General features: G+C 49.9%; 3 protein-coding genes and 3 long non-coding RNA genes across 18 annotated transcripts; 2 read left to right on the forward strand and 4 right to left on the reverse strand.

Annotated features, from left to right (window-relative positions):
• Nucleotides 1-5704: 5704 nt before the first annotated feature.
• On the reverse strand, nucleotides 5705-18795 carry OPRL1 (opioid related nociceptin receptor 1). Of its 2 annotated transcripts, XM_015881705.3 has the most exons (5): nucleotides 18224-18795; nucleotides 17383-17606; nucleotides 16685-16938; nucleotides 8849-9204; nucleotides 5705-8572 (listed from the first exon to the last, which is right to left on the reverse strand). In XM_015881705.3, exons 1-5 carry the CDS (start codon nucleotides 18504-18506, stop codon nucleotides 8049-8051), a joined length of 1641 nt encoding a protein of 546 aa, XP_015737191.2. In that variant the 5' UTR covers nucleotides 18507-18795; the 3' UTR covers nucleotides 5705-8048. The 2 variants fall into 2 exon arrangements, with proteins under 2 accessions (XP_015737191.2, XP_015737192.2); XM_015881706.3 differs by lacking the exons at nucleotides 16685-16938; nucleotides 17383-17606; nucleotides 18224-18795 and adding an exon at nucleotides 9554-9675.
• A 34591-nt stretch (nucleotides 18796-53386) lies between these two features.
• On the reverse strand, nucleotides 53387-55560 carry LOC146757851 (uncharacterized). The gene is made up of 3 exons (XR_014935792.1): nucleotides 55336-55560; nucleotides 53756-53869; nucleotides 53387-53581 (listed from the first exon to the last, which is right to left on the reverse strand). It is a non-coding gene; the product is annotated as an uncharacterized LOC146757851 (long non-coding RNA).
• Nucleotides 55561-56784: 1224 nt separating this feature from the next.
• LOC116654305 (uncharacterized) lies at nucleotides 56785-59812 on the reverse strand. The gene is made up of 3 exons (XR_004309448.2): nucleotides 59348-59812; nucleotides 57732-57820; nucleotides 56785-57173 (listed from the first exon to the last, which is right to left on the reverse strand). It is a non-coding gene; the product is annotated as an uncharacterized LOC116654305 (long non-coding RNA).
• Nucleotides 59813-74145: 14333 nt separating this feature from the next.
• On the forward strand, nucleotides 74146-76113 carry LOC116654304 (uncharacterized). Its single transcript, XR_004309447.2, has 2 exons — nucleotides 74146-74270; nucleotides 75052-76113. It is a non-coding gene; the product is annotated as an uncharacterized LOC116654304 (long non-coding RNA).
• Nucleotides 76114-84605: 8492 nt separating this feature from the next.
• On the forward strand, nucleotides 84606-95491 carry RGS19 (regulator of G protein signaling 19). 2 transcript variants are annotated; one of them, XM_015881716.3, is made up of 6 exons: nucleotides 84606-84772; nucleotides 91714-91847; nucleotides 92117-92253; nucleotides 93388-93462; nucleotides 94108-94342; nucleotides 94731-95491. In XM_015881716.3, exons 3-6 carry the CDS (start codon nucleotides 92153-92155, stop codon nucleotides 94917-94919), a joined length of 600 nt encoding a protein of 199 aa, XP_015737202.2. In that variant the 5' UTR covers nucleotides 84606-84772; nucleotides 91714-91847; nucleotides 92117-92152; the 3' UTR covers nucleotides 94920-95491. The 2 variants fall into 2 exon arrangements, with proteins under 2 accessions (XP_015737202.2, XP_085375853.1); XM_085519727.1 differs by lacking the exons at nucleotides 84606-84772; nucleotides 91714-91847 and having other exon boundaries at nucleotides 92115-92252.
• A 2964-nt stretch (nucleotides 95492-98455) lies between these two features.
• On the reverse strand, nucleotides 98456-111594 carry TCEA2 (transcription elongation factor A2). 11 transcript variants are annotated; one of them, XM_085519723.1, is made up of 12 exons: nucleotides 111427-111594; nucleotides 110139-110350; nucleotides 109819-110053; nucleotides 109122-109184; nucleotides 108388-108493; nucleotides 107288-107378; nucleotides 103794-103927; nucleotides 102316-102372; nucleotides 101679-101833; nucleotides 101200-101346; nucleotides 99360-99431; nucleotides 98456-98771 (listed from the first exon to the last, which is right to left on the reverse strand). In XM_085519723.1, exons 3-12 carry the CDS (start codon nucleotides 109822-109824, stop codon nucleotides 98763-98765), a joined length of 840 nt encoding a protein of 279 aa, XP_085375849.1. In that variant the 5' UTR covers nucleotides 109825-110053; nucleotides 110139-110350; nucleotides 111427-111594; the 3' UTR covers nucleotides 98456-98762. The 11 variants fall into 11 exon arrangements, 10 of the variants coding, with proteins under 10 accessions (XP_085375849.1, XP_085375852.1, XP_085375850.1 ...); XM_085519726.1 differs by lacking the exon at nucleotides 109819-110053 and adding an exon at nucleotides 103365-103461 and having other exon boundaries at nucleotides 110177-110350; nucleotides 111427-111470; XM_085519724.1 differs by lacking the exon at nucleotides 111427-111594 and adding an exon at nucleotides 110426-110584.
• Nucleotides 111595-120079: the final 8485 nt, after the last annotated feature.

The following is a 120079-nucleotide window of genomic DNA, read 5'->3' on the forward strand; positions in this document are numbered from 1 at the left end:
AAGCTCAAGCACCATCCAAGAGGCAATTGTAGAAGCAGAGCCTTCCTTCAGCAGTGTAATGGGCTCCTGGGGAGGCAGGTAGGAGCTCCAGCTGAGGCCACTTGAGGCAAATCAGGCCCATCTGTGCTCTTTTCTGCCTTAGGCCTGATGACTTATTGCCCGCAAAGTTCAGGAGCCAAGTTCCATGGCTCAAATCTATTTCTTGTTAGCTACACCTTGTGCCTATGCTTCCTCCTTTACCCCCAAAACACAAGGGTTTGTCCAGATGAGAAATGACAACGTGTGGTTGGTGTGGGGGGAGAAGGCAGGGGGAGAGGGGGCTGTTTGCTTAGCAGGAGGAGTCACAGTCCTCAGTCACAGGAGGAGGAAGTGCAAAGCAATCAGCTCTACCTGGAAGGTGCTGCTGGCTCCCAGGAGGCGATACAAGACTCGAGGAGGAGGAAGATATGGCAGATGGAGGCTGGGGCGTGAGACTATTGGCTGATTTGGGAAGGAAAGCTGGGAGCTGCGGTCCTGACTCACCTTCCCAGGGCATCAGGGGGGATGCAGAGCTATTGCAAGACCCCCGGAGCAGCCCAGGAAGAGCTGAGTACAGAGGATGGGCACAGCCACCCACTGCTTCAGCACGGCTGCCATCTGCTGGCCACGGATACCCGGGTGAAAACACATCACAAACCGACACATGCTGCACCACGGGCACGAATTGCCTCGCTAGGTAATAAATCCGACAGTTATTAACGTGATATCAGTGGGAAAGGCAACAAAACACCTGTGGAATCGCTTCAAGACAAAAGGAGGCTCAGCTCCTCTTCGCTGTGGTGACCATGCACTGGGTGGAGAAGGCAGCCCAACCCTGCAAGCAAAGCAGATGAACTTTCATCTGGAATGCCTTAATAAATGCAAAGATGCTGGGAAACCCCACAGCTCCCTGCCTACACAGAGCTGGGGGCTTTTGGCTTGCTCCTACCTGTCCCCTCTCTGGGAGCAACATCAGGACAGCGCCTTCCCTTATGGCACTGAGTGATGTGGTTTAGTGGGCATGGATGGTGATCTGCTGATGGTTGGACTTGATGATCTTAGCAGTCTTTTCCAACCTTAATGAGGCTGATTCCCCCAGTTGCTCCCTTCATCATCCTTGGGAGAGAGAGAAGAGGCCATTTCCCACCTCCAAAGCAAAAATTAGGGCTCATGCAGGGCTCGTGTTCCCACCACAGGCATTAAATGCAGGCAGCTGAGAGAAAGAGAAGGGATAAGAAATTGCTATTGCTTTTTAAGTCTTTGCACTGCAGCAAGAAATTGTCTTTGTTTCGGTCAATTGTCCTCGGTTGAGTTGTGCTGCAGTTTGTTCCCACACGGAGCTGTAATCCCCCGGTACTGGCACAGCCTCCTGCCGCTGGTCATGATTTTGAGTGAGAAATGACATAATGCTCCAGTGAGAAATGGAGGCTCTGCCAGGGTGATGCCTGCAGGGCTATGAGCACCTTGGAGCTCAGTGCTGGGGGAGAAGGGCACTGAGAGGGATGTGGTTAGTGGGCACAGGGTGGGGGAGCAAGCTAATGTTTGTGCTAAGTGGATCCTAGTGGTCTTCTTCAGCCTTAATGATCCAGGCTGGGCTGTTATACAGGGAGCCAGAAAGGAACATGTGAACCAGTTTGGGCTGTTGGGACCAGTGGCAACCTCTGGCCCCCCAAAACCCACAGGCTGCACTGCCCCATTTCCCCAGCTCCCTTGTGCTGGAAGGGAGTTGGTTTAAAGCAAATCATTGAGTAAAGTGACAGTAAATATTGCCATGTGTTTCTCACTGGCATTTGCTTTTCGTAAGCAGAGATGCAGAGAGAAAGATCAAAGCTGTCTGAATAGCTTTTAATTACGAGCCTCAATTGCTCTATTTTCTCTCAGAAAAGTATTACAATTATCTAACAAAGCTCATCAAGTGGAATTAGGCAGTAGCCTGAAGCTTCAAGCGCTGTTTAGTGGCTATTTTCCCTTTTAAAATAAAATAATATTTGATGTCTAGATGGAAAAACAGGCACTCCCGTAAGTGCCCAGGGCTCACTGCATAGAGGCAGGTTGGGAAGCTGTCCTCGACAAGAGCTGAGCTGCTCCCAGGGCTGAGCACAGCTCTGGGAATCCACCCCAGTGTCCCCTCAGCACCTTTGGGTGCTGCCATCACCTCCCACATGGGGGAAGGGACATCACAGGGAGGTCACAATGAGCTGCAATGCTGGAGCAAAACCAGACAGCTGTCCCCGTTGTCTGTTTTCTTAGAGGAGATTTATTTCTCCCTCTTTCCCCAGCACTTCAGGGCAATTCCACCACGTTACCTTGCCCTGCACAGCTCGTGGCTGCATTAGAGGAAAGCCCAGGAGTTCCTAGAGACCCCAACATCCACTGTACACAACTCAATAAGAGTGACGAACAAGGAACGCGGAGAAATAAGGATTCCATTTCATCAACTCAGCCCTCAAATGAGATCAGAGGCTGGTAATTAATAAAGTCAGCTTTCAATGCAATGAAGAACGTCCCATGAGACTCAGCCTGCTGCTGCTCCACATCGATGTGAAGGACGTGGTGTAATTACATTTCTCTGAGCTGTGTGCTGGAGAAACAGGGCTGTGCTGGGCACACTGCATCCTCCCATCCCAGGAGCTAATGGCCACATCCCACGGTGGAGGATGGTGTGGTTGGACAGCTCACATCCATCCCTAACACATAACCAGGAGACGACAGGCAGTTTTCCAGCCAAGCAATCTCAAGCCAAACCCCACGGCTGATGCCAAAGCAAACCATGGAGAGAGAACCCTGCTCAGATTTCCACCCCCTGCTCCACGCAGCCACAGGAATGCAGGCAGCAGGGGCAGAGCCAGGGCCAGAGGTTGGCTTCGTGTTCTGCTTTTTTGCTCTCTATCCCTGGAGGCAAGTGATTATCTCCAGGAATTTTCTCTGCAGTTAAGCAAAGCAAGAGCACGGGATGCCAAAATGAGGGGATGTCCAAACTATGTGAGCAAATGACCTGTGCACACACAGACAGGCTGCTATTAGTGCCTAAAATTGGATAAACATTCTATAGCCAAATCACAACGCTGGATTTGTTTCACACAGGGGGAAACGTAAGCTGAAAAGCCATTAATCTTGATTACCTATTGACTGCGTTGCTCGTGTGTTCATTCTTCATCACGGAGTGAATCGGTGCAGTGTGATATTTTCAGGGCACTCGCTGCACGTGGCAAACTAAAAACACACAAAAATCAATGTTTACAGAGCGCATAGGGCTGGTGCCAGCTTTGCCCGATCCCCTCCCTGTTGCCAGGGGAAAGGTGAATGGAGGCAACAAAAGAATGTTGCAGGAATGTGCTCGTTCTACCAATGGTTTCCTTGGGGAGAGGATTAAATACCCTGGAAGCTGAACAGATGTTCTCCAGGGGGGAAGGTGAACTAAGCCAGCCTGGGAGTATCTTTGTGTACTTCCTACTCCAGAGAGTATGTAGGGAGTTTCTGGGTTGCTGAAGCAGAAACCTTGCATGCATGGGAGAGGCAGCAACAGCTCACAGAGCAAAGTACGGGAAGAGGGTAATGGGGTGTCCCAGGGTGCAGAGCCACATTGCTCCTCTGCTGCAGACAGCTGGGATTGCACTGCATTAAGGGAGGGAGAGAGCAAAGGTAGTTTACATGGCTGATTAGCACTGTTGTTGCCAAGATACACCACCATGTTGCTCTATTTATTGATCAGTTCATTCTGTCATGCAGTTTATCCAGGCTTCAGGGGACAAAAGGGGGCAAAAAGGAGTTGTGAGGCTCTTTCATCTAAAGTGCCCTCACTCCTGTCCCTTTACACATCTCAGTGCTCAGAAAAACCCTGGAATTCCTGCTTTCAGAATGAGTTACAGCCTTAACATGTCTGTTATGATGTGTCTTGAGCAAGTCTATAGGGGTAGGATGGAGGGAGCAGGCAGCCACCCCAAATAGGTGTGCATCAGCTCAGCAGCAGCATCACCTCCCACCCCACCCCATCTTGGGGCGGTGGTTGGTGCTGAAGCCCCAGGTTCTCCCTTCCTTTTCTCTCCCTTATCCCAACCACAGGCGGTGGTACCTGGGGATGTGATTCACACAATGAGCACAACCAGCTCTGCAGTGCTGAGTGCCGGCATGCACCGCCAGTTCTGCAAAGTCACAGCAGCAAAGCTCTGCCCACGTATTCACATGGAAACACGGCGTGGCCAGGAATGCACAAGCAGGTCTACATACAGCTCCAGATCTGTCAAAAGGAGGTTCTCCTTTTGCTGAGGAAATTTGGTTCATACATCAGTACCCACCAAAATAGCTGAAAGGAAGCACAGGGAAATGAGTGGGAATGCAAAGTGGGGTTTTTCTGCTTTGCTGCCAGGCTGCTGCTTGTTCAGCAAGCAGTAAGGGCTGCTCCTGCAAATCCTTTTCGTTGGGGAGGATGTAACCATGTAGAGCACCCACCCTCTGCAAAGCAGCCCCATGCACAGCTGCTCCCCAGCAGTGATACCTGAGATATGCACAGAGGGAGCAGAGCGCAGCTGCAGCTCCTGAAGGAGTTAACAAATCTGCCTCTGGGAAAGGAAAAAAAACAAGAAGAAAGCAGACATATTTACAGTCTAGCTCCTCATAAAAAAACACATCTTGTAAAAATAGCCTTGGTGACTTGTCAGTGTTAGATAATGTCTTTATCAGGGCTGGAGTTGTGGATGGTGGAAGGTGCTGTGGTTCCAAAGGGGACTGGGCATCAGAAGGGTGATTTCAGCTGGAAACTCACCTGAACCAGAGGACCTTGAGCTGATCTGTGGCACAGGAGAAGATAACTCATCCCCTTTGTGGCATAAAACCTCACCAGAGAGGAAAGCTTTGGGCAGAACAGCCTGGGCAGGGGAAGGTGAAGGGGGCATGGCCCCACTGAGTGAAGCATCCCTACAGAATAGAGCATTCTTAAAGCCAGGAGCATGGCAGGGCACAGCTCAGCTCACCCCTCCTGGGTCCATCCAGCAGTCAGACCAGCCACCAGCAGCAGGGACAGCACTCAGGGCGTTAATGAATTCCACAGTACTGAATAAAGGAGCTTACTTTATAGCTTTGCCATAAGAACTCACCCCTGGGTACTTATAATTAACTGGACTAGAGGAGCAATAAAGATTTCTTGGTGTTGTTTCTTTTCCTCAGCAATTTTCTTTCTTTTTTTTTTTTATTTTCTGGAAAAAAAAATGAATAAAGTAAAATAAAATAAAATCACCACTGTTAATAAAGAAACCTCTGCTGATATTCCCCTGTCTAGGTAGGAATATCGATCTCCATGCAGAGAGAAGACGGTTTCTTTATTGCACACGTAGCACGGGATGATCAATCTTTTCTGGCTATGGAAGATTGCTTAGGCTTTGTTTTCAGAGCACTCCTGTAATTCACTGCTCTGCAGGACCATGCCCAGCCTCGCAGCCCTGTGGGATGGCAACCAGAGACTGCGGGAGCTCACACTCCTCTCCATCACCCATTTTCTCACATCTTCTTCATGCAGGCTGCCTCCAGACAAAGTCGGCACAACAGAAGTCCCATTGACCTCAGCTAAATGGGACTAGATGCACACAGCAAAGGTTTCAGATGGAAACACAAGCCCACTTGTGAGCATCCCATCCAACAGCTGCTGATCCATGCAGCTACGTCTTTCATATTCCACATCATTCCAAGCATAGGGGTTTTATTTTCCTTTATTGAAGCACACAAGTAGCCACCAAGGAAACTGTCACTTACACTGCAGTAATTGTAAAATCATATCAACACAACCATTTTAGAGGAGAATTAAAGAGCCTGCACTTCAGCTGGGCAGCTGAGAACAAGCCTTTAACTCCATAGGCACGGTACAATAAAGCTTTTGCTTCCAGGTTTTGTTGCTCTTCTTATAACTCCACCGAGCATTAACAGAATGCCTATACACATTCACTGCAAGGGCCACAGAATTACCCAAAAGCTCAGTAAACACACATTTATTGGTTACTCGATTATGTGAGATTGTTGCAGCATAGTCATTATAACAAAATCCTTATAAAAAGTGCCAAACACTTTCAAAGGACATAAATCTGTTTAAAAACACAACCAGGAGCTACAAAGGGAGTGTGGCTCTGCTGAGACAGCCTCCAAAGACCTCTCTGCTCTGCCTCATGGCACTGCAAGGACAGCCCAGCAGCCACATCCCCACTCATACCCAACACCCCACATCACCCCACATTGCATGGCTCAGAAGACCTCACACTGCCCATGACCAACACCATCATTGCAACCGTGAGTACAGCAGCCCATCAAGCTTGCTTTGTCACTGTCTCCAAGGCATGCCTGGGGCTGTATGAGATTTCCTGGTGAGTGCCTGGGGATAAACATCCATCACAAAGTGCTTACAGTGCCCAGACCTCCTCCTCTCCTGCAGCTACTCAGGGGAAGTGCTACTTGTAAAGTTCTCCCTTATATCCACCTCCAGACTCCCAGTATAAACTATGAGAATGGTCCCAGCTTGCAGAGTTTACAAGAGACCCGGGGCCTACAGATGGGACACTGGGACTGCATCTATATTTTAAGCCCAACCATAAGGGAAACACTCTACATAGAAATATAACATTGGATTCTTTTTTTCTTCTTCCTTTTTTTAAACAGCATATATAAAGAACATGACAGCATTAAAATAGTGATAAAGTGATACATTAAAAATACAGCATCTCATAGACCAGAGCACAAGGACTATATTCATGTGAAGTCTGTACAGTTCAGCTGCCATTGCAGCTGGCCATCTCCAAGCAAGGGCCACTACTTTCCTTCCCAAATTTCCCTGTGGCCACAGTGCTTCAGGAAGAACACAGGCCCGCTGTCCCCGCAGAGGGCACTCAGTGGTTGGACTCTCCACTCCATTACTAAATGGAGAAGAAAGAAGAAGGGGGGTAGGAGAAAAAGGAAAACGAATCAAGGTTGGTAGAAGTTGTGGCATCTCAGCAACATTTCCCAGAGCTCTCAGCATCGCTGATGTCGCTTCGACAAAATAAATAAACCATCTTTTGCACAGTCTGTACATGTGGAGCAGATAGGGAGGCTGTAGGCTGCCCTTCCTACCAGAAACATCCGTGTCTTCTGGGAGGAGCTGCTGGGCTGTCTCTAAAATGGCTTCCCCCTGTACATACGTACATGTGTTCATAGGCCACTCCATCCACTTCATTTCTTCCCTTCACTGAGGAAGATTACCAAGGCATGCTTGGCAAGGCAGACATCTTATACAATATAGCTGTATCATAGCAATATAGAGACGTGTATGTATATACAGACATTCTGTCCAATATTACAATGGGAAGATAATGCTAAAAACAAAAAACAATAGCAGCATGTAAACAAGGATCTGTGTTCATTTCATCCATCTTTTCCTCCTCCTCCTCTCCCCTCTCAGGTAGAGGATTTTCTGCAGAGCTCTCCAGCTCCCAGCAGCTTGAATTTCCCTTTCCGCCAGCTCTGCTCCCTCCCCGCATCCTTCCCCTCGTGATGACTCATCCTGGGGATGATCTTGGGTTTTGTCTGACGGCTGTTGCCCACTTCGGCTTCAGAAAAGTCTTATTTCAGAGCGGCGCCACAGGAATAAACCCATGTACACAGAGAGGTACAAGAGCAGAGGATCTGAAACGACTCAGGGAGGAAAAAGAAATGGAATAGTCTGCGTTTTGTCTGTCTCCCAGCAGCAGAAGCGTAAGATGCAGGAGCAATGCCTGTTTCAAACCCTTAATTCCCCAATTCTCTATAGCCTTGCAAGCTGCCAGGGTTTCCACAGGAATCAAAAGGCCGATTTCAAACGTGCCTCCACAGGGCAGGGCACGTCAGAACTAAAAATGCATTGAATCGGCTCTTTTGCATGCTCTTGCAGTGTCCGGTTTTCCCAACTCCCAAAATTGCTTCCTTGGTTTCTCAGTTTTGAGGTCCTGCTAAAGGGCCGTTATCTGAGTTAACTCTGATGTGGGAGTGGTCGGACTCTGCTGGGCGACAGCCACCATGGGGATTTCCATGCCTAGTCAGGCCGGATTGTTAGTCCCCTCCGAGTTCTTGCAGGCATAAGCCACATCCTTGGCGATGCTGCACATCCTGTTGGACATCTGGAGCTCCGTCCTGAAGGCGGTAGGGAAGCAGAACTTCTTGAAGCAAGCCTTGAAGTTCTCATCTAGGAAGGCATATAGCACAGGGTTCAGGCTGCTGTTGGCATACCCCAGGGCTGTGCAGAAGCAGGAGATAGCCAGCTCGAGCTCGCTTTCAGCCTTGGCACCCAAGCACTGGACCAGCACGAAGATCTGGATGGGAGTCCAGCAGATTATGAAGACAGCCACCACTACCAGCACCATGCGGGTGATGCGCCTCAGGTTCCGATCCTTCTCCTTGGAGCCCGAGAGGACACGGACATTCTTGAGGCGTCTGATCATAAGACTGTAGCAAATGGTGATGATCAGCACGGGGATCATAAAGGAGAAGAGAAAAACGCAGATGCCAAACACTGGATCCCAGTAATCCACAGGTGAAGGGAGCTTAATTAGACAATCAATTTCTGCAAGGAAAGAATAAAAAGGAGAGGAAGGTCAGAAAACTCATATCAGGAACAGAAGCATTTTCACATTCCACTTTGTTAAGGCATGTTTAATACTGAAAAACAATAGGAGTGATGCAAAGAAGCAATGACAAAGAGGAATGAGTTTAAATGGCTTTATAGCAGGGAAATTAGCCCATTGATGAAACCAGTTCCCCCTCTATGGCTCCCCAAGACCATAGAGCTCTCCTGGCCATTGGCATAAAAAACCCCAGCCCTCGGTGTGTTTTGACTGACCATTGTTCTCATTCTCTGCAGATCCCATCACCATCGCTGGGATGCCAAAGACAGAAGCGAGCGCCCAGATGCAGACGTTCACCACTTTGGCCTTGTGAGGAGTGCGGATGTCCAGAGCTTTGATAGGATGGCAGATAGCGATGTAACGGTCCACGCTCATCATCGTCAGGGTGAAGGTGCTTGTGAACATGTTGTAGTAGTCTATAGAGATAGCGATCTTGCAAAGGACATTGCCAAAAGGCCAGAAGCCAAGGAACGTGTCTGTACCCTGGAAGGGTAAGGTCATCAGACACAAGGTATCAGCCAGAGCAAGGTTAAAGATGTAAATGTTGGTTGCTGTCTTCATCTTGGTGAATCTGAAATGTGAAAATGAGCAATGGTTAGAGCTCCACCTGACCCAAATGGGTAAGGCATTGAAGTATGCCAAAGAGGGCATTCATGTTATGGAGATGCTTCTCCTTACCAAAGAGCTATGTTCAATACTGCCATTTTATTTTCTACCTGGCTTCTGCACTGATGGAAATGGTGCTTTCACAATCAGTCTCACAGGCAGAAAAAGCTTGTCCTCCTTGACCACAAGCAAGGACAACAAACACTTGAGGCTGTCAGGTCAGATTGTGCTTTATGAAAAATGACTTCAGTGAGGCTCATCTAGGATTTCATCACATATGCCTTCATTATTATAAATACTGGTGAGAGTTTTACCCAGTAAGCTGATTTGAAAGGCATCATATGGTCCAGGAGTAAGATGATTAGCCATTCTGCATGGGCTCATAGCCAAAGGCTACAGTTAATGTGAGCTGTCAAAGCAGAACGGGTGAGATTTGCAGAGCTGGTTAGCAGCAGACTACAAGATATCAAAAAACCTGAAAGGAAAAAAAAAAAGTGACACTTTGGGAATAAAGTCATGAGCCAACTCCAAATGATTTGTGTCACTCCTGTCACTTTTATCACAGGAACAGACTGCCCCGAGAGATTCACCTTGCTCCAGTGTTAGTCGTCTCCCCTTTGCGCATGGGAAGTGATGCGAGGAAAGATGTGATCACCTGCCCAAGGATACACAGAGTGTGCAGGAATGGAAGCTCAGCTGTGACTCCAAGGGCACCTGCCCTTTCAGCTCCAGGATGCTCCTCTCATGGACATTAGAGCTAACAAGCTGATATCATTTTAAACCTTCATTTCATCAATCTTTCAACATACTAATGGCCTTCAGAGAAGCGTTGCCAGAAATGGCAGACAACAATATGTATTAACAGAGGACAAGTTCATTTGGGGGCAACACCAAAACCCATAAACCACCAAACAACCTGCACTTCGATATACATTCTAGAATATTATGAGGTCCGATTTAACCTGACATGCTCTTTTTTTTTGGTCCAATTGAGTCAGAAGAGCAAACCCAGAGCTGTGCACCTCAATTGACACCATACTCCTCCTAGATAATGCGGGCTTTGACTCCTGGCAGGTGATTTGGGTGCTCGGAGGAACACTGTCACTGCTACACTCTGAACTCCACCTGGACACAGGGTGACTTAGTGAATTCGCACCCAGAGAACCCACAGATGGGAATCTGAAGTCCATTTTTATCCTGCCAGAGCTCGTGTTAGAAGCCAGGTGTTTGGAAATGCTTTCTGCCAGACTGTAGCTTCAGAAAGCAAGAACAAAGGAGCCTATGTTTGCCCTTGAAAGCCAAGGGGAGCTTTTGGAGCAGGTGAGTGTTGACGGAAGCATTTGATGTTCCCACGTAAACCTCAGTCAGGCGGCTCCTGGCCCAGAAAGCACAGCAGCAGAGCAAGGCAGCAGGTTCTTAGAAAGATCAGAACTTATACAACCAAAAGCAGTAAAGGAAAAATACCAGCATCCTTCCTATTATGAAGAGACAAGCAAGTAAGGCAGAATACAAATCCAGCACAACCTGGAAGCTGCCAGGCTTTAGTGCTTCAGGGTTTCCCTTGCAATTCTTCCTTAGGAAGAAAGAAGATTCTGTGCTGCATAGCGTCATTGTTCTGTACCAGCACACAACAACACATGCAGATAAGTATTGTCAGCTCATGCTTCAGGAAATTAAGTCACCTAAGACTGCCTTAGCAGATACCTCCTGGGAACATTACTGTCTCTGTGTCTCTCAGTCTAGGCCAAGCTCGTTCCCCCCACCCATGCAGGAGGATTGCACTCGGAGGCAATTCATCAGCACACCTCCATCTCACTCTTCCATCACTAACACTATGACTTGAGGGAATAACAGCTGCATTTTTGAACAAAGATGGCCCACTTAACCACTAGGTTAAAAAAATATATATGCACATATTTCTGAGCAACAGGAGAAACAAGCAGCCATCCACCAATCCACCCGCATCCTCCTGCCAACCTTCACGTGGATTCTGAGGCTGATTTTGTGCACTTCAAAAGGTGGGGAAATTAATTTGCACCTAATTAATTACTTCTAGCTCCACTTTCTCCACATGCTGAGAGCCAACAGCCATTATCCCAACAAACCCATGTACCCAAACATTTCCAGAATGTTCAGTACAAACAAAAATCAATTAATCACTTCTCCGCGGATTAACCTTTCTTTTCTTTTCCTCTGGGAACTGAGAATGTTCTCTTTCTTAATCTGAACAACAACAGCAAAAAGAAGACAAATTAAACTCTTAGGCTCAAGGATGCATAGAAGTTACGCCCCCCAGCCCCCCCGTGGCACAGCTCTGGCACTGACAAGGTCTGCACGCAGGACACAAGCTCCTGCTGAGCCACTTTCTTGCACTCGGTCACAGAGGTAATTTCCTAATGGAGCATCTCCCACAGGGTGCTCCAGCTGCTCTCAGCTCTCCATCCCACTCCACCTTTACCATCAATGTAATCCTGCTCTGTTCTTATGCTCCCCCAGCTCCTGAAGCCTAAGAAGAATAAAGACCCATAGAGCAGCTCAGCACTTGTTGTCCCCCTCCTTTCTGCTAAGTGGACCTCCAGCAGCGTTACATGGGGGAAATCCTTCAGGAAAGAGAACCTGCATTTTGGCGGAGGAGGGGAAGCAGGTAGATTTTCCACATGCTGGCTCTGAGGTGCTGTTTCTCAGAAGGATGGATTCTGCTTCTGGCTGAGCCTCAGGGCAAGCTGCAGTGCTATTGTTTCAGCACTGTTCGTCCTGTCCATCCAGCTGCTGTACAGCACGCAGACGCCCCAGGGGTAAGGAGTAGCAAAATCAGATCCTGGAACAGAGCTGCAGGTACCAGGGCAGAAGGAACAGAGCAAAGCCTTCACACCCCGGGGAGCTGTGAGCATCACCTCCAGAAGCCCTCTGCCTCTTTGAGTCTCTTGGCATCAGCAGCTCCAGCTCATTGGGATGCAGACAGTCCCTTCATCCCCTTCCCGGACATGCAGAGATCTGCAGAAGGGCAGGGAAGCAAAACAGAGCAGAAAAAGCTCTGGAGGGATTTTGCAGAGCTGCTCCAGCTCTGACAGCAGGAATCTGTGAAAATCAGTGACATCCCAGCTCCCAGTCTGCCTTTAGCCCACAAGTTGAACAAAGCTGATATTCCATCTGGCACAGACTGTCCTGCTTTGTGTCATCTCAGCCACATACTCTCACGGTGCTCTGCACATCTCTCCTGCTCTCATAACTCTCTTGCAGCCAGCTCATCTTGGAATTTCTCCCCCATTTAAGCCTGTTTGTTCCTAACGATTCAACATGCCACAAACAGCACATTTCAGAAATGAATTTCAGACTATGGAGCCAGACAGCAATGAAAAAAGCAGCCACCATCAGCAGTACATAAATCCTATTCATTACCTGGGCAGGATGGTGACCAATAAGCAGGGGTTAAGGAGGCTGCCACAGCACTGGTGCTTTGGGACAGGAACATTCTCTCACTGACAGGAGCTGTCAGTGGGAGATGGGCAGGAATACCCCATGCTATGGGCACAGCTTGCCCATGTCCACAGATGCAGATCTGACCCCCCCCCCTCCCACTCTGTACAGCACAGACCCCTCCACACGGGTTTTCCTACTCTACAATTTACAACAATTACCTTTTGTTTTGTTTTGTTGTTGTTTATACTCCAGGAAAAACCAGGAGAGACCAACGTGGAGAGAGCAGGGATCCCAGCTGACCTCGCTACATCCCCTGGGTCTGCATTGCATTAACCACTCACTCAATTTTAGCTCTGAGCCGCACAGCTGGTCAACACTCTTCCATTAAAAAGCTTTCTATTAAGAAATCAGCATCTCTGAGATGTCCTATTAACTTCATTTTCCCCGTCTCATCACAGCCAGCTGCCCTCAGCCTCCAAGCACAGGGATCGATGGAGGTTTCCAGCAGAAGGACAGACAGCACAGCCCTACAGGACAGAAGCAGCAAGGCAGAGCTAAGGCTGTGAATAAAGGCATAGGGGTCTGGTATCTACAACTCCTAAAGAGCTGCCTGAGCTGCTTTGTAACCATGGACATCAGCAGGGAGAGCTGAGCAGCCTCAGCGCTTTGCTGACTGTTCCAGGTTCCCAAGAAGGGAGAGCTGGCACAAAGGGAGGCATCTCCCCCATGAAGCCCCATTCCACAGAGCCCTAGAGATGAAGCTTCATTCCCAGGGAGGCTGATCCCAATGAGCACATTCAGCACCAAGGGAGAGTCCTCCAGACCATCACTGCCAAACATCACAGCAACACAACTCAAGGGAGAGGGCTCCCCAGGCCAGAAGCTTTGTGCTGCCCATCATCCCCCCCCTCCAGCATCACCGTGGCCATGAAGCTTCAGGGCTTGGTCTCTCACACACACCAATGCTTTGGTAGCTCTCATATATAGGGAAAGGCTGGGCAGCTGGGTCTGCACTACCTCAACCCATAGCTCACAGGTCAGCCATGTCCAGTACCACTGTGAAAGCAACATATCTCCCTTTGCCTACCCTTTAAAAAAATAAAGGTTTGGGGCACCCAGCATTGCAGAGATCAGTGATAAGAGAGAACCCAGCAGCCGCTCACCCCCACTCGCTCCTCAAACACTCTCTGCATCATGATGTTCAACTCCTTGTTCCACCCTCATTAAAAGCAGCACAGGAAATGTATGCAGAAGAGAGCAGACAAACAGCAGGAGGAGGGAGGGGAGGCATTATCTGGGCTGGCAAGGAACTCTGCAATGAGCAAGCAGAACAAAGCCCCAGACAAGGCAGATTTGCACAATAGGCCCTTTACTGTCCAGGAAATAGTGCTCCTGAGAAGAGCCCTTCTCAGTCTTATCCAATTAGTGCCTGGAGCACTGGAAGGGGAATGACAGTCACGTGGCGACTGGCGCTACAAATTAATAGCTCCAAACGTTAAATCACTCCAAATACAATAGAGAGGTAGGTTGGTTTTTACAACATGGGGGAAAACCCAGAGGAGGTTTGGAATATGGTGGTTTTTTTCTTTTTCTCTTCTGTCTGAAATACCAGGAGATCCCAAACTTTTCCCTCTGGGCTATGAACAAACTCATCCAAACAGAACAAATTGCCCTTCCTGAAGCCTCCCATTTCCTTCAGCACTGATTTTCGAGTCTTTGTGTTTCCCCATTCCCTGAAACAGAAAGCAATTATTGCCTGCATCACCAAACTGTTCATTTAGTGGAAGAAAATACACCCATTTCTTACAAGTAGTCCCGTTATCCCCGGTGAAACATAAGCATGGAAAGGTGAAAAGAGCTTCTGAAGGATGCAACACGGTAGATTCTTTCCCCATCTTTCCCCATCAATGGAAGCATTATTGCTGAGAATCCCCAAAATACATTGTTTTGCCAGCAACCAGTGCTCAACCCACTAGAAACGATGCATCTTAAGGCACAAAGCCCAGCAGCACTCACATTCAAGAAGTCAGCCAGGCCAACAGCAGCATCCTCACACCCTCATATTAACTTGGCAGCTCTGTGTCAATTTGTGTGCTTGGCCATGGTCAGGTTTGGGATACTGGGTTTGTTTCATCACTGTGTCTGCTCCAGTGAGCAAGGGCAAGGAAATAGAAGTTCTGGGCAGGGATACTCAAAAGTTGCTGCCTCTCTGTGATCTCAGAAGAGTCATTCCCTATTGCAGCTCAATGTTGGTCTCAGCCAGTACTGAGTTCCCAGAAGATACCAATGGGGAAGGAAAGGACAAGATGTTCCAGGGGAAACTCCAGGGCTAAATCCCACTTTTTCTCAGGCCCCATCTATATTGCTGGAAGGTATCAAAGCCAAAAGGACCAGAACAGAAGCCACTGCTCTGGAAGCGTAGCACTGCACAGGCACAGCACATCCCACTTGCCCAGGATGCTGGGTTGAGTTATTTGTGTTCTTGCTGACACAACAGCCACCATCCTGAGGCTCTCCTTGCTCCTTAGAGATACCCCCTCTCCCCAGAGGCCAACACACACACATTGTCAAAGAAACCAGGGGATGAAATGATGGCAGCTGCTCACATTCCAATTCTGCAGCCAGCAAGAGAACTCTGAGCTCCTCCTGCCACACACCTAAGGATCACACACACTCCCACCCCTGCCTGCACAGCATCTCAGGCACCCCCCAGGCAACTGTGGGACAGGAACTTTTCATTGGCAGATTTGCTGCTCACTGCATACACGCACACCCACAAGCACTGTGCTATGCTGAACAGAAACACAAGCAATCCCAGTGTGGCACTGCTATGCTGCAGACACCCCCCCCCATCCATCTTCAGCTTCCCCAGCAGTGCTGCAATCCCTTCTCCTCTCCAGAAACCCAACCACAGTTAAGAGCTCTGCTGGGCAATTCAATGAACAGGAGAGTCACTTTGTCCTTGTGGCAAAGACCCAACCTCTGCTCAGTGAGGCTTCATTTTGCAGCATCTCCCCCAGCACAGCTGTGTGTGTTCAGTGGAGAGATGCTTTGGGAGCAGAGGGGCTCCTGGCAAGAGCAGGATTTAATCTCAGCTTCTGAATATCTGCTAATTATTTTAGTCGTCTTTGTTGAAGGAGAAAACAAAAGTTTGCAATGTGTTTTCTGCGCTGGCATCAGGAGTGTTCTGAGATTTATATAGAATGGGAGCTGATTCTATACCACACACAGCACTGAGATCACAAGAGGGATGCTGGCACTTGACATAGAATTGCAGCCCCAGTGGTTGCAGGAGCTTACTTTGTACTTGCAGGGTTTATGACTGCAGGAAATCAGGTGGTTCAAACCACAGCAGGAGCAGGCAGAGAGGTCAGACAGTGCTGCAGGAGCAGCCCAGGCTCTGAGCTGTGTCCTCCTGCAAAGGTCCTCCCAACTCCAGAGCCAGGAAAGTCACCCTTATCTCTTCACCACCCTGTTGCATCTTATTTACACCCATATTTCCCATCGAGGTGGAAAAGCTGCATGAATTGCACTTAGAGGTAAAAAAATGCAAGTCTGAGCTTCCCAATAAGCCCTACACCTCAGAACTTGGTTCAGCTCCCAGATGGAGCAGCAGCTGCACCCACAGCAGGGGGAAGATGTCCCACAGAGCAGTGGGCGCACCCTGCATGCTCCCAACACTTCATGTTCCCCAGGACACCCCACTCCCTACCCAGCAGCTTGCAAAAAGCCCCACTTATGGAGCAGACCTGCTCGCTCCGTTCCATTCTCTGGGTTAAACTTTAGGAGGCACCAGAGGGCAGCTGAAAGCTGGTGGGAACCTTCACCATGCCTAGCAAGGGAGGGGAAAAAAAAAGACCCAACATATAAAACCCAAAGCATTAAACAGACACCACACCATTACCTCTAAAGCACATTGCAATTACCGGAGAATCACCAGCCCTCTCCTCTTGCAGCACTGATTTATTCTCACGAGGTTGCCCTCCCTGCTCCCATCCCTCCCTTGCAAGCTGCCTGCTGCCTACCTGACGATCACATACATGACGGAGCAGTTGCCCACCAGCCCCACAATGCACACAATGGAGTAGACAACCACAATGGTGATCTTGATGCTGAGCGGCAGGAAGCTGTCCCCCGTGCCGTTGTTGAACCAGTTGCTGGGGAGAAAGCTCAGGTTCAGCATGGAGGAGTCGTTCAGCAGCTTTCTCAGGTCGGGGTCTTCCAATATATGGGCAGGGAAGAGGGGGTCCATCATGAACCACCAGCCTGTGCCAACGACCTGGGGGCACCGAAAAGAGAGTTTTAAGATATGCTGGTGAAACGGGCAGTTCAGGGCACAAAGAATGCAAGGGATGCTCCCCAGGAGCACGAAAATGGGATTCAGACTCCAGAGCTCAGTGCACCCTGAGCTCAAATATCTCCACACCGTCAGCACAGCAGGAATGCAGGCTGCACAACTCCATTCCTCCCGGGCACTGGGAGACCCCCACCCATATCCCGCAGCCTGGATGAGGCTGGAAACCCTTAATGCAGCTTCGTGCTCCCCAAACACCCCCTACAGCAGCCTCCAGCCGGGGCTCCAAGCTCACCCCACCCCTCCCCCCCTTCTGTCCAAAGCCAGCTTGCTGCAGCCCTGCAGCATCCCCTGCAAAGCGGTAGGAAATGCCCGAAGTTTATATATATAAAAGATACAGAGACACGTAAACCCCTGCTGGCTGCTTACCTGCGTACGGATTTCCCTTCTTACTGCGTCCGCATTCAGGCAGCCCCGCAGGGAACAAAGCCGGGTTGGGCACGGCCGGAGGCTCCGCTGGAGGGGCTGCACCCCCGGAACGCAGGTTTTAAGGAGCAGGGAAGGATGGGGGGGAGAGAAGGAGAAAGAGGGAGGGAGGGAAGGAGGGAGGACGGCGGCTGGGCAGAGCCAGCCCGGCTGCCTGGCTGCTGTCACTGCGTAAAAGCAAAGCGAGGTGGGGGGGGGGGGGGGGGTGAAGGAGGGAGGGGATGGATTAAAAAAATAAATAAAAAGGGGGGGGGAAAAAAAGGGAAAAAGCCAAACCCACCAAAGCAGAGCGAGCTCACACCTGCGGGCTCCGTCCCCACCGCTCAGAGCTGCCACCCTCCCCTAGTTACCCCACAGATGGAAGGAGACTCCAGCACCAATACCCAACCCTACCTGCAGTCCCCGGCAGTGTCCCGCACCCACCTGGGGCAGCTCAGCAGCCGGGAGGGCTGAGTGCTCCCGGAACAGAGGTAGAATTTGGGGAATTTAACCTAGAAAGTGGCCAAATGGCACAGAGGGCTGAGCCAGGGCTCTCAGAGCTATGGTGGGCAAAGTGGGGAGGGGTGTAACTGAGAGCATCCCCTGCTTTGTCTCAATTTGAGGAGCACATGGAGCTTCTGACCCTTACCCCCTAATCCTCCCCAAATCCAGCCATGGGATGTGATCACAGCTGTCTGCTATCCCCATACACAGGGGGAAAATGGGACCGTGAGGTCTGCCTCATTCTGATCCCACACCAAGAGCACCCTGCCTGCAGGGCCTCATGCTCTGCTGCCCCACTCACCTGTCACAGATGGTAGAAGCAGTTTTCCAGCAGTTTTTGGGGTGCAGCACACATTGGTATGGCCCAGGAGGCACAGAGAAAGACTACTGCCTCCTTGGGCAGCAAACATTGCTTCTCTTACAGAGTCCACAGGCAGCCCAGAAGAGCAGCTTGGGCCCAGCAGACAGCCCTTGCTGCTCCAGTTCCACATTAAAGCTTGCCTGGGGATGTTTAGCACAGAAGCTGCACCTTCCTCACCAGTAATAGCATGGGAACATGCAGCAGTGTTCCTAAATGCTTCCATGAAAGCAGGTCCCAGATCTGAGAGGGAACAAAGGAAAGAAGCACACAGCAGAGATGCAGCCCTCCGTGTGATGCAGGAGTCCTGGTGTTTGAAAGAGTTTTGGTCAGTCCATTAACAGGCGTGTGAAATAAATTCAGGATGAGACATTAATAGTAAATGGATTGATTTTCAAATGCTGAAGGGAGAACAGCAGTAAATCAGAGCAGAGAGCTCACCTGGACAGCCTTCATGCTGCTCATTGACCTCTCAAATAGGAAAACCCAACTTATTCCTGCTGCACATTCAGTCCCAATCTCTCTGTGTTCTGCTCAATGTGACCCCAACCTAATCCAATCACTGAATCATTTGAGGTGGAAGGGACCCCCTAAAGGCTGTCAGTCCAACACTCCCTGCAGTGAACAGAGACACATCATTATGTTTCCAAGCCCCTCCAGCCTGACCCTGAGTGTCTCCAAGCCCCCAGTTCAATCATGGAAGTCTATATTAACAAAAGAGATGACTATTCCTTCTGTTCTCCCCAGGATCCCCCCCACAGTTCAGTGGGCAGACTGCCATCCTATGGCAGCTTTCTTTCTCATCAGAGATCTTCCCTGCATCCTCTGGGGTCTTCACACCAAAACAAAGGCCAGCAAGATTTCACCTGTGAGGTCCAAAAGGATTTCTCCCAGCCCATTTCTTGGGAAAAGAAAGGGATCAACTCTTCTGGTGGAGGGCTTCTATGCAGACAGCAAAGTAATAAAAGCCAAGAAGAATGAGCCCAAAACAAAACCCTCCTTCCAGGTGATGGCTGGATGAAGCCCCTCTGTCAGAGCTGCTCTGCCACCCTCAGCACACTTTGCGGAGCTATTTAATTAAAGCCGTTGTGAGCAGAGAATTAATTTTGCAAGATGGGAAATTATTTCTAACAGAGAGATGAAGGTAGGTTGGGGGATGCAGAGCGTGCTGGGCTGGTAGGAGAGCAGAGGGTCAGAAACCCATCTATCACTGCAGGGCTGACAGGCACTAAGTGCATGCAAAACTCTAATTAACAACATTTGCACTCTCAGCAATGATGGGCAGGCAGAATGTGTTCTTTGGGTACTGATTTTTACCCCCAAATAGAGCAACTAAGAGTGTGCACAAAGAGAGGCTCCTCATTTCTGCCATCACTGCCCATGCTATAAGCACTGAGAGCACGGCTGACATGCACACCCTTCTCCCATCAGAACTGATGGCAGTGCCACATATCACCATTGGAAGCACACTGATCAAACCACTTGTTTCCCTATTCTAGGCTAAACTATTTAGAAGGGTGAGAAACAACAGGCAGGTAGCTTTGTTTTCTGCCATTAAACACGTTTGTAAGCACAAAAGGTCCTGCTTTGTGGATCAAAAGTTTAAGCTTTTCAAGGGTCAGCTCTGAGCATTGCTGCTCCCTTCAGCAGGTCGGTGCTGAGCAGCATCAAACACTGCATCTTTCAGCACCAAGGAAACAAGCAGAGCAGGTATCAGCATTTCATATAGAAGAACTGCGTGGCAGATAGAAATATTAGAGCAAGACTTTTCCAGAGATGGAAAACACACAGAACAAGTGAGACCTGGGGCAGCCAAGCTGTGGAAGAGCACAGGGCAGTCCCTGCTCAACCTGCAATGGCTCAGCAAGACAGGAGAGATGCTGGGCTCCGTTTATGAGCGCTGACTGCTTCACATAATGCCACAGACCCATGGCAAACAGCATCAGAGGAGCTGACAGGAAGTAATGAACGAAAATTCAGGGCAGAATGGAAAAAACAACCATCTCTCAGGCTCAAAACCACCTCTCCAGAGTCCCTTCTGCAATGGGATTCAGCACTACTTCACAGAGATGGTGCTGACAAATTCTCTTCCTCCAGCAATGTTATAAATCATGCAAGAACGCGAGGGAAGAAGGATTCCAGAAGTGGATTATCAGCCTTCCATCACTGATGAACAGCTTTGAAGAATGAGAAATAACATCTATTAAGAAGAGGGCACGCTGACTTCAATATTTGCAGTGTGAATTCATTGTAACTTTCATATTTCCCCCATCAGTCTCCTTTTGGAGAAGTCTCCATAGACCCTTTTCAGGGATGCTAAGCATCAGAACTGATAAGTTAAAAATAAATAGAAGTTCAGTAGGAACAAGCAGGGGCCTGGGAACAACCAGCATCAGGGAAATAAAAGCTCCTCCAGGTTTCAACCTGCACTGGGACCCTCCCTAAAGCCCACCAAAGGGTATGGAGCCAATGGGATCCCACATCCCTCCTCTTTTCCTTCTATGAGGATGGAGATTCTCAGGGAGAGCTCACAGTGGGGATCCAACCCGCACACATCACACCATGAATACACACCCAGACATGAGCATGAAGACAGCAGATGCAGCAGAGCTCTCTCATCCCAGATCCATGCTTCTGCTCCCAACACGTGTGCCAGAATCAGAATGTGATCTGTGCCTGCTCTCTGCATCCCAAAATCCCAGCCCACAGCTGAGGCTGCAGGCAAGGATTGATCCACAGTGGGTACAGCATACAACAAGAACCTCACGCAAGAGACAGCTGATCCCTAGGTGCACTTCAGCAGTAAAACTGGTATCAACTTATTGCTCTTGTAAAGCAGTAGGACAGGAAAATGAATGTAATTCCAACCCACCTCAAGCATAACAGAGATCTCTTCACTTCTCCTCTCATCTTTCTCCTTCTATTTGCTCTCCAGCACCCAAATCCACATGGTTACCAAGTTAGGGAATACATCTGCTCCCACTCCATCCCCTGGGAGCACAGAGTGGGAGAAGAGAGAGCCATTCCACCCCCAAAACCTGAGCGCAAGAAGAGCTGCTTCAGTTCTGCTCAATTCCTCCCATATTCCTTGTGTCTTGCTCATCCACATCCAGAGGGAGGGCAGCCACCCACAGCAGGGGTGCTACAACCCTCAGGCATCACAGCACCTCAATAATAATTGCTGATGTGCAACTACATAACAGCAGCCACCTGTATTTTGCAGGACAGCCTGGCATGGTGGTGAGCTGAACCTCACTGCTTACAGGTAATTCAAGCCAATCACGTTCACATCATAAGTTCATTTAAAGCAAAATCCCTCAAGTTCCAAGAGGAGAAAGCGAGTGCCTGACGTCACCCCCTTCACTGATATTTTACTGTTTGCCACCATTATTCTCAATTTCCCAGGGAGTGATCATATCAGGTGGTTCTGAATGAGCCCATTAGCCATTTTCTCCGTAACATTATATTCCTCTTTATAGTCTCATTCCTTTTTCCATCTCAAACCCATCAAGTTTGAAGCAAGCAAATCTCTCCAGTCTCACGAGACAAACCATTCTTCCTCGGGCCATTCCCTCCCCAGGACATGGATGTTGGCCCCCACCCTGTATACAGGCACCCAGTAACCATTGCTCAGTACTGTGGTCCCCCACAGCCCAGGTGCCAGGAGAGGAAAGGGCTCTGATTTAGGAGATGATGGCTGTGCTGTTTACACAGCCACCAATAAGACAGAAGCAACGATGCATGCAGATCCTCCAGGCCCCATCCCAGCACCTCATCCTCTCATCCTTTAGGGAAGAGCACAACTCTGTGCTCAGATGGCAAAAGCCCTTCAAAGCAAAGACCTGCTCACCACATCTACATTGCATCATGAGACAACAAATTTACTGCAAAACAGGCCAGCACTGAGATATTCAGTGGCCACTTGCTGTTTGCTTCCCTCAGAGCTTTCAGGGCGGTGTGAGCAACAGATGCTCATTAACTTGCTGTTGGGGAGCTTGTTTCCACAGTCCTGCCCACCTGAGGGCAGTCCCTGAAGCATTCTCCTATTCCACTTTCTAGCAAGAAGAAGTTAAATATGCTTACTGGAGATTTCAAGGAATTGCAGAGGGAATTATATTCCTATCTATCTTTTAGAGGCTTGAATATCTGCCTTTGGAAGATTCCAGTCCCTAGCAAACCCATCACTAGGAAGAAAAAAAAAGAGAGATAAATGGAAGACAAATGCTAAGAAGCCATCAGCTAGGTACAGAATATGTATGTAAATAATATGCAACAAGCAGCAGATCCATAAGGCCTTCCTGCATATGCTATTTATGCGACTGTCAAGCTTGTTCTGAAGATGTCATGCAAAGAGCCATGCCAGCAGTGCTGTACATATGCTCCAAATTTCATAATGTTATGTGGGATTGAGAGTCAACTGCTCTGCTGGGATGAGTGGTTTCCAGAAGAGCTGAATTGCTTTGCAGGAGCCAAAAACCAGGGCCTGAAGGTTTGACAGAAAAGGGTAACACCTCTAAATAGTGCCCCAAGGACAACATCCAGCCATACAAACCCCATACATACAGCTCCTATCTGAAAAATAGTCAGCATCCCTCAAGAGAACAACCTCCCCTTGTCCTATAGCACATCACACTGCTCACATACTTCCTCCAGCTCAAAGCCTTACCTAGAAGCAGAGCCATCACTACCGAGCTGCTCCCATGCTTCCCACTCCACCACAATCCTTCCACACCCCTCACATGGCCCTTTTATGCCCTCTTCCCAACATGACCCACCTGTGCCCAGCACAGTGATGGGACCTATTGGTGCCACCTGGGCTGCAATTTTCCTGCACTAATGGTCTGGGATCTGGTTGGGTAGAAGAACTGATGCTGGTAATGAGTGTGTGTGATGGAGCCAGGACATTGAATGTGAAAAAAAAATGTGTGAAAAGTTTCTGAGAGACAGATATTCTACTACAATTAACAGTTCTGAACTTGAAAAACCATGTGAAAAGTCTGTAAGGAGTAGATAGCCTAACACATAACTACTGGGCTCTCAAACACAAATAGCAGCCCATAGGGAACAGGGCTGGTATTGGAGGAGGCATAAAGTTCCTTCCAAGTCCTCCTAGGACAGGGCAGCTCTTCTGTGCATAGGATCACTGAAGTTGGAAGTCATTGAAGTTGGAAAAGACCTCCAAGACCACCAAGTCCAACCCCAACCCACCCCAATGTGCCCACTGACCATGTTCCTCAGTGCCACATCTCCATCTCATGACATGTGATTGAAGCTTTCTTATGCAATAAAAGATCTGCACAGGTCAGGTTTCCACACAACTGGGGTTTGGTGTAGAGTTGTTAGACCCCTCTTCTGCACTGAGGTTCAGCCATGCAAGAGGCAAAAAAATCCTCAACTTTTGTTTGATAAATAATAATAATTGAGAGCTCTATTCAGATCTTTCCCTTGCATAAGATGACCCTACAAGCCTTAAGAAGCGTTATCTCAAGCTATCAACTGGTTTTATGTAAATCTGAATGAGTGCTGAGGAAAGGGGAAGGGAAAGAGAGTGAGAAATGGCATTTCTAAAATGGTTCCCATACCTCAGGTTCAATTATACTTCTAGAGGTTTGGATCTGTGCTTTCCTGCAGACTTCAGGCTACCACAGAAGATAGATGAGGTTATACAATGGTCTTGGCGCTGCCTCTTCTATAACCTAGAAGTGCAGCAGCTCAGTCCTGCAGTCACAGTGGGTAGGGGTTAAGATTAGTGCAGGAATGCCTTTTAATGCCTCCTCATCACTGTGAATCTCGGAGTATGTCAGTAAAATCTAAACAACTTAACAGTTCTGCCTTATTCCTGTCCTCCCTGACCTGGTTTTCTTTATTCACGTCTTCAGGTGATGAGCCATCACTGAGCAGCACCTACGCATCCCATTAAAAACCAACCCCACAGCCTGCAAAATGGGTTACTGTGCACCTCCTGCACGGCCCCTCATGAACCCTTCCACCAGTTTGCAGATCCCATTGGAACCAGCAGGTGATGCTGAAGCAGAAAACATGGAGTTCCTTCTGCTTTCTATTAGGCTTTGATTTTCCTCCCATAAAACTCCTAAGTGAGAAAAACACTGTGATCTTGGTGGGGGATTTAGAAAGTGTAGGATATAAATGATGACACGCAGCATATGGCTTTGTTCTCACTATCTAGTCAACTCCTCAGTCCGTGCAAATACACGTGGGATTTTTCACACCTAGCAAACAACGAGGAGGCACCTGATAGAAGAAGGGACATTCCTTTAGCAGAAGGTTGGTTGAGTTTAAGCTTTCCTTGCACTGCCCTTCACACAGCACTTGCACCTCCCCAACCTCACTGTGACATTTCTGGTGTATGTTAGATACTGCTTTTCCCTTTGCAAGCCTGCAGGTGTTGCAGGGAGCCTTGTGTAGAGCAGCTGTGCTGGGAGAGGAGACTCGTGGTCAGCACCTTGCTGATGCCTGCTGCATCCCTTTGCAGTCAGAAGATTGCACAGCAAATGCAGCAAATGACCCCGTCCAAAGCAAGAAGAGATGGCTTTTTCTTTTGTAAGGCATGCATCATCAGCAGTTTGTGGGAGTCATAATGATTTGCAAGAGTCAGTGAAAAATTGTCTTGATGGTCTTTGCTTGAAGCCTGAGCATTGCAAGGCTTAGCAGTGCTACAAATGCATCTCCATGGGATTTTTATTTGCTCTCATTGCACGAGCTAATTCTTCATCTAAATACTTCTGCTGGGATCTCGGCCTGTGCAAGAGATTGTATTTATTAGGTAAAAAAGGAGAAACTGATACGTCATTGCTAAACATCAGCAATAGCTCCTGATATTGCCAGCATCCACTGTGAGACACAAAAGCTCCCTCACCCATTCCCAGCTCCACACTATTCTGGGGGCACAGTGCGAACGCCTTTTGCCTACTGTTGGCCATCCTTTGTATCACCAGGACACAGAACTTGTTCCATCCCCCTGGCCGTGCCTCGGTTTTTCCCTCTGCTGTCAGCTCAGCATGTGACACGCACTTATTTTGCTCAGACAAAATCAAACAATCAAATCAGTACATTTACCAGAAACATTAAAGTGTGGGGAAGAGACACTTGATAGGCAGCCTCCACTCCAGGGGATGGGAAATGCAAAAGCTCTATCTGACAGGCGGTGACATTTGCAAGTATTGCCGAACTTCAGCAGCAGAAGGGGAAAAAAATAATGTTTGGTATGTCAAGGGACCTTCAGTGCTGTCCTATCCACTACCAGGACCAAGACCCACAATTCAGAGTCACAGAATACCCCATATTGGAATGGATCTATAGGGCTCAATAAGTCCAACTCCTGGTTCCATACAGGACCATCCAAAAATAAGATCAAAAAAGAGAGCTTAGAAATGGGCACCAGAAAACAGCCCCCTAACACCCCAACTTCTGTATTTGCCCCATTGCTTATTGACTGGGATCTGGGGGTGCAATAAACTGGTCCAAGCACACAAAGAGTGTGCACATGGATAAGCATGCAAGTATTACACAAGTTTTTCTCTACTCGTGCTGGATTTGCACAGGGGATGTTTTTCTCTTCATATCCCCCATGGCTTTGCCTGCCCAAATCCCATACATGCTCTTTTAAGGAAGTCCATCGCCGTACCCAAGTGTCTTCCACATAAAACTAACAGCAAAATCTGGTAGGATGCCTTTAGTTCCAGCATTGAAATGCACTGAGCTTAATGGTTTTGCTTGATGAATACATTTGGTATAGATTTGAGTTGCTTTTGTTTTCCTTCTCCTGAGATGTGAGCTCGGTTGGAGCGCACTGATTTCTACAAGAGCACATAAACCATTAGGATCCAAAGAGAGCAAAGAAAGTTCACAAACTCAACGAGAATTTTCACACACCCCCTTTTCATCTCTTGGTCATTCCTTAATGAATTCCAGACAAACTTTTACATAGTTTCAGTCAAACTTACACAGTGTTTTTTCCTAGAAAGATGTGATACCACTAACTCTCCAAGCTCCAAGTAATAAGAGCCAAAACCCTGGGTAAGAAGCACGGTGACCTTGATGGAAAGCTAACAGAATCAACGTGGAACAGAAACATCTGAAGTCCTCTGCCGTGTCCTCCGGTGCCATCGGCTGTCTCAGCTGCAGAAAATGTCACCTCTGCCAAACAGGGGGTTTAATCGAAAATTAAGTTCTAGGAAAAAATGAAGGAAGAAAGAGAGAAAGAAAGAAAGAATAATATTTGCTTTCATTCTAAGAAATACCAGATGCAGCTGCTGCCCTCGAGGAGAGCACTGAGAAATCATTTCCTAGTTGGCTGGGGGGGCTGTTGGGCTTTTTGATCGTTAACAGTGAGATGCAGCCAAACCTAAGGAGAGGAGCAGAGCTGGAGTGGGCACATGGAGCCCTCTGAGACTGCAGGAGAACCCTGGAGGATGGGGCAGCCACAGCACATGCACATCCCCACACAGCCAGCAGCAGATTTGGGAGCGTTGAAACCACCTACGGCAGCTGCAGGAGCTGGCAGTAGACACGTGCTGCTATCAAAATGAGCCCTGCTAGCTCTGCGATAAGCACACACAGCAGTGCCTGCCAGCTCCTTCTCTCTTCTAGCCTGTGCTCATCCACCTGGTCCCAGCTTGTCTGCAGCCCGTCCTCTGCTTTGTGCAGGAGGGTGCTCCCTTTGTGTGGGTCTGCCAGAGGTCTGTTATGGAATTATACAGTCATTAAGGTTGGAAAAGATATCTGAGATCCCCAAGTCCAACCCCAACCCACCCCACCATGTTCACTGCCCATGTCCCCCAGTGCCACAGCACCATGGTCCAGGACAACTGCAGGGATGGTGACCCCACCACCCCATGGGCAGCTGTGCCACTGCATTGCAGATCTTTTGGAGGATAAATGGTTCCTAATATCCCACCCCAAAATGACACAAGGATTTCTTTCATCCTCAACAATCCCCTTTGCCACTGCTGGGCCTCCACCACAGGTGCAGCTAAGATCTCTGCCTCACCCTCAGCCATTTAGTGGGTATGGTGGTGGTGGGTTAGTAGTTGGACTAAATGATCTTTGTGGTCTTTTCCAACCTTAAAAATCCTATAATTCTCTGACAGAGCATATCTTAAAAGCCCTGGAGAAATTCCTAATCTTACTTTTTAATGAAAAATATTAAGCCTGGGGACGGCTGCTGTTCCTATGACCAACACATTCTGCAGTACAGCTGTATTTTCTGGCCTGTATTCTCTTTTCCTTCTCATGCAATATTTGTTTCCTGAGAGAGAAAACAACAGATCAATTTTGCTCCATTATGTTCACTGCACATTTTTAGAGATTTCTTACCAAATTCACTGCTCTGTTCCACCCTGTTTATCTGAAAGGTTGCAGGAACTTCAAGCATCATTAGATCCTTGACAGAAATTATTTTCACTTGCAATTTACCATCCCTGCTCGGAGAAAAGCCTGCAATATAAGGCAGATGAGCTGCCCTGGAGCTCGTTAGCTGTGTGAGTCTCTGCCCTCTGTGCAGATCAGAGCAGCAGCTCACCCAGGGCTTCCTGAAGTCTCCCCACCCATGCCATGCTGTAGCACAGCCCTCACTTTGCTGCCCATGATCTGCTCCACACTGTGCTTACAGCCCTTTTCCAGCACCAGAACCCTGGTGGAGAAACCTTTGCTTCTCCTCTTCATACTTGCAAGATGAATGTTTTCCATAAAAGCATCCTGAACCCAACTGGATATCATAAAACTATAAGGGTTGGGAGGGTCCTCTGGAGCTCATCGAGTCCAGCCCCTCTGCTGCAACTATATGAGCAAGCTCAATAGCACTGCTGAAACTAATGGGTCCTATTTTGCCATTGATTCCTCACACTGTCTCAAGTCCTTCTGCTTTAATGGCACTCCTTCAGGCATGTCCTACTCTTCAGTTTGTGTTTGTACAGCATGTTCCACAGGCAGCCTGCATGTGGCCTTCTGGACACTGCCACAGTGCAACAAGTGCTGGGGGCTGCATCCTGCTGCCACGGATTCAAGCACCACTTCACCCCTCAAACAAAGGTGAACAGCCTGAAGACATCCCAGTTTATCATTTCTTCTGCTTGGCCAGAGAATGTCACTGAAATAAGTCTTCCATTTCTTTGTAATATGTTCTTAACAGAAAGCATTCAAGCATTCAAATCACCGGCTACCTTGGACTAAAATACCTCCTGTTTGTCATCTGGGCTGAAGTGACCTTAAAAAACTTGTGCATCAATTCACTCCTTCACTGGGACACAGCCAAAACTTCATTTAACCTGAAATCATGTGAAAACAGGGGGCAGACCAACCAAAAAACTTCTTTAAAGTTATGCCATAGCTCTATTTAACTTGAGAAATTAACTGAAAGCCTCGTAAGCCCAGTGAAATGTCATGAGACCCAGAGGGGTCAGTACTCGCATCAAGTTCTGACTCCACCTGGAATGGGTCAGGCTCCCCATATCTTGCTTTTCCTATTTTCATCATCAGGATATGGAATGCTCCTCTAACCTCTAAGGGACAATCCAGGTGAGGTCTTTGATTGCCAACAAGCACAGCTTCTTGCAGTCACCATGCTCATGTGACAAGAGCATCTCTTCAGCACAAGACAAGTGACTGGCTTGCTCCAACCCTATCCAAATGGCAGAAATTTGCTCTGGGGCTGAACACCTATGAGGTGTAAGGAGCATCCTATGGCCACCCTGGAACCTGCTGCTCAATCAGCAGTGACTCAAGCTGCAAGCCCCAGGCAGCAGCACTTTTTTGCCCAACAGATGCCAAGGAGATGTATTACTCATCCCAGGAGCAGGCGGGATTGGGATTTGTGCCCTGAGGGCAGCAGTCACCTAGCAACTCTGAGAGGCTCTGCCGTGCTCCCGACACATCTTTGACAGCAGCACCGTATCCTTTCAAGTCACTGTTAGAAACCAAGAAGAAACATGAGAGGAATGGATCGGTTGAGTCTTCTTACGGGGTGAACTTGCATTGCTCCACAGGCTTCATGGATTCCTCCTGAGCTGTGGCTAATAGCCACTGTGATGGTGGAGGGAAGAGTGAGGCTCTGGCAGCATCACTCCCTCATCCAACAGCTCATGGCTGGGACCAGCCCTTGAAGAAGGCAGAACTGGAAAGGGAGGAATGGATCCAACAAGCCCAACAAGAGGCCTTACCTCTATCCATACCTGGAAAGGATGGTGCAACTACAGCCAACCCCAGCACAGCTCCCACCATGGAGCAATGCCCCCTGCTGCCATGTGAGACAGTGTCAAACACTTTGCAAAACACGGGTTGTCCTCGACCTGCCTAATAAACCACAACTAAGCTAATGAACCCAAGCTTCTAAAGACCTACGTTTCATAAACCCATTCGTTTTATTCCTAGCGCTGGGCTCCTCATCGATTGAATTCTTTCACCTGTTCTATTATTTTACCCACAATTACAGAATCACAGATATAATAACAGCCTTTTGAAAACACAAACTAGCCTTTTCTCAGCCTTTCTGGTGCTGATTAAAAATGAACATCTGCAGACCTCAGCCTTTTGTGGCAGCTCTTCTGAGACTCTCCAACACGTGTTACATCGACACTGGTTTCTAAGTGTGCCCCCCGACAACGCAGATATAATTTACTACTCTGCTGATTAAAGGCAGGTTGAGAAAGATTGCACTGCCCATTAGAGATACAAAGCACATAATTCTGTCCTTCCAAATGGCACAAAGAAACAGTGACCAAACATGATTGCATGGATTGAACCACTCCACACACTGATGGACCCACCAGCTGGAACCATTTTTTTCCTCCTGCTCAAAGATATTTGAAGTATTTTTGTGCTTCCTCTTGACAGCCACAGTTTCACAGTCTTTAAAAAACTGCCCTTCATCATCTGGCTGAGCTTCATGATTCCCGATACACATCATTTGGTTACAAGTTCCTTTTGCAAACTATTGCTCTTCTCATATCATTAATACCTACCCTGGCTAGGATCCTGAGACTGGGAGCCCTCTAAGCAAAGACTTCCTTACAATGAAGTCCAATTGCTTGTGCATCAACCACAATGAACTCCACCTCAAAATCCCCTATATACACTCCCCTTTTTTGCCCTTATCTCCCATCCATTCCCAAGCACAGTTTCCCCAGTGCTGCTTTGGCCTTTTGGAAGCTGCCATAGGACCACATGGCTGCGACAGTGACAATACTGATGGAAAGGCAGGTGAAGCTGCCCTTTATCAGCCCCTGTTGGATGCAATCAGGCAGTGATCAGCAGTTTCTAGGCAACCACAAAATTCCTGTCCAGCAAGGTCTGGAATAGACTTGGGGTTTGTTCTGGCCAAAATATCTTTTGTGCTAGAAAACTGTTAGCTATCATTATGAGAAATCCTTATGGCGTTTTAGTTACCAGATACATAGCGCTTCCAGAAGTCAATCTCAGCACCTCTGCAATGACAGCTATTTGCTTTTTGCACATCTCCAGGCAGCTGTGAGGCACAGGACCCCCCCTCCTGCCACATGGGGGTTCTTTAGGTAAGCACAGCCCCCCCATGAGAACCAGGCACAAAATAAGACCTTGCCCCCCATTCTCCAGTTCCTCCTATGCTTAGCTTCAGGAGAACCACCCTGCTCCCTCCTAACCCTCAGCTCACCCAGACCTCATGTCCTTCATCCTGTGTCTTGAAGGTGTCCCAGAGCTGCTGGCCCACGAGCATCCATGGTTTGACTTGATGACCTTAGATGTCGTTGCCAACATCAGTGATTCTACAGACCCCAGGTGAGCAGTGCACTGGGGAGAAACATCATCCTTTATATCTTCTGCTGTCCTCATTTGTGAGGAGAAGGGGCACTGTCCTACAGGAACACTTCACACCACAGCTGCTGAGACACCTGTATCAGAGCAGCAGAGCCACTCCTCAGGCTGTGTGAAGCCCAGGGTCCATGCATTACACTGTCAGCAAATTGGAGATTAAAACCTTGAGAAAAGGGCTTTCTCAGCCCAGCAAGCAAAAAGCAGGACAAAGCACCTCTGATGGACTCACTGAACCCAAGTTGAGCTTCTGCTGTTGTATTGTGGGTAGGTGACAAATCCCAATGTCTTTCTCACCCTGAATGTCCCACAGCTTTGTTTGCCTGTTAAAGGACTCAGTTCTAGTGGTGGAGATGGGAAGATCTCTCAGCAATACCTCGGAGCACTTCTCACTTTCAGAGCCGTGCTGCCCCAGAGCAGCATATTTAGAAGGTAAAAGCTGGCGAGGCATGCCCTGAATTCAGCACAATGCTATTTATCTAAGCAGAGAGCAATAATAACACAGCAGAGATTTCATTTCCTTTCAACACATAAGAACTCTGCTGAGCGAAGGTGAGATTAAATAATACAATAGACAGAAAGAGAGCAAAGCAAAGGAAGGTTTTTAAGTCTTTCTCCTTCGGCAGGAGTTATGAAAACCTTACAGGAGCCTTCACAGCTAAAGCTCCCTAGATATCCTAAGCCTCTTATTGAAGACAGCCCTGTTGCACACTCACCTCCAGCAAGACCTATGCCTGATGGAGTTAGCAGAAGGGGATGCATTGGCACAGGCCTTGGCTCAACAAAGGACTTGATATGTGCTGAAGCCAATCTACATCCAGGAATAAAATATAGGTGAGATTGAAGCACGTCCTCAAGCAGATCCACTTGGGCTCCATCAGGCAGTGTGGGCAGCGCAGCCCACCCGGAGCTGACGAACCACAAAGCGAGATATATGCACAGAAGGGGAAGGAATGCTCAAGCGAGAAGCACAGAAGGAGGAATGACATTTTGGCACTTTAATGCAGCCAGAAAGCTGGGTTTTGGCTGTGCCTCACGGCTTTACTTCCAGCCAACACAACAGAAGATGTCGTGCCTCCTGTGTAAGAGCCCATCGGTCTCATTGGAAGTCACAGCGCTCCTTATCACTGAAGATCTGAACAGGAGCCAAGAGCTGCAGTGAAATGTAGGACTTAATTATGTCTGACAAAAGCAAATCAATTAAAGGCTGCTTCGCATCTGTGTCGTTTTGATCAAGGCTTCTGTTTTCCCATCTCTTCTCCGCTCCCTTGAAGAAATCTGAATATTTATGGCTAAGAATTAGGTCAAAGCCAAGGAACGAATAAATGTTTCTCTGTGCAGGAGACAAGGAAAATCTCTGATTGCTAAACATGAAGCAAAATCCGCATTAGCTCTCAGCATGGCCAGGTAAATCCTCCACCCATTAAGGAAGGAACTCACCTGCGTGGTGCTGTGCCTGCGTAGCCTGAGCTCTGCAGGACCAGTGGGACTGAGCAGCAAATGTCCAGGATAAAGGTGGTTTATTTCTCCAACATCCATTAGATTTGCTTTTAAGCCTGCTGTTAACGACTGCCCTTTCAGGGGAGCTCCGGGACTCTGCAATTTGCTGCTATTGAAGTTCCCAGCCTCACACCTCAGGGATCTGTGCTTGCAGTGTTGTTTTGGGCAACGATGCTCCTAGAACAACGCCCTTCCCTGCTGCAGAGCCTTGCATGCAATCAAATCCCTCTGCTCCCATCCCTGTGTGGGGTCTCCTTTCACTTCAACATCCTTGACCCCCATCATCCAGCCAAAGGAATAGAAAATGGCACAATTCCATGGGTAGTTGTTTACAAGACATAACTACAAGCCCTGAAAAGAGAAAAAAAGAGTATTTATATGGAATTCACAGCAATGGTAAAACTCATCTGCTTGTTGCAAGAACCCATCCAGCACACCACCCTAACCACCATGTGCAAGGTGTTGCAGGAACCACATGAGATCAGCAGCATCCTGAGCCTGGCAAGTTGTTCCCACTGCATCCCCAGATGTGTGCCTTGTAGGTGAGCTCACAGCAGAGGCTGTTTGCTGGCCATAAGCCATAGGAATAAACCATCCCTTTCTCTGCCATCCCCATAGGAAGGCTGGGCTCTCCCCCGAGTGTTGCGATCTGGCCATCATCTTCACACTCAGCCCCATCCCTGCTCCCTGTGGGCCATTCCTCAGGGAAATTTCAGTTGGAGCCTCACAGAAATGATCATCCTGGTGGAATAATTATATCAGCATTGAGCTAATTCCTCTCCTCAGAGCCTACCAAATATTAAGTAAAGGCAATGCAGCGCGCTTTGTCATCCAAGTGCATCGGACAAGGCTGACACTAAGTGAAAACCAATGCTGACAGCATCGCTCTGTGTTCAACATGAATATATATGTATATATCTATCATACCTTGTGGAGAGGCTCAGGCTGGATGGTGCTGTTTGGGGTCAGGGGGTGGACTCCATGATCCTTGTGGGCCCCTTCCAACTCAGGATACTCTATGAAGCTGTCATAGCAATGAAATCTTTCAAGAGAAAAAAAACAATTTTCCCCCCCTCTGTTCATCTCTCTATTGTGGCATTTTCCATCCCTGGTAATTTACAGCTTTCTCCATCCCAGTGGGATTGAAAATTAGCTCTGCCACCTTGTCCACCCAAAAGCACCGTACAACTGGCAGCAACGTTGATTGCCCCATTTTCTTCAATAGGAAACTCTTCTACCAGGAGGAGCAGGATGATCTGTGGCAATGCTGCCTGTGTATTCTCTGATTTTATGCATTTCTTTGTCCTTGCCATGCGAGGAGATAAAGGACACCGCCCTAGGTGGCCGTGAAAGAAATGCTCTGCAGCCCTGCAATGCCATTGGGGTGGGAAATGGGAGTAAAGGGGTTTGGCTGGAACATTTGTACTGAGGCTTTGGAAAGGGAACAAAAACTGAGCAAGGCATCAGCATGGAGTGGGTGGAGGAGGATTATTGACTGCTAGCCCACGAATGCCAGGTTGTGGACAGGAAAGAGCAGCTGGAGGTTATGGACAAGCAGATGCTGGATGCCAACAGCAGGTTTGGACAGGATGGTTCCCAAACCTGCACATTTCCCAGGGCTTCCTGCCAGCAGCACAGCTGGGTCTGCATCAGGCTCTAACAGGGAGGAGCAACACCAGCCCCTAAGCCTGAGTTTGCTCCCCCTGCCACCCCAAAAAAAAGCCCATGCTATAAGCAGACCCCTGAACCCCTGTGGGCTGGCTTACACACCCTTATACACAGGAAAGCTGCCATGGAAATGACAGATTTTGTTCTTAAACAGGAGCAGCTAATGAGATGTCTTGCAGAGACGGTCTGCAAAGGTTGTATGGGGAGATCCCAAGATGAGATGGAGTCATTTGCTCCATCATAAGATATCTAGAAAAGAAAATAACCACTGGTACCAGTGTGCTGCTATTTCAGGCTCCTTCCTGCTCCCAAAGCCATCAGACACCTCTCTAAACCAGAAACATTGCACCCACAAGGCTATTACCAGTCTGCATACAGTAAGACCATTTTAACTAATGAATCCCCTCTAGAATCTGAATTAGCAGCTCTCCTGATTCCTGGTGGCTCACAAAGAGCCTGCCAGTGACCCCATGGAGCTTTGGGGAGCTGCTCCAGGGACACAACCCAGCCTTAGGAAACTGCTCTGCCTCTTCTTTCAAGGCCTTTTGTAATACCCAGGAGGCAGGCAGCAGTATTTGTGTCACTACCCAATAATTAAACTCTGTGATTCTTATCCTCTTCCGTCCCTCTGACAGATCTTTATGGATTGATGAGTTGGCTGGATGCAGCACATCTGTGGTTCTCCAGCACTTTGAGGCAGACCAAGTTGCTCCTCTGCCCCCCTCTCACAGAAACTCATGTCTTCTGTAGAAACCTTTTAATTTCTTCTTCCTGTTGCTCTCATCTAATTGTCTCTCTCTTATTTAATAAAACTGCTTTTGGAAGTCTGTGTACGTGAAAAACGGAAGTTCTGTTCAGTTTCCCCATGCAAAAATAACCTCAAGAAGGGCTGGACTTATGTGGCTCTGCTATGCTGGGCATCAGAAAATGCATCTTTTAAGCACCAGAACACAACCTGCCACTTCACAGCACCAAACCATCCCAAAAGTGCACATGAACAAGGCTGTACACCCCATTTCTACACCATGTTCCAAGACTGGGCTCTGCTTGGGTCTCCTTTGGAGCCACCAGAATCCACCACCACCTGTTTTTTTCCAATGAAAGAACCTTTGCATTTTTCTCTATCTTAGAAAAGGCCAAAAACAGTGCCACAAAACCTAGCTCTGCTATTACAGAAACTCTCGTCTGTTAATCAAGGCTTAATTGTTTCACACCTTTTGTTAACCTTTTGTTAAGTCCTGAGCTACTAACTACTCAGATGGTGATAAATCTCATCATTAATGCATGAACCCTGGGGCAAAAAATCATTGGAACATCTTAACATTTGCACTCTCTCGTTTGAGAACAACATCAAATATTCAGAACAGAAGCCCAGGTGGGAATAAAAGGCCTCACTGGAATAGGAAATGTTCTGAACAAAGCTCCCATTGCTGCAGGTGAAGGGCAGCTCCAGAGGTGTGATCAGCAGCTCTCCCACCACTGGTACCTGGCTGAGCAGCATCTGCACAACTCCTTCCTCAAAGCAGCATTTGAGTTGGAATGGGCTCATAAGGATCATTGAATCCAATCTCAAGTTTGCAACATCCATCCTCCAGTACCATCTCATCAAAGCAAGGGGAAAGGTGAACCCACACCAGCTGTGACATTGGGGGAGCATCCCAAATTACACCAAAGGAAATACACTTTAATTGCACTTCCTATGGGTTTGGCCAGAGCAAGGTGCAGCTCTGGATGGGAGCTGAGGCACAGCCCAGCAATGCCTCATGCATTTCAAGAGCAGAAGGAAGGAGAAATAGAGAAAAAATAGACCAAATACATGAGTTTCTGTGGGAAGGAGGCACTGGGGTTCCTTGGACTTCCTCATAGTGCTGGAGGATCCCAAATGTGCTGCGGAGATCTCAGCCACATGGTTTTCCAAGGCACAACCCAATAGGCTCCTTCAAGCCTAGGACAACATCCAGCCATTACTTCCCTTATTGTGGACCAGCTGCATCCCAATGTTTGAGTTGAACCATGGAGGAAAGCCAAGCTCCATCAGAACCACAAGGACTGCCACACCAAAGGTCTTTTCATTAGCACTTCACCCACCCTCACAGGAAATATATTTTCAGCTCCCCTTGTTGCTCTTCCTTTCTCCAAAGCAATAGGCAGCAGCTTTTATTTTAAGATAAAAAAAGAAGAATCTGCAGGGCATGTGTGGTCAATGGCTTCTTAATAACGTTTTTAGTACCGTGTTCCCAAGGGCTCATGTAAATAAAAAATGAACAAAATAAAAAGAGCGGAAAAAGCACAGCAAAAACAAATAGCCCGTGCACAGCCTGCTCCGAGTGCTTAATAACCCCCAAAGTGAAAGGTACTGCAAGGGAGAGGCAGGAGCCACGCTCCCAATTACACCCTGTCTGTCCGCCTCATAAACCAGAGGGATGGGGCTGCTGCTGGATGACACTGATCCTAATGCTGCTAAAGACCCATTTTTACCCTGTGTGGTTGAAATGGGGTTTGAGAGCCCCTGACTCTGAAGCACAGGTGAAGGCACATGGATGGGCAGTGCTTCCCATGCATTGTTTCTATTTGGGCTTTCAGTTCCTTGGAGGAATGCTCACAGGAGTCAAATTCTGAGCCTGAACTGCCAAGGTTTTACCAAAAGACAGTCTGGATCTTTCCAGGCAGGCAACATTTGCAGCTGCCCCCTGCACTGGCTGATTTAAACACAGCAGAGTGGGACAGAGCCATAGACTAAGGTGTCTCCAAGCAAAAAGGGACATCCAAGCTGGAGAAGGAGGCCAGGATGGGTGGGATGATGCCTCCAGCCTGATCCCATGCTGCTCCCATGGTACTGCCAGGGAATCTCAGCAAGGCAAAGGGCATGGCAGCCATTCTGCAGGACCTGAAGGGGACCCTGACACTGTCACTGCTCCTTTGATTCATTGCATGGCTTCCACAGGCAGAAGCACAGAAATGAACTTTAATGCTGCTGATTTCTCCCCCGATTGCAGTAAGAATCCTGCAGGGACTCAGCTCTCCTCACCTCACAGCATGGAGATGTTCCTCGCCAGCTCTTACACTGCAAATATTTCACGTTTAACATCCCTTAGCCTGGACTCAACAATATGAGGATAAGGAAGAATGAAGAAAAAAAAGCCTCTTTTGTTGTTTTCAAAGAGGAAAAAAATTCAAGCTTTCCTCGGAAAGGAATTAACTGTCATTTGCACCACCCTCAGCAAACGCAGCATTGTATTACACGGACCTTTTAGGAAAATTAAAGGGCTGTTACTCCTCCAGCTCTGCTGCAGTGGAAGCCGACACCGTCACTTGCTAATAAGATTAAGGGATTTCAGAACTTCAACTCCCTCAGTACCTGGATGGTTCCCCAGCCTCACTCACAGGTACGAGCCAGAGTTACTTCATGCAACTGAGAACAGGAGAATTAATTTCCAGATTGAATGAAAGCCCAGAAAAATCTGTCAAGCACAGTATCCCCAGCCCAGGCTGATGGTGATGCTCAACAGCACAGCTCCCTGCCCAGCTCCAATCCTGCTGCCAGCACTTTACCTCCTTGTACAAACAGGTATGTCTTGCAGAGAAACAAATGCAGGCAGCCCTGCTGCACCTACCACCTCTTCCTCCCATCCCACCATCATCACCCCACCCCATGTTTCTACCAGCCCCTACTGCTGCCCTGCACAGAAAGCAGTGCAGGATTCCCTCCTGCACACTCCCAGCACTGCTCCCTTGGCTTTCACAGTTCCCCCACTCCCTGCAACCTGCCTGCAGCACGCAAGGTTGGTTATCAGCACTCCCAGATGACCAGGCAGTTTGCTTTTGCCACAGTAATCGCACATGGAGATGAAAACCTTAATTAAATATCTGCTTTTTCTTGATGCAAATGTAAGCAGGGATTTTTTGGTTGGCTGTTTTCCAACAAGGACTCCTCATGCCCTGCATCTGCTGAGCGGCTCATTGTCACTTTGCAAGGCTCCTCCAGGCTGGGAGTAGGATGCCATGCCTCCAGGGCTGCTAATTGCAGGACAGCAGAGAGTTTACCCAATTAGCAAATGCTGTTAATTCAAAACATCTCAGCAAGGCGTACCGCAACGTGTAATTCAACCAGCTCTCACTTTGGTTACTCATGGGATGGGTCCATTGATTTCTTTTCTGGATCGACAGCAAACAAGAGTGATCTGAGAAAATCAGCTGTGCGTTCCCTTTGCAAAGGTGCATCATTTGAAAGCTGTGGTTACCCCAGGGGTGCCTGCTCTCCTCCTGGTTGCAGCGAGTTGCCTTCAACCTCTGCCTTAAGCACCTGGGATGTCTGAGATGCTGGAAAAACAGATGATACTTGAAGAAAATCCAGAGTGGCAGTTTCCTTTTGGGTTTCCTGCTGCTAAGCATTTTGTGGTGCCCTTATTTATATCTCACCTATCTGCACAGTGCTATAAATGGTCGTTCCTTCAGGTTATATTGCTTCAGCCTGCAGCAGAAGGATCTGTGTGTCAGGTACTAATGGGAGAGGTGGCCAGATTGCAGATCTCAGGACAGAGCTTCTACATACCACCCATTGCCCTCTACCTCTTCTATCTCCTCAGCGGCCATGCTGCTACATCCCAGCAACATGCATGGTGAAAGGAGACATCCTACAACGTGAAAGCAGCAGTGCTGAAAGCACCAAGAGCACTTTTGCTCCTTCCAGGAGCTGAGCTCCTCATGCAGAGGGATATGATCCATCCATCAGTGGTTTAGCTGCAAACTGTGTTTCAAATACCAATTATTTCCCCCAGGATGAGCACCTGGAGGAAACAATTCCTTCAAGCTTCAGAGCAGAGCCAGCCCCACACCCCACGCATCTTTCTGGTTTACTCCTGCCCCAGGCTGCCAACAAAGCATCCTCTGCAAAACTTCAATAGCCAAACTGCAAACCAAACGCTGCCCAACAAGCAGAAGAGCACCATTCCGTCATCCCAGCCATCCCATACTCAGAGAGTGCTCAACTCTATACCAGCAATAAAAATGAAATAGCAGAAATATTGAAAAGAAAAATGGAAAGAACGAGGGAGGGGAAAAAAAGCAGCATTGAGCTGGGAGTGTGGCACTATCACCCTGCCAAGGAGCAAAGCTGAGATCCTGCACTGATCTCAGAGACAGAATTCAGGAGCCAGCAGCTATCCAAGTGACTGCTTCCATCCCTCTCGCAATAGACGGGGAATTTAAATCAGGTATTCCAGCCCTCTCCTGCTTTATAGCTGTAATTGCTTCAAAGAGCATCTCACACTCGCTATATCAAGTGCCAAGCATGAAGAATTGCCAAGGGAAAATTAAGGTGGAATTACAGCCATAAGCCAATTTAACTCAAGCCAAGTCAGGCTCTCCATTGCTCACACTGGAGCTGTGTGAGGAGCTGCAGGGATGGGGCACATCCCCAAGCCATCTCAACCATCCTGCCCTCCCATTTTCAACCACACTCAGCACAGGAATTCCTGCAGGTGGGGATCATCCCTCCCCATTGAGAGCCCACCACCTGCCAATCCCATTCCTCAGTGACCATTTCAGGGCTTTCAAGTGTTGTTCAAGAAATACCCAGCAACTCCCCTATTAAATGGAAACAAGAGATTCATGCTGTGGGTTGTTGTTTTTCCCCCTCGATTTTTGTAGCTTTGCAGAAATGTTGTTTAATTCACAGATTCATGTTAAAATAACCTTTTGGAAGGCTGTGATTAACTCAAGTGCATGCAACTATCTGCATTATAGGTTGTTTTTCAGCCTTTGGCAAGAAAACACTTTACCCTGTGATGAACTCATCCCTTCCATATGAGCCAGGACGACTCAGTGCCATTCTACTGAAATCCCCACTGGTTTCAGAAGGAAACTGTTTCAAGTCAATTCATTGCATCGCGCCAAGTCTGAAGCATGAAATAATCCAAAGCTAAGAAAACTTCCACGGTGTCCCCTCTGGGTCCCACCTATAGAACAGGATCTGCTTCACCCCAGGGAAAATCCCCACGTGGAGCACTGTGAGCTGGACATGCTTCCATACAGTGCCAGGGGAGAAAAGAAAGCCTCAATGCCAGCCAACAGATCCTACTATTTTCTAGTGCTTCCCCTTCCCAACTGCTGTGCTGGCAGAGGGGAGCTTTGGGGATGTTTCCAGCCCAATCATAGTAAATAAATCCTGTGCTCCTCCATCTGCTGCGCTGCTGGGCTCACAGGAAGCCCACACAGTGCCACCAAAGGCAGGGAGGGACATAGTGCCAGCTCACCATGAGCTGGGTTCGAATGCTCCTACCCCAAACCCAGGCACTTTAGGGGAAGGCACCATCACTTTTCCTTTTGATGGAGAAATAAACCTGCCCTGCTTCACAGCTCAGTGCCAGCAGCAACATCGTTCTTGCAGAAATATGAATATGCAGCGAAATAAGTAAAGCTAAAACTCAACCCCTTGTGCAGCTCCTGGTTGGTGTATCAGCATGAGTGAGATGTCCATCATGGCTCTGTTACAGAACACCTACAGACTCATCCAGGTGCAGAATATATCCCATAGAAGAGCCAAACCCAGCACAGCCCCATGCCTGGTGCTGCTGGCAGCCAGGACGGATCTGAGAACACGTAGAACACATGGAAAAGCTTTGGCCATTCATGCAGTCATCACACCACAAAAGCAGATGAGAGACAGAATGCAACATGCCCACAGAAACACCAAAGGCAACACTGAGCTAAGAGTTGCCTTCATGGGAGGTGTGTGGCTTCATTATAAGGAGACCAACAGTGGGAAAGATGCTGCAGGTCAGCAGCTCCCTCAGACAGAGCAGGCACCATGATGGCAAAGGTTGGTGTGAGCACTGGAGGGATATTCTAGTGTTTCTTATGCAGGAACAGGCAGGCAGGGGTTCAAGAATCACCATTTCTGCAGAGCCCTTCCTTCAAAAGAGAGCTCCGCTCCACTCTGTGCTTTTGATGCAAAGGGCATCACAGGGCTCCACGTGGCTGCTCAGCACCCAACCTCAGCAGTGTGAGCATTGAGGCAATTACCTGCCCCTCTCCTTGCTAATTGCTCTTGGAGAAGAAGGATTTCAAGAAGAAAAAAAATTAAAGTCCAGCAAGGTGCCTCTGAAGTACAAAGCAGAAGACCTTTATCTGGCAGAAAACACTGTGTTTACGTAGCATCCCTGGGAACTGCAGACTGCTGGGTGGAAATTAAAGGTCATCCTTCTTTATTATTTCTTACAGAGATGCAGCCCAAATCTGGGATTTTGAGAACAGAGGAGAGATAAAAAGCAAAACTCCAAACACACCTTGTCCCTTGATGTCCTTCCTTGCAGTAAATAGAGTGAGGGAAGACATCAGGCACAGGGGTGGAAGGGAACACTGGGAGCTTTGTCCTTGTAGCCATGGGCACCATGAAGTCCTCCTTCCAGGGTTGGGTTCTCTAATGGGGTTGGGTTCCCCACAGCCATAGGAGGGAATGGGGCAGCGCCATGTGCCCACCCATCTCCTCACCTCCCCCCCTTCACTCTCCCACCTGCAACGTGTTTGCAGAAAACTCTCTTCTGCAACGTCTGCCACTCCGCAGTCATTAACATCCTCCCACCACTTGGGCTGTCATTTTCCCCTAATGATATATTTAAAGAAAATGATACCACAGGCAAAGCATTTCTCGTTGATTACAACACATGGCAAATCCCAGCACCAGGCATGAGTCAGCCGCCGTCACTCTGTTTTTGCTGCTCCTCCCGGAGCCTCAGGGCAGCCCATGCAGATCTGCTCTCCCCTAAACCCACCCATATGGGCATCCTGACCCACACAGGTCCCCCCCGTTCTAATTTCTGCACCACCACAAGGTGCAGCTTGAGCCCTAAATGGATGGATGCTGAGTGTCTAAATGAGGGCTGTGCTCATGCAGAGACTTGGTGAGGTTTTATACAAGGCATGGCTACAGCTGGTGCATTTGTTAGACACATTTTTTCCCCTTTATGGCTGAGCTACAGCAATTGCAGAGCGAAGCTCAGGGAGCGGATCGCACACACAACCCATCCATCCTGAGAGCTGCAGGGCAAACAGAGGCTATTTTAAAAGCCTGAAAACCAAGACAAAAAAAACTCCAAAAAACAACCAAAGCCAACAAAAAGAGAAGCCAAACCCACCACTCTGAGCAGCTCCTAATGCAGAGAGATCCCAGAGATGCTGCTAATACCACCTGGGAGTTCATTTATTGCTATTAAGTTGATGAGCAGCGGTATAAAATGCAGAGACAGACAGCTGTCATGTGCACCCCTCATTAGAAGCTGGGCTTCCTCAGTGGCAGCTCCCCTCCAGAGAGCTGCCAAACGTTCCATATTTGTCTCAAGCATTTAAAATAAAACACAGGGAAGGACAAAACGTTACCCTCTCATTTCAACAGCAGTGAATGAGCCCACAGGTTCCATCAGGTCCATGTGGAAAGCTCAGCACACCCCATATCTTTGTGCACACAAGTTTGGGTTGGTGCAGTATGCACATGCTTGCAAGTCCACCTGGTGCAGCTGCAGTCTATGCACTGGGTAAGGCCAACTGTATATTTGCCCACCCCAGGTACAGCTTTGGGTTACATAAACTTCAACTTCGATTAGAGAAGAGGAAGACATTTGACCTTTCCCGCAGCACTTCTCACCAAAAGGCCCATTTCAATTGCTGTGCTTGCAAGGAACAACTAGAGCACATCAGGAGCAAATCCACTGAACCCAGCACCAATCAGAATGGTGTAGGAGGCAGGAAGCAGCATCCCCCCCCTGCAGTCCTTTAGATGGGAGCAATATGGAAGGAAGCAGCCTTCCACCCAACCCCTCAAGCAAAATGGGCTGCCAGGATCCCAGGACACCATCACTGCTCACACCTTGTCATATGAATTACTGCATTGCAGCTCACACAAGCATGGCATGGAGACACATCTGTTGCTTTGCATCTGCTGGGATTTTGCACTGCACAGCAGATGCTGAACAGCCAGAGGACACACAAAGGGCTGCAGGCAGTGCCCTGGGACACGGATGTGGTGCTCAGACCCAGCACTCCCTGCAGGGGTGGTGAGACCAGAAACCCAATGGCCAAAAGACGGGAAATGGGGATTTGCAGCTGCAGTGTCCTGCACGGTGGCACAAGGAGTGGCTGCAGATGATGGGTTGATCTACCCCTAATACTGAGTGCCACAGGAGAAAACAGACTGAATGTTTGCATTGCTATATGTGACACATAGCACATCACTTTTACCTGCTTTGCAGCACCACTCCAACAAGTCATCCTCATGATTGCATTCCTTTCTGTTGCCTTGGTGAGCATAGGGAGACACTGCACATAAAGAGGTGGGAGAAGACCCCCAGGATCCCCCAGCTCAGATGGAGCGGGGCTTTCCATCACACATCACAGACAGGGAGCTTATTCCCCACCTCATACAGGGAAAACGCCTCAATCAATGCTTTGCTTTGCTCCCCGTTACACCTATTAAGCAAAAGCTCTTAATTATTGAGGGGGGTGGCAGCGAACGCTCAAACCTGTCAGCACAGTGAGTGTTTGCCCTTCACAAGGATTAATTTCTAATAGGTGAGTAATTTAGACATTTCAAAAGGATCGGGTGTGTAATTTGGAGCAGTGTGTCACTAACTATAAAGCTCGCAGCCGGGTGGATTTCAATCAGATCGGAGCGATTTAACTTGCAAAATACAGGTTTGCAGTACTGGAAGGCATGGAAATGTCTCCTTTTGTCTGAAATACTGCACTCGTGTCTCTCACCAGGAGATGCTGTTGTCAGTCACTCCAATTCCAGCAGGCATTATTACTGCTGAACACTGTCTTTGCTATTTCAGGAAGGAAAAAATGGATTTCCACAAAGCTCTGCAGTTGCACCGTGGCTCAGCGTTGCTTTGCTGGTGCCCATTGGTGACAAAGGGCAGCAGAGTGGCTTGCAGCAGGCAGGCTGCAGGGAAGGATACACTCAGGTTCTGCTCATAAAGGGAAAGCAATGTGCTAAGAGCTACAGAATGCCACTGCCCCCAAAGCACACAGACCCCCATCTCTATAGCAGAGCTTGAAGGTTTTTCTCTCCTTCTCTCACCATATTTTCACCAAAGAAATGCCATGAGAAGGGCACACCACCATGCACGGCACCACATGGGGTCAGTGCTCCCACCAGCAGGTGACACATCTCAGAGCATCACCAGACCCATGAGCAAGGTCCTGTCCTGGCAGGATTTTCCCCATACGCAGTGACACAGCCCCCAACTTCATCCCAACTCCATCACAAATGTAAAGTCACAATCTTAGTCAGAATCTGAGATATTCCCCAAAGCAGCCCTGGAGCCCACAGGGACAGCAGCAGCACACAGCCCGGGGGAGATGGCTGCTCCAGCTGATAGCAGCAGGGCAGGTTTTGAAGCATGGTAATGAAGCAGGATACGGCTGATTTGCATTTGTGTGGCCTTGTTTGGATCAATATGAATTTCATACACTGTGTTTACGCTGATAAGTGCACGCAGGCACCCATATACAGCTTTGCTGACACCCCGCCTCCCTTCGGTTTCCCTCAATCAAGCTGGCAGAGACAAAGCCAAGCTCCAAGAGCTCCTAATGATCTCCAGAAATAGCAGTGCGACAAGCTAAGAAAAGCCACCACCATTGGGATGTGTGGCAGAAGCTGAGGGCTGGCAGCCCTGCAGCACTGGCTGAGGGTTCATATGGACCCCGAAGCTGTGGCTTGCTTAGTATAAAGCCACCTCTTCCCAAGGAAGATGGGAGATGAAGCTTTATAGCACAGCAGCAACCATTGGGGCATCCAGACATCCCTCTGCTTCCATTGGGTTGTGAGTATCCCAAAGGAGCCAAGATAATGCTCTGGGCTCTATTAGGATAAGTAATGAAAAAGAATTAGAAAATATCTATACAGATCACTCAGGAGGTCAGGACTAAAGACAAATGGCTGAAGGAGGAGAAGAGGAAATCATTCTCCCATTAGGCACCCAGGGTCCACAAGGATGCGCTCACATCCAGTGGGAGATCAAGGCTCAGTGCTCTGCCACTGACCCCACTCCTCTCTCCAGGCATTGCACAGTGATAAGCAAGGTGGTTCAGCTCCATTCCCTTCCCAAGAGGAGAGAAATGTGCCAAGACGACACAGAAATTGAGATGTCTGAAGTCAAGCCATTAAGATACTTAAATATTCCCTGTGCTCGAGCTAAGCAGTGCCTTAAAACCACCCAGTGGCTCTGACAGGCTTTGTCTCATCTGGATGCATCCATCATTGAGACAGGACTGGGAATGATGGCCATGCTGTGCTGCTTCTGCTTCACTTCTGCACGCCTCTGGCCCAGCTGCTCCTCACTCAGTGTGTCCTGGGACCGAAGGATCCACTTAGAAGTGTTTTGGTTTCGGCTGCAGACTCATTGGCAACGTACTGGAATATTTGCTTTAATTGTTCTGGTTTGTTTGATTCTTCCCTGTTCCCACTGAGGTCTTTCTGCCTACAAACAGGCAAAACCTATGCTAAGTGCTCAAACATTGATTTTGCTTCATGCTTGCACAGTTCACTCATTAAGATAAGCTGCCAATAGGTCCAACAGCCAACAGAGCTGCAGGAGAGGGCATCTGGAGGACCCCATCCCACTCACAGACATGGAACAAAGCTCCAGACAAACCCAACCAGAGCTTAAACTGCGTTGGCCAGCCCAGGTCACTGCCAAGCCCCCAGCCATCCCCATGTGAGCCTGTACACATGGCACCATGAGCACCCCCAAGGTGAAGAACTACAGTGTGCTTCTACTTCCAGCAATGCTCGCTTCTTCCCTCCTTGTGGAAAGTGTAACACACAAAACAAGGCTTTCTCATTGACTTCACAAGCCTACATGATGCTCCTATAAAGACTGCTTGAAAATTCAGCACAATGCTCTGAAATAAGCATCGCTGCCATTCCTCCTCTTCAGCATCTCTTATTTCTGCCTCCAAACAGACAGATTTACAGCTGGGATGGGCCAGGAAGCACCTCTTCCTACCTGACAGGAAGAGCTATAAAGGCAGCTCCTGTCTTACTGCAGATCTAATAGCTACTTTCTGCCCTCAACCCCGCCGTGAATATTTTACTGCCACTTAAATCCCTTCTTAGCCCTGATTTTGCTGCTGGCACCAGGTTCAGCCTGCTTTGGATAATCACCAAAAGCAAGTGACATGTTCTGTTCTCATTTTTGTTTGTGCGGATGACTACAGAAGTAAAATCATGTTGCTGTCATGCCTAATGCCGGCAGGTTTTGTATAAGTGCTTCCCCACAAAGCCCTGCCAGCAGAGCTCAGGCTTAATCCCTCCTAACCTCCTCCTGCTTAGAATTTGGGGCTGCTTCCAGAGCTGACAGCCAGTGGGGTGGATTTCAATCCCTGCCTCCAGGCCATCCTCTCCTACTATGCAAGAATAACCTATTTTGCCTTTGAAGGTGCCCATTCACGGGGCCATCTGCCTGCTGAGATCACTGCATAGAACTGAGAACACCGCTCTCACCTCCAACCCAACGTCCATCCCCTGAGATCCATTGCTAGAACAGCAGCCCTACCCAAAGACACCACAATAGGTGGCAGAAAGATCAGATGGCAGGGAGGGAAAAAAACACATCGTTCTCTTGAATATTCAGTATTAATTGAGGAAGTGTATGGGAAAAAAACTGGGTACGCTCTGCACAAACACTTAATAGGCCAGATGGGTTGGAGTAATTCTAAGCAACGGTTTAGTAAATGTCTTAAGAAGAAATTGAATGCAGCCACAGAGCTGCATAAGTGGCATTCAATAAATACTTCAATCAACGTGCATTAAAAGACCAGAATAAAGACTATTTGCAATTTTCAGTAGGTAAAGAAACCACTATGATTTTAATGAGACATGAAGGCTAATTAGTAACTGGTACTTAATAAGACAGCGATAGTCAATGGGGGAAAAAAAAGAAAAAAAAATTGGAAAGCATCACTACCATGGAACTGTGTTTTTCCTTTATATCGTTCCTGAACAGTTTCCACCAGGAGAACTGGCAAGCAGATGGTTTTTCATCATTTAAGCAGTAAGCACCGCTGCAATGGGGATGGGGAGGAGCATGCGGGTTGAATCAGGACAAGGGCATGGGTTACCCACCCAGTGGATGGGGAGGGGGGTAGAGGTGCAAAGCAATCTTTTCTGCAGCAAAAAGCAAATGTGAGCAGACATGCAGCACTAATCCAGGACCATTTCTTCTTTCCATGGTAGACAACCTGCTTTTCACAGCCTTCTCTTGTTTTGAAGCTCAGAATAAGAAAAGTCATGTACCAGAGGACTTAAGTGGGTTGCTGAGAAAGCAAAGACTCTTCCCAAGCTAACAGGTTCCTCACCACTTCCCCTTGCTTTCTGCATCCATCTGCGCACACAATTGGACTCACATTTCTATTTTGAACCACAATGTTACTCCATAGGAGGAGTAATTCTGCTCATCAAGGAGAAGCCACCTGTGGCTCCAGGAGGCTGACACCTGTCTTGCTGCCTACAGAAAGCCCACACGGGGAATATTAACTCTGCCTGCAAGCCATTGACAGCTCCTGCTCACACTCTTCTTGAGGCAAAGCAAATCTATGCAGGCATCTCCCTGGGGTCCCGTCCTCACTGCCCTGCATCACCACACCAGCACAGCCCTGTCTCTGTACAGCTGCACCAGGGCTGTACCAGAAGGACATGGTGGCAACACTGAAAAACCTCACTGAGAACGAGAGGCAGACTCACAGAAAACACTCCGGGAAATGAACGAATCATCTAAATTAGAAGATGAGCTTCAAAAGCTGTTGCTTAGGCAGATCTGTGATCTAATCCCATGAGTCACGGCAGCTGTGCCTGGAAAGCAGCACAGGCTCTGCCTCAGTTTCTAGCAAAGCAGAGCTTCCTTTCACCACCTGCCTTGTTAGATTCCACATGGATTCACAAAGCACTGGGAGACCCCTACCACCCCTTCAGCCTTTCAGCCTGGTACCAGGACAAGCATTACTGGGACTGAATCACTCCCTGCATCCAGGTTTCTATCTGCACCATTAGAGCTCTGTGACATGGGGAAGTTTGAAGGTGAAGAAGATGAGGTAAGAGGATATGCCCATAGGGAGCCAGCATTTCTGGAAATGAAACAGAGTGGAGGATAATCCTTCAAGAAAAGGTTAAAATTAACATCCTGATTAAGATACAGCTCACAGAAATCAGCTCAAAGACACAGGCAGGAGGAGCTGAGTGTGAACAGAGCCCTGGGGAAGGCTGGGATGTAAAGGTTACACATCTTTCATCTCCTGCCTCTCCCATGAGCTGACCCTGGCATTGGTCTCCTCGACTGGATGAGCATCTGTAGAGTTGATACAAAGACATGCCAGCATGGTGCCACACCATTTCCATAGGCTTCACTCTTCAGCCTTTTACGTTTGCTTACAGCTGGTCAATTCTGAGCTGTTGAAGTCCTGCCTCTTTGGGATAACTGGTCTCATTTGTTCACAGTGTTGTAAGAAAGCAGTAAATCTTGGGTGGCATTCATGATCAGAAAACAGACAAGGGACGCTACACAGAAGGGAAGGGGAACTCAAGGAGAGAAAGGAACAGAGAGTTGCTTCAGCACCCAGCACCGTTATCTGTGCTGTCAGTAATTAGCATGGAGTTATGATTATCACAGAGAGCAGATCATACAGAGGGATTGCTCCACAGAAACACTCATTCGCAGTTAAATTTTACACCAAATGGCAACATGAAAAAGAACAGCTCTCCATAGAGGCCAAAGCAGAAGTGCCAGAGAATATGGAGGTATTCAACAAGCCCTGTGGAAACTGTGTAAGGGACTCAGCATAGTAAATCCTGCAGAAAAACATGTGCTCATCACCAAGGAAAAATATATATATGTGTATATACATATTAAGGAAAAACCTGCTTTATTCTATACCCCCCGGAGCACAAGGGCAGGCACTAGAACTTGGCTAAAGCCTCACTGTACGCTATCTCAGTGCCTCTGCTGCATTGTCTAGACATCTGCACTCTGCATGCAGAACGAGCACTGCTGACGACAGAGGGGAAATCTGACTTGCATTTCCCAGCCCCGTTTGCAGGCATTTTGCAGACATAACTGATGACGCACTCTGAAAACCCAGGAGGAGGCTTGGGGCTTGCTACACGTTTTGCTGCATAGACGCACTCCGCAATCACTCCAACTGCTCTAGGAACTTCAGCAAGCACACAGGCAAAGAAAGGCAGTGAGAGGTCCTGAGCACCACAAGGACACAGCTGGGGGAATGCAGCAGCTCTGTAGCTCAGGCTGGAGGTTGCATATAAACATGACCCTAAGGATCCCTTGCAAGTTGCACTGCAGAAGTGGGGAGTGCTAGCAAGAATCTCCAGGATCCTGGGCTCCAGGACCCCAAGCCAAGACCAGATATCAGATCATCACCTAATTTCTCCTGTTCTGAGCAGTCAGAATGAATGGGCCCAATCCAGCAGCCCGAAAGTGTCCTTCCTGCTCACTGCCTTTAGGAGCGATGTGAGCTGCCATTTAGTCAATGGGAAAATAACTCGGTTTAGCTTCTTCCCCTGTCATTAGCAGGCATCACATTAAGAACACTGTAAATCGCTGAAGAGAGGAAGAAGCACTTGTGCTAATCAGATTTCATTAGCTGGCAGCACCGTGCATCAAAGCAGGCTAGAGGCAGCAGAGAGGGGACCGTGTTCCTAATGGGAAACCTCAACACAAGCACCATGTCCTTCTGGATGCAGCATTTCCTTACTAAATAAACACCTCTCCACAGCACAACCAGTGATGCACACATCAGTGAACACAGCATCCCCATTCTGGGGGCTTTCTCCAACCATGGGGGTCCCTGGGATGCTCTCACCTGGTGCTTTCCTGATTACACGTATATCCTTAATGCAGCAGCAAAAGCCATAATGAGCTCCCAGGGCTGGGATCAGAAGCAAAGACAAACCAGAGCTAGAAATAAAGCGCAGGTTCTAAATGCAAGGGTAATTTCCCAACCTGACAAGGACATTCAGGGTGTTTACTATCTATCACGCATCACTCAGCCTTGAAATTAAGATGCAACATATGCAAGAGCTCAACCAGAAACACAGACTCAGGGCAATGACTTGTGGAAGCTGGATTCATTAAACCACTGAGTTCCACGCTCATGTCACATCAACTGAGTTCAGCAGAGCACAGAACCCCGTGAAATTAAACCAGCTCAAGGTTTTCCAAATAGAAATGCTTTCATCTGGCACGACTTAACACACGCTGCCCTTCTGTGCAGATCAGCCCATGCTGGCACAAAACACCCTCCCTTGTCGTGCAGGGAGATGCGCCCAGGTGCATCATGTCTCTGGATAACAGCAGACACAAAATACAGCACTTGCTTTACAATAGGAAAGTTAGCAGGAATAACAGGAGCACAAGACAAGCAGCAGTCCAGGTGCCCATGGCGACAGCACACACAGGTTTTGCTGACAGAGCTCCAGCCCAGCTCTATTCAGAACCGACATCAGCTAGATCTGAGCTTGAAGGTGAAATCTAAGTAAGTTTCAGCTCCACACCACCCCAAAGAAACACTGAAATGCCACCCAACCCCAAATCACCCTTCTTTAGTCCTACCCCATTCCTGTTCCAGACTGGATTCAGGCCTTCGTGGGATAGCACAGCTCCATATAACAACTATAACAGAGCTCCTGATATATATGAATACCAGGAACTTAATATATTATCACCTGTTATGTAGAGGTGTTACCTGTTGTTAATCCTATTAGCACAAATCAACAAGAAGATGCACCACAGCTGTGCATACCCAGCCCATAGCCCACACAACCCAGCCAGCTGCATTACCAGGGGTATTAAGCAGATGGAGTAAAATAGCATGAAAATACAAGTTCCTTGAGCTCTCATCAGCTTTTTCCAGCTTTCAGCCTATTAAGAGTAGCTGTTCACTGCTACTGCAGTTATTGGTATTAAATTACCTCCATAGTGAGACCCACCCGCATCCAGGCTGCAGTGCCATACAGACACACACAAAGATGCCCAAGATGCATTTATCCTCATCCACACACTGGGAAGGATGCAAGGCTCAGCCAGGAGATCTTCCCCTTCTCTGCTGGCCCATGGTGGTGAGTTGGGTCTGAACCCAGCCAAAACATTCTGCTGTGGCTTTCAAACAGCTCCAAAATTCATCACATCTCGGTCACTTGGGGACGCTGGATTCACCCAGTTCAGCTCACTAATATGATTTGCTTTGTTTCCTTTATTCAGGGACCCAAGTACATTTTATACATTAACCTGAGCCTTTCACCAGCACAATTAATTCAGCAAACTGAGCTATTCATACGGCCGTTGTTGCTGAAAGATGTGCAATATGAGCCACTAAAAATATATAAACAACAACATACGGGACTGCAGAGTGGATTGGCAGAAAGTAATTAAGTGAGCTGGAAACTGGCCAGGACAGTAAAATGAATTAGTTTGTTTGGATTTCTTTTTTTTTTCCCAATTGGCCAGAAGTGGTCCAGGCTTCATGTTGCTGGTGCACAGAGCTGGGCAGCTGGGAGAAGCAACCTTCTCTGCTGCAGGACGGCAGCAAACCCATTGGATCAATGCACCAGATCCGTACCTTGGCATATATAAGGTGAGAGGCAACATGCTCTTTCTAAGGACCCAAACAATTGTATGTAAAGCAACCAGTGCAGCTGGGTGCAGACCTCACCTGTGGTCTCTGGAAGAGCAGAAGAAGAGGACTGCAGCTGCTGAGACAGGGAGCTAACATCTCACTGTCTGCAGTTCTTGCAGACTTCTAACCTCTGTAGTTCACCTGCACAGCTCTAGCATCTGCGAGCCCCCTTTGCAGGAGCTGCACCTGGCCCAGCTCCTCCTGAGCTGACTTTCAGCCTTGGCTTATGCAACGCAGGAGCTCCTGCAGCATCTCCATGGGCAGGGCTCAGCACCTCAGAAAGGTCTTTCAGGATCAAACTGCATGCACACGTGTATGTACACACACACAAAGCTGCAGCCATAGCAAGAGACACACAGACCCACAGCCACCCAGACCAGCCCCTCTGCCCCCCATGGCCTTTATTAAGGGGCAGTTGCTGCCTGACTGAGCTCCTGCAGCTCCTGTTTCACTACAGCTGTACCTGCCCTGGGGTGAATCAGTCCTTAGGGATGTTCCCCTACCATCACCCCACTTCAAGCTCCATGGGCTCTCCCTGCCCCACAGTGATGCTGGACCATACTGGAGCCCATCTCTTCCAGCATCCTTCCCCATTCCAATCACCCTGCATGGCCTTCCAGCCCCACAGCCGCATCCTGACCTGGACCACAGCTCCCAGCTGCTCCCAACCCTCTCTCACACTAATTACATGAGGTTGTCCTGGGGTAGGGTGAAACAAACAATCTGAGCTACAGCACAAGAGGCCAAAATGGCCTGAAATTGCTGTTTATGTGGGAAATAAACAGCTGCAAAGAGCAGAGAGGTCACAGTGAAGTGTGGAGTGGGAAAAGCAAGCCTCTCCTTGACTTCTTCTGCCTCTAGAGAGCATTGTTGCATTTTCTTCCCAGCAAGAGACAAGAACAGAGGCATCTCCCTGCTCTGCAAGTAGTGGTACTTGAAATGCTGCAGTGGCACATAACAGTCTCACATTAAAACCCCCATACATCCCTTTTGCAAGCTCTGAGGACTAACAAAGAAGGTCACTGTGCTTTTGGATTCAGCTTGTTTCTCATCCAACATGCACCAGGGGCTCACAGCAAAACACTTCTTGGGAAAGGGCAATTGTTCCTCCTGAGCAGAGCAGAAGGGCCCTGCAGAGCAGCACGGTGTGGGCAGGAGATGGGGAGGGAGGTGGTGAGAGTGTGGGCAGAGGGAGGAGGAAGCAGGACCTCGTTTGCATGATCCGTGCTCTGCTCACCTGTGGGATGCAGCCCTTGCTTAGGCACCAAGAGACAGGAGAAATCCCTGATGGGACCATAGTGAGCCTCACCTGCTGCATCTGTGTGCAGGATCCATCCCATTGCAGCATCCCTGAGTGACATCACCACCTCCTCTTCCTCCTGCTCCATCTGCCCCATCCTGCCCTCACCTCCCCTCCCCTCTCTGCCCGCTCCTTCAGTCCAACTCATTATCCACGATCAATTAAAATATATTTTTTAAAAGAGCATCATTACTGCTATGAAGAAAAAGGTTATTACTGGTCCAATTTGCCACGGACAGAATAATTACTGTCTCCCACGCAGTGAGTCAGGCTGCAGCCAGGGCTCGGCCGCCAGGGACGAGTGGTGTCTGGTGGCAGCCGGAGGGTGATGTGCTCAGGCTGATGGGCTGATAAGGGGCAGCAGACATCGGTGAGAACACGTTGTAATGAGCTGCCTTCAGTGAAGCACTCAGTGCTTTCAAAGCTGGCATGTCTGCCATCGTTCTCTTCTTCTGGAGCGCGGGAGGGAAACTAGAGGGACAAGGACAAGGAAGGCATGCAAAGGGCAAAGCAAAAAATACCATTTTGCATGAGCTCAGCTGCTGTGAAATCCTTTAGAGAACTCCCAGCTGCACATCAAGAGTGTCTCAGGGGAGGACAGGAGCAGGTTTTTGGCTTCTCCAGGTCACGGCCACCTGGGCAGAGCAGAGGGATGTTCTGAGCAAAGCCGGCACTCGGCAGCCATCTGCACAGCCAAGAGTTGTTATAATCAGCACCAGCCGGTTCGATACGGCACTTGTTTGCAGAGGAAAGAAGAGCAGGAAATGCTGGTGCTAGAAGGCAGGGTGGTGGCTGAGCCACCAGGATTCCTATGGGAACCAATACTTTCCTTACAATGACAACCAATTCACCAAAACCGTGGTAATATAGGAAATCTCAGCTCGGAGAGCTGCTGCCCAGCATAGTGCTCTGCATTGCTTTCCCTTGTGTATCCTCACTTCCACCCCTGACACTCTGCTGAGCTGGTCTCCCCATCAGCTGAGACCTTAACCCCTGTGCAAACCCTGGAAGCAGGCAGGAAAGACACAGCCCTGTGATACAATCAGTGTACTCCTCTTTTGGGGGTGGTTTAGGGTTTGCTTCCAGGGCTATGGGCCCAGTGGGCATACTGGGGAAGGGTTGGGGTTGAACTCGATCTTAGAGGTCTTTTCCAACCTTACTAATTCTGTGACTTTACAGTCTTATAAACCAACAATACAGGGGATCCTAAGAACATACAGAGAGGAAATGAAAGCAGCACGGTGTGGCAGGGGGATGAGGCACCGCACAGTGGTGGCACCCATCTGTCACTGGGTCACCTCATCACATCCCCATCCCTGCAGGCAGCGGGTTTGCTTCCAGCTTGGGCATTCCTGGAAATCGCCTCCAGTGTCAAAACATGGGTAGGAAAGAGGTTGATCCAGAGGTTGTTTTTGTGACTTTTGTTCTGTTATTTTTTAGGGTGGCTGTTCTCCAAGTATTAAACAATCGGCCGACCAAGGGATCCTGCTATGAAATCAGGAGTTATATTTAAATTTCGGCTTTCCCAGTGAGGCTGGGATTTAGCAGAGGAGCGGGGAGGTTTGCACACCTCTCTCCCAGAAGGGTTTATAATGGAGCATGGCATTCTCCAGTGCGTGGACACAAATGCTCAGCCCTGGCTATGCAACAGAGCTTTCCTGATGCTTTATGAATGATTGCCATGAACGGAGAAAGCCAGAAAATCCACCTGGACTGCAAATTCACACCAGAATAGGGTTGTTTTTAACCAGAGAATAGAAGACATTTCCCTCTGCTTAACTGCCCACCAGTAGGCATTGAAAGCTGCATGGCCCCTGCAAGCAAAACAAGAGTAGCAGGGCAAAGCCTTTGTCCAGTGGCCGCCTTTGATGCTGGATGTGGAAGGGGAAATTTTCCTCAGCGCTGAGCAGGTTTTGGCGAGCTCTTGGTTTTCACACCCACTCAAGCAAAAGTGTATTTTCTAGCAAAGGAAAGTATGTCAGGCCATTGATTTCTTGGGCAACTGCACTGCAGAGCAGACAGAGCTAAATTCAGTGATGCATTAGGCTGCTGGCTGCAAACCAAGTACCTAGTAAAAATTGCTTTAAAAACAAAAACACACCTCTTTGTTGTTGCTGTTGTTTTGTGGTACATTTGGAGAATAACCTGCCTCCTTTTATACTTCTGTCCTTGGCTACCCAGTGCCAAACAGGGGGAAGAGCACTGCACAGGCTGTTAAAGGAGAGAACATCAGAGAATTGTAGGCTTATTAAGGTTCTAAACGACCACTAAGCTCATCAAGCCCAACCATCAGCCCATCAACCATCAGCCCATCCCACCATGCCCACTGCTCTATCTCCATGAAGCAGTGGAGGATCAATAGAGAGGCACGTGTTTAACCACCTGCCTTAACAGCTCTACACCAGACAGAGGCATGCAACAGAAAGAGCAGTCCCCAACCACCCAACTCCTGCAGAGCAGCACATCCCTGTACTGCACTAAGGATGGCTGCCCACTGCTCGGCATCAACCGATGAGGACTGACAACACCGTGGCCACTGCTCCCTGCACAGCTCTGATAGAGCACGGAGCCTGGCTGTGTTCCCAGCAGGAGCAGTGAGCACACAGCTGAGGCCTCCCCCAGATTTTCACCCTTGTAGCTTGAAGGGCCTTGGCATTTTAGACGCTTTGATTGCAAGTGGGAAGAGTTCTTCCTTCTGGCCTCCTCTCCCTTCTGACAGGTTTAGCCAGATGGAGAGACACGATTACAGGAGCAACGATTGGCACCGCTCCTCCATCCATCCCACTTTGGTTTGCAAATGCTGAATAACGAGAAGCACTTGGCTGGCAAGACCTTGCCACCGCAGGCTCCATTTGCAAACAGCAGCACCTAAAGTGCAACCATCCATCAAAGCAAAGCAGGGGCAGCCCATCCGCTTGGCTCCCTACTCTGCATTGAGTGCAGCTCCAGAAATGCAAAGGCTGAAGTTAATTATGACCCTCCCCTCCCATGCCCACCTCCTCCCAACCCACCCCCCAAGGGGAAGCTCAGTGGGGGCAGAAGGGATCACTCCCTGCCACCCCCAGGCAGCGCTGCCACAGGGAATTGAAAGACAGCCATAATTTCTTGAGAGAACATTTCCAGGCGTGCCCAGATAAATTATTCACAAGGAATAAGAGATGAACCCATCTGGAAAAGAATAAAAAAATAAATAAATAAAAAACCAAGTAGAAAAGGCCACTGGAATCTGGCCAGCAGCTTTCTGCTGTAAGGCTGCTGCCAGTTTGCAAAGTTTGTGTTTGCTCTGTGAAAGAAGATAGCAATTATTTATACTGGGTTAATGGAAAGGGGATCTGTAGCATGACATAAAGCGTGAGCAAATTGGGAAGCAGAGAATAACGCCATGGACAGGAGGAAGGACAGAACATGCCTCATCTTTGCTACAGCAAGGAAAAATCATCTCAGAATCATCCTGGCTGGTATTTACCCCATTTAGCACTCAGAACGTTAAAGCTCTGTTGCAAATTTTAGAGAAGCAAACATATTTCAGCAGTGTTTGTTGGAAATATCATTAGGATAACAGTCACCCCCGCAATGTTTTATTGCAGGCATTTACTTCCATGCTTCCATTTACAGTGATTACTCCCGAAATTACTTCTAAACATCCAAACTGCAAAGGAGAGGAGTGAGTCTGGAGCTGCGATTGATTGCTGTGTTTACTCTTGCATGAGCAATGGTAATAGATCTACCTCTTTTTGCAGTGTTTGGCTTAAAGAGATGCTGGAGCCCTCGGTGAATGCATCTCTACAACTGGAGGCTGAGCTGGCAGAGCTGTGTGCTCCCTGCACGAGGACCTGGTGCCACCTCAAAGTCAGACACATCGCTAAGCAAAGCACAGCACGGAACCTCTGCTGAAAACACATTTCTTAGGCTTGAATGTATATAGAAATGGTGGCAAATCTGTGAGGAAAGAAAAAAAAAGCATAGACCAAAAAACTACAATTTGCATAAGGTAGTTTGCGAGTGCATCTCAGCAGTGTTGGGTAACAAACACCTGGGATTTCAGCTTCTTTAATCAACACTTAGAGCAGATTTAATAATGCATTAGGAGCAGACAGGCAAAAGGAGTTTGGGGAAACGACAGGAAAATAAAGTAGATAAATGCACTAATTGCAGCTTATCTGACAGCTCCACTTTCTCCTCTGCAGCTGAGACTCCAGATCTAATATTTATACATTAGGCAGGATTGATTCCCTGGGCTGAGACACTGCTCTGTGTGGGGTGGCAGCGGCTGATGGGTGGACACCATCTCTCCAAATGCCAGCATGGGGCTTTTCCATGTACTGCAGAGTGAAAGAGAAAGCCCTTTGCAGCAGAGAGAGGCTGCATACAATGGTGACCCAATGGATGTGTAGTTTCTGCACATGTGGTTAGGGCTGTTTTGTAATGGTTTTGTTCATGTATTTGTGCGTTTAGGAGGGGGCAGGTGGGCTCCCATCCTTCTGGGAAGCTACTTACCAAAACCATCTGCATGTAGATAAGAGGCTCCAGACTGGAAAACCGTACCTTGGTCACTTCCCACAAAGGAGGAGGGGTGGAAAAAGCAGCTGAAAACAGAGAATGTGAATAACAACAGATTATTCACACTCGCCTATAGAACATCTCTGCATCTCAGGGTTTTCCATGGTTCCATCAATTTGGCCAGGAGAAATCTGGCCTCCTCAGACCCAAACCCCAACCCCAATCCTAACCCAAGCTCCCCTCCCTTCATTAGGGCAACCCCCACATGTTCTGCAGCCCTGGGACTTTCCTGCCCAAACTGCCCCTCAGAAGGGGCTTGTTAAAATGTTTGATTCCATTCGGTGCTTCTGCCAAGAAATGGTCAAATCCAGGGTGGCCTCAACTGGTTGTGCAACTTGAAGAGGAGGCCTGCTGGGGCTTTATCCAAGGCGAATCCCAGGCAGATAGCATCTTCCCGGGCCACAGCAAGCAGCCCCCTGTTGTTCTGCACAACCACAGCATCTGCAGCCCTTTTCACACAGCAATCAATCATAGAAGGGCTCAGTGGCAGGAGCTGGCAGGGACCGAGTGTGTCAAAGTGCTTGAGCTCACGCACTGCCGCAGAGGGCAGGATTTAATGAGGGGAAAAGCACAAAGTGAAAAAAACCAGCAGCAGCCAAAGTGCTGACCCAGCACATTGAAAGCAAAGCTTTCGGGTTATTTTGTTGTTGTTGGGTTTTGGGGTGGGGGGGGAGGAGAAAATCATCCTGAAATCATTGCTCCTGAAGCATGTCAGATTAACACCAGAAAGTTCATTGCAATGCTCCCAGCGCTGCTTGCTGATGAAAAGAAGGTGGAAATGCATGAGATCACTCTGCTCCTTTGGGCTTTGTGCTGTGCCTGGCCATGCATTTCTCATCCTCTGGAGCCACCCCAGAGAGCAGACACTGTTAATCCCCACCATGGATCTCTATGCTCTGCTCCCTGTGGAGCAAAGCTATGATGCACCCTCTCCATTTCATGATAGTCAATACCCATGAGCCGCCTAAATCCAGGAGAGATCCAGAAACACACCAGTGCCTCAGCCCACAGTGCCTTCCCCTACAACCTGTGACAGCATCTTGGAAGGAAATTCTCCCAAGCCCAAGCAGAGACCCAGCTCTAGCCTTTGTTTTCAGGAGCATTGATTTCACAGTGTGAGCAAAGTGATCTGAAAGGTAACTCCAGCCCACTCACATCCACAGCACCACAAAGGCAGGGATGCTCTTGATGTGGTTTCTCCAGGGGGCTGGAAGCCCCACATGAAGGACTGCTGCTGGTTCTCCAGCTAACGGACTACAATACATCTTCTGGGCCTGCTCTCGTTGGGGCTGTGTGGATGCAGGGATAGGTACTAGGCATAGTGCTCTGCAGGACCGGCAAGCAGCCAATATGGCATTCACTCATCAAAGCACCCCAGGAACTTCCTAAAATCCCTATGGAGGTGTGTTGTATTCCCATCCCCACACCATGCCCTACATCCTGGCACTACTTGCTAGATAATTGCTGAAGCTGCTTGCAGCCTGCTCTGGATGCTCCCCCTGGTCCCAGTGTGTGCCTGGGGCTCCCTGGCACATCTTCCAGCCCACACTCACGGTTTCCAGCAGTGAGAAGCTGAGGCCTTGCAGAGCTTCACAAGGGGATGCCCATCCCTCTCGGCTCCAAAACCGATCTCCCAGGCTGCCAGCTTTGCCTCGGACCAATCTTCATTCCATCTATCCCAAAGGCGCAGAGGGGAAATGGCCACACAAGAGCTGAGCAGCCCCGAGGTTGCTGAAACCAGAAGAAAACAGAGCAGAGCATTGCTGGCAGAGTTAATTTGAACCAAGCAGTGCCTGGTGGAGAAGGAAGGGGTGCTGTAGTGACAGCCGAAGCCACTATGGGATAAGATGCTGGCAGCATAGGGAGAGCAAAAGGCTTGCTCCAAAAGTTTGGGTGCAATTGTTTCCAGTGCCCTGAAGCAAGGCTGCAGAGTGGCAAGAAAAGCCCAGGATATGAGTGCAGAACACTCAACCTGCACATGGGCAGTGCTAGCAGCAGTGAAACGTGGCTTCTTACCCGGGGTATTGCCTCTGCTGCTCTCATTTTGTGCCTAATTAATGGAGATTTATTGTTTTGTGCAACACAATAGCTACAGCCAAGGAGCAATCACTCTGGATGGAGCTTGTGCTTAGGAAACAAACATATTTCAGGACAACTCACAGTGCAAGTAAGTAACTCACAGGAGTAAGGCAAGCAATATCCACACTTTGAAATGCATCATCCCAGCATCTCTTCTTCTTCCTTTGGTCCAGTTCCTCCAGCTCTCTCATTTGGGCAGGGACTCATCCCCAGGCAGGCAAATCCCCTCATATGCTGCTTGCTGTAAGTGATGGATGGCTTCAAGGCAAGGCAGGAGGAAGCAAAACCTCCTACCTCCAGCAGGCAGGATGCAGCCCCAGTCACCTGGCTTACCCCAATTTCCCCTCCCTGCAGCACCAGCACATGAAGGGAATCCCCAGGGCTGCTGCAGTTGGCTGGAACAACCAGCCCTGCCAGCTGGTTTCAATTTTCTCTGTGTTAGTAAAAGGAAAAAAAAAAAAAAGAAAGAAAAACAACTAAAAAAGGCCTTTTAATACTTATTCAGCATCACTCTGAAGGCTTTTTTAGCTAAACAAAAACATAACACTGATACCTCATCGGTTTGTAATGACAGCCCCACGGGGAGTTAGCGCTGTGCTGAATGCCCAAGGAGCCCCATCCCAACTCACCAGGTTAACATGCGTTAGGAGCTCTGGTGTGGAGATGGCAGCCAGCTTTTGGTGTTGAAAAGATAAATGTAAAGAGCTATGAGTCTGTCCAAAGTATGGGATGAGCACCAGCAGCACCCACCAGCCCCAGCATCCCCACAGCATCCAGCTTCAGCCTCTCCCCTTTTCCTCCTTGACACCTTGTCCAAACTGACAAAGCTTCCAGGCACTGTCAAGTGGAATTAAAATTCCTATACGTGGCCAGTATTTTGCAGTCATTCCATTATCTCTTGTGTGCTCTGCTGCTTTGTTGAGCTCAGTTCATCAGGAATCCATCTCTTGGTGGATGGGGCTGTATTTAGGAGGCCTGTGTTTGTGTCTGAATGGATCTATTCATGCACCCCACACCAAGGCTGACATCCCAAGGACACACTTGCAGTGCTTCTCAGGACAAACTGGGTTTCAATTAGAAGCATGGCTGCTGTGCATATATTTCCATTGAAGCCACGGTTTGCTTTGCAGCAGGAAATTAGAGTGGAGCAAGGAGATGGAGGCGGGCCTTCCCTGTCATTGCACTTACTGCTTTGGGGGCTGCAAGTACCCAACCTGAGCGTGCTGAGGACGTGCAACCACCCTGCATTATTCCTTGCTCCCCAGTGCTCATGTGGAGATCGCATTTGATGCTTCCCCATGGCACCTTTGATCTGGATCAAGGGAGCTCTGCAGAGGATGAAGAGCCTGGGGAAAGAACAGACCCATGGAGTTGGTGATGGGGATGAAGCTGCCCTGCCCTGCAGCCACCAGCTCCTTCTCCCATGCCATGCTCTGCACAACTCCATCTTTCCCAATAGACAAAGCCCTTCAGTTGGCTGCAGGCTCCTGCAATGGGAGCACGGTGCCTCCTGTGGACTCCCAGCAACACTGCAGAGGAGCTGGGCTGACGTCCCCAGACAGCACAGACAGTACCAGAGCTCCCAGTTTCCCTTCAGAAATGGGAAAACCCACTTGTCACCCCAGAGCCCACACACCAGCCAAGGAGGCACTACAACACCGACTTGGAACCTGCCATCTCAGCATCACCCAGCCCAGCATCCCAACAAGCACACGACGGGCTGCTGAAGCAACAGTGCCAATAAAGGTGATGTTGTTATCACCTCTTCCTTTGCACTGGGTAGGGGGATGAGGGAACCTCTGTGTCTTGCACCATCCAGGGGTGACCCTGTGCCAGCCAGCACAATTTGGCCCCCAGAGTGCTAAAATTAACCTCCTGTGTGGACACAGCCAAACATGGCATTGAAGCACATTTGTTCTGAAATGTTCCTTCTCATTATTATATATACACACATATATATATACATATATCCACTTAACAGAAACAGGGAGAAAAAGAGCTACTGTCACCCTTTGAGTGCAACAAGACACATCCTTAGGAGAGCTGGGAGCTGCTGTGAATTAAGAACATTTCTTCTCCATTCAGTGGCCTGGAAAGCTCAGAACACAGCAAATATTTCAGATCTCAGCTCAGTCCCAAATTAATTTTTCCCTGCATATTTTTAGCCCAGCCTCTGGATGAGGAAACCTGCTCTTTGCTCAACTCTGCCCTTCAATTCCCAAGATGATGAGCACAAAAATCCTCTCTCAAGCACCAACTTCACCACGCAGGGGTGTGATGCTGCACTGGGGAGAGATGGACCCAATGCCAATGGTGCAGCCAGAAAAGCAGCAGTAAAGCAAAGCAGTCCAAAGCCAGCCCTGGAGCATAAAGACTACCAGAGCTTTACAAAGCCCATCCCAAGTCCCCAGGGCTGACCCTATCTCATTGCCACATCTTTCAGCATAAGAGGCTGGAGAGCAAAGCAGGGTCCAGCATCACCCTGCAATGCCCACTAACACCGCTGCAGCACCAATGCTATCACCTCAGCACATCCCTTGGTCCTGTCCTCTCTGTCCAGCCCCAATAGAGCAGCAGTAGCTCCTCACTCCTTTTGGCCATTCGCCATCATTTCCCATCCCATGCATTCCCTTCCATTTAGAGATATCATCAGCTGAGAAATTCAAGCTCAGATGTTTGTTATTGCGAGTGTCATTCCAAGCCAAGCCACGAGCAGCCCTGCTCTCTCACCACAGAGGCACAGCAGCTGAGTCAGCTCTCCATACACCCGCCGTGCTATGGTCCCCATGGGCAGATATGAGCTCTTTGCTCTCCCTGCAGCTCCTTGGGATTTCTACCACCTCTTGCTTTTTCACTCCCGTTTCTTTTCCAAGTCTAAACGAGCAAAGCTCTCCACATCTACACCCAGCCCCAGCTCTGGGCACTGCCTGACAATGGGCAGAGCAAGGGGACCAGCAGGAGAAAGATGCTCCCATCTGTCCTGTTGCTTTGCCTTTGCATTCAGCACAAGGCAGCACCAGTCTGCAGATCGCAGTGCCCTTTCCCAGAAGATAATGTCATGCTTAACAAGGAACTTTGCTTTTTTATTAATATTAAATTTGCTATGTGTTTGAAGAGCTGGGTCATCTTTGACTCACTCCAATGCCCCAAGCATCAGAACTTGCTCTTGCGACTGATGAATATTCCCTACTGAGCGCTCACATCTGCAGATGAGGTGCTAATGCTAAGTAAAATCCTGCAGCAATTTGTGCATTAGAAGTCAGAGGACATTAGCAGCAACTTCCCTGCTATTTTCACAGGTGAAGGGAGCTTTGACAGACTGGGAGAGTAAGGAGAGCCCATTAGCCCATTTCTGCTTTACCTAAAGGTGGCTGGGGGCACATTGGAGGAGAAGAGGAAAATGAGCCAAGACAAAATCATTCCACGTGCTGGATTTGATTGCAGTGCCTGGTGTTCACCTCGGGCACGAGCAACCCCAGGAGCATCTTCAGCACCGAGCCCAGAAGGGACCATTTGAGGATTTCCAATCCAATTCTTTTACTGACAGCTGGAGGGGCATCACATGGCCCATAGTTCTCCAAAATCACGATTGCATCACTGATTTGTGTCTCCCAGCAACTGAACAGTGCTATGTGTGGCACAGTGAGCTGCCCAGCGGCTATATTTAACCCAGGGCAAACCACATCCATCCAACAAATACCCAGGAAAGACGAATACATGGGACTGCTTGTGCTGTGCCAGAGCTGAAACCCACCCAGGGCACAGCAATTGTGGAGAAATCCCTTAGCACTGTAACATGGGGATGCCCAGCAGCCCTGGCACAGGGCAGCAGCAGGAGCTGATTTGGCAAGAAGCTCTGCACATCACTACATAACGCCGCTGACACACACCTGCCTCGCTCCTTCTGGGGGAGAAAAAGAAGCAGCTTTCATCCTTCTGTGGGAGCAGAGCTGAGGCTACAGCCTTGCATCAATAACAGAACAGGAAGGGAGCTGCCTTTGCTTTTGAACGGTGGCACCGCAGATCTCAGCATGCCCATCACAGCTCTCTGCAGTTGCCTAAATGAATGTACTCAGCCACCAGGACCACAGCAGAGACGGGCTCTGCTGACACCTTTCTGGGACACCCCAGCAGATCTGCCCTGGTTCTGCCTCATTTGCAGCTTCAGCCTCAAGCTGTCCTGCAGTAAACACAGCACGTATTACCTTGCTGCAAACACTCTCCTCAGCACCAAACCTGTGTCTGCAGACAGCTCTGGCCCTCCAGCCCTTTATTAGTGCCCAGCAGTGCAGCAAGGCAAAGCCTTCCCATGCAGACAGCACAGACCCCAGGGCAGGAGCTGCCTTCTCAGCCTTGTTCAGCTCACAGCGTTACCCCCTGCTTGCTTTGCAGAAGCAGTTTCCCACTACCAGCCCCCATGCTGCAGCCTATTTAGCCTTCTGGGGTAGCTGCCCTTTCACAACAGTGAGAAAAAGCCGTGTTCCTTGCATTTGGGGCCAGGGCTGCTTATTTGTGCTTGAAATCCAAACCATTTGCTCACTTGCCTCAAGTGATGCTGATGCAGCCAACGATCCCTGACAGCTCTGCATCCCCCTGCCTGTGCCAGGTGCCACTGGGCAGCCTTGGAGCCAAGCCCTGGACAAGCCTGGAGCCACCAGCCTCCTCCCCGCTTCCAAGCAAGATGTTTTCCCATTTATGCACATTCCTAGGACCTTGGCTCTAATGTGAGCAGCTTGTTCACAGAATCACAGGATGACTTGGCATGAAGGCACCTCTGATGAGTGCATCTGGTCTCACTGCTGCTCCAGCAGGGCCACCCAGAGCAGGGTGTCCAGGTCCATATCCATCATTTTTAATATCTCCAAGGGGGTTCTGTTCTTCCAAAGTTGGCAAGACAAGGAAAGCTGCCTCCAACCCCAAAAGCGTACTATTATGACATAAAATGAGCAAGAAAGAGCAAGAAGCATTCAGGCAGGAAAAAAGCCCTTGGGCTGAGCAGGGCTGTAGCCTTGCAGAACCAAAGGCACCCATAGGACACAGGAGGCAGCAGCAGCCGTGGGCAGGGGGATGTAGGGGATCAGACAGGAGAAGCAGTAGATGTGGGAAAGCAGACCCTAAAGAAGCATCTGGGTGGATGCAAGCTGGCCAACAGCAAATTTGGTGTTGCCAAGAAGAGGATATTGCTTCAAGAGGAGGGGGGTGTGATGAAAGAGCAAGTGGGAGTTCTTGCTTCAGGAAAAGCTGTGTCTTTGTGGGGTTAGGCAAGCTGTTAGGTGGCCAGGACATGAAGACACAGGAGGAGGCGGGAGATGAAGACAGCACTCAAATGCTGGCAAAGGAGCAGTGTCCTGGTGTTGCTGAGCTCAGCACTGAGATGAGACTGAGAGGTTAAAAGCTCTGTTTCTGTGTTGTGCTGGAGCTGGTGGTGAGACATTCACGAGATGTCAGAGCTCCTCTGAGATATGAATTTGGACAGGGAGAGGAGAGCCCAGCATAGGGATGCATGCCTCTGAGTCATCACCATAGAGATGGTATTTGAGTGTAGCTGCATTGAGATTGCCCAGAGCCACAGCTCTGAACTCCTGCAGCAAACGAGCCTCCAACAGCAACCCAGCCCTTCTGCACCAAGGGGGATAATGGTGGCCAAAAACAGGGCACGTGCAAAGCAGGGCTCAGAGCTGGACCACAGCTGTCCATCTCTTGGTCACACAGAAAAACCAAGACCCCAAACCATGAGATTTCTAACTCACACACTTCAGATGGGACAGAGCTAAGCCCTCTGTAAAGTGGGGGGAACCTCAGGCCCACAGTGCACCGTGGAGCTGTGAGGATGCTCAGGGCAGTGAAATGCTCAGCACAGTGAAGTTCTTAGCATCTTCAGCCCTACTGTCAGGGAAGGGGACAAGTGGGATCTCAGAGCAGAACTGATGGTGCCCCCTGCACCATTGCCCAAGCTGTGGGTGGTACTGAAAATCAACCAGAAGGTGGCAGGCACCACTCATCCATGGGCAAAGGCTCTTCTGCAGCAGGGTCTGGCCTGGGGAGAAAAGCAATGGTAAGGAACTTCTAACCCATCATCTCAAAAGAAAACCAGAGCACCAAAAAGCTGGAGGAAAATGAGAAAAATAGACGATCAGAGCTTCCCTGAAAAGCAACCCCAACTTAGGTGAGCTTCTGTAATCTGAACTGATGTGTATCAGGGACACGATGACACTCAACATTAAGGCTAGCATGGGGAGAACAAGTATGCTGGTGTCATAGGAAACGGTTTCTCTCCACACCTGTTTCAGATACATATGAATCAATGGAGAGGAGAATCAGAATCATGCCTGTGTTTCCAGCCACTGCTCCCCACTCCCAGCATTCAGGTCCCTGGGAGAGCATCTGAAAAGCTGCAATCGCTATAATTAGAAGTAACACTCACTTTCCAAGAGGAAACTGTGCAAAAGGTTGACTTCCTCTTTAATGCCATTTCAACTCGTTAACAGCTACATATCTGCAGCTCCAGTGGCAAGGGGATTTGCTGAGCGGCAGTCTGGATTGCTAACAAGAAATAAGAGTTTCCTCCCACTTCAGTGGGGATTTCTCCTCTGGGCAGAGGTCCTAAGACATAGAGTAAGCTCTGACACTCCATCTCTCTCCCCCTTGCAAAGTGCAGAGGCAAGAGGTCTTTTTCATTATCTCCTCGTTATTATGCATTGCTCCCTAAAGCTAATTAATGCTGTTGCATACAGCATTAGCTTGGGAATGCCAAAGACATTGGGAATTTCATTGCTAAAGCTTTCAACAGAGCTACAAGTCACAAGCAAGCTCCTTGTGATGCCATACAAGGAAATATTCGCAACATACAATAAAAATAGCCTCCATCACTACACGTTATAATCACATCAGGGAGTTTCCAATCTCTGCAGTAACAAATGGTGCCCTCCCTCTCCACCAAAGCACTCAACCAAGCTCTGGTTAACCCTCCCAATGCCCAGTCAGCCAAAATGACAGTGCTGGGAGCCCAGCAATCACTGTTCTTCCTTCTCCGATGCTCTCACTAACCCATCTGGTGATGGGTTGGTGGTTGAACTTGATCTTAGCGGTCTTCTTATTCCTTCACCACACTTACATGACCCCTTCTGCTTCGTTTTGATAAGCTGAAGCCAAAGGGCATTTCTACTCCTGTTGCAGACAGCCACCAGACTCATTACTGGAACTGCCTCCTCTAACCATGACAGCTTGTGCAGATGGAGCCTCGGGAATTTCTGTAACAGATTTTCTCAGCCAGACTCCCCAGTCCCTCATTACACACACCAAACAAACTCAGGTTCTCTTTGAAACCACCGCTGACATGAAAGGCATTTCAGCACTCAGCTCCAGGATACTTTCCTTAGGACAGAATGAAGCCCTGCTCATTTATCTACAAAAAATTCCTTTAAAATCATTTTCCTAAAGTTCTTCAGACAAGTAACCCAACCACATTTTTTTTTCTTCCCCACTCATTTAAATCCAGCTTTGGAAGTCAGATGTGCCATTCCCACATCATTCTTTGCCTTTGACCTCCCTGCAATGCCCAAATTAGCTGCATGAGTGCCAGCCCCATTCCTTCTGCTGCCCCAAACATCTGCAAGGAGGCAGCGGGTTTCTATGGAAGCTGTGGCTCCCATACAAGGCAACCGCTGCCGGCCAGCAAAGGACAGCTGGAAATGTTTGACCAAGTAAGAGGCTGATTTGGCTGAGCATCGTTTAATTCTCTACAATAGGGCACTGAAGGCAAAATACTATTGGTTCACCCCCCCAAAAAAACACCCCACCAAAATGTCATCATTCGATGTTGCTCGCTTCCAAAAGATGCTTGAGTTATTGCAAATGTCAAAAGCAGGGGAAAAACTCAATCCGGTGGCAAGTTAAACACCACCCTTTCTGCCACTCACTGCAGAGGGATCAGTGCCTTGGCCAAACAGCTTTCCCCATGCAATGCACAGGATGAGCTGAGTGGCTGCACCCTTTGCAGTGGGGTTGCCCTGGGTGAGCTCAGGTCACGCTGCACGCGCCTCAGCAGACCTGGCTTTGCAGTGTTTTGAAAGAGAAAGGCAATTGCACGCGTCAGGCAGATTAGGAGGTGATAGATAGACGGACAGGCAGGCAGGCAGCCTTTTAAATAGTCCTCATATTTTTACCGTGACATCTGTCTGCAAGAGTTTAAATTATGATTCTTACTTACAGCTTTGAAAGGATTTAAAATTCTTAAATCCCTGTTAAAAACTGAACTACCAAGGCTCGGCTGGATACTACATTTTTAATCCACAATGAAAGCAGCACATTGCATTTTCAAGGGCTGCCGAGCTCTCATGGAAATACCCTGCAAATACTGAGCTCCTCCTAATGACCAACCTGTTACAAAAAGGAACGGTGCCAGATTCAGATCCTGGCTACATCACAGCTGTGCTGAAGGGCCTCCACAAAACACAGAGCTAAATGCTTGCTGTACTTCCCCTGTGCTTTCCCTGCACAGAACTGCAGCAGCCCAAGCTGTTGGAAAAGCCCACTGAGAGCAGAACCCACAGACAATAAAGGTCCTGGGAAGTCCTTCAGTTCCCGTTAATCTTTATTTCTCATTCTCTTTAAGACAGCCGGATCAACTTCCACCTTCCCATGCTGAGCTCAGTTTGCTGGCCACAGGATCTGCCCTGCTCGCAGACAAGCCCCAAATTCCCCTATTTCTGCCCCAAAACCAAACACAGACAGAGCATGTACAAGCATAACACCACATCAGCCCTGGGAGCAGTACTCTGCCCACTGCTCGCACGCCCTTCCCATGCTGTGCCGTGGGAGAGGAAGCTCCAACCTAAACTGTTGCACTCTGATGAGGAAATAGAGGTGGATCTACCAAGCAGGGTGAAAAAGGGGACAAGGTCTGGCCAGCGGCACTGCCCTATGTGACTGTATGGAACATGATCACTGCCAGCCATAGTGCCTGTTCCCCATCCAGCCTGCAGCTGGATCTCATTGCCACGGAAAGGCTTCTGCCTTCTGACTGTTCTGTTTATTCTGCTAAAGACCATAATCATCCTGCTAATTGTTTGAGTTTGTTTGGGTTGCTTCAGTGAGCTCCTATTTTGGTGAGGCCATGTGCTGTGCTCCCTCTGCTGGTACGCTGGTTTGGGCTGTGGGAAGGCTACAGGGGAAGGATAAATCCTGCTGCCACACCACAGCCCTTTCCTGCCCTGGCTCTATCAAGTCTGAGAGTAAGACCTGAGGCTGGCCTTCCTCTGCCAGCTTTATTCCTCGTGGCCTGGTTATTCTGAGCGTTCCAAGCAAGAAGAGAAAGGCTTAGACTTGAAAGCTGCAGTAACACAATAGGCGTGTCTTGCTCGTGGTAGCTTTGAGACACAGTTCTCAGTGTAGCACTGGCTTAACCCTCAGCATCAGCGATATACACCTGTGATAAACTATGAGCAAAAACACACAAGTAGATGTAGATTGTAGAAAAGGGCAGGAAGTGTTGCCTGAAACAAAGAGATGCTTCAGAAATACCTTCCCATGCCCAGCACCAGGAAATGAGCTTCAGAGCAGAATTTCAGCAGAGCTTTCTCCACCTTCTGCCTGTGGTTTTGTTTGGTTATTTCATGGGTCTGATAAACAACCATTAATTAAACTGGCCATATCACAGCAGGGCAAGCTCACAGCCACCACGGCTGCTTGAAGCTACATGCATGGAAGCATTAGGAAACCTCCCAGAGCATAACCAGATATTTGGGGGAGAGAGCAGGACCTGGGGTCAAAATCCACCCAGGGACCCATTCAGCCTCAAGCTTACAGCACTATGCTACACTAGAAATGCCCCCCCAGCACTCTGTTTTCCTGTGGGATTCTGTTCTCTTTGACAAATTGAGCAAAGCCCGCTGCAAGAAAATCCCTTTCTGCTTCAGGGAACATTTCTCACACATGGAACTGCCACAAAGACCTTGGAGCAGCTTTCCCTTTCTGGAAAACACCATGAATGGGATTAAGCCCAGAGCATTGCAGCATTTACAGCGCTACTTTCATCATCAGAATGGCAGAGAAATCTTTTGACGGACACAAACACCAGCCAGCAGTCATTAACCTAAAAGTAGGGGAGTTTTTCATCAGCCCTATTCAGTAGGAAAAGTCAGGAAATGGCGAGAACGTTCTTCACATCAGCGAAATAAAAAGCAAGACATTCCCCATATAGACACTTTCTTGCTAAAACTATTAATAAACATCACACTTCACGTCAGTCTCTGAAGGTCAAAGCAATCTTTGTCCCTGGTGGAAGCTCTTATGGAGTTTTTAAGAGCTGTGTTTCATGCCTAAATGTACTTCCTTAATGAGTGCAATTCTACATCTGCTCAGGTGAAGCAGGCTGCCGTACATTTGCTTCCTTCCATGGTTTTATGACACCTCCACAGCTGCTGATGGCCAGCCAAAAGAAATGAAAGGTGCCGGGAAATGAAAATGCAGTTCCTGAAAGCATTTGTCTTTAGAATAATAACAATAATAATAATAAAGGTGTATGAAGCAGGCTGCCTCAGCAGCAGTGCATGGGGAAATCACTGCACATCCTCTCCTGTTACAAAGATAGGAGATAAATAGGAGATAATGCAGCTGTACCGCATGGAATAAAAACAAGATGGCTGCTAACAGCTCACAGACACCAGGGCATCCCATAAAGGCTTCCTAAGACTGGAGGCAGAAAACAAAGGCAGGATGCTTAAATACAGCCCAAGCCTTCAAGTAGATGGAAAACTCTCTTTAAAAAAAAATAAGTAAATCAGTAAATAAAAAGTCTTTAAAGTGTTTTGGAAACGTGGCCGGCACAGGCTGCGGCAGAGCGCTCACAGTAAGGGATGCAGCCCCGAAAAGCCCTCATGGGAACCTGAGCTGAAGGTGTAAGAAGACACAATCCCTGCCCCCAACAACCTGCTGTTCTGCAACAGAAGCAACCGTGTGTGACAGGTGGAAAAGGACAGGCTGGGAAGGAGGACTCTCATTCTATCAATTTAATGAGTTCCTACCTTATCATCTTCAGCCTAGTCCAGATCTGCTAAGTGGCTTTTCTTGGAGATGCTATGGCTGTGAATTGATGTGGGGGAGCTGCTTTTGTTATGCCAGCTGACCAGATTTACAGCAGTTCAACGTCTGAAGAGCAGAGCAGAGCTGTTCTTAGCTGAAGTGAGCACCACAAATGGCAGCTGAGCTCTTCTGAAAAGCCGAGGTTCACACAGGGCCAATTTCTGAGGCCATAGGGCATCCACCAGCAGTACCCAGAGCCTCACAGTGTGGTACAGTGCAGGGGGGAGCTCCAACCTTCCATCATTCACAGAACTGTTTGTAGCATAGGGCTGCAGTGCACAGAAGGGAACCTTGCTCTGAGACCCTCTGTCCAGCCCTAGGAATAACATTAGCACTGGGTCTTCCTGGTCCAGGTTTGCTGGTAACTTTTGAAGCGATGTAAAACAAGGGCTACACTTGTCTCAACCAGCGTTGCACACCTCATGAACAGCAGGGCTGACCTTCTCGAGAAGCTGGATAAACTCTAATCCTCGATGTGCAAACGTTCTTTGAGCTTAACACACACACACAAAGGCCACTTCCATCAGCAAAGAGAAACCTCGAGGCTAGAAAGCCAAGCTGCAGGTTATCCCTATTTAGTGGACACTTACAAATTGCAATTCAGAAGGTGACTATTTATCCCTACAGGCCTCATCCATCACATTTTCTTAGTGATGTGAAAGCACTTCCTCTCCAAGTTCTGTTGCACAGAAGACACAGACATGCAGCACATCTCATATGCAACCGGGTGACAGCAGGAAAACACATCCCAGCTTTGTAGCAGGAGTTGCCAGCACTGATGTGCTACTGCTTTTAGAGAGTTAAGACACGTGAACAGACAACTAGAACTGTGCTGGCTGTGATAAATTAAGTGCTGTGAAATCAGCCTCCTGAATTTCTGTTTGCTGGGGATGAATCCCACAGAGGTGAGTGCCTGTATCCTGTTACAGGCTCCACTATCGCCGCTACTACATTGTAATGAACCATCTATGAGCGGTTATGAATGACCACTTGGATGTATGTTTTTGCTTGACCTGAACATTACCTGCTTAAAAGCTATCAATTACCTCAAAATAATTACAGTTACATTTTCTATAGCGTTAAAAGAGCTGCAGATGTAGAATCTGCACAAGAATAGGTACCTCCACTGAAAAAAGCCAAATATATTAATATACACAAACAGGCACTAATTCAGCAGATGCCTCTGCATACTTTGTTGGTGTGCAGTTGTTTTTAAGTGGCAAGCCAGAACTGAAACTGCTCTCATGTGCAGCCCCAGCCAATGCACACTGCGCCCTGTTGCAGCAGTCACGCACACACAGCCTTCTCAGAAGCTGCCTCGTGCTTCTGTTGAGGCAAAGATGTGTTGTGCTGGTGCCTTGGAATCTGTGCACATCAATAGCAAAAGGCAAACAACACGCCAAGGACCTGAATAAACACGGATTATCTTGTTCGCTGCAACCGCTGACAAACGGCAAAGGCGGCCCTGAGTTATGCAGAAGTCGAGCGCCTTGCCTTGTTTCTATAATCAGGCCTCCTTCTTGGGTTGCCTGCTTCCTACCAGACCTGGGTGAGTCAAACAGGGCTCGGGGAGGTGCAGCCTTGGCAGGCAGCTCGTCTCATTTGAGAAGTTTCAGTTCCTGGATAGGTTTTGTAAGAACAACGCCCTGAAGCAAGAGATTACGAGACAGCTTGGCTGCGTTTCATCGTGTGCCGCGGAGGCTTCAAGCAGAGCTCCCTGAGCTCTTTACCATAATATGCGCTGCTTCTCCAGCAGAAAGCATCAGCTGTCAGGGTGTATTAACTGGGAGAAGGAATATGCTTAGACATGCCTGACATCCCACTTGCAGAGTCCAGTGTCATCCTTAGAACCACACTTCCTCCTCGTCAGCAGCTTCCTGTGTGATTTCCTGCCTTGTTGTGTAAGGGCAGTACAAATGAAGGGATTCCTCGTTTGCAGAAAGCCATTTTCTGTCCTCAGCAGCTTTTCTTTCAACCCCGCTTCCAAAATCCCCTTTAAAAGCAGTTTCCTTGCAGGTTGGTTTCCTTTGGTTGCTTTTAAGATGTTCATTATTTCTACCTACAGTCAAAACCTTCTTCCTGACTTTTCCTTTGAGATACAGCTGTGGGTAACATAGAAACACAAAATCCTCACCATTTCTGTTACAAAAGATATTTCCTGAGTAACAGTACAGCAGGGTTTCTATTGCACCCACGTGAGCTACTTTTCCACTTAAATCACTTAGGGATCCTAATAGCTGCAAATGTCTTGGGCTTTATTTCCTAAAGAAATTAATTTCCTTTCCATCCCCATCCAAAATCCACTCTGAAGAACAAATGCATTCCGAGTAATTTGCATGCACTGTGCACTATTCCTACTATGGTGAGGATATCACTCCCTCCCACAGACACTAAAGCTGCTTACTCAGTGCTTAGGGCCAATCTCTAATAATGCTTTGACGGATCCTAAACTGAGGTAAGTTGGCAGCTCCCGAAACTGAGCTTTGGCAGAAATATAACCTCCTTTGTACACAATTAGGTTCTTTTAGTCTCACTTAAACTGCCACCCACCTTCTATTGTGCGCTATAAACCTTCCAAACAGCCTGAACTTTCCTCTTTTTTTATTAACATGTAAATTAAATCCATTTACCTTCCTGCTAGTCATCTTCATCTGGGTACAAATTAATCTAAGGAGAACCCAGCTGAGACAAAGACAGGCTGCTTATCCTCCACTGTATTCTCCTGCTTTTTTCCACGTCTTGTTGGCTTGTCTGCTTAGAGTCAAACCAATTCACTCCACCTCTTTTGTTGTTAAGAACACCGTCAATGAACTAAACCCAAGGAGCTGTGCAGCACAGACAAAATGTAAGGCTGGTGAGGACCAAACACATTTGTCTCTCCTGACCAACAGCGCTTCCTGTGATAAGAATAGTTTCTGCTTACCACAAGCTGCCACGAACTTATGCACAAATTCCACTTTCTGAGAACTCAACCAACATGCCTCAGGCTGACCTTCATGTGAATCTTGGCAGGTTCAGTTCACACGGCTCGGCAAAAAGCAATCTCAGCTCCTGGAGTTTGTCCACAAGGTTTGCACTCATTCACCCCAGGCTTTTCAGCTCCAGTTGAAAACAGAAGGTGGATTTCAGGTTTTACTGTAGAACAGTATGTGGTATGACTCCAAGGAACCTGTTTTGGTAGCAACAAACTGAATTTAACAGTAGTTTCTGTTTTATGCAGGTTGTTTTCAGAGGTTGTTGACATCATCCCACCTGTCTGGGCTTCTCTGTTGTGATGATATCCTCACCAGGAGACCTTCTTGCCTTTAAGAGCAGGTAAGCTTTCCAAAATCACAATGTTGGATAGCTTACCTGAGCCACAGGTACACATCAGCAGCATCAAATGATGAACACGAGATCTCCAAGTCCCAGTTTTAACAGTGGAGCTGATGTCTGCAATCCTTGGTTATCTAAATACCTTATGTGGCTTCAGTAAAACATAGACAGTGCTACTTGGGATCTTCCCAAGCCCCACAGGACTCAGTTGGTTAGCATACATGAAAGGTTAGGATTTGTCTGATGCTTTCTGAACAGCAGATGCATTTGGATTTCCCAGTGGCTTATACCTTCTTCATTGCTTCCAGCCAAAAGTAATCAGCATATCACATGCCAGGCAGTATCTAGCATCTTTGCACTTCTTGTTTTATAGTTGGCAAGGTCATACAAGACTTTCATGGCTTTGACTCCTGCCCTCATGCAGCTGGGATGGCCGCTGGCAACCTCAGTGCTTGGACTGAGCTGCAGCTGCAGTTCCAGGAATGCAGCCCAGTCCCTTGTGATGGAGCTGGGGTTGCTCCAACTCCTCAGTGGAGCTACACTGACTTGCAGTGGTCAGTGCCTGGCTGTCTCCTTCCTGCCTTTGATTTTGATTTGTTCACAGACCGCAGTGAAACCAAAGAGGGACATCAGTCTCAAGATACGCTTGGCAAGCTGACATGTCCAGAGCTACTGAAAAAATGCCAGCCATGACAGCCATTTCCCCATGATCCCCAGATATTTACAATCATCCAGTTCCCCTGTGCAGGTAAAATGATTCCACATTGTGTTTGTGTTGCAGCTATTCTTCTTCCATCCCGAAACGCAGATGGCTTTTCTCAGAACTTGAAAATGTTATTCTCTAATCGACTGAATTGAACTTTGTATTTCGTGAAGTGATGGGGACTAAGTACAGTCTGTCTGTAACGACACATTAGTCTTCTAAGAAGCTGTACAGAGCACGGCCAGAAGACCTTTGGGCTCATCTGAAAACACTGCATTCGAGTGAAAACTGAACTAAAAATAGTAATTACTGGAAAACAAAGGGGACAACCTGACCCCACAGTTGGCAGACTCAGTACAACAGCAGCAATGTGCAATTGTATGCATATTTCTAAACCATACTTGAGAGCAGCTTCAAGGAGCTTCCAAATAGAGATGCATGAATAGCTCTGACAGGAGCAAGGGCCCAAACACAAACCAGCCTGTTTAACATATTGCAGCTTATCTAGCTGCAAAGGCTTTCAAATGGACAAGACCTGAATCTTTTCCCTTATAGCAGAAGACTTGAACAAACAGCAAAGCTGTAAACGACCACAATGAGGTAAGCCTGGGTCAGTTTAGGAGTGATGCCCTATGCTGTGGTAGTACATAGAAATCCAAGTGCAGTTCAGGCTCTTGTATGATATGGCACTGCACTGCTCCCTAGAATTAAGATGGGGAAAAAAATACGTATAGTATGAGAAATAAGGATTTGAGCTTGCTAGGATTAAAGGACAGCTCAGCATCAAAGCCATGAGCAAATGCAGGCAGAACTGAGCCTAGCAGCAACAGTTTTACTCACTGGCTACTCTAAAGGAACAGCGGCTGGTACCATAAATTAGAACTAGTATCAGTGCAATCTCTTCAAGCCACTCCCCAGACCAGATTACGTGTGTATTTTTTTCATACAGTGTATACCAAGGAAACCCTTATTATCCACAGGCAGATCTCTCAGCTGGGATCAGGCCATAGCAGCGTGAGGCAGAGCTAAGAAATGCAGATCATCCTATCCCAAAATGTCACTTTTTAGCTCTTTTATGTATTATTTAGACTCAGAAGAACAGAAATAAAAAGCATCTTTTTTCCCCCCTTTGTATCCAAATATCTCCTCTGCTTTTCATTGGGGGGGGAATTCTCTAATCTGTGCTGTGAAATGGCATTATACTGAGGGAGAGCATTCCAACTGTTACCATAGACGTTTATATGTGGCTAACTTTGCTTGCCTTATGTTAGATATGAAGTTTGGAATGGAAGTTTGGATCACAGTTCTATGGTCATTTATAACAGGTTTGAGCACTACTGGATCATTTAGCATGACAAATTCAATCCAGATCAGGCCTGAGCACACAATTATGTTTCTGTTGAATTAGCCAGACTGCATAATGTGGCGTTTATGCTGGCAGTGGGAAGAAAGACAATATCTAACCTGGCACAAAGCCTACCAATACAGAGCTAATGTCAGAACTTTTCTCAACCATTTTCAATGGGATCAGCACTTCGGGTTGTGTGGTCAAGCATTTTCTATATCCAGGAGCCCTAGAGCCAGATTTCCTGTATCACCAACCTATGACCATTTTGGCAGCATTCAGTCTTTCTCCATAATCTTTCTCTTATTATGCCTCCTTGCAAGCCCTTTGTCCCATTTGAGACTCTTGGTATAGTCCATAATAGCACTCTAAATATGAAGTATTTAGGGATCATTGCCCACACAGCCATAGGAACTGTTGATCTCCCAGCCCATCTTTCTAATGATCATTAGTGGCATCTGATTCCTGAAAGGAGCCATGCTTCTGCATGTCTCTGTATTCCAGGACTCAGGCTGGAAAAGACAGTGCTCGCTTTCATTCTCACAAGGTGCTGCTTCCTGAGAAAACTGAGAGTGCCAGGCTGTCAGTCACCGAGAAACCTTGAAGAACCTCCTCTCTGTGCTGTTCTACCTCCTGACACTTCACAGCCAGTCCCATTTACCAAAGTGATTCTTTTAATTTACAACTGCAGGCTGGAGTTTCTCTTTGGGAGACACCCATTCTGGAAAAGTTGCTTATTTTAGAACCCACAGCCTCTAGGAAGATATTTTTCCCTAATCCCAAACTAAATGATATCATACTTGGCAAGTGCTGTAACCATGGTACTGAAGTTATTTATGACTGAAATTAATGCTATAGTTAGCAACACTGGAACAGGGTTCCTTCTATGCTACTGTCCAACTGCCTCCCTCCCCCAGCCCCAGGCTGCACTGCAAAGCATGATACAGGGTCTCCAGAGGGTCCTTAATTTGCAGTAAACAATGTCAGCCTTTGCTGACTCCCAAAACTTGGCAAAGCACAACTGGATATGCACAAAGATGCGTCTTCTAAACAAAACAAAGCACTTGGCTGCGTCCTTACTGCTCTTCACTTTGTTCCGAGATTTATTTGTTTTTATTTATTTTAGCTCTTCAAGTAAATTCCATGAAGGGACCTGGAACTCCAGAGTGCAGAGCCAAGACTGGCAGCAGCAGGGAGAGCTCAGTCGTACACCACTCATCAGCTCTAAGCAGAGGGAATCACCACGAGAGAAAGAGGAGAGGTCAGCATTTGTGCCTGTGTTAGTCACCTCTGAGAAACTGATAGCCTGCCCATATAGAAGCTATCTGGGAGCCAAACCAATATTACTCTAGTCTGATCCCTCTGTAAAGATCCCAGAGGAGGTTGGGAAGAACCCAGCAAAGTGGGAAACAGAAGAAACAAAACCACACAGTGCTGAGTCCCCTCCTGGTCAGAGGTCAGGCAGCTCCCTATTTCCTCAAGGCAGATGAGAGGGAACGACTCATAGACACATCCTGAGCCTCAGACAGCAGTGTAGTGACCCAGACAACTCTGTGCCCTTTTGAGGCATCGTGCTATGAGCAGTAGCTCCTGCGTGCCTTCCTCTGATCGGCCCACAAGTCAGAGAATCATAGAACAGGGAGGAGAAAAGAAAACAGAAGAGCACAGCAAGAAGAAAAGCAATATGGAAAAGCATGTGAGGCTATCAGTCCACCTACTGATTCATACAGAGGGTAGTTTAAGTGAATTTAGATATCACACGCAATGAAGCAGGCAAGCCAGTCCCCACTGACCACAGCACTACCACGGTTCCATTGGATGGAACATCGATTTCATGTCAGTTCTGCTACCTGGATGAACCTTTCAATGCCTTTCTTTGAAGGCCAGTTGGCACAGCAGTCTAATTCTGCTCACTCCAGGAGTGAAGAACCAAATCCCTACCCCACAGTTTGGGGGCTTTTGGGATAGACTGGCTTTGGGCCCAATCCAATTTAAAGTCAATAGAAGTCTCAGGGGCTTCACTGAAGTAGTCAAATCATTCTGGGAAAACAAACTGGGGGGCAATGCAAGATTTATTTCATGCCTCAGCCTTATTTTATTTTACAGCCTAAACCTTCAATTCCCAGAGCCACGATTCTCCCATCGCCTTCATGGAGTTTACACTGGAGTCACTTAACAGGGCTCTGCTATGTCTAAATCACTGCCTTATTTTTTTGCTCTATTTTTTCTCCTTTTGACCACAGGCAAAGGAAATAAATCAGCTGATATCCTGCCAGCAAACTGCCACCAGCGCTTTGAGACTGGAGGCATTTCTCCTGCCCCAAAAGGGCATTAGAAAAAAAAACTATCTAGCTGATGGCTCGGACTGGGTTCAGGTACGTTTGTGTGCATACCAGCAGTTAAACTGATTTCTTCCACTATCTCATCTGTCCATTTCAAAAGGAAGAAGTTTGGCAGGCAAGCTACTCTTGGAATGCACTCAGTAAACCATGGGCAGGAGAACCAAGGAGCATAAATAGAAATAGCCATAGGTATAGCAGCTGGGAGCCTGACTTCTGGCTTCTATTCCTAGCTCTACCCATGACTCACTTGACAACCTTGGAAAGCCACTTCACCTCTCCCTGCTCCAGCATTCTCATAGGCACAGCTCACTCATTTCACAGGTACCCCAGGCAGGGGAGCCCCACTGCTCCCAGCTGGGTGCCTCTGGAGGAACAACCCCATCCCTTTTCCCCTGTTAGCCCCAGGCCATTCATTCCTGCAAGTCAGGGCACTCAGAGGGGAACTGGCAACTTGAACCAAGTGTTTCTTGTGCAGCTTTTTGGGATCCATCAAGGAAAGGAAAAGCACTTTAACAAAATGTTGCTAATTATAGCTTGACAGCACATAACACATTCCTGCTCTGGACAGAGCTCTGCTATCAGCCAACTCAATTATACGTTATCTTTGCCCAACACCCTCCTTATTAATTGCAACCAAAGCACTGAATAAAGCCAAATTATTCTCCTTATTCAAGACCAGTTCCTTGACAGCAACAGTGAAACTGCAAGGCTGCTGTGTGGGGCTGCCTGCGCTCCCTGCCCCCATCCAGCAGTAAATATGTCTCTCCACTTTTATTCCTGCCTGCCCAGAGCAGATTCCTTGGATGCTAATGCCAGATACAGCCGTGGCCTCAGACAGCCAAGGCTGAAGCAGGATGGAGCTGTGCTGTCACCCCAGCAGATGCCCTATCACAGGCCATTGGAAAGCAGAGCCCCTTTATTTTCCAAGTGCTCTGCAGCATCATGCTCCAATTGGATCATACAAGAGCCCAGGCTTCAAACCTTCTGCATCCAGACCCCAAGGAACTGAGATTTGGAACTGACAGCAAGCAGGAAAACTGCAGCAAAACCCAGTGCCCACATACACTGTGAGCCCCTCTGTGCATCAGGAGCAATAGCAGCATAAAGGTATCCCAGATCAACCTGATTTCTATATAAAAAACAGGAAACAGCCCCTCCCTCCACCAAAAGGGAGGAAGAGCTTCCTGGCCTGTATCTGTGTCACTGAGAAATGAGGCAGGAACAAACAGCTCGCTCCTCCTTATCCTAAGGCACATCTGAAAGAGCAGACGCTTCAGTGAACTCCTTCTAGGGGTGCTCCTAAATCTGTCCCTAGCACAGTTCCTGGAAAACAGCAAGATCTCTGCTCCCACAGGGCTCAGACAGATGGCCTCAGACTTCTCCTAACACCCACCTCCTGCAGCAGAAGCAGATGGGAGCTGTGCTATATACCACAGGGCAGGGTTACCTCCTGATGTGCCCAGGGATGCAGGCATTTCACACGGGGCCACTGCTCCAAATCCAACTTGGGTTCATAGCAGCTGGCCCTCAGCACTGAGGGTTATTTGGTGCCCTGCAGGAGATAAGCACTTGCACAGGAGCCCAGCAGACAAAGCTGGGGTTGATTCAAGATCTAGAAAAAACAAACACCCTTTGCCTTTCAGAAGCAGAGCTTCCCACGCTGCTCTGAGCCTTTTAGGGCAGGTTCTTACATGTCACTCTTACTTATATACCGAAAATTAGGGTGCAGAGATGCCAGGCTGAGTGTTAAGAAACATTCCTGCTCAGAAGGAGCAGTGATGCAGTGGCACAGCTGCCCAAGGAGGAGGTCACTGAGTCCTGGAGGTGTCCCAGAGCCATGAAGATGTGGCACTGAGACACATGGGCACAGTGGAGGTTGAGCTGGGGATCCTGGAGGTCTCTCAAACCTCAATAGTTCCACATCAAGCTGTACCTACCCCATCCCACATCCATTACTTATGGCACTGTGGCCACATGAGCTGAGATGTCTCACTCAAGTAGATCCCAACCTATGTTTGATCTGGCACGCCATACATGTCTATCAGGCCTTAATCAAAGCTTCAAGCATCATCTGATCTCATAGAAAGAGGGACTGTACAGCATGAAGCCAACAAAAGAAAAGCACACAGAGGAATTGTTGTTCTGCACAAAAAAGCTGTCAGCTTAGCATACATGAGAAACCTCAAGGTCATAAGCACTGCTTCCTGACAATGATTCCTGAACCTTGCTATGTCAAAACAGAAATACCAGAATGAAACTCAGAGTCACCAACCACGGCTTGCTTTGCCCGCTGCCATGTAGCCTAGCAGGTCACGCACACTTGTTTAGATGCATCTGCATAGGAATCCAAACTGCAAATAAAGAGCTGCAACAGAAGTTGCGGTTTTGTTATTACTGCTCAAAACAGAGACTGCATGAGAAAAAACACTTTCCAGTTCAGATGGAGGAAATGGAAAGCACAAAGACTCCGTTTGCTGCTCAGCGGGGTGGATTTCTAATGAACTGCTTCTACCAAACAATTGAGAGATGAGGGAGCAGCGTGGAGAGGTGCTTTCCACATAAGAATGAAAATCAGAATGCCATTCTTGGGCTCGGTTACACAACCAGGAATATTTGTGATTTCCCCCCCTCCTCTTGTGCTAAATACTTTGCTTTTGGTGTAAACACTCGACCTCCACTTCTCAGTCCTTCCCCTCAGTTACCCCCATCTACATCTTCCCCCTCCAAACAAAGAGCAGAGCCTTCCTGGCAGCTCTGCAGCATACCTGCACCAGCAGCTCCATCCATCCACTGGCTTTCAGAGGTAACACAGAACCACCTTCATGTCCACGGACAAAAGGCTTCCAGAGCAGCTCTCAGCTCTTCCCAGATGGTGAAACAGGTGAACTCTCAGAGCAGGTGGGTGGGAGCAGCCTGGATGTGGCCAAGCTTTTCCCATCTCATAGTCAAGAAAAGGCCGTGGATGTGCAGATACCACCTGCTTTGATTTCAGCTGCTTCCCAAAAGAGCCAGGAGGCAAGAAAGGATGTCAGCAGCCAGGGTCCAGCCACAAAGTGGGGCAGGGCAGCTCCAGGGGTCACCGCCACATTCATCCAAGAGCCCTCAATGTCACCAGGGGAGCTTGCAGTGATGAGGCAGACCAGCAAAAGTCAAGCAATGAATCAGCTCTGGAGTCAGGATCAGGCCCAGCAGGTGCTGAGCAGCTCCACAGAAGCCAGATAGGGCTGAGGTCACAAGGCCAGCTTTTCAGACTGGGGTCATGCTCATATGGTCCATATCCAGGCAGGGCTGGGAACAATCCAGCCTCAGCACTGCTACAACAAGGGCAGTGAGTTCTGCACTGAGCTTAAATAGGCTGAGAGCAAAGGGTGTGGATGGAAGCCCCCAGGTGAGGCTGCTCAGGGCTGTTAAGGAGTATTGAATGCCCTAAACCCTGACAGCTTGTAACACCCACAGCAGAGACTGTAATTTGCAGTGATTCCTTCCAGGATGAGACTTCCATAGTGCCAAAGGCTTTGGGGCTGCAGCCCCAGCTCTGCTTTCAGTGCCAGCGTGAGCCCTCCTGGCTATGAATTCTGCTTAGTTGCTTCCCCTCTCCCCCCCAAAACTTGGCACAAACAAACAGCTCTGAGAGATGCAGGATTTGCAGCCTGGTTTTCAGCAGGCTGGTGTCTCATGGGGGACCGACCTGAGTGCCTGGGAGGGCACAAACTCCCAAGGAAGCTTTTCCCACGGCTGGGACATCAATCAGATGTCAGCACTGTGTGGATTCTCTGGTGTCTAATAGGGGCTGGCAGCGTGGGTCGGTGTTTCTCACAGCTGAAACCCTTGCGGGGTCACTCTTTACCCAACGGATTGCAAACGTAGGATCCAGAACTCTCTGCTGGTTCGGGTTAAAACTGGCCAAAGGGTTAAAGAGTTTTTAAAGGGAGGAATTTGGAAGAATGCGAATGCGCTGCTATACAGTGTGATGGCATCAACTCTGTTACGTTAAGAAGTCAAAATAATCAGCCCCTTTTTTTCCCCTAAACATGATAGAATTTAGAGCTGTGTTGTTGCCAGTGGTGTAAGAACCCCCTTTACTCTTTGCTCCGTGGAGAGCCACACTGCAGGACCTCATGCTGTTGCTTTGCCTTAAAGCCTGAGTGCATGAGAGATGATGGGATCCTTTCATCCAATGTCTTTTCTGAAAAGGGGTAGAAAATAGAGATACGAGCTGCCTCAAAATAGCAGCGAGGCTCATGGAGCCTGGATGGGTTGGTTTGTGTTAATGGGTTCGTGAACTTTGGCTGCAGGGGCTCCAGTCCTGTTGGTAACCCAGAACTCCAGCCACAGGTCCTTCTTTGGATCCCTCCACCCAAACTTCCCACTGCTGCCTTCAAAGCACGGGTAGAAGTGTCAGGAAGAGGCCTTTGCAATGCAGAACCTCTCTGAGCAGCCTGCACACAACCCATCCCAACACCTGCCAGCCTCTTGGGGTGTGCATCAACTGGGAACTGCAGGAGGGAGTGACCCAGAGTGCTTTGGAGCAACCACTGACAGGGTTTCTCCATCAAATTCTGCTTTGCAAACCCACCAGGAGCCACGCTGTATCTCAGTCCTGACAAGGGCTGACTCCTCTCAGCTATTCATCAGAAGCATCCTGCTTGGAGTTCATGGAGCTCTTCTCGTAGATCAAAACAAGGTGTGCGGCGCTTTGTGCTTTGCCTGCACAATCCAAGCTCTCCATCCCTGGAGGTGAGGATGGCTCTAAGAGCCGGGGGGGGCAGCCCGACATCAGCCGCCTCCTCTCGGGGAGCCGCTGCCGGCGGAGTCGGGCGGCACCTGCGGGTGGGTACCGCAACTGCAGCAGAGCCGGGCAGGACACGGGTGGGAGCGGTGCTTGGGGGGGTGGGGGTCTCCGTCCGAAAGGCTCGAGAGAATCGCACAAAGTCGCGAGCCCAAATGTTAGCCGGGATTTCTGCTGTAAAGGAAACTGGAGGAGTTTCGGGCTCCGAGCTTGATCAAGCGCTAAAGCAAACCTGCTCTGAAGAACTGGGAAAGATGCAACAGGACATGCCCTGCTTTGGCCAAGGAGGGCTTTGGGCACATCCTCCCCGAGCAAACTGCTGGTCAGCACCGTGATTGAGGGGGAAAAGCAGGAAAAAATAGGCAAATCCAACAAGGAAGGTGTTGAAATGGCAGGAGATGCACACGCAGGAGAAGAGCTCTCTGCTCTGAGATGCTGCTTGCATGGGATGGGGCCACGTTCAGTGTTTGCAGCTCAGCAAAGGCCCTGTTCTCAATGCTTCCCCCCATATTAGCAGAGTGCACGTCCCAGGGATTGAAATAAGCAGCGGTTCGATCGTCGTTTCTCCCAGGGAAATGGGTTTTAATGAGGTTTTAAATAATAAAATGGGATAATTTCCCCGCCTGGCGAGAACATGAAATTTTTATGCCTCCTTTTCTCTCCCAAAGTTTTATCGCCCTTTGTCTTTAGCAACGCACAACCCCCCTGTAATTAATAATAACAAAGTGATTTAGGGAAACTCAGTCTGTTCCCAGCAGCCCCAATGAGCAGGGGATGCCTCCAGCTCCTTCCCTTCCCCAGGCACTTGGGGAAAGCCTCAATGAGGAGCAGAGTTGGGGCATTTCCCCCCTTGTGCCCCCATAGAGATGGTCTGGGGGTGATGCTGGGGGTGATGCTGGTTTGGGGTGCCAGTGCTGGGTGTGAGATCTCAATGTGTGTGTGCAGTGCTGGGTTGTGAAGGTGCTGGGTGCACAGTGCTGGTGCAAGATCCTGTACGTGGTGCAGGACGCAGCTTGGGTTTGGGTGCAGGTGCCGGTGACAGCAGCTCTGGGTGCCGGTGTAGTGCACGGGACCGGGCTCTGTGTGCGTGTATGTGTGTGTGTGTGTGTGTGTTTTGACGTGAGGAAGTGCCAAAGCTGCAATTGCTTTAGGAAGTCAATCGCAGGGGCCGGGGGACGCGTGCGCAGTGCAGCCGCTCGGCTCCGCTCCTCTCCCGTTGCCTCTCCCTCTCCCTCCGGTGCCGAACCCGGGGGCAGCGCACGGGCGGCGGCCGTGGGCACGGGGCAGCGGACGGAGCTGCTCGACGGCGCGGATGCCTGACCCGTGAGTACCCCACAGCCCGGCCCGGGGGATGCCGGGGGCTGGGGCGGGGATGGGAAGGGAGGGGAGGGGGGGGGAGGACACAGACCAGCCACCCCCGTGTATTGCCCGGCCCGCCCCCCCCCGCATGCTGCAGCCGGACCCTATTCGCATCCCCATCCTTGTCACGCTCCCCCTTCCGCCCCTACGTGCGCGCTCCCCCCTGCACGCACCCTCCTTTTGCACGATCCCCCTTTTCTCCATGATTTCCCTCTTCTCCCCCCCCTCCTCCTCCCCTTTCCAACGCATCCCCCCCTTTCTGTGCATCCTCCCCCTTTTTCCTCCTCCCTTCTCCGGGCACACACAGTGAGCACCGCGGGGCGCTGATGGAAAGGGAGGGCTGCGTCCGTGTGTCCGTGTGTCACCGCCTGACACCGGCCCCGTGCGCGATGCTCGGCGGGGCGGGGGCACGGAGCACACCGGGCCTGGGGGGGGGATTCCCTTCTCGTCGCCTCTCATCCCCTTCCTCCCCATCGCCCCCGAGCCCCTACGAGGAGGAGGAGGATGGAGGAGGAAGGCGGGGGCCCCCTCTCGCCGCAGGGATGGCTGCGCCCGGGTCTTGCCCAACCCAGGGGCAGGGCTGTTTTGTGGTCATCCCCCAGGGCCAGCTCTGCATCCACAGGTGTGCAGAGCTGGAGCATCCTCTGTGGGATGCGGGGTCCCCTTTGTGCTCCCTGCAGCCGGGGGTGCCGTACCCCACCAGCAGCCCTGACCTCGATGTGGCATGGGAAGGTTGGCTGAAGTCAGGGTGAGCCTGAGCTCCGGCCATCATCGGGTCCTCCAGCACCAGGCAGGGGGATCTGGTGACTTCATGACCAGAGGACCCGGTGACCGGGATGTGGCTCCCCCGTAGGGACACAGCATCATCTATCTGTCGCCCAACACGAGCCCATCACGTGGGCTTGGCAGCTTGGCTGAGGGATGGAGAGGGCCAACAGCATCCCTGGGCACAGCGAGGATCCCCCGGGAAGCTCCCTCCCTCCCTCCCTCCCCATGAGGCTGCTCTGGCGCGGATCCATGGCCTTATTTAAGAAACTCAACAAAAAGTGTTAAGTGAGTGGGAGGGATTTCCCCGCTGCAAGGAGAGTTGATTCCCCTCTGGATGCAGCTCCACCATCCCGGTGCTCTCAGTGCCTGCTGTCCCAGTGGATGTGTTGTGCATTGGGTTGCCCCTGTGGGCACGTACCTCAGGATACATCCCAGGGGACAGAGCCACATCAGATTTCCCTACAAGGATTTCAAGCTCCTCCGCCTCAGCCCTTCCCCACAAATGACTCAAAGCCGCTAATCAAAATACAGTCGTGTTCTTCAGCAATTAAACAAACTCTACCTCTGAAGAATTACAGTGGGGAAGCAGAGGTTTGGTGACTCGGACGTGCATCATTCGGGGTCTGTGTGCCATCCCTCAGCCATGTTGGTGGGGGTCTGTGCTTCCCCTGGGTGGTTTCTTGCAGTGAACCCCAGCAGCAGGGCTGATAACGGGGTGCAGCTCTGTGCTGAGATCGTGGCCGCTTCCGTGTTGCCCCGTGCCCACTGCTGCTTCCTATTACTCAGTTCCTTCTTCGTCTCTGCACGTCTCTGCATTTCCATCGCAAAGGCTTGTTTGGAGGGGGTGGGTCTAAAGGCATTTGGTTCTGTGTGTTATTTAATAGCTACTTCTTCATTCGAGGGGGAGAAATTGGATGTTGCTCCCTGTTCTTGTAACGATTCTCACCCAATGGAGAGGACGGTGCATGGTATCCCACGCTGCTGCAGGAGGGGAAAGTGCTGAGCTCTCACACTGTTGCAACCTGGACCTGGCAGCTGCTCTATGGGGGACGTCACCATCCCCACTCCAGCTCCATGGCACTCAGCCTTGTGGGCATCTCGTCCATTGCTGGGCACTCCATCAGCTCTCCCAGCCCATTTCCAGCAGTGTCCACTCCATTCATTCTGGTTTTGCTTTGCCACATGTTGGCCATGCCACAACCCCTCGTGTTCCCTTCTCTACCATCACTGATGGGCACTGGAGTGGTGCTGATCTGCCTGTTCTCCATTCTCTCCCCCTGCAATCCCAGGGATCCCAATCTCTCTCCCATCCAGCTCCATGCACTCATGCATTTTGCTGGAGAGCCGTGTTGCAGTGAGCACATTTCCAGCAGGCTGTGGTGGGGCTGTTGGGCTGCGGGGGGTGCTCAGAAAGTCTCCAATCCCTTGCAGCAGTGGCAGAACAGAGTTGCCTTATCGAGATCTCCAGCAGGGATGGGATGCCTTCAGTCCAGCTGTGCATGCATTGCTGCAGCTGCATGGCTGGTGCATGGCTGGGGGCAGCTGTGTTCATGCCATCCCTTGTGCTGGCAGCCGTGCACCAGGGGATGCAGCATTCAATGGCTTTGGGGTATAAATGCAGCTCAGACCAAAGCCAGGCTCATGGTGCACCCAAGGGTGTGGGGAGGAACACGAGGGGCAGCCCCAGAGCTGTTACTGTCCCACACAGTGTCTTGCCTTTGGTTTAGCCCTGGTGAAGCAGCAGAGTCAAGGAGAACAATGGAATCCTATGGGCTTCAGCATCGATATTCATCACAGGCATGAAAAAAAAAGGGGGGAATTCCTGACAGAGGGAAATACAGAGGGTAGGATTTCCAAACAAGCTGCACTTCCAGTTCTCTGAGCAGCCCAGGAAACAGTCTCACCTGCTGTGTGCTGAGCTGCTGGGGGCTCTTGACACAGATAGTGAGGATCACTGAGCTTACAGATGGGGCTCCATATAGAAGGGCCTCACGGAGCCAGCAAAGTGCTTGGGGTGCAGGGTTTGGGTTTTCCCCTTGCCCTCCCTCTTGTCTCCTGTATGAACCCACTGGGGGCTCCTGCAGAAGGCAAATGCCCACGCGGCGGTTCAGTGCAAAGGGCAGGAGAAGAGCAAACAGGTGCAGCAACCCCGGAAAAGGAAAGGAAAGCTTCGTGCTGGCCTCGCCAAACAACAAAAATGAATGGTGAGGACAGACAGAGCTGTGGGGCGGTGTGGGACGCCGTGCTGCGTGCTGTGCCTGTGGCACAGGGGCCATGCAGGGTGACAGTGCTTCCTTCCTCTGTGCCACCAGCTCCTCCCCGCGTGGCCGAGCCGAACCCTGCAGACTTTGTTCCCCTTTGGTTGGGTTTTAAATAACCCACGGGTCGGTGTTGGAGCTCCCCAATGCTTGTAACAGATGGGACAGTGCAGAACATCCCTATTGTGGTGACCAATGTGTGTCCCCCAGGGGCTGTCTTGGGGATGGGGCAGTGGAGGGGATGCCATGCATGCTGTGCCCACAGTGTCCTGACCTCTACCTGCAGCCTGACCTTGTAATGCTCCAATACAAGCTGGTATTCAGCATCCAAAAGTGGGATTTTGGTGCACACCATCGGTGCTGGGGTCAGGGATGCTTGGCAGAGGGATGCAGAGCTACTCAGGGACCGCTCCAGATGTAAACCACGGCCTGAGCAGCAGCACAGCAAGGCTTCATCCCTTCCCTCCCTCCTTCCCTCTCCCCATGCTCCTGCTGCTCGCCCTGTGCCTCTGCTGGGTATTGATCCCCACGATCTTTCTCCTTTCGCATGGATCATTACCAAATGCTTAATGGGAGTCTGCCTTAACAACGCCACGATACCTCCACTAATAGAAACGTAATTGTCAGGGTTTGCCTTATTAAATCCCCCAGCTGATTGGCGCGGGTGCTATTTTGGGGCTCTGAAATAATTAACCACATTTCTGTGCAAGAGCCGGGGCTGAGGGGATGGTGGCAGCTTTGGGATGTTTGGTGAGGAGCTTTTGGGATGTTGGGATGGGGGTTTCTCTGCTGTGCAGTGAGGAGTTTGGGGGATGTGCAATGGGATTTGGCTCAGAGGATGCTCAGTGCAGGAGCACCCAGCGCTGGGGATTGGGGCTGATGGAGAAATCACTGCAGGGCTCCCAGAGACATCTACTCCCTCCTGCCACCTCTGCAGTGTGCAGGGGCACTTTGTGGGCATGCTCAGGGCAGCTGCAGGGCAGCACATCATCACCTCTTTGGTCCCCATGTGGCTGATGTGTCCTGGATCAGGCTGTGATCCTGGGCACAGCTGTCAGTATGGGGGTCAGGCTTGCCCCGTGCCCACAGACACCATCCCAATGTGAGGGCTCGAGCCCCACCTTTAGAGTCTGTTCTAATTGCTGAAGTGGGAAGGGAGAAAAAAAAAAAAGAGAGAAAAAAAGCAGTCTAAGAATAGCTCCCAAAACTTCCTGTGCACCAGCAGGTGTCTGGGTGCACTGCAGGGTGGGGGCGGCCATGGGGCCGAGCTGTGCCCATGGGGCAAACCCTTTTGGTGGGGGGTCCCTGCAAAGCAGCAGAGCTGCTAAAGCATGAGGGGTTTCACATAGGGCCTGTGGAGTTCCCCTGTGGCGGTGTGGGCTCAGTGCTGGGACAGTGGTAGAGCAGCCACGTTGGGTTTTGTGTGCTGTGGTTGGTGCACGGCGTTGGGATTTTGGTGTGTTTTGGGGTGATGGGTGCACGCTGCATCACCCTGCTCTGGTTCTGGGCTCCCTTTGCTGCAGTCCAAGTGGTGACCGCTGGTGTCTGTGCCGCTGTTCCAGCCCCGCGGGCAAATTCAATCAAGGAAGCTTGAGGTCGCACGGCCGATTTTTCTCTCACATGTTGCTTTTGTTTGTGAGTCACTCTCAGCCGACAGCTCTGTGGGTGCAGCCCTACTCTGCAGTGACGCTGCATCCCACCCCACTCCACAGCTCCACCACTCGCTGCCCGATTCCTCCCCCGTGGGTGATACTCCGGAAGATCCTGGGGCACCACGTGTTGGCACCACCCCTCTGGATGGATCCTTGCATTGCACAGGGTGTGATGCTGCAATGGCCACTTCCTTGGTTCTATGGGTTCCTCTGATGCTGGTGTGCCCATATGATGCCCCAGATGTCCCCATCCTGCCTAGGAGAGCCATGTCCCGACACTGCAGGAGGCCGGGCAGAGCAGCGTGGCCTTGGTGGGGCTTTCCCAAAAAAGGTCTGAACTCATCAGTTGAGTTTGCCACTTCCCTTACCACTCCCTTTCCTGTCAGAGGATGTGTTCGGCTTCTTTTCTTTTCTCTCTCTTTCTTCTTTTCCTTCCCAGCTCCCTGCCCGGCCAATGCTGCGCACCGTGAGCTGGGTGCTGACGGCGTGGCCATGGCTGGAATAGCACAGGTACAGGTGTGGGGGTGGCCTCGGTGCTGCCTGAGACATCCACGGTGTTTGGTGGGTGCTGGGATCCAGCAGCCACTCTGGGGATGTTTCCCTTCCAAAGTAATGGATGCATCCTCCCTGTCCGGCTGCATGGGGGCTCAGGGCAGTGATGTGCACTGGGGTGGCACAGCCCTATCCCTGTTGCACCATGATCAGATGGGAAGAGCTCAGTGGGGATGTGGGTGTAGAAGCTGGCAGGACATGGCACAGGGGTGCCTGGAATGTGGGGACTCCAAGGCTGTGTGTAACAGCTACGTCAGTGAGTGTGGGGCAGCACCACAGGGCAATGGGGCTGGGTGGGGGCTATGGGGCTGCCTTGTGTATGTGTTTAGGAAACATCCCCTGTCCTCCTCCTCCTTCCTCTTTTCGCAGTCTCGTGCACACCCACACCTCCCCATGGGCTCTGGCTCTGTGTGGTTCTGCTTCCTGATCTGCTGTTCCAGTGGCCCCAGCACTGCAGCACTGCCATGCTCCATAACCACGTCCCCATCTCTTGGGCACCCCGTGCTCTGTGCTCCAGTGCTGCATAAGAGCCTTCACTGCCTTTGCATTCAGCACAGTGCGATGCAGCAGGAGGGGACCCAGCATGGTTCCTTTGTGTTTTTCCCCTTGTCACACCATTGCTGTAATGAACACCAAGGGACCACTAGGATTTGCTGTGGGATTTTGTTGCCTGTGCAGCCACTGAGGATGAGGTTGGTTGGTACAAGGGAAGGAAAGCAAAGGGGAGAACAAGAATTCTGCAGTGCACCTGCCAACAGTGCTGTCTGAGGGCGCAGAGCTGCTGCCGAGCAGGGTGACAAGGTCACAGCCATCCTGCCAGCACTCGGGGCTATAAATAGGGACAATTGGGAGAGAAGCACAGGCTCTCTCCTTTTTAGTTCCTGCAGGAGCGCAGGGAACCAGCAGGAGGGCTTCAGGGGCCAGGGAGAGGAGCTTGCAGCAGGAGACCACAGACCCCGATCCTTGTCCCTGTTGTGCGTGGATCCAAGCCTGCTCCACCAGCATCCCCTGTTCAGCCTGTGCCCTGCTGGGATGCACATCCCGGGTCCTGGCTCTGCAGCAGGATGGTGACCTGGGGCAATGGGACATGGAGCATTTCCACTGCAGGACGGGAATGGGGCAGGTGCAGTCGGGGCCACTGAGCTCTGCAGAGCTCTGAGCCTGGCCAACACTTGGCACAGAGTTTGGGTGTAGTGCTGGGAGTTGAGAACTTCCCTCGTTTCCTTCCACTCACATGATGCCGTGGAGCAGCTCTGACTTCCCTGTCCTGAACCTAAATGTCTTCATGGTGCCTAGCAGTGGTACGGGGCACAGCTGTGCGAGGCTGAACACTGACCATGGACTGTGCCCAATCCCTGCAGGGCAGAGCTGGGGTTTGGAGCATCCAGCATGGAGTAAGCAGTCCCCAAACAGTGGGGAGACCCTATGAGTGCCACACTGTCACACTGCCAGCAAAGCAAGAGCAGGGTCAGAGAGCAGCGAGGGGAAGCCCACTGCCGTACCCTCCCCTCCTCCTTTCCTTCTCACTTCCTTTTCTTGCACCAATGTCTGCCTGCATTACCCCAGCCTGCACAGGGCTCTTCCCAGCATGGCACAGCCCTTCCCCGGATGCTCCCACGCAGGGTCCATGCTCACCATGGTGGTAATATGGTGCCACTCCACTTGCCTGTTGCAGGCTCCAGCCGTGCGGCTGCAGGAACGCTAACCGGGCTGCTCGGGTCACCCGCAGCCTGGGAGCAGCAGCGAGCAGCAGAAGAGCCCCTGGAGCACGACCCACCCACGGCCACCGTGTATGAGGCTGGGACGCAGGTGAGATGGAAACAGGGCTGGGAGCAATGGGGGACAGGGAGGGGAGTGCAAATAAAGCACTGCAAACCACAGTGAGAGGGTCCCTTGGTCACCTCTGTGAGGTCTGGAGAGGAGGACGCATGGGGACAGTGTGTCACCTAGAGCAGAGGGAAGACCTCAGCCCCTTGGATGCCCCTTGGACCCTTATGCTGCTTTTTGAGGTGGGGGGAGCCAGGTTGGTTGCCTGCCCTCAGCTCACCCACTGCTCTCCATTCCCTCCTGCCTTGCAGTACGCAGGACCCGCGTCCGCAGAGCCACCCCTTCCGATGTCCCGGCATGAGACTTCTCCGACAACGGTGCAACCCGCCAGCAACCACCGCCCCAATGCCTGCTGCTTCTGCTGGTGCTGCTGCTGCAGTTGCTCATGGTAAGCACGTGTTACACGAGCAGCACTTTGGTCCCACGTGGCTGGTGCAGCACCGAGGTGTGGGTGCAGCTGGAGCTGCATGATGGGGTCCCTTTGGGCACAGCACCACGGGCAGCAGTGCAGGAGCACAGCTGGGATGGAGCCGTCCCCACTCACCTTAGGGCTGCCCATATATCAGGTTTTGGAGAATTAACCTGCTCTCAGCATCAACACATTGTGAGATTGCTGACAGCTTTGTGCACCGCTGCAGTGTTGGGTTCTGCAGCTACTGACGGCATTGAGCCCAGAGGAGCATCCAGACCTGGAGCTGAACAAACCCAGGGACCAAGCGCAGCACTGATGCATCATCACTGTGCAAGGCCCTGCTCTTGGAGCCCCATTCTCCTCATCCAGCTTTGTTTCCTCAAATGAATCATAGAATGCAACAATGCAACAAGGACTGAGAGCAGCACAACACCCACCCGTGACCCACCTGGTCATCTGCAGGACTTTGGGAGCAGAAGCAAGCGAGGATGGTGCAATGCAATCCCAGATTCGGATGCATCATGCACTGAGCCCTGTGCCCAGCCCAGCTGCTGCTCTGAGGGCTAAACCCAGGATTGCAGCCAGGGCCAGTGTTGCAAGCAGGAAGCTCTGCGGTCGGAGCCCAGCTCCGAAATTGGTGGGCCTGGGGGAAGTTGGCTGGAGGCCGCTTTCCTCTTGCAGCACGGGGCTGAGGATGGGGGGAACAGGAGACATCGGTGCTGCAGTTGTTGCCTGCAGGCGGTGCTGGTGCTGTGCGTCGTGGCTGCACAAAGTGCAGGATCCGGCACTTTTGTCTTCCTAATTCTGTCCCTGCCGTCTGCTTCCTGCGTGGGCTGAGCCCTGCTGGCAGCTGGAGGAGGTGATAGCACAGCACGGTGCCCTGCAGCAATGTATCGGTGCTGGGTGGCACGGTGCATGTTGGCACAGCAGTGCAGGAAACATCGCTGCGTGGTCAGGGCGGAATTGCACAAAGGAAGGGAAGGAGCAGAGGTGTGGGATGTGGGTGACCACAAAAGGAGTTTGATGGGCAGGAGGTAGCGGGGTCAGGGTGAGGTGGGGCTGCAGCCCCGTGTCCCACCACCCATTACTACCTTTCCATCTCCACGTTAGGAACGAGGACCGGGAGCGAGCGTGGAGGGCGTCCCGGGAGACCAAACTGGAGACCATCCCAAACTGTGAAGCGTGGTGAGTGCGGGGACACCGGGTGCATGGCACGGCATCTCATGGCACGGCATCTCATGGCACGGCATCTCATGGCATGGCACAGGGAGCCATTCACAGCCTCTCTGCTTGGAGGGATATGTGGGGGCTCTGAGCATCCACTGCCTTGGAAATGAGACAAGAACTCAGCCATGGGTGCTCTGCTAGTGCCAGGGATCAGATGTATTCATTAGCCAGTGGTAATGATGGCTCCTGCCTTGCTTTAGTGATTAGGATTTTGCTCCCCCAGCGGTCAGTGCTGGTGCATGGTCAGCACAGGAAGGGGTTTGTGCCCTCCTGGGTATGTGCAGAGCCAGCAGCATAATTCCCCTTTGGTGGAATTCACTTTTAACCTATGGCCTGGCTGAGCAGAGCCGGGACAAACCCCATGGGCACTTATGGAGATCTCCAGGAGCTCCATAATGAACAGAGCCTGAGCAGGAGCACGAGCACAGGGGATGTTTGGGAGCATTCCCCCTGGGATGGCTCAGAGCTGGGATCATCCCTGTGCACTCCTTGTTCTGGGGGATGGATACAGTGAAATAAACCTGACCCCATCCCATCCCATATCCAGCACTGTACTCCAGCTGTAACACCTTCCCTTTGCTTCCCATCCCACTGACCCCACAGCTCCAAACCCACCACGGAGGAGGTTCGGGGCTGGGCTCAGTCCTTCGACAAGCTGATGAAGAGCCCGGCGGGTCGCAACGTCTTCCGGGAGTTCTTGAGGACTGAATACAGTGAGGAGAACATGCTCTTCTGGTTGGCGTGCGAGGAGCTCAAAACCGAATGCAACAAACACACCATCGATGAGAAGGCCAGGACCATCTATGAGGACTACATCTCCATCCTCTCACCCAAGGAGGTACGTGGTAGAAATGATCCGGGAAGGTTTTGGTCCATTTCTGTGCTTTAAGTGGAGGTTTGGGGGTGGGTTCTTAGGGACGGGACACCCAAGTGCACAGTGTTGGAGGTACTGGAGGGATGGTCACGGTGCTATGTCCCTAAATCCAACGGGACGGCATCGGGAGGATGTTGGTACCCAGCTACATCCCCATCCTGTCTGTCCCCGAAGTTCCTCGCGTTCCGGGGCTGTGCTGCGAGGCCGAAACCTCACGAGGGCACCATCGTGCCGAGATGATGCGGCTGCGGGGGACACCGCAACCCCGCTCCGTACCGTGCGGGGCTGTACCCGGGGTTGGGGGCTCATCGCTGAGGTCCCACAGCCCATTTCTCCCTCATTTCTCGCCCAGGTGAGCCTGGATTCTCGGGTGCGGGAGGTGATCAATCGGAAGATGCAGGAGCCGTCCTCGCACACCTTCGACGACGCTCAGCTCCAGATTTACACGCTGATGCACAGAGACTCCTACCCTCGCTTCCTGAACTCTGCCATATACAAATCGCTGCTCCAGAACGTCTCCCGCTCCTCCTCGGAGTCCTAAAGGCCGTGGGGACACCGGCGGGGATGCGGCACCAGGAGGGGGGGGGGCGCACAGCCCGGCTCTCCTTCACCCCCCACCCCCCGTTTTTAGCTTTTTACCTGTGAGCCCTCGCTCTCAGGGCCGCCCCCAGGGCTGTCCCTGGGGTGGGGGCACCGCGACGGCTCAGCCCCGGGCTCGTACTACTGAACCCCATCCCGGCTGGAGGCAGAGGGGGGTGCCCAGGGCTCAGCCCCCCCCCCCATCCCCCAGGGCTGCACAGCACCCACTTTTGAAGAGGTCACTTTATCCCTTGTCCACCACACCCGGGGATACAGCACGTCCCCGTTTCCCACCTGAGACCCCTTTGGGGGGCACGTTTTGTTCTGCAGGTTTTGTTTCTCTTTTTCAAGGTGGGGGGTGGGGGGGAAAGTCAGTTGTTGTTTGGTTGGAACTTTTTATTTTAAAAGGTGTTTTTTTTGTTGGTTTTTTTTTTTTTTTTGTTGGATTTCATTATGGGGGAGGGGGGGAATGGAACTGGGGTGGGGGGGTGTTGATGGAGCGCCTGTTGTATATATAAAAACACATCGGGTTTACATCGCTCCGTCTGTTTAAAGCAGCCCCAACAGATCCAGGGGATACCCCCATGCAGCCCACACTGCTGCAATATAGGGACAGGAGGAGAATGGAGCAGCACAGGGAGGGGATACCCCCATGCAGCCCACACTGCTGCAGCAGGAGGGGGAATGATGTCCCATATACAACCTGCTGGGGAGCAGAGGGAGGCAGCCGTCAAATGCAGCCCCAGTGCTGGGGGGGGGGGCCTGTTCAGACAGCAGGACTGATCCTTGTATTCATTACAATGAATACATTACAATGAATACACAAGAGCATCCCACATCCTCAGTGCGGCAAACCCTATGAGAACATCAGTAAGGGCAACACAGTCAGCAGAACCCCAAAAGGGTTTTAGCTGGGCTGTACCTTCCCCAGCACATGCACCGGGCTTTGCCTTCATCCTGCAGGAGGAGCTTGGCACCGAGCAGGGCTCTGTGTGCAATGGGAAATGTCACGGGGGGGGGGGGGGGGAAAGATATATCATATCTGTGTATTTTTGTATGGCACGAAGGGTTGTTTACCATGGGCCCAGCTCCCAGCATTGCAACGTTACTGCCAGCAGCCCCTACCCTTGTGCTGACACACAGCCAACACTGTAGGCCCAGCAGGAGCCATACAGGCTTTGGGAAGGTCTGGAAGGGCTCTGGTGCAGAACAGCCCCCCCCCAAATCCCTTACAGGAAAAGAAAAGAGCACGAGTTCTTTTTATTGAAGATATTTTTTTAAGCAAACAAACTCTCCGCTCTTTTTTGCTTGTTTGTTTCCTTCCTGGTGGCGCCATGGAGTGGAAATTCGTGTCAGTAAAATCGTGTTCTCTTTTGCCAAAGCTGGAAACGCAACTCAAGAAAATGTAGTTTTTGAGAGAGAACAGAGCGGGTTCGTTTGCTCAGGAATGTTGGTATTTCTATTATTTGGTTCTTAGTGCTCCCAGAGCCCCTTGCAAACCCAGTGGGTCAGACAAGCTCCCACAGCAGGGGCAGCTCCGGTCCTGTGCCAAGAAGCCATTAAGAACCAAGAGAGAAGCAGCAAAGCAACAACTTCACAGCCCAGGGTGCTCCTCCTGCTTGTACCTCGAGTGATGGAAGTGCGACAGTGCTAATGAGTGATGCTAAGCAGCAGGAGCCCTGGCACGGAGGTGCAGCACACTGGTTTCTCTGCAGGCACTGAGCACTGTGATAGCCCCCCTTACCCTCCAGCACCACAGCCTGCATTACAGAGATCTTACCTTCACGTTTGGCTTTGCAGAGCATTCCCAAAGCTGTCCAGGAGCACAGCAGGCTGGTTGGACCCTCCACCAAGGTGCCAGACCCACTATCACCAGGTAAGCTGTGTCATCTCTTGCTCACCATCCTAGCACTTAAGCATCCTGTCAGTCAGTCTCCATCCCTTTTTAATCCCATGGCTTTCTACCCACTGGCTGCTCCAGAAGCACAGCAGAATGCCACAAGACAAGGTGCTATCCTGCAGCTTTGGAGGAGCTCCTTTTGTTTCTCAATCTCCATATGCAAATTTAAGATTGCACTCAGGCTCTGCTCCTCTCCTTACATTAACACAAGAAGAAAAGCAACAGCAACTGGTAATGAGCTGGCTCCTGTTCACAGTGCACGAGCCAGAGTGCCTTGGCCAGCTTTGGTTTTATATCCTGAAGGGGTTTTTAAAGCATTACTGTGAGGACACTGTTCCCTCTCAAGCCTGGCTTGAATAATCCCATCCGCTGCAAGACTCGTGAGGCTTAACAAGTTGTCAGCATCTTTGAATCTTTTCCTTCTTGGGAGACTTGGCTGCACCCCATCAAGTGAAAGCCTTGAGCAAAGGATCCTGTTGGGATCAGTGCCTCGAGAGGAACACAGCTCTCAAAGGGGCTGCAAGCACGTTTCCCGTCACTTTCATGTGGCTGCTTACTCCCCTCTCAACATCTCCAAGGTCTCTGCTGAATGTCTGCTGTCTGGCAGGCTGAAAAGCCAATGGAAATGCTTGCTTTTTCACTCTGAAACAGGGGAGCAATCCCATTGATGTGACTGCAAATGCCCCTGTACTTCTTATGAGGACAAGAGCAGAAGTGACCATGCAGGGGGATCCCTGGAATGCTGCATCACCTCAGCTAGAAGCCAGGAAACCCAGAAGAAAAGAAGGGTTCTAAGTCTTAGAGCAAGATCAAACACTACTGAAAGGCAGGCTGCAGTTATCCTCCCACCAACAGCCTGGTCCTGCAGGTCCCCACCAAAGTCACATCTCCAGAGCTCACACCTGAAGCTTGCTTTTGCAACTAGCTTTCTTCGTCTCATCTCATCTAATCCCCCTTGCAAGCACCAGCTACAAGCTCACCTCAAACATTCCCTGCAATGGCAATCAGGAGCAGACAGCCAGGGGGAGCAGCTCATTCAGCAGGAACAGCAACGATCTGCTGGGCTCCTCCTGCCAAACCAGATGTTAAGGGAGCTCCTGGCTGTTCGGGTCTCCTTGCCCTGCTCCTCCAAATCAACCACTTGGTTTTTCTGGTGGCTGGAGTCACCTTGTTTTCAGTCTGTTACAATGTGGAGAGCAGCATTATTGATATCATCTCTGCAGCAGCTTGGGCTGTTGGTGTTTAAAAACATGATCTCACAAGATATCTCACACCATGCAAAACTGACAAGAATGCTACACCATCCAACTGTTCTTAACAGCTGCATGCCATCAAGTGCCCCAAAAGTTCTGTTCTATCAATGGGTCTCAGCCTGGTAAGGAGAGCCAGGATTGCTACCCAGCCACACCAGGATTCAGCCCAACGTTCCAGCTTTTAAGAGTTGGCTAGAAGCAACTTTTCACACACTGATGGTCCACCTACAAGCAGCTTTCTGCTGTCTCATGGTCCAGGAGTGGATCAGTCTTCACCCATCCATATACCATTCTCTGAGCCCCTATGCAGCCCTACAACAAATGCAAAGTGCTGCACACATGCAGTTCAAATAAAAGTCAGAAACTGACAAAAATGTTTAATATTAGTTTTGAAGTAAAAGTGACCATACTCGCTTAGATGAGAAAAATAATGACTAAGTGTGTTTAGTGAGCTCTCCTGCCACTGTCAGCCCACTACTGTGGCTCTCCACCGAGGCCCAAACAGAGAGGCAGGCCTCCCTGCAGCTGCTCTCTCAGTACGTGTGACAATGCAAACTCACTTGGGACACAATACACAATTGCCGTGGGAGCTGGCGTATGGAGGTTGCACTCAGATCTGCGTTTGGCTGCCGCTCTTGGGCCATGGCACATATCAGCAGAACTGCAAGAGAAGGGAGTTTAAACCCCGATTAGAAAACCTCACTAAGGGAGTTGCAGGTCATGCGCTTTCTGCCTAGAATATAAGGATCTGGGTGATGGTCTTGTTTCTGAAGCAGGCAAGGGCTCGGGGATCCTTTGGAGGCAGGGCTCAGCCCCCACACTAAGGGCTAAATGGAGCTCCTATTTGAATCTCTCAGCTGTGGCTCTGGCACTCTGTAGCAGTGCCATTTCTGCTCACATCCGAGCTCTGCACACAGTATAAAAGCAGCTTTAAAATCCTACACAATGTCATCACCACCATCTCTTGGGTGGCAGAGGGAGCATGAAAAGCACTGTGAAACCGGTCATGGCAGAAGAGGGAATGTGAGGAAGGAGAGAGGGAATGAAAAGTGAGACACAGCCCCAGCTGGTCTGCAGAGATGGGATGAACCCAGGAGCTCTTGCCTCTGTGCTGGGAGGAAAAGATCACTCGCTACAGCCAGCCAGCATTTGGCAAGCACATCTGAGGAGAGCAGCTAAGCATCTGCAGCACCGTGGGTAGAGCTACCCTTAACACCCCTCAGTGCCAGTAATATCCTTGGTGTGCTACCTTCCAGCGATTCCCACACTCGTTGCACACGACGAAGGTGGTCATGGGTTCATCGGAGCTGCGGGTCTGCACCTGGGGGAGGATACAAAGGAAAGGGGAGCTGAGCATTGTATGCAACCTTACAACATGGGTCACAAAGCAGCTCCTTGCTCCCCCCCCCAGCAACCAAGGGATTCATGCTGGCCATCTGGTCACACTGTCAGAAATCAAGACATCAAGGGTTGGGAGTGCAAAGAACTTCCCTGTAAAATGAATCTGGTTATTGTTTTACACACAAATTTACACATCCACACACATGTTCTGAGACCCTTAGGAGACTCGCAGATCCTGCAGCTAAACCAAGCTTCACGGTGTCTGCTTATATTACAGCAAATTAGACAAGCATCATCAACAGCCGCCTGCCAGCACGCCCGGGGCACAGTGGGTAAACACCAGAGCAGCTGAAAGCTCTGGCACTGAAAGGCCACTGATAAGAACTGGAGGGATACCTCACCAGACACAGTTGTGGAGGCACTGCCTAACAGTCCTGACACCATCTGAGCAACTGGTTTTGGGGCAGCAGCCTTCCCTCCTCACCCCTCGTTCTTAGTGGGTGGCTTTGGCAGCGCACACAGCCACAGCCGTGCTGCACCCCGGGAAGGGATGCAGCTGGCTGGGAGACTACAAAACCCTCAGCCCATCAAGCACGTGCTCCACAGGAACACATAAAAAAGCACTCAAGCCATTCCCTTTTACAGACCAGTCCTGCGTCCTGGCCTCACAGAAATATACTCTGGGTTACCAGGTTCTGCACATTTCCAGTCTGCTTTCTATTTGAGTCATTAAAGAACTGATATCTAACCCAGATGTGGCCAGCCCTTGCCAGAAACACATAGTTTGCTAGGAAAAAATATATAATCAGATTTTCATGGCATTTGAGTTCCACAAGGCACCAAAATATTGGCATTCCCTGAGCAAATCAGACAGAAGAACTATGCCAAGGGGGTAATTATGGTGATCTACATGTGTAATTACCTAACATGCAAGAGGCACAGCATTTGCGTCGTGCAAACTAAACACGTTCCTCAAGAACACCAGATAGCTGAGCTCTGTAATTCTCATCCAGTGTTACTGCCTGGCTCTGAATGCTTTCATAAATGCCAGTTCACCTACCTCAGGCATAGAACACACCAATGCCAGTGTGTTCTGATTATCTCTATTTAGAAGACGCTGCCGTGACCTGCCCCAATTCCAAGCAGTCAGACTCCAGCTTACAAGTGAAGCTTGAGTTCCACACACTGCCAACACAAATGAGGCAGCTCTGCAAGCCAACTTACTGAGCCATGCTCAGAGCTAGGCCTCTCACCACTGTTTAATGCTTTTATTTCAAACAAGTTTGGATTTGTTCATCCACAACTTACCTACATGGTTAATTTGTGCTTCTAATACCATCCACGTGCCTACTTTAGTTTCTGCCATCTTTCTTCTATACAACCCACTCCTCCTTTTCCTGAACCTCCACATTCCCTGCACCTACTTTCAACATGCAGCTCCCCCAGGATGCTCAGCAAGCAGCACTGACACACTCTTAGTGTGACATTCCTTGGCACTGCACAAGCCCAGCTCTTCCATAGAGCAGCATTTGCACGAAGTTACACAAGCTCCAACAAAAGATGCCCCCAAAAGCATCAGTGCTGTATTTTAGAGTGCACTGAGCATGCCAAAAGCTTCTCCCCACCAGCAGCAAAGTTTCTGCCATGCTGCATGGCGTGCTGAGAAGCAGTGAGAGCTCCAGACCATGACAGATCGTTTCCTGTGCAGAGCTCAATGCCAAGGAGGCTGGGGGAGCAGGAAGCCTAACCTGGGTGTAGGTGCAGTTCTTCTTCTTGCATTTCCCACAGGTGAAGAGGTCTGTCTGCGTCCCTCCTGTCTTGGCCATCTGATGCTCCCGGATCGCTTCTTTCGTCATGGCTTTCCTAATCTCTTTCAGCTCATTACTGGCCATTTCCTTTCAAAAAAAGCAATAAAGTCACATCTGTCCAGTTTTACCACCACATTCAAGAGAGTCAGTGGGAGAGAACAGCCTAACAGATGGGTATTAAGACAGAAAGCTTTTCACTTTCAGTTACTTGTTCATATCCAGACCCCTGGGATGCTCCGATGGAACTTCAGAGCAATCTCCACATTACAATCACCACTGCCAGCACCCTCCCCATGCATTCTGGTAGCAGCTGCTAAGAAATCTGCAACCCTGGCAAGCAGACCAGCCACTTGCTTCAAATCTAATCCACCATGTGACACTTTCCCTGCAAGAAACAAACCCTGCTTGGGCTTCCTCACCTCCGAGGTCATCACTGCAATCTGTTCGGGGGTAATGGCCCCACAGAGCACATTCTTTTTCAGCTCAGGATTTTTGGAGTCCTTCAGGTTGGAGATGCGGCTCCTCACTCGGTTTTTGTATTTCATGTCAGTGTTCTTGATGTCTTGGTATATGCGTACATGGCAGTTAAGGACTTTGCAGTCAACCCAAAGGCTTCCAACCACCACCTACACCGCTCATGAACAGCACGGCTATTGCTATTTGATCACCAATCTTCAACCCGCTCTCTCAGCAAAGCGGACATAAAACCCCACACTCAGAGTACAGCTGCACCTCCTGCCCCACAGCCCCCAAACCAAGCAAGTCTTGGCTTATCTCGAATCGACATGCAACTGCATACTCATTGCTGTCTTCCCCATTGCTTCTCCCTGATATCAGCACAATGCTCTCAAGAGAGAGGCACAGGGCTGCTGAATGCATTTAGAAGCAGGAAATACTGTTTTGATAGGAAGGAGAAACTGGTACTTACAAACCCATTACAGTGCCAACAGTCATACCAACTGTGTCAACACAGACAGTGCCCCCTTTTTCCTCTGTGCTCGTTTCACGGCCTGGAGACATGCAGGCCCTTAAGAAAGCCCAGCACAGCAAGGATATATTCTTCAATCTGAGCTGCTATGTGCTCACAGTCAGCACCAATGGCAATATAGTCATCTGAAAGACAAAGAGAAACAAGAGATCAATGATTTCCAACTAGGAAAGGGTCCCTGGGTTCAGTACTGAAGACACAAATCTAGCCTGCTATTTTGGCTTACATGCTCCTTCCACCAAATGGCATCTTGGCCTTTGCTCTAAGCACCCTCTGACCCTTTCCAGAAGAGCAGTGACAAAAGCAGACAAATCCAGCCAGTTATGCCCTCCATCTGTCTCCTAGATGGCCTGCACTCCACAACACTCCACAGAGCTAACAAGGAGCTGGTCCTCAAAAAATAACTTTCCCTGTATCCAATGTATTTTTGCCACAGTTGAGGTCAAACTGGAAGGAATTCATTCTCAGCAGAAATTGGTGTCAATGAGAAGTAGCTCTCCTCATAAAGCCAATGGAGCCTAAACCATGCAGCATTAGAGTCAAACGTTCATTTCCTCCCCTTTTCTTTCACATGCTACTTTTTGCCAATTAAACAGCATCACAGAGAGCAAAAACTGTTATCAGCTTATACACTGGGTATGTTAACCAACACCACAATGCAGGGGAAAGCAGAGCAGGGCTGAGCTTAGCAACAGACTTGAGGGAACTGCTTCCCAGGCTTCACATGGAAAGAGTTCTTTCTATGAGGTACACAGGGTATATAATGCAGCACACACACACACAGAAAGGCTAGAAATAATGACTGTATGAACCTCTCCATCTGCTGTCTACATTCCCTGGCTTCATATTAATAAAACTGCAGTGCTTAGACTGACCCCAGTTTTCCAAAAGGATCTGCAGCTTGGTCTCAAGTACACAATCAGTTTCAGGTGTTTAAAATCTGACTTCTAGAGATGCTGAGCACCTGCAGCTGCCTCTGTCTTTAGAGAGCACATTCTGAGTGGAAGAGAAGCTTATTTTATTCCAGGTCCACAGAGGACCACAGTATTTAAGCAGCTCCAGGCCGCATGTACAGGAGAGTCTAAGTGCAGGAGGCAGCTGGCATAAGCACCATTACCGACACATTCCGTATATTGAGTTACAGCTTCACTTTGCATCCCAAGGATAGGCAGAGATGACAGCTTCACTTTACAGCAATCAGGTAAGACTGAGACCTAGAAAGGGAAGCAAATACCTGCGCACCTGAAAATCAAACTTCTGGCCAGACCCACCCACCCAGGTTGAAGAAGAGAAGACAACACAACCCCAAGTTCTTAACTGCCATTGCCTGACACATCAGGTCCCTGTGCAAGTATCAATAGCTGCTGCAACATCAGCTAGTCTGACAAAAGGGTGATGGCAAACCAATCTGATTGCAACGGTCTTTTGACTGCTTCAGAAAAGCGTATCTAAGAGGATCCAAATTTGGTACTGAACCAGAGGTTGTCAGAACTCATTGGGAGCTGAGAAGCATTTCAGGCCATGTAGGGTTTCACCCAGCACTTACCATCAGCCTGCAGAGCTGTTGTCAGCATCTCTCTGCATTTGTTGCGGACAGCATCACAGGTGATGGGTGCCGGGGGGAAGGTGGTGATTTTGGGGGTTGTCGGGGTCTTCGGAGGCTCCTGCCTTTTGTTGGAGCTAAAAGAGAAACTTCACCTGTCAGAATGTCTCAGTTCAGGTCACTGAGAGCAGAGAAGGGATCAGCAGGCATGTGGCCAAACATCCTGTTAATTATAACACAAAACAGTCAGAGGATACCAGTGTAAAGACATGCTCCAAACCAGCACATAGTGCAACACAGCAACCAACACCAGCAACCCAGATAGGAGCTCTCCAGTGGAATCTGCTGGTGGTAAGTTGAAGTTTAATCTGTGAAGCAGGTCTGCAAACCAATTAGTTACTGGACACAAGCCACAGGTGCTAAACCACCAGGCATCAAATGCAAGTATTACAAAGCCACAGGACACCCCATCAAACTCAAATGTGTTCAGAACTTCCTGAGATATCCTTCACCCCTGAGATAGAAGCAGTGGGAAGGGAATACAGGCTCTCTGTATTCAGAGAAGCCTACACAAGGCTCTGCAGAGCAAGCTGTGCTCAGAAGAAAATGGCTCCTTCAGCTCTGATATATAAAAAGAAATAGCAAAACAAGTAAGAGGTTTTTTTCCCCCCCTCTGATTACTCAGAGCACCCCTACACATCACGCAGCTCACACAGTCGCCAGGTGGACACAGGACTAATAAAAACCACTTACATCCCTTGCAAAAACAACCTCCATTTTCCACCTGCAAGCACTTGTAGGCACAGTCAGGGAAATGCAAACACCTGCCTGCAGGGACTGTATCAACCAGCTCCTCTGCCAGGAGAGCCAGAGGGCACCCAGCCACCACCCCACACTGCAGTGTGTAACTCCATGGAGCAGCTCAGCTTGGGGTACACCCACAGTGCTGAAGCATCTTACCCATAAAGCCTAACATCTGCACACAGAGCTAGCTTCACAATTACTGCATGGGGCTATTACGACTCCCAGATGACTTTATAGATCTTTCTTCCCTGTCCTGCCCTCCTTATATGTAGGCAATAGAACAGCCAATTTTTCAACAGAGATTGCTCTGACTTTGGTGTTTGGGCCATAAAACGCACAGTATTTATTGCCAGTGTCTGGGTAACATCAATGCAGTAAGAGAAGAAAAATAAGAAACCCTGAAGATTTCAGTCACACCACACTGGCCATGTTTCCTTTAGATACAAGGGGCTGAACATCACTGTGAAGTTGGGACACTACTGCCAGCTTTCTGCCCTGACAAATCTCTCATCAACAAGCACTTCCACTGCACTGCCAGGGAAGGGATTAGTTAGCCCACAGCAGGGCAGAGCTGAGCTGGAAGCCTTCTGAACCCACAGCTGTGTGCACAGAGCCAGACAGCCTCAGGAACTGAGCACAGGGATCCCATTGCTGCCAAGTCAAAATCCTGTCTGGCTCTGCAGTGCCTCGAAGCCCTCAGATCATCATCAGAGCTGCTGGATTGCCACAGCTCAGAACCTCACTGGGCCCTATTCAGAAGGGCCCACCATGTACCTTCAGCATGCTGCGAGTCAAAGCAGAGCTGGAAGATTCATTTCTCTCTCAGATGAAATAAAAGCACTTTGAACATTCTATTGTCAGCTCACTTACGCTCTTACCCAGTGAATACAGACTTGTTGCTAGCTAGTTTTACCGGTCAGCACTGCAACAAGCTCCTAAGAAACACATTTATTAGGTGCCCAAAGAGCTAAAAATACTCAATAGAATTTACACTGCATATAGAATCATAATATATGACAAGAGAAAACATAACAACTGATCACTCCTGAGTTAGACCAAACAGGCTCCTGAGCTGTTCCAAAAGCTGGACAGAGAGCTATTTATTAAGCTTCAAAAGTTAGTTTATAATTAGAATAGTGGGAAATAGACCTCAAACACACCTAGAAGACTTATTTCAGGAAATCCTTGCGGTTCACACTGTTCCTGTTAAACAGGAGAAGGAGCTTGTAAATCTATCCAGACAACAAAAGTTCATGCACACACAAAAAACAAACATCTATGCTAGAACCAAATGGTGCAAAGCAACAGCCAGGGATTATAAACACAACTCAGGGCTGAATTGGAAGAAAAAAATCTCACGGAAGAGCTGAATTAAGGCCACAGATCCAAAACTTCCCAATAAAAGCTTCAGAGAGGCCCAGAAAAAGCTGCCAGAAAAACATTAGACATTGTCCATTAAGATGTACTACTGTAATGGCTGAACGTACTACAGCACAGGGGATTACAGTAATACAGCAATCATGCAGGTGCCAGCCCCATGCCGGCTGGCTCAAAGCCTGCAGGTCTATAGCAGCATTAGCTCTCCAGTCACTACAGAGGGACTGCTACATCTGTACTCCAGAAAGTAAGAGAAACTGCAAGCCAAGAGCTATTTGGGCTTTTCTCCCTGACAGAAGAGGAAGGTGTAGCCAAAATCTATCAAAATAAGTGGCTGAAGTATCTGAATACAAGCTGATCTCTCTGGTGCTTTGATAGCAGCCTCATCTGAACCTGCATGCATGTACTGAGCAGCAAGTCAAGCTCCTTTCATCACAGCCTACACTTCAAAGAGCAAAGCCAAGAACTCCTTGCTGCTAATATATATATATTTTTTCCTCCAAGGCAGATTAACAGTTCATTCTGCAGCACTGGAGAATAAGCACGGCACTCTGCAAAGAGCCTGGCTCAGCCTGACATCAGGAGCTCACCACTACATTGGATCTGTGCTAAGCTCCTCCCTTTGCTTCTGTTTATCCTTCACCGATCAAGGGGATGCTTTGCCATTCAAAAGGCTGGTGAAGGAACATACATCAAGGATCAAGGGAAAAACCAGCAGTAGCTGCAGCATACCCTCAAGGCACAGTGTAAGGGTAGCAGTACAAACCAGGAGGCTTCATTCCACACATCCTATGACAACCATCTGCCCAAGAAAGAAGGGGAGGGTTGTCTCACTACCTACAGCCAAGACCCCATTGAAGTTTCCCTTTTTCTTTCAACTACAGTACTGCTTCCTGGATTAAACAGACAACTCTGTAATACTTGTCAGCTGGGCCTGTTGGGGAAGGGGAAAGGCAAGTGCTTCCACCTGAGCTCCTGGCCTTACACAGAAGAGCCAGCTGCCTCCCTTTAGCTGTAAGGGGATGCTCAAAAGCTCTTACCTCAACCACTAACTCAGTTCCTAACCCTGCTAAAACTACAACAGATCTTTCACCCATCCACGCCCTGGAGAAGGGAATACCTGTCTGCATAACAGTTCGGTATTAAACACACCACACAGCTCACCACTGAGGAAGCCTAGACTCCTAGTGAGCCTTGACCAGGAGTTTATGCAAACAAAAATCCCCAGCTGAGATACTTAAAAGTGAAAATTCAAGATGCTAAGAAAATATTCAAATGAGATAACAGTACCATCCCCAGCTAAAGGGAAGCATTACCTTTGGTCTCTTGAGTTACCAGTTTCCTTTGAGGAAGATGTTGGCAAGGACAGGTTTTTCTTCTTCTCCTCACTTTTTTCCTCTGAAGCATCTAAATTTGGACAAAAAGAAAAAGCAAACTTGGATGCATCACTGTTCAGAACTGCTCTGTATGCTGCAACCCTGCATATACTAAGCAATGACTTCACAGTATTAGCCCAAGGCAAATTATTCTACAAAAAGAATTTTAAAAAGACCAAGAAAGCTTTTATAGCCTTGCATGCAGACCTCTTCCTTGCCTTTAAGAAGCTAACTTAAACAAAACCTTTCCCCACCAAACCAGAAAGCAGGGATCAGTCACCTTCTCTCCACAACAGATAAGCTTCCTCACAAGACCTGCCTCATCACAAAAGTTTCTTTCAAAGAACCTGAGTGCCCAGTACAGATTAGATGAAGTTCTCTCAAGTGTCACCACATGCAGTATTTCAAGCCAACATCATCTGAAGGGCCAGTAAGGGCTGGTCCTTCTGGGAGTCTTGCACTTCCGAAGTGCTGCTGAAAGCCAAGAGCACAGCCCTGAAGATGACTCTCATTACACTGTAGAACTAGTTTCATCCAGAGGCAAACTGTCTGAGCCAAGCCAACACGCATCAGCTCTGATGTGGAAAGCCCAGTTGCCGCTTCTGCTCAGTGCCAACCACCATGAAAGCCCCTCCAGCAGAAAACAATGTGAATTTGTCTGCAAGTTGTTAAACTGAGATCCTTCTCCAAGTCATCACCCAAAATCCATTCCAGTATTTCTCTTTCTAAGCTGAGGTACGAGGCTGACAGCACATGCTGTATGAATGCCACCTAGCACACAAGTCAGGTTAAGAGTACAGATATTGTTTCTATAACTAATGTTGCATTATCATATTAGAATAGTTCTGAAGCTTTTCCAGCTAACTAGCCATTAGGTTGACAACAGGAACTTGAACAACCAGTATGCATGGCAGTAGATGAAACCCAATGCAATTTTCAAGGTTGGTTTGCTAGAATGTTCTATGTGGATGCACAAGTCCTCCTGATAAAACCAGCACCTTCATAAGTGGAATCTGATAGGAAAGTGATTATTTTCTTACCTAGAAGTTTTTTCCAAGATTTGATGAGTGATTTGGCAAGAGCTATTACCTCTTCATCTGTGCTCTGCTTCCTCAGTGCATTCACTGACATACCAATGCGGGTGGACTGCAAGTGAACATGCATGTGAATTATTCAAGAACAGATACGTTATTTGTTACCAGCTGAAATCAGAAATAAGCAAAGTCAAAATAATGACACAATATCCACGGGTTCCCAGAGCAATCTGCTCTTTTCAAACCCAAAAACAAGGGATGGCAGTGCCCAGCTTGCTGGGACTGATCACAAACCAGGCATCCCATCATTCCCAAAGCCTCCTCTACACACCCGAGTCATTTAAGTTTAGAGTGAAAGAATCCCAAATGTGCATCTTAATCTCTGAATTGTTATTCTGTACATCTCCCTGATGTCCTAAATATCACCACTACAAAGACTTAAAGAACTTCTTCCCCCAGCACACTGTCCATTACATCTTCCCTTTTATTCTGAGCAACTAAGAAGGAATTTGATTAACTGCCTCATCAGCTGTGCACAAACTTCAGGCAGCACAGTGTGGCCTAAAGCTGTTTCACTGTCAGTCCAACACTGAGGTGCAGAGCTGTTTCCTAGAGGTAATATTTATTTTGATGCTTGGAGTAAAGCAAAAAGCCAGAGTAAATTACTACACTCATTTACACAACGTCTTGAGCTCATCCAGAGACAGACTTCAGCTCTGCACCCTAACTGTGCAACTCACCTGCAGTAAGTCCAAAGTCATGGGCATACTCTTCAGCTCCTTTAGTAAATCCATTGCACCATCCTGGAAAAGAAAAGATATAGAGAATGGGTGCCTCAGCTTTCAGTAAATAAATGCAACAGCTGGGAATAAACTTAGAAAGCTGAAATCAAAGACAACAATTCTTCCTTAAAACATCATCAAGGCTGCTGAGCATTAGGCCACTACCTTCACCTGGCAAGTTTAGGACCTCTAACACCTGAAAAATACACTTTGAATCACAAATGCCACCTCAGCACCCATCTGGTTTGCAGGATTAATTCTATCCAACTGTTTTGTGAGTGCCAGTTATTGACATTAGGCTGTAAAAAGAGATCAGCAGAGCTGCAAGAACTCAAGTCACCCACTTACATCTCAAAAGCATTGCCTAGAGCCACAGCTACCTGCATCCTCTTTCTACTACTTGAAGCTCCATGTGGCCACTTCCCAGTGGAAACACTGCCACCCCCCTCTGCTGAGAGCAGCTGGTACTAAGAGCAAAGCATCAAGCAGCAAAGCTAAGGGGCTGGTTGCTTGAAACTCATTATATAAGGTTTTCTTGTACCAGCTTCACATCCCATAATAATCCAGAAAATCTGCCTCGCAACCTTGTAGGTGCCTAAAATTGGTAGTACAAGACAAAAGGCAAGGACAGCAACATGAGCCACAACAAGCCTACCTCCATTCAGCCAACTCCTCCTTTCCCTCTTCTATCAAACAAGGCCTTCCAGTGTCCACATCCAACAGCTCACTTCCAACACTAACAACTTCAAGCCCACCTGCAGCACAAGACCTATAGGGCCCATCACTGTAGCGACACGGACAGACTGTCCTGCATTCTCTGTGCACAAGGGCTGTTTCTCATCCACTGCAGGAAGCAATCAGGCTGCTAGTGCCACCCTAGAGAACAGAGACTGAGAAAGCCAAATGAAAGCAGAAGGAAAGCTTCCAGCACACACAGAAGCAACTCACACCAGCATAAGCCACACATAGCAGTACCCAGGAATGAGCAGCTCCCCATCCAGGCAGGTCCAGACCTTTCAGTTCCTCCAACAGTAAAAAGGCTCCATTAAATCCAGCCCTTAACATACAAAAAGACCCGGTGATTCGTGCTTCTGTTATCAGAAGTGGAGCCACACATGGGGGAAACGGCAGCCAATAGGGATCCACACACAAACTAGAGCAACAAACAGGTACTCCAGGCAATCTCCCTGCAGGAAGAGTTTGCAAATTAGCTAATACAAAATAAACAGATGAAAAGCCAACCAAGAGGAAAGGTTGCATACCACTCCGTTAAGAAGCTGCCTCTTTCTCAGTGAAGCCCAGAAGCAAATTCAAAGTTAATTCTTTCCTATTTCAACAACGGCGTAGCAAACCTTCCATCAACAGGAACAGACATCACAGGCTGCACTGAGCCCAAGCACATGCTCCTGTTGGTACAACAGCTACACAGGTACCAGCGTTCAGTCCAACACCCAGAAGCTCACCAATCACAGCTGCACCTAATGCCCCATAACCCAACATTCATTCCCCTAATCCATTCCCCACCTCACCCATCACCTCCCACCCCTCGGTCCAAACCCAGGTGTAAAGCCCTTCTTGCACCCAGTTTGCTTCCATGGTACTGCTGATGCTGTTGAGAAAAGCAGCAGCTGACACATCCCATCAGTCCCTCCCTCCCCACTGCAGGGACCCCATTCACACCCCATGGGACCCACAGCAGGCAGACAGCAGCATGGCCAAACCCTTGTGCTCTAAAGGCTGATGGTGATAAGCAGAAGCTTATCTATAGGACAGGGCTGCAGGAGGGCGATACAGAAGCACTGGGGGTCACCTAAGGATGTGTCCAGGGATGCAGTGGGGATGCAAAAGGATTTCCCCCCCCCCCATAAAGAGAATGGGTAAGAAAGGAGTTCTGACTACTAAGGAAGCAGAGAGCTGCAAGGTGTCGGGCTGGGGGGCTCAATATGGGGGTAGAGGGGCACAATATGGGGGTAGAGGGGCTTCATAAAGAGAACACAGTGCCCTCCCATCCCAAACAGACGGCTGGTAGAATAGGGTGGGATTAACCGCACTGCAATGGGGACGGAGGGCATAAGGGGATGGGGGGGGGGGGGGAAAGGCCTTGATACCTGCAGGCCTGGGGAGGGGGCAGGGCTGAGCCCCCACCCTTAGAATGGGAACACAGAGCCGGCCCTTAAAACAGGGACCCCCGCCCCAAATAACGCGGCTCTATGGGAAGGTGCCCCCTCCCCAATGTGTGTATGGGGGGGAGGCCTCCACTCACCGCGTTCTTTTTCGCCACCATCTTGTCCAGCCGCTTGGCGATACGCACGATCTCCTCCTCCCCGCCCATCGCTCCGCTCCCCGTAGCGGCGATACCCGGGGGCTGTGATGGGGGAGGGACGGACGGACGCCGGTTGCTCCCGTTGCCCACCTCAACCCCCGCTACCGCAGTCCGAACGGGCGGCGCGCGGGGCACGATGGGATTTGTAGTCCGAGTCGCTCCTACCCGCCCTCCTCCTCCCAGCGCAAGGCCGAGAGGAGGGACTACGACTCCCAGCATGCTTTGCGCTGATGGGGTGCGTTGGGAAATGTAGTCCGGCCTCTCCGAGGAACCGCAGGCCGCGTTCCACCCCCCCCCCCCCCCACCGCCATTTTAGGGCTGAGCTCATATGTCCGGGGGGCACCATAGGCCAGGCTGGGCACCTGACCTTGGCACACCCCAGCCATAGTTCACTCCAGCCCCATGGTGTGCCCTAGCAAGTCCTAACACCTTCAGCCTCCAACCTTGAAGTGCTGCCCTTTATTAGTGCTGCCCTTTATAAGCTCCCCACACCCCTGCCACAGGTGAACCTTGTGTACCCCTCCCAGGTCTTGGCCAGGTGGGCTGAGCTTAATGGATGGCTGCAGCTGTGAGATGGGCTGTGAGCCACCAGTGTAAGGATCATAGAATCCTTATGGCTGGGAAAGAGCCCCATGACCATGAGCCCCCATTTGGAAAGCAAATGGGATCCTGGGCTCCATCAGGAGAGGGGTGGTCAGCAGGGATAGGGAGGTGATTGTCCCTCACTACTCTGCTCTTGTGAGGCCCCATCTGTTGTACCGTGTCCAGGTGTGGAGCCCTCAGTACAAAAAAAAACATGGAGATTTTGTTAAGGGTCCAGAGGAGGGACAGGAAGATGATCAGGGGGCTGGAGCACCTCCCCTATGAGGACAGGCTGAGGGAGTTGGGTTTGTTCATCCTGGAGAAGAGAAGGTTGCGAGGTGACCTCATTGCAGCCTTTCAATACCTGAAGGGAACTTACTGCCAGGAGGGGAGTAAACTCTTGGAAAGGGCTGACAATAGCAGGACACGGGGAAATGGTTTGAAGTTGAAAGAGGGAAGATTTAGGTTGGATGTTAGGGGGAAGTTCTTCACTAGGAGAGTGGTTAGGCCCTGGAACAGGCTGCCCAGGGAGGTTGTGGATGCCCCGTCCTTGGAGGTGTTCAAGGCCAGGTTGGACGGGGCCCTGGGCAACCTGATGTAGTAAAGGTGTATGTTTGGTGGCCCTGCCAGGCAGGGGGGTTGGAACTACATGATCCTTGAGGACCCTTCCAACCCGGGTCATTCTGTGATTCTGTGACCACCAAGTCCAACCCTGCCCTGCTGCACCCACTGACCTCATCCCTCAGTGCCACATCCCCACAGTCCCCAAACACTCCAGGGATGGTGATCCCACCTCCTGCTGGATCAACGTTTCCTGTAGTGGCAATCCCCAAACCGAACAAGCTGCTCCAGCAGCACTCAAACCCCAATCAACCCCAATCGCTAATCACCGTGCTTATTTACACTGAGATTTGGGGCTGTTCAGCCTGAAGGAACAACAAGGAGTGATGAGGTGCAGGGGGAAACGTGGACCCGTCATCTGGTTTGGGATCTGGAGCCACCCTGTAGGTGGCACTCGTACACTGTGCAGGGTCGGTGCATCCCCGGGGTGCTGTGCAATGTCTGCTCCTGGGACTCACTGCGAACACTGATCCGCTCTGCTCAGCTGGATCCTGGCAGGAGCAGAACTGCGATGCCTCCTGTGCTGCCACTTCATCCGAATGCAACGTGTCAGTGGTTGGGAGAAGGAAAAGGGGAAGAAACACGAGCAGGCTGCAGCTCCAGCGAGCGCTGGATGCTGTTTCCTTGCTGCTGCTGGTAGAGCCCTGATTATGCTGGTAAATAGCTGCTGCGTCCCGCCTTGGCAGGCTGCAAGTCAGCTGAATTGCAGGGATTTGTTACACGAGGCCATGCAGAATTCCATGTTGGGAAGCAGGGATCCCTGAGCTCAGCCACAACCCCGCTTTCTCCTATAGCAACTCACCGAGGGGTTTCAATCAGTAGTGGGGAGAATGGAACAGATTGGTGCTAAATCTCTGGGGATAGCTGTCTGCCACAGTGGCATTTTTGGTACTGAAAGATGTTGCTTTGTGCAGCTCACACTGCGTTGGACAAATCTGGGATCCCCTTGAGCAAGAGCTGCTCCCCAGATGTGCGAGAGACCTTTTGTGTTGCCCCACAAACCAGCAGAGGTGGCCCCAGCCCAAACCTGAGCTGCAGCCCCTCTCCCTAATGCGATGCTTGGCACTACCTTGAAATTTCTTGGCTTGGGTCTCATGTTTGCAAACACAAATCCCCTCCAACCCACAGTCTGGAGCCTTTGGAGCACCCGAAAAGCCTCTGTCCCTCGGCAGGGTCTGGTCATAGGGCAGGAGGTGCTATTTTGGCCCATCTCTGCTAGATAGGAGGAAGCCAAGAGATCTTCTGGAGGTCCCTGGCTGGTCCCTTGTGTGGGGTCGGGTCATGCCGGTCCTCGGCGTCAGCAGAGCTCTTGAGAGACACCGCTGCCGCTGTCAATGTGGTTTGTATCACTGCAACGCGAACATGGTTCCTGACCACAAGTATGGCTGGGGACATGTCTCAGATTCCAGAGTGCTCACTCACACCGAACACCATCACCCCATCGGAGAGAGAAGCCTGTCACCCCGCTGCCTGCAAATGCCGGCCTCCCACCACGTTGGCCATCCTCTCCCAGCCTGATGGCATCCTGGAGGGACAGGGCTGCACTAAACACCAGCTGGATGGGAGATGCGATGGGCACAGCTCTGCTGCTGAGCCATGGCCCTTCCATCCTCCTCACCCTCCCCAAGGGTTAACAGGACAGGCTTTCATAGAGCGGGGAGGGTTTCTGGCTGACCTTGGCTGGGAAACAACGTGGCGTCTCTCAGCCCGGCCCCCCGAGTGCGAGCCGGTGGTCGGAGCGCTCCCTGAGCCTGGGTGGAGGTAGATCCAGAGGAAACTCCACCTCCACGGGAGCCAACCTGCTATTGCAGGAATTCCCAGCGAAATTCCCGCTTGGGCTGATCTGTCAGCGGATCCGTGAACTTTCCTTTACCTCTTTGTGAAAAGCAGCTACTTGAATGTGCTAAAAACAGAGCACGGGGCCAAACTACGGCTGGAGCTGGACCCAGGGGAAAGGCTGGGAGGGGGCTTTGTGACCCTGGCGTGTCTGAGAGGCACCTCACAGGCTCCAGGGAGAAGAGTTTGTTGCAAAATGCAAAGCCACAGTATCTCACCTGGTTTTGCTGCTGGGTTCCAGTGTTTCCCAAATGACACTCAGAAGATTTAGGACTTGGTGTATGTATGTTTTCCTGAATGCCAATAGATTCAAATCATCGTAATGCATGTCAAAAAAACACATTTTTTCCCTTGTTTCCATCCACTTTGCCCCCATCTAGTTAGAACCTACCGTCTGGTTTTGGAGAAGGGGAATACAAGAACCTCCACCCACCATGAGACTCCCCATAGAACTTCTGTCCCCAAACATCTCTTCCTTAGGGTGTGCCCAGGTCTGTGGGATCCTATCTTTGGTGTCATGGGAAGTCTGGGTGCCCCTGGATGAGACACCCATCTCAAGATGCACAGCAAGGAGATATAAGACTCCATGCCTCACCCAGCTGGGAGATGGGATCAGTTGCTCTATGCTCTGCTTTTGGGAAGGGGTTTTTCTGCATCTCCTGTCTCTGCTACCTTTGTGAGCCTGCCTTGGCAGCAGCTCGATGCTCCCGGCCTTGCTGGTTGTTTGCTTTTGGCTCTGGACTGGCTCCACCTGGCTGCATACATCGATGCCAGTGCCCCGCTGCCCTCTTCACTGTTAGCCAAGCTGTTCCCAGCACAGAGCTGCTCTGTGATTCCTCCCTTAGTCCACAGCAGCTCCTATTTGGGAGGGGAAAAGGAAAGAGATGGGGGAGCTGATCCCCAAGAGACGTGAACTTGTAGCAACCCAAGGAAGGATCCCTCTCCTTCCTCCACATGCCCAATGTCCTTGGCCTGCTGGTCTTGGCACTAGGAATGTGCGAGCCTGGAGGCCAAAATTCTCCATACAAACACTTCAGAAATCTAGAGAATTTGGCCCACATGGTGACTTGCATTGCTGTCTTGCAGAACATCCCCTAAGAAGCCAAGGGACCTCTCCATACCTCGTCTGCTGGCACAGTCCCTCCTAACACAGCAGAAAACTGTGTGGCTCCCAAAGGACACTGCCAGCTCTATCCTGCCCCTCCAGCAGAGCAGCCCCCGCAGTGGCTCTGCACGAGGCAGGATTTAGCTGTGGGATTTGGTCATCCACCCCTGCCCCCTTTAAAACAGAGTGTGAAAAGGAAGATGTGAAAGTGGTGGTAGTTCCCTTGAGCCCAGGGAGGAGCCTGGACTTTCAGCTTTATGGACACAGTTTTGAGACACTTTGGATGTTCCCTAAATCTCCTCCTTCTGATTTTAATGATCTGGCTGCTGTTCAAAATAATAATGGGACAGGAGGGGATAATAAAGTGCTATGTGTTCTTGAGGGACAAGTAGCTGGCACCGTGCTGTGCCAATCGGTCACCAATGTGCCCTGGGGTCTGGACTGGGTATGTGTGCGTGAGAGCTCAGGTCACTCTGCTCTCCCCTTTCTGTCTCCTTTTATTCACCTCCATGAAACATAGGAAGTTGAAGCCATTCATTTGGCTATTTGTGGCTCTCTCCCCACGCCCCGGTTGCCTCCCCTGCCCCCTGCAGCCTCTCAGCTCTCTGCTTGCCCAGCATCCTTGACCCCAAGGAGTCTGGTGTGTATGCACTTCCCTTCTGGCCCATAGAAAGCGCCACTCTGAACTGGTGCCTCGATAAGTCTGCTGTGGGAAGGCAGGGGCTCCTGGGCTCTCACACTGGGCTTTCCCATGTAGCATTTCCTATGTTGTCCCTGCAAGCAGGGTGGTAGGAGCAATCCGGATGGCAGTGCCCCTCTGTCCTCTTCAGTCTCTCTTTGACAAAAGACAAAGTGCATGAAGGGAGGTGTTCTCCCAAGGAAGATGGTTGAACACAGCACCGAGCTGGTGGGTTAAGGTTGGTATCTCTCACCTCACTTGTAATAAAGGATTGCAAAATAGTTTTGACCCCATAGTCCCTTCTTTGCAGTGGTTATGTAGACAGGACTCTGCTGTTGTGTCCCGGAGTTTGGGATGGATGGGATCTATGTGCTCTCCAGGACATAGCACAGCACAGGACTGGGGCTGAGATCACTGAGGGGCTGGAGGAAAAGAAAAGCTGGCAGAGAGGGAGGGGGGCATCTTGGTAGAGGAGAGGCTCAGCATTGAGGTCTGGGGCAACAGAGTGATATGTCAGAATATCTCAGAAATTTCTCCTGAGCTGCCCTGCCAAAGCATGATGTCCTCAGAGCTTCAGCCATGGGCTGGGGGCTGCAGTGGTCCCTCCATCCCCAGCACCATGAGGTCAGAAGTACAGCGTCTGTGCAGGGCTGCACAAAACGATCCCACCATTGAGCACTACGGCCACGAGGCAGAAGTGCAATGCTGGCAGAAGTGCAGTCTTGGCCTCCCCTGCCCATGGTTAGAGCAAAAGTTGCTTTGGCACATCTGCATCTTGTTGTGCACAGCAGGTCCCCTTGCAGTAATCTGAAAGCAATCAGGTTGGGGATGGAACTGGATTCCTGAGGATGTTGGCTGAACTGGGGGCAATGGGAACACGGCACAACGGAGTGCTGGAGAGCCCTGGGGTGACAGCAGCATCCTCCTTGTTTTAACACCACCCAGACTCACTCCTGACTCATGCCAGCTGCACCGTGATGCCAAGTAGAGCTGGGTGGCTGGGGTTTCACCACATCCCTCTCTCCTTGCAGTGATGGCACCACTGATAAAACCCATCCCCTGCTTATCTCCCCATCAGTGGGGCCAGCAGCGCGGGTGTCCCACCACCGAGCAGTGAGCCCTGATCTCATCTGTGCACTGCACACTTGCAGATGGAACAATAACCTCCTTCCCTGCCTGACACAATTCCCAGAAATGCACAGCCTCCTGCTAAAGCCTCCCCAGGGGAAAACATGCCAGCCAGCCTGTCGGCACCAGCTCAAGCATCGCTGCCAGCCGCTGGCAAATGCAGCCCGAGGGGGGAACCTCACACTGGCTGCAGCGATAACATGGGTGTGCTGTGTGGGGTGGAGGTGAGCTGCAGCCTTTGGGGCCATCCTTCAGCTGCTGCGCTCAGGAAGTCCCTCTCCCAGTGGGCACAGTGCCCAGCACCATCACCCTTCCAGGAGTGCACGCTCACTGCCCTCACCCTGACCTAAGCATGGGGGTGCATGGAGGATGCTGGCAGTGTTGTGGGGGCAAAACTCAGCCTGAGAATGAGGGCAGAGATGAGGCTTACATCCTAAGGACCCCATCCCATAGCGGGTCTTCAGCTTCCAGCTGCATCTCACAGTGTAGCCCATTCTTTTCTTATGCATGCTTAATTGCTGCTTGATTCAACAACCAGGGTGCTACCAGTGAGTGTTCACCCCACCCCAGCTGAAATGGGTCCAGCCAGCATCTTGCAAGCCCATCCTTTCTCCCAGGGCTTTTCTAAGGCTCTTACCAACCTTTGGAGGGCTTGCTGGCCTTTCTTCCCTGTGCACATGCCTAGCTGGGGTCAGACATGCCCACTGCGTCTCTGTAGCATTCCTATAACCACAGCAATGCCAACTGCAGCCCTGGCTCACACTGTGTGCTCCTCCCCACCTCCTCCAGCAGACCCCCTGTGCAGAAGTCAGGACCCCAGCCCCATCCCGCAGCCCCACACCGATGGGGACCAGCATCCATCACAACGCTGCTGGCACGGTCCCCGCTGCGGGTGCATTGTTTGCTGGAGCACACAGGGAAGGCCAGCAGGACAGACTCGCTGGCTGCATCCAGCTTCCTGCTCCCGGAGCTGCTGCCGCCTGACATCATTGCTCCTGGTGGGAACGGCGGCCCCAGCCCCACTAGGGTCCTGATGGCAGTGATAAGCTCCTGACCTCCCGCCCCGCTTCCAGCCCCCTCAGAATGCAGTCACCCCCCCCACCACCATGGCATGAGGTGTGATCTTCTGCATCAGCATAGACATGGATGATACAAAGGCCCTGTCGCTTCCCCATCTACCTCCAAGCATGTGCTGCTCCATAAGAAAGTGGGGACCAAACCAACACTGCAGTCTGCAACTGAGGACAAGTCCTGGTGGGGACCGTCACCCATTTGGCATCATGTATAACAGCCAAAGAGGGACAACCAAAGGTCTGCCTGCCCTCATACTGAGTATCTTCATGGTAAAGCCCCTCTTCACTTCATCCCCAAACAGGTGGAGCACCTGCAGAGGGCATTTCCAAACCACTTCCATCCAGACCCTACCAAAAGCAGCTCCCATAGCATCTTCAGGGGCTGCAACACCCTGAAGACAGAGGGGACAGACCCAGGATGGGCCCATTGCCACTGGGCCTCAAATGTTCTCCCAGCATCAGCAAGAGCTTGGGAATGGCTACTGTCCTTGTGGGGGTTTCCTGGCCATACCCACCCTTGGCACCACCTCCAGGCTTCCCCATTGCACAATCTCTGGCAGAGCAGAAACAGGGCTGGAGTTTCAAAGGCAACAGCATCCCTTGCCTTGTGCTGGCACAGGACATGGGCTGGAGAAGGGGGGATATGAAGCTGAGAACACAGAATGCAGCCCCCAGCCTATGTCTGGCACTGTGCTCCCCCACTGCCCCCCCCTGCACCCCCAGCCCCATGCTTTCCCTTGGGCAGTGTGTCCCTGTCCCCAGCCAGAAGAGTTCATCCTGCAGAGCTGCCTCCCGCCCTGGTCCAAAGGTGCTGCTGTGCTCAGCACTTCACTGCAGCTGCTGCCAGCACAGCTCAGAGGGTTTTTCCTTACAGCCTGACCCCCCCCCCCCCCGGCTCCATCCTTCTGGCTCCAGCCCACTTGGGATGGAAGATTTCTCCTCCCTGAATAAAAATATAACTGCATAATCTGCTCAACCCTGCTGTTGATCCTGACTGCATCCTCCCGTCTCGAGCTTTTCTACAGTGCCTTTTATACCGGTAATAGCACAGGGCTCCTTCTCCCATCATTGTTGACTCGACAATGAAAACTGTTTGTATTATTGTGTCCCCGAAGCTTTGCCAATAGCACATGTGTCCTGAGCTGATAGCAACAAGGCTTTGGCAAGGCTCAGGCTCCATCAGATAAGAGCCTTTAACCTTATTTCTCTGGCTCAAGCACGCCACGGAGGTGGCCCCAGTGCAGCCACGTGCTGAGCTGTCCCCTATACTTCACATGGGGCAAGGTGATGGAGCTGGAGGTGCTCAGGGTGGGCAGCCTGGGAACGGGCAGCAGAGGAGGAGAAATGCAGAAATAGAGTGACCTTTCTGGGTCTTGTTTCTTCGAGCTGCCAGTGCAGCATATTCATTCTCTGATTTCCCCAGTGTCTCCAGTGTGGCAGTGAAAAGGAAAAGTTCCTCTGCCCAGAGGCTGCAGGGAGAGAAAGCTCTCAGACCCTTGTCTTTATTAATATTGTTATTCTCACTCAAGACAGAAGCAGTGTGTCAGAACTGACCTGGTGTATCATATC

This window comes from Coturnix japonica, chromosome 19 (genome assembly GCF_054131305.1).
Source record: "Coturnix japonica strain WE chromosome 19, WE-NBRP24, whole genome shotgun sequence".
Classification (NCBI taxonomy): Eukaryota; Metazoa; Chordata; class Aves; order Galliformes; family Phasianidae; genus Coturnix; species Coturnix japonica.

What these genes read in the sequence shown, in the direction of transcription:
- OPRL1 (XM_015881705.3), bottom strand. Translation starts at nt 18,506, where the DNA reads ATGGAAGCATTTAGGAACACTGCTGCATGTTCCCATGCTATTACTGGT. An exon ending in GAAGGGAAATCCGTACGCAG is followed by an intron (nt 16,939 to 17,382) that starts GTAAGCAGCCAG and finishes CGGTGCCCCCAG; the next exon opens with GTCGTTGGCACAGGCTGGTG. An exon ending in GTCATGTATGTGATCGTCAG is followed by an intron (nt 9,205 to 16,684) that starts GTAGGCAGCAGG and finishes TTCACATTTCAG; the next exon opens with ATTCACCAAGATGAAGACAG.
- RGS19 (XM_015881716.3), top strand. Translation starts at nt 92,153, where the DNA reads ATGTCCCGGCATGAGACTTCTCCGACAACGGTGCAACCCGCCAGCAAC. An exon ending in ATCCCAAACTGTGAAGCGTG is followed by an intron (nt 93,463 to 94,107) that starts GTGAGTGCGGGG and finishes CTGACCCCACAG; the next exon opens with CTCCAAACCCACCACGGAGG. An exon ending in CCATCCTCTCACCCAAGGAG is followed by an intron (nt 94,343 to 94,730) that starts GTACGTGGTAGA and finishes TTTCTCGCCCAG; the next exon opens with GTGAGCCTGGATTCTCGGGT.
- TCEA2 (XM_085519721.1), bottom strand. Translation starts at nt 110,228, where the DNA reads ATGTTAAGGGCTGGATTTAATGGAGCCTTTTTACTGTTGGAGGAACTG. An exon ending in GGGGAGCTGCTCATTCCTGG is followed by an intron (nt 109,185 to 110,138) that starts GTACTGCTATGT and finishes TTTCTTTTCCAG; the next exon opens with GATGGTGCAATGGATTTACT. An exon ending in ATCTTGGAAAAAACTTCTAG is followed by an intron (nt 107,379 to 108,387) that starts GTAAGAAAATAA and finishes GTCCAAATTTAG; the next exon opens with ATGCTTCAGAGGAAAAAAGT.